The 117,772-nt window shown below is 41.4% G+C and overlaps 3 protein-coding genes across 4 annotated transcripts; all 3 read left to right on the forward strand.

The window, feature by feature from the left end:
- The first annotated feature begins 240 nt into the window (after window positions 1–240).
- Window positions 241–16,849, forward strand: LOC141002107 (muscleblind-like protein 2a). Of its 2 annotated transcripts, none has more exons than XM_073473284.1 (9): window positions 241–427; window positions 2,574–3,255; window positions 6,465–6,629; window positions 6,726–6,926; window positions 7,047–7,295; window positions 9,228–9,281; window positions 9,623–9,779; window positions 10,328–10,363; window positions 12,364–16,849. In XM_073473284.1, exons 2-9 carry the CDS (start codon window positions 3,082–3,084, stop codon window positions 12,486–12,488), a joined length of 1,161 nt encoding a protein of 386 aa, XP_073329385.1. In that variant the 5' UTR covers window positions 241–427; window positions 2,574–3,081; the 3' UTR covers window positions 12,489–16,849. The 2 variants fall into 2 exon arrangements, with proteins under 2 accessions (XP_073329385.1, XP_073329384.1); XM_073473283.1 differs by adding an exon at window positions 11,036–11,130 and having other exon boundaries at window positions 6,465–6,926; window positions 12,364–12,452.
- A 1,490-nt stretch (window positions 16,850–18,339) lies between these two features.
- Window positions 18,340–33,779, forward strand: rap2aa (RAP2A, member of RAS oncogene family a). Its single transcript, XM_073473285.1, has 2 exons — window positions 18,340–19,236; window positions 32,096–33,779. Exons 1-2 carry the CDS (start codon window positions 18,923–18,925, stop codon window positions 32,331–32,333), a joined length of 552 nt encoding a protein of 183 aa, XP_073329386.1. The 5' UTR covers window positions 18,340–18,922; the 3' UTR covers window positions 32,334–33,779.
- A 15,762-nt stretch (window positions 33,780–49,541) lies between these two features.
- Window positions 49,542–116,070, forward strand: LOC141001867 (FERM, ARHGEF and pleckstrin domain-containing protein 1). The gene is made up of 27 exons (XM_073473009.1): window positions 49,542–49,759; window positions 54,057–54,263; window positions 88,310–88,414; window positions 88,495–88,537; window positions 89,511–89,589; window positions 90,743–90,840; window positions 92,732–92,846; window positions 94,448–94,595; window positions 94,893–94,988; window positions 95,068–95,231; window positions 95,362–95,430; window positions 95,520–95,595; window positions 97,047–97,254; window positions 103,781–103,968; window positions 104,252–104,341; window positions 105,906–106,039; window positions 106,982–107,063; window positions 107,150–107,387; window positions 107,851–107,981; window positions 108,108–108,176; window positions 108,564–108,653; window positions 108,977–109,059; window positions 110,215–110,327; window positions 110,595–110,758; window positions 113,265–113,372; window positions 114,600–114,751; window positions 114,843–116,070. The coding sequence occupies exons 2-27, from the start codon at window positions 54,084–54,086 to the stop codon at window positions 114,922–114,924; spliced, it is 3,105 nt and encodes a 1,034-aa protein (XP_073329110.1). The 5' UTR covers window positions 49,542–49,759; window positions 54,057–54,083; the 3' UTR covers window positions 114,925–116,070.
- Window positions 116,071–117,772: the final 1,702 nt, after the last annotated feature.

The following is a 117,772-nucleotide window of genomic DNA, read 5'->3' on the forward strand; positions in this document are numbered from 1 at the left end:
TCTGTACTTGCTCATCATGCAGTAATACATTCTGGAGGCAAGATCAAGTGTTGAATTTAGTCACATTGTATTCATAGATAAAGGGTCAACTGCACATAGTGTCGTGCTCCGGGCTTTACAGCCAGCTCACCCAGTGCATCAGCATCTGCTTTTCTATTGGCCAATTTCTGACTGGGAGGGTCTTCCCAGAGGCTGGCAGTCAGGCAGGAAGGGGGTGGCTGGAAATGTTTCAGCCAGAGTTGGACAGACTGTCTGTTTTTACTGTTGGGGAAAGAAAATCTTTTCTCTGAATCTGTGGGACAGAGTTGGGGCTAAAAGCTGTTTTTATGGTCAATATTTCAACAAGTTAGCTGCTCAAAAGTTGTATCTCTAACCTAGATTCCTGGTCGGGGACTGAAGTTCTTTAGTGCGGCATGAAGTGAGAGAGGTAGGTTTTGCTCCGTTTCCTGACTTGCGTCCAAAGGAATTTGCTGCAGTATGCTGTGGGATAGCATGCTGTATTGCCGAACGGTTGTTACAGTAGAAGATCAGGGCTAACATCAGGAGAGTTCATTCTGAATCTGTGACTGTTGAGTCTTTGTTTATTCGTAGATCATGTTACTTTTCGACTCTCCTACAGATTTATTCAGGTCAAGAGTTAACCACCTTTTCTGCCTGCTCAGCGACTTCCTGTGTGTGTTTTACCACTTAATGTGCTGGTCTGACTTTCCTGTCCTGTCCTTGACTTCCAGCATGATGTGTATTTAAGACTTGTCCTGCCTTTTCTTTTATTATGTATATGCTATGGTGGGCCAATATCTCAATATCTGAAATTGGCTCTAAGTGCTCTTCAGTAATCACTTTGCAAATTGAAACTAACAGTGTAATGGAAAATAGGTCATACTAGATATAGAGAGAAAGCACAGCATTTATTTCAGTACAGTTTGTCATATAAAGTCATATGAAATGCAGTTTTTAATGCAGTGGTGGATACTGATCAACATAATGTGCTACAAATGCATCATTAGCATAACATGCATCTTATGGTTCAATGGATTTCAACTTAAGAAATGATCATGTTCTGTTATTAATTGATTTATTACCATGACACCACCAAGCTACACATCCCAGACTAGCACAACAGCTGTTTGTCTGTGTCTGTAACATACTTTCACATCTCTTGAGGAAGCATGGCGTAGATAAATCAGTTGTGAAGTGTGCACACATGATACTGCACATGTGAAATTTAGAATGGTCAGTGGAAATAATGAGAATCTGTATCCTCTGCTAACGAGCTACCATTAGCCACATAAGGCTGGAAAAACATCTAGGTACTCATCTGGAGACGTGTGTCAGACACAGGGCTGAGAAAAAGACAGATGGACTGAGGGAGATCAACATGCTTAGGGGTACATAAAAAGTGATCTAGTCAGAGCACTGGATTTTAATTTTCGGTGGATGCATTTGCCCACAAACTAGGACAAAATATCTGGTTGAGTTAAACTGACTATGCTTCTGCATGTTTAGGGTTTCTTTAATTAGAAATGCATGAGTTGTCCAAGCTGTATGATCATTGCACTACTGATCCATTTAAGTCCTTTGAGGAGTTAGTATAGTTCGTGACTTGATGACAGCTGTTAATTCAGGCTTGATAGAGGAGGTAATTGGTTTACTATCATAATTACATCCACAAAGGAGGTTATGTTTTCACCAATGTCCGTCTGTTGGTTGGTCAGTTGGTTTGTCTACTGGCTAGTATCTATGACTGAGTACAATCTGATGCAGATCTTAGATCTGGTGAACAAAACCTTGATTAAGTAGTTATGGGGGGGTTAAAATTTAGAGTGATACAGGGCTGTTGAGTTTGGTATTGAATTAGGTTTGATTGACTGAAAAAGAACTCTGGTCTTGGCTGAGGTATGTGCTCTACTGAGAGTCATTTGGTAGCTTGTTCATCAAGTTAAATTCTGCTTTGGTCGACAAACTCTGACTTCTCTAAAATGTATTCAGTTTGCCGGTGGTGTTTTGCTTGTCAAGTCTTCAGTTTAGAGCTGAAACTAATGACTATTTTCATTGTTGATTAATTCAGTTATTTTCCTGATTGACTGATAACTTGTTTAGTGGACAAAATGTCAGAAAGAAGTTAAAAATGTCCACTACAATGTCTCGGCATCCATGGCGATGTCTTCGCTTGTTTTGTGCGAGCAACAGTGCAACCAAAGACTTTCAGTTTAAAAGAGACCAGAGCAGCAAATGCTCATATTTGAGAAGCTGAGACCTTAAAAAATGACTAAACGATTAGTCTCTTGAGAGTCTGGTATGACTAAATATAACTTGACTAATTACACATTTGTTATTGTTTGACCTAATCTGCTTTCTGCTTTAAACTGCGAAAGAACAGATGACTCTAGAGAATGAGCAGTCTCCAGAGAATAGATGAAATTACATGAGATGCCGTGAGTGTTCACAAATAATTTATGGTCGCTCTAAATGTGCCAACTGTAGACTAATGATGCCATAATTATGATGTTATTTATTTGGACACAGTTTTAGTAATATACATGTTTTTTTTGTTTTGTTTTTTTGTCTTTCAGATCACAAACAGAAAGTGCCTTTTAGAAGACATCCTGGCTTGAAGTTGGTCTGAGGACATTGCTGGCTTTTGCTTTATATAAGGCCAGACTCAAGCTCCAGCACTGGATACCTCAGCTGCAATCCCTTTGCCACCAGTTTGCACAACATCAGCATTTTAACAAACGCTAAAATAGAGCCATAATATAAGAGGACAGAGAAGACTGACTAAAGTCAAGTCTGCATTAAAATCCCCTCGCTTTTTTGTGGGCACCATCATTTGAGGAATATTCATGTGAATGTTTCACAGAAAAAAAAACCTCCATCTGTGGTTGTTTCTTTTTTGATGTGTGATTTCTCAGTGACTGACCAGCCATCTGATCTTTCTGCTCCAGCTCATGGAGGAATCTCAAGGTTGTTGTAAAAGAGGACTTTATACATAGAGCCAACTCACAGCTTTTGGTGTATGAGGCACGAGACAATAAGATTAACTTTTTAAAAAAATCACATTTATGATTATAGCCTTTGGACATGGCGTTGAACATTTCTTCAGTAAGAGACACAAAATGGCTAACTCTGGAAGTCTGTCGACAGTTTCAGCGAGGAAACTGTTCACGTAGTGATGAGGAATGCAAATTTGCTCATCCACCGAAGAGCTGCCAAGTTGAAAATGGGAGAGTTATTGCCTGCTTTGACTCACTGAAGGTAAGAAATATTGCACACACTGTATCATCTGTGACACCTTAATGACCACTTACTGAATGTTTAAAAACTTTTACCTTGTATATAGAAGTAGGAAACTTTAAAAAGCACATGAAATGAGATGCGGGGGTGTTCGTTGTCCATTGAAAATGTTTGAAAGAATACTTTATTCTGTCTAGTGGGTTATTTCTTATTTAGCATACTTAATTCTCCACCTTATTTAGTCTCTGCTACTTCAATCTGCTCACCTTGCCTTTCCTGCCAGTTCCCTTTCCACCTCTGGTCTTGGGGTTAAAATGGCTAAAATGGGTCCCCAAATATACTTTAGTGGTGTTAAGACAATTTGGCAGCCAAGTTAATTCTCCATGTGGGAAACACTATATTATGTCTACGTGAGAGAGAGAGAGAGAGAGAGAGAGAGAAAGAGGGCTGTACAAATAAATATATGTATCGGAAACCCTGAAGCTGCCCCAACTTCTGGGTTCATGCAGAAATAAGTCAAACTACAGAGCAAAACTGCAATCTCAAAATGAAATTCTAAAAAAATAGAGTAAAATACCTGTCAGATGTTATTCTCATCACTTATCTAAAGTAGACTATAAAACCTCCGTTGGCAGCCAGTTGGATTACAGCCAGTTTATTCTCCTGTTCGCTCAGTTGCCCTGAATGAGAGCTGGGCTGCCTTAATCCACTCTCACACATTCACCATCACCCCACAATACAGCTCTGCCCCTAGGATTATTCTCATGTTGAGTCATCGTCTTATCTCTTGACTGTAGGCAGTTTATACACAGCTTGTGTGGACAGAGGGTCTTCTCTGTGCCCCGGTGGTCAAGGCCATGAGCTTTCACACAGAGTAGCTACCTTTTTCCTTTATCTGAAAGGAGCGTCTATTGATCAATCATGAATATTGTTAATTACATCATAATGGAGAAGTAATGAGCTAACATCACCCTCCCAACAACAAATGTTAACATTTCTTGGATTGTTTGAAATTGGTAACCACAATACTTTTACTAGAGACATTTAGAGTTTGAACATCCACAGTATAAATATAGGTGGGACCATGCACTGCACTGATCTGGAATTTAATCTTACTCATAAACAGATCAGAGTGATAACCACAGTTCATGCTGCGCATGAGATGGTTTTAAACAAAAACATAATATTAAAATTGAGTGGGCAGAGCCTTTATTGGCTTGAAAGTAAAATAAATAAATTATTGCCAAAGGATAAAAGTACAAATTTAATTATCTAAATTCAATATATGGACAATATACAAAAAGTTATTCATTAATTGTTGTTATTAATTTCATTATTGTTTGGTCCTGGAAAAAAATTAATATAGCCTGGTGAGGGTGGAAATAAGAGGTCATCTAGCAAATCTGTATTTATTGCACTCATGTGATGATGTCACAACTCTTCTTAATGAAAAGCCTTTTGTCCAAGGAGTTATTAAATATCTGTTACCAACATGGCTACTGTTATAATGTCAGCCGTTACTAACCATAAGCCTTTATTTAATTTCCCAAAAAATGTTGTTTTCTTCTTACTTAGCTCTTTTGTCTCACCCACTGCTGACATTGTTGCCATGTGATTAGTTAATTTTAGGCTTGTGACCAGGAAGTAAACGATCAAAACAACTGCTGTCAAAGTTCGCTACCCGTTCATCAATTACTCTTAACAAAGTTAACATTATTACACTGAAGAATGTGCACATGCTTTAGTACTGTAACTAGTATCTCATGACTTCCATTAAAGCAGTGAGAGTCTTGTTGATACACAACTTTAAAATTCAACTGTTTCCTGTGAATAGCTCTCACAGCTATTTTATGTTAGAAGATGTTCTCAGACAGCAGAGAACCCATTTATAACCCATTTACTAAATTTATTCAACTCTTTCATACAGATCAGCAACTAACTTCACCAGTTGCTGGGTTGCTTTTGAGATTTCTTTCAATGAGATATATAACATATCTTCTATGTGACCTTTATCTCTTGGGAAAAAATGGGACAGTCAATGACATACTTTCTTTCATTTTATACTTTCAAGCAACTGTAAACTATAAAGTTGTACAAAAAGTTGTATAGAAATAAAACATTCAAGATGGTGATTACATTGTACTGGCACTGAGCTATATACAGACTAATGAAATACTGATGAGTTAAATCTACATGATTATTTAACTAGAAAATAATTAATATAAATCTCTTGGGAGAAATGCAAATGAGGTGATATTAGTTAACTTGATTGGAGGATTTGAATGTGAAGGGCAGAGGATTCTAGCCTTTCATTAGGCTATAGATGCTTGATTGACAGAAAGTGTGTTAGTAGGCTCATTTTAAAGTCTAAATGGAGATGGTAATACTCAAGCTTAATAACCAGACTGATGAAATGTAAAGCAAATCCCCCTACAAATTCCCACAGCTGGCAAGCTCAGGGATGTCTTATAGTACATAACCAGTCAGCCTTTTCTTCTCCCATGATATCTACTGTAAAGTCATATAGAGAGCTCTGTGAGTTGATATCTGACTGGTCTTCATCTAGATATTGATACCTACACACCTGTTTATTATACATTTATATTGGATTATTCTGCAGCACATCTGCACCCAAAGTTAATGTTCAAATGTAAAGTGGGAAATGGTGTTTCCTTTATGTGAGCAAGATAAAAAGTAGTGATGGGTATTGGTTTTATTGATACCAATGCCGTTATCAATTCTGCTCATTCCAACCCACATAGAAAAGGTCCTTTTTAAATCAGCTCAAACGTTCAGTGTATCGGCTGCCACATTGGATTTTTCCCTTCTTCAATCAATATTTGTATTGATCTCAAAAATCCCATACCAGTCGGACTACACATGAGTTTGACATCATTGTTTTTTAAATGCACAAGCATCAGAAAAACATGTCAGCAGCGATTAACGTAATTGATGAGCCTGGAGGCATTCGATTCTATTGGAACCGACAGTTTGCAACCAGTTCTAAGCTGGAATTGGGATTCCCATCCCCTGTAAAAAGTAGCCCACAGTTGTGTAGATCGAGCTGATGGACAGTTGTGTTACATGTCTGACTGTCATGCTGGAGGATCTCATTTTAAAGCAAAAATGAAATCCACTATGTCTGAAAATAAAAAGGTCTACTCCCCAGTTTCGAAGGACATATACATCTGAAGTGTTCTTTATGCCTTTTCTATTTTCTCTGAATACAGGGCCGATGCTCAAGAGAAAACTGCAAGTATCTTCATCCACCTTCACACTTAAAAACCCAGTTAGAGATAAACGGACGCAACAATCTCATCCAGCAGAAGACAGCAGCAGCTGTGCTGGCCCAACAGATGCAGCTCATGATCCCAGGACCCAGCCTGCAGCCTGTGGTAAGGTCCTCTGAACTTTTTTTTTGTGTTGTTCGGCTTGGCTCACTTGTAGTATACTGTCTAATGTCTTGCTTTATAACATTTTCTGTTATACAGGGTCTTGGCACAAATACTGGTCTTTGTTATGGTTCATACATGTCACCGATGAGCCATGGAGTGAGCCTCGTCCCCACAGACAACCTCCCCAGCACCCCGGTTCTTGTTCCTGGGAGCCCACCTATCACAGTCCAGAGCTCCTCCTCTTCTTCTTGTTCCTCTTCCCCCTCACAGAAGCTGCAGCGTACAGACAAACTAGAGGTATTCATGCACCACAAGGAGTCATTTTTCATAGAAAAAAATACTTATGTGAGTTGACATAATTTGGCTGCATACTAAAAGCTGAATTCCTCTCACTCTCTTTATAACCGCTCCTCTCAGGTGTGCCGCGAGTTTCAGCGTGGAACCTGTGCAAGAGGGGAGACAGATTGCCGGTTTGCTCATCCGAGTGACAGTCCAATGATTGACACCACTGATAACACTGTCACTGTGTGCATGGACTACATCAAGAGCCGCTGCTCCAGGGAGAAGTGCAAGTATTTTCACCCGCCTGCGCATTTGCAGGCCAAAATCAAAACCAGTCAACAGCAAGTCAGTCAGACAGCCGTGGCAGCCCAGGCCGCAGCAGTGGTAAGACAGAGCCTTATCCTTCTATACTACCGCCAATAATATGGCGTTTCTTCTGTGTAATAGTGTTTGCCATGACATCACTGAATGTGGAGCACTATACTATAGATTTGTTTACTATTATTTGTGATGGCATATTTAACTCAGCGGCATATTATAAAACTGATCTGAAGTGATTAACAAAGCAGAAAATCAGCAGTTAGATTCATTGTTAAACTCCTTTTCCACCCTCATCTAAAACTGCAAGTTAGTAAATTGGTAGTATTAAAAGTATGCCAATAACAATGGCTACATCACTTTGTTACATAGATACTAAAGAAAACACAAAAATGTGATGATTTCCAGGGAAGTTCTGGAGTCTTTTGTCAATTATTTCTGAGTGGATTTGTGGAGGTTTATTCACAATGTTATGACATTTTCTGACACAAAAAATCAGCAGGCCAAAGTAAAATAACTAATTTCCTGTCATTTGTTAGAATAGCAGCATGCATCTGTCCCTTTCCCCTCATGCAGTGTCTTTGCCTCACAAATGGAAAATCTGCCCTTTGCCTGTTTCTCTTCTGATAATGAAGAACATATGCCTGTTTTAACCCTGTGTTTACAAACACCATGGATGTAAACAGACCTTTTACAATATCAGAAAACATTACAAAGAAGGATGAGATGAGATTAGATTTATGGTAGTTGTTCTACACGCCAATCATGCCAATCAAATTAAGAGTGATAGCATGCAGGTCCTGACCTTACATTCCAAGCTTGTGCCTTTAAACAGGACACTTCATAAACAAATACTGTATATTACCATATTACAGTTAACCGAGAAATGGCTTGTGAAACAGTTTGACAGTGTACAGTTGTGAAATACAGTGTGAGTAAAAGTACTCTGTACTCAAGATGAATTTCACATTTCCCTCCTGAATTTCTGCCAATTCCCTCATCTAGAAACGCTTCTTGGTTTGGTTTCAGTTTTAGGGATGCAAATTTTAAGTATTTTCTTTTGATTGACTGATTTATAGTCAGCTGCCTTAACAATCAATTATCAGTTAATCATTAATAGGCCTAATATATTAAATATGTAGGTTGTTTTTCCATTAGAAAACTGTTTTAATCAGGAGCTTAGGTGTTAAAATAACATATAAAGTAAATACCAAGTTACTTTTATGTTACTAAACTAAATAACACAAAATAATGACTTAAATGGTTATTTAGATTTACATTTTATTTCCACCGTGTGATATTTAGGTCGTAATACCGCATAAGCAAATATGTTTAGTTGTATACAATGAAAAGAGGAGGCCTCTTCCATCCCACCAAAAGCCTCAGGGTGAATGTAGTAAATGGAGCTCCACATTCTGTGCTTCATGATATCAGATACATGGTTATTTCAGCTGTTTCTTTGTGATGTTGCCTTTGGCTAGCTCTCATCTTTCATTTAACAATACAAATTTGCAATGCTTGATGTGCATTTCATTGTTATCCCTTCCTTAAAGCTGTAAAATCAATGTATGTATACCAAAATGATATAGTGTGCATACTGTAGTTGCACTGGTCGCATCATGGTAGTGGTAGTGTTTTGATTACAGTTAACAAATGCTGATCAAGTATTGTTATAATAGTGATCAATTTACAATGTAAATAGTATACAAGATTGTAAATCTGTGTTGCCAAAGCTATTGATTAACTAAACATGTTGACCTACTAATTAAGGAATCTTTAGTCAGCGTGTCCTTTAATCAGTTCTTTTGGTTACTGTGCATGCATATTGTGTTGTATGTGGTATACTACATTCAGATTATTTTGTTTTGTTTTCCCCCTCTCACCTATCCACAATGCTGTCCCCCCATGACGCACCTCTGCTTGCTGTTACCTGTATGTTAATACGCTTGAATCCCATTGGCCCACTGCCATCATGTGCTCGCTGCCTGCTATTAAAAGACTCAGTCGACTGCCAAAGCAATGAAGCGATCCCTCGAGGCAACTGTAGACCTGGTATTTTCACCTTTTGCTTTGGTTGTAGCTATTAATTGTACTGTGATAACTTTTAATTTCTGTCATTGTGGTTTAAAGCTTCCTCAAGTCTTGTGTACATAGTCACCGTCAGTATCTTTAAGTGCTTATTTTGATAAATATTATTATTCCATGCATTTTTGTACTCTAAAACCATGCTTGATTTTTCCACAATGTGATATGTCACCTTTATCGTGTAGCCGTGTTTGCTGTTTTTATCACATTTTTTTATGAATACTAAATATTAAGTGTGCATAGCTGAATAGAGAGAATGGATATTTGGGAAGTTTTGGTGTGTCATGTCTCCTTTTGTTACTTTTCAGGGCTTTCCCCACAGTGTCCTACAGCCCCTACCAAAGAGACAAGCACTTGAGAAGAGCAGCTGGGCCAGCTCTCTCCTCAGCCCCAGTTTTTTGCACTACCAACAGGCTCTGGCCAACACACAGCTGCAGCAGTCCACTGCTGCATTTTATCCTGCAGGTGAGCCTCATTTTATCCACTTTTCCGTTTTAATATGTCATGTCCGTCTTCAATTGTTTTTCTCAGGGTGGATGTATTGTTAAGACATTTTTGTTTGAAAAATGACTCAAGCATGGTGGCCCCGAGTGTCAAACCACAGCTACTTTTCAGAAAACACAACATTTCACAAAACAAAACATTTCACAGAATATGACAACATTTCACAAAACATTTCGGAAAACACAACCACATTTCAGAAGACAACAACATTTCTAAAACATAATGTCATCATCGTTGCAGCTCTAATTACAAGGCCCTGCTTTAGGCCTCAACAGAAATGTTGACTTGTCATAGTAGGAAAAGCGCAGGCATTATTACGTAATGACATTCACAGTGGCTCTGTTGTCTTCAAGTGTCCAAGTAAATCGTGACAGTGAGACAATATGCCAGCATGCACAATACCAGGACACAGAGACTAGAGTGGTTAAATGAAACTTTCTTAACTAAAACTTGGTGTTTAGTCTATTTGCCTTGAACATGTAAATTTATGCATTACTTTTCTCTCACAGGTTCTGTCTTTTGCATGTCTCCTGCTAACAGCATTGGTAGGTCCCTTTCTCGTTTTTCTATAAACTATGCCTCATAATCAGCGGAGAACACTGGTAAAGGTTTCATTAATCTGGTTTCTTTCTAGGAATTTTACTGTTTCTCTTCTGCAAATGTGTTTGTGTTGCATATTTGTGTGTGTGTTTTTATTAATGCCAAGTCTTGTGATATATAATATATTAATATATATATAATATATTATTAATACTCCTTTGTTGAACATCACTTCAGGTAGTCAAACATGATTTAAAAACGTAAGAATTTTGGTGGATTTTCTTTGTAGAATTGCCCTGCAATAAGGAAATTTGATCAGAATCTCTTAAATTCACTTTAATGTTTTAGGTCTCTAAATCTCCACAAATATCTTTTAATAAAACTACTTTGATCATGTTTGGTGGCATTGCTGTACATGCCGTCTCTTTTGGGATGACATATCCTGGACAGATTTCCTAATTTTATCTCTTATCAGCCCTGCTTTTATGTTCTCCCCTGCTGTCTCGCTTTGCTGTGTGATCACATGCCATCTGCTGGTCTAACTCAATGATGGCTTTCTGCTAATGTCATTTTATATTTGCCTGGCAAGAGAGAGAGAGAAAAAAAAAACCATTGCTATGGTTACCATAACGCTCCACCTCCCTTTTCATTGCTTTCATGGTTCCCTTCCTGAAAAGTCCCCATGATGTACAGTGCTACGCCTGCTACTGTCTCTGCAGCCACTTCTCCCGCCACAAGTGTCCCCTACGCAGCAACAGCACCAGCCAATCAGGTTTGCTCCTTTTTAAAGCTTTCTGTCATAAATCCTTGAGCTCTGAATAAGTGCTTCATCTTTAAATCAGGGGAGTTGCTTCAGCATCTGCGTAGTGTTGCCCTGCTTGCATTGCCTCTCATTAAGCTTCATGTATCCAGTAGGACTAGGCTGCATCTCACCCCCCACCTTACTCAGAGGTCTTCCATCTGGAAATATTTGCGTTGCATATATTGTTTACTGCATGTTTTTGCTTCATTCGTTGTCAGCTTCTGTTTCATTACTCAATATGCTGTTCAAAATGTTCTCTGAAAGGAGTAGTGAATACTCGAAATACAGTAGTGGCTTAGGTACTGGTCATACTGCCTCTATTAATTAGTTAATATTTGCCATTCATTTTACACACTGTCCTGATCAGAGTTTCAGTTTTGTATTTGACACTTTCTAATCTGTGGCGATGTAGAGCTGTGTGGGTGTGTGTATATCTCTGAGATTTGTATTATTTGTATTTTGGTATAATCGCCGCTGCCCAGACTAAACCATTTGAAGGTTTTTTTTAATGTGTGGAGATTTTAGAGGAGTCATAGTAAAATATTTGTTGAAATATTATATTTTTTGATCATTTTAGATCAAATATTTGTTCCATATGTGAAGTGTTATATGCGTATAAAGAAAGATTATTATGATTAGATTATTAGGCTGCTTTGCACCAACAAGGATCAATTTAATCTGAGATTAGCTCTGATTGTGATGCTTCATAATAAAAGCCTTTAAATAACAAAACGACAGACTTTTATTGTGAAAGATTCGTAAGAAATGAAACGTGCATTTTACCAAATCAGCTGAGCTTTGTTAGCATTTTAGTGCAACAGAATTCAATTTAATCTAGATTTAGAGTAAACTGAAGGTTTAAAGAAAGGTTTAAATTTAATCTGTCTTTCTTAATATCCACCATGGATCGTCAGGCTTTAATTATGAGGAAAAAGTGTATACAATTATGAAAAATACAATTATACAATATTTCAATTTGATGTAATGGTGCAGCCATGAAAAACTCATAAATTGTGAAAGGTGTTTTAGTTAAGGGGAAATTAAGACCATTATTGTTGTAAGTTTAAGGGGTTAAGGTATTCATTTCATTTCATAATTCTTGATGCGCACTTAACATTTGTCATGTAACAAAAACACATTTGGAACGACTACATTTTCGTTCTATTCAAAAAACTAAGCGACTGTCTTTTGTCCCTGACACAGATCATCCTCAAGTAACCACCAGGAGCAGAAGTCAGTGCCGTGTTGCTGCTGTTAAAGACCCCAAACAACTGCTCTGTAAATACTCTGTTAACACCACACACAACCTACAACAAGCTGCATGCTGATAACATCACTGATGATGTTACTTTGATCTCACATAAGAAATTACATAGCTCAATTACTGGGATTATACTGCGTTAGGCAGGTGTCACAGAAGATTATTGTGTGTACGCGCCTTTGCACCTGCATTAACATGCATCCTCAGTTATGTGCATAATATCCTGGTTTCTATTTCCTGAAGCAGTTCTGACAAGGTGAGAGGTGTGTTTAGCCTCTTAATGAGCTGAAATGCAGTATGTCTCCAGTTCACATAAAGGAGCCTCATGAATAAAAATGAGCTGTTCTGAACATATTTAACCAGAAAACACATGTGCAGTGCAGATACCATGTAACACCTTCATACTAAACTGATATGGAAACATACAGAAATGTTTTCAACTATGTAAATATTACAAGAGAAAGAGAAGACAGATCTAATCTGAAATCAGTTTTCAGTGTGTGGACATGTTAATACCAGGTGTAAAGGGGTCCTGTATTGGAGATTGTTAAAATTACTTTTTCCTTTATGAATGTTTTAAGTAAACTAAGGTTTTTCACATTAATGATTGTTTATCTAGTGCCAGATTTCATTGTTTGAAACCAACTAGTAAAAAGCACTTATTTATCTTAAAATTCCACATTGTAAAATGTATGGCAGTTTCTTTCAAATGTGCTGAGGGCAGTCCATCTACATTGTTTACCCTGTCGTCCCCAGAGAACAGGATCAATGCTCCACCTCCTGGTGTGCCTTTGCATTGCATATACAGTATGTTTGCTGAGAGAAAATACTGTATAATCCCTTTGCTGCACAGACTATTTTTTCTTTAAGGCAGTGAGGTTACATTGATTAAAGCAGTTAAATGTTCCTCTCTTCGGTTATGTTTGACTTGATGGAGTATCTGTAGGTGGTTTTTACTCCTAGGGCTGGTTTTACAAAGATAAACTAACCGTCAAACTTCAGAAAGACATTTAAATTCATCTGTTGCACAAAGCTGTCCGGTTCTTGACTATCTTAAGTAGGGCTAGTGGCTGACCAAGTAACCATATTTAACAGCTCAGCAGTTACAAATCCATTTTACCAGGAAAATTCAGAATGAGTGTAACGATACAAAAACATCTCCAGTAGTATAAAATGTCAACACAGCACAGACCTGTAGCAGAGCTGAGCTGAGCTCCTATTTGTAAAGTAGTTGATTTTTGAGTCTCATTCCTAACTCGTCAAATACTGATGCTTACGGATGGCGGACGACCTGACCTACAATCCCAAAGCGTCAGTATTTGACGAGTTGGAAATGAGATTCAAAAATCAACTTAATCTTACAAATAGGAGCTTTAATGAGACGCAGCTCAGCTCACTTCTGCTGGCATGTCAATCAGGCTCAAGACAGCTTCCCTGAACAAACAAAAACGACTGATGAATTCCTCACCGCTGTAGTAGAGACATGTTTCCTCTTTTTTTGTCATTTGGTGCCACTGTTCAGCATTGGTCAATGATTTCTGCCATAAAAGCATCTGGTTCTGAGGCCTTGTCCACACACATGTATAAAGATATTTTTCTAGACAGATATTTATATATTTCTCCCTTTAAAAAAAACAAGCATGCTGGGCCAGTGGCTAGCAATAAAGTCTACATCAAACACTTAAAGAACATTTTGATCATGCATCATGAGCTTATTCTATTTATATAAAATGATCCATAACCGTAGATAAACACTGAGTTAAGTTGTAGACGAGTAATTAGACTGAGCAGAGAAAACATACATTAGTGCTATTAGTGCTAACCAAACGTAAACAAAATGGTAGTCTGCTGTTGTTGTTTCAGGCGCACGCTTCGTACTGTACACAAAGCGACAATGGGCACGAGTTTGAAAAATCCGCTCTTTAGAATGCATTTTAAAAATCTCCTATTTTTGTGACCTAAAACGATTTTTCAGGCAAAAATGTTTGTTTTGAAAAGTATCTGCATATGTGTGGACAAGGCTTGACTAATCCTGAGGGGGTTGGGTGGCTAACTGTTTTTGGCTTAAAATTAGTCATTCCTTTTCTTTTTCTCTCTTTTCTTTTTTTTTGAAACAGTCTAACTTGAATAAGACTAATCTAAGATCAAAATCAAGACTGGCCTAACACTCCAGACCAGACTGAAATGTCTGTATCAAACAGATTCTGGGTCACTTTGAAGATACTGTAAACCGTGTCTCTAAGAAGAACCTCCACAGGAATGGAAGTTAGCTCGGTAAAATAGTATGGAAGTACTAGCTACTGCTCATATTCAAACTAAAGTTCCTGTAATCCTCAAAGGGTTGAGCTGAGCGGTGTGTGAACTGTTAGTCTTAATGTTGCAGTCAGTTGTCAGTACTGTATTATTTGAATGTTATAAGTGCCTAAAGAATTGTGCAGATGAGGATATCCATGCATATTTAAAAGGCTTTGTGTGAAAAAAATAATTCACCTTAATTAAGTCACATTTAGAAAGTCGTCTTTTGCAATGCATTAGTAATTTGCGTGCACCTGTTTAGATTTTTTTCAATTAATTTCCACTGATGCTCAAACCTGTATATGTGCACTATGTATAACAGTTTATTTTGCTCCTCTCTTAAGATGATTACATAGTGTACGACAATGTTTCATTATTAGTTTTATGCACAGTACAATACTTTATGTTGGAAAGTAGAATTTAAGGAGGTATGCTTGTTAGTGAGGCGTAAGTTGTGTGTGGTTGATGCTGATCATACAGTTACCCATCTTTGTTTGAAACGGACAGAGTGGGTATTGGAAAACAAAACTGATGTTAAAAACACTTTCCACTCATATGTAATGTTCATCTAAGTTCAATGTTCCCTGTTTGGCAAATATCAACATTTTGTTTCATGAAAATGTGTGTGTATGTACGCTTGTGTGTGATTAACACAGACAATCCACCAAGAGACATTGCATTTGTTCACAATTGGTTCTTCATGTAATTTCATTGTGTAAAGTTTTACACATTATTGGATGGAATATAAGGAGTATACTTGGATATTTTACTAGCTTAACATTAGAGAAGAACACTTTTAAGATGTATTCTCTTATCTTATGATGAATGTAATTTATTAAACTGATTTTAGCTCTGCTGGAGGTTCCTCAAAGGGCCTCCATCTGTCGTTTTAGCCTCTGAAAAGCCGTCTTGTGTCCGGGGATCGAATGTTGGAGCTTAAAACATTTCATCCTTGTCACTGCCTTGTCACCTGTAAGGGACAAAGAACCTGAGCAAGGCCATAGAATTGAATTTTATGCACAAAAGTGCATTGTACAGGCCACATTTTATGAAAACTTTCATAATAGTGTAATAATAGTTTGTCTTTGAATTGTTTTGATGTGTTGCTGAGGCAATCTGAAGTTGCAGTGATAAAAAGTGTATTTTTGTAGGTGATGAAATTAGTTTTTCCTCCTCACAATAACACATTAGATTGTACTGTCAGATATTTGACTTTATTATGCCATGGTGTGAAACACTGTAATTGAACCAGTACATAAAAATATTGTTTAAAATGTAAAGTTTGTGTTTTTTATAGTTTTCACTGCATGTTAACATCTTGCAGCAAAAAAATACAATCCACTTTCAGAGGATCCAGCCTGTTGAGCTCTGCAGACACAAGTCAGAAGGTCTGGAGTTGATGGTTCGGTGTCGTTTTAAACCTTCATTTACTTTTCAAAATATGATTGTTTTCAAATTTTAGGTTTTTGTTAGATATGTATGTATTTTTCCCGTATTTATTTTACCTTCAAATAAAAAAAGGCATTTAAGCAAATGTTTGTTTCACCTTTTGGGCAAAAAGCTTGAATGTCATGGTCACACCTGAAGGTTGAGGCTGTTTGAGATTCTGATCACCCGGTCATAGAGATGTGGACAGTAAGAATGTTTGGTCTGACTGACTGATGGAAGCATTTCTCTGAAGCACTTTCTCAACAGTCAGATGACTGAGAAGATGTGCTGCTTTTTGTGAACTTTGCCTTATCTTTAGTCTATGTCTTCAGTCATTATGAACTCCACATTGTCTCATAAATAAAACACATTTCACTGAGCTTTTCTGTAAAATTATTGATACATGAGTTGTTAGTTTTATTATAAAAGAAACCCAAACACTGTCCTGACTGAGAAAAGGCTTGATATTGATAGGACTGGCTAGCTTGCTTGTTAAATTAGATCACACCTCAAAGTATGCCAGTGCTATTTTGTTCCATCCTGGCCTGAATAAAAACTTCCCCTTTGTATTTTTTTTTAAACTTATTTGTGAAAATGATTTTATTTGTGCACAATTAAACACTTCATGTTGATAGTTTTGTTCTTGTAAATTCAAAACTGTGTGAAATCTAATATTGCAAATAAATAAATGTCATGTAAATGCCATGCTGTGAGCTCTGTTGTTTGATTTTGTTCTGTTTTGTTTATTTTGCATCCTTTTAATTTCATTTTAAAGGTGCATTATGTCAGAATCTTTGTTGAAATTTGTCAGCAGAAAGTGAAGAAATCACAGTTTTGACATTATGACCTCTACGTGTTGTGTTGCAGAGATATCTACTGAAGTTGGCATGCTAACCAATTAGTTACAGCCTGTTCCGGTCCAACAGTCCTGCGCTAGTGGGTAAACACTGACACTCCCTTGGTGGTCCGAGCTCCCAGTCTGGACCACTGCTAATCGAGCTAACTAGCTTACAACCGCTGCAGTTTGCAGCAGTTAGCAGTTACTCTGGTATTTGCCTTGAGTATGAATGTGATTCTTACATATTGCACCTTTAAGACCCTAAAAATTAAGCATTAGCAAGTTTAAATTCGGCTGCGGAAAAGGTTGTGTTTTCACCTATTGGTTGGTTTGTAGGCAGGATCACACATAAACTACTGAACAGATTTCCACGAAACTTGGATGAAGGGTGAGTCTCATCCCAGAATAGCCCCTATTAACTTTTGGTGTGGATAAAGTGACAGATACAGGAATTCACTCACTTTCTTCAACATTGCAAGATAGGGCGTTTTTCTACATTTCTGTTAATTTCTCAGGAACTAATGCATGGATCTTGATGAAAAAATCAGGAGTATTTAGGTGCCTGGTAGCTATGAGTGAGTACAAAAGGGGACTGGTGGGCCTTGGCAGAGGTATGCGCTCTACTGAGTGCCATTCTAGTGAGACATCTGGGTCAAAACTCAACTAGAAGTAGTCAATTCACAAATAAAGTAATTTCTCTTTTGCTGCATAGTAGAGAAAGCTGGATGCAAATCAGACTTAGAGATAATGTTTTTCCATAATTTTGTTTTATAAATCCTTGAAATTTAATTTAATATTTAATAATATATAATTTAATGATTTAAAATACGATAAAATAGTGTAATTACTTGGATCACGCAACCTGCACTGGTAGAGATAAATAAATAGCTTATTTATTTATTTGTTTATTTGTTTATTTATTTATTTACAGCATTCTCAAATTTGGACAGCAGCAACAAAATGCAGCGTTACCATAGCAACAGCATCCGGTGCATTTTCCTCCTCTTGGATACACATCCTCGAGCCGCGCCTGTGATTGGACGAGCTCTCTTTTGATGTCACTGGGGCAACCGAATGATGGGAATTTTAACACATGAACGGAAACGTCAGCGCTGAATCTGACTGGCTGCCTCGCGCGGTCCCCATTCAGGCTCGCGTGAGGTCCGCAGCGAGCCGAGGCTGCTGTTGGACGGTCCACACGTCCGTCTGGAGGAGGAGGGAGGATCCGGACGAGTTTTTCTATTTTTTCTTCTCCTTCTTTTTTTTTTTTTTTTTTTTTTCCTCTTTGCCTCGGTACGGGAGCCGAGCGGGGACCAGCTGGTTACGCGGCGGCCGTGGGTCTCCACCCGAGAGTATGGCGGCTGGGATCGCGCTGGAGAGCGAGGGGGAGACGGAGACATGCCAGAGATGGTGAAAGAGAAACAAAGAGACGCAAGTTCTTTAACGAAGTGTCGACACAGCTGTAGCGTGCGCTGCTTCCTCCACTCGGCCTCCTGCTTGAAACGTTGCGCCTGCACTTCATTGTAGGGGGGCTGGAGCCAGCGTTTTTCCCCGCTGTCCTCGATGGAGCAAGTTTGTTTTTTTTTATGATGCATACAGAGCGGTGAGCTAAGCAGATGAGAACCCGCACGGTCCACATCATCGGGCGATCTTTTCTTCCTCCCTGTGCACATTTTCGGACATACTCGCAGTCTTCGGATGCCCGTATAGCTGTCAGTGTCTGGCCTGCATGGGGGAATTTCTACAATGAAATCCATCTTGGGGCACCGAGTCTTTGTGCTCCGCCGTAGCTGAGCAGCAGGCGAGCAAAGACTGTATTATTGACAACCCGTTCGGAAATGGGAAACGGATGGTGACTGTGATTTCGTGCGGGAACGTTTTGGGTTCATTTCAATGACGCGCGGAGATTGAGAACCGTTTCGTCTCGATTGAAATCCGCGATGCGCGAGTATAAAGTGGTGGTCCTGGGCAGCGGTGGGGTCGGGAAATCCGCCCTCACCGTGCAGTTCGTCACCGGGACGTTCATTGAGAAGTACGACCCCACTATAGAGGATTTTTACCGCAAGGAGATCGAGGTGGACTCCTCGCCCTCGGTGCTGGAGATCCTTGACACCGCCGGTACCGAGCAGTTCGCCTCCATGCGGGACCTTTACATCAAAAACGGGCAAGGATTCATACTGGTCTACAGCCTTGTCAACCAGCAGAGCTTCCAGGACATAAAGCCGATGAGGGATCAGATCATAAGAGTGAAAAGGTTGGTGAAAGTCCAGATTGTTGAGATTATTCCTCAGCTGGCCTCTCAGGCCCTGCATGTAGTTTCAGGACAGGCCTAGGCCTGGTCTGAGAACTGTGCTTGAATGGAGATGTTGTGCACCTTCAGGGCAGACACACCATGCCTGCTCTATTTTGATGTAGCAGGTCTCGCCCACAGTGCACACTGCAGCCCCAGCATCTCAAAAAGTAATCAGAGTAGCCTCGTCTCTAATGTAAACAGTTTCCTCCCACCAGCACCTTGAAGGCCAGTCTGTCTTCCAGTCATAACATCCTACAGACTGCCGAGCTGCTCCTCTCTGTCTGCAGCACCCAGTGTCTGCTGTTCAGGACGCTGCAACCCCAGTGAAACACCCAGCCGGCCGGCCGGCCAGCCAGGCGAGGATAACCAGGATTCAGTGCAGACAGCTTCGAGGGAGCACAGCGAGCACTCTGACACTGAGCCCCGGCTCCTGCAGAGGAGTAGCCATGTTTTTAATTAACAGGCTGCACAAGCTCTTTAGTAAGGGAGACACAATTGAAAGCGTGAAATTGTCTGATGTCTGAGCACCGTTGCACAGATGATCCAGATATGAGGTCACTGGAGGAGTGAGCTGCTGATTGATAAATGGACGGGGTTAGCTGAGGCTGTGTGGTTGTGCCGTCAGGGTGTTCCTCGGCTCAGTAGTGTGCATCCACCTGGTGACATGGCACGATGTTAAAATGTGTCATAGCTGCTGCTGGTTGAATCGTTGGTGTTTGTGGCCTGTGTGTGAGCTCAGTTCCTGCGTTCTATATGCAGGCAGCACACACCAGGGTTCATCAGTCATTGTACATGTCAGTGGATGTGTTACAGTCAGTGCAGGGAGTCCGATCGGCTCCAGAGAGACGAGGCTGCTCTAATGAAGATGCATATTTGAAGCGGTGCAGCTTAAAGCTCACACAGTTTACTGATACAGTTGATTACATTAGATAATGCTCAGCATAAGGACAGTGCAGTTATATCCTGCTTCAGTGTTGTGTTTCTGTCTATGTTGCCTGTTTGTGTCACATTCTTTCAGCCTTAAAGGAGAAGTTCACCCATAAATGAAAATTCAGTCACTGTCTTCTCACCATCATGCTGATGGAAAGTCAGGGGAATTTTTGTAGTCCATAAAACATTTCTGGAGCGTCACAGCAAAACAGCGTTGTAGCATCCCATTAAACAACTGAAGTACAGTAGATGGGGACTTGTTGTAATGTAAAAAAGCAACAGAAAGCATACAGCTCGTCCAGAGTGAGCCAGGTCTCCAGCCCTGATTCGAAAAGACGTTATTTACACCTTCGACACACGGTCAAACTCACGCACCCACTTTAGGCGGGGTCGTGCTAACACTTTTAGCTTTGCAGCTACCATTGAGATTTTACCTCTAAGAAGGATGTAAATAATGTATTTTGAAATCAATTTGGGATCTTAGGGCTTGTGGAGACTTGGATTATGCCAGACAGGCTGTATGATGCCTGTTTACGTTTCCTTTTAAGTTGTTTTTCTACGATTCAAAACGAGTCCCCATCCACTTCAGTTGTTTTGGAGAATGCTGCAACGCTGTTTTGCTGTGAAGCTCCAGAAATTTGTGGTGGACTATGAAAATTCACCCGATTTTCCATCATCATGAGGGTGAGGAGATGGTGTCTGAATTTTAATTTTTGGGTAAACTCATCCTTTATCAATGAAATGTGTGTTGAATGTTTTTTAGTTGCTTTTGTCATCTAATTGGATCTCGGCGTTTCTAAACGCACCTCATAAACAATCCTATAAATCTGTGGCTCCACATGAAAGAATGAGGTCAACATGTTTCCCCCATATGAGTTGAGAATGTGTTGAGGTATGTTCAGTCTATGTGTGTGTGTGTGTGTGTTTTATAAAATGTGTGTGTTTACATGTAAATGTATACACGTGTGCTCACACAGCAGATGCAGCCAGGCTGTTGTGTGATTTCACACTCGGGCTCGGTGCTGTTCTCTACTGTCACAGCACAATTTATTTTCTGTCGCAAAAGCATCACACCTCACATGCTACTCCTACACAGCAGTTAATTTCAGAGTCCTGTGCTTCATGTTGACAATTAAAAGTTCACATTGTGTTAAAACAGTGGAGTTAAAAATGATTTGTGTATTAAGGAGTGACCTTTAACAGAGTTTGTTCTGAATGGAGGGATCCATATTTTCTTTAATTATTCAGCTTCATTTGTTAAGTAAAAGTTTAGTTAGTTCAGTTGATAACGTTAAAAATGTACTAAAATTATCAGCAGAATCTGAAGACATGACAGCTTTGACATGATGTCGTAAAACGTCTGTGTATTGTGCTGCAGACATGTCTACTAAAGTTAGCATGCTGACCAGCTAGCCCCGGCCCGCCCTGTTACAAAGCTCCTGTGCTAGTGGATTAAACACAAACACTCACCCGGTGCTTCCAGCTTGCAGTCCAGGCCGCTAGCTGCAAGGCTAACTGAGCTAACTAGCTAACTGCAGATACAGTTGGCAGCAGTTAGCAGTTACTCCGGTGATATGTGGCCCCTATTTGTTTTGAGTATGAAACAACAGATGGCCAATTCCTACATAACCTTTAAGATCAGAACAGGCGAGAGAAACCTTGAAGAAAGAAGTACACAAAAACCTACTCACAGAGGTTTTCTGTGACATTTGCTCCTGCGAGGTTGTAAAAATACTGTAAATGTTCAGCTGACATGAGTTCATAGAGATATGAAAACATAAAATGATCCTATACCTTCTGGAAATTAGCACAGGAATTACAAACTGTGTACACATTTGACGAGCCATAACCACGAGAGTCACTCCTTTTGTTGCTGAAGGTAAGAATGGTAACATTATATTATATTCAGCATATTAAAGGTAAACTCTTAACTTAATCCTGCGAGATGGAACTGTGAAACAGAGCAAAGGTCACACAGGTCGTTTTTTTCGATGACATTACACATGTCGTAAAAGACAGCGAGCTGTGATTGGTCGGGGGACCGTCAAGTCTCTCAGCCAAGTGACCATCACATCAGACAAAAATATTGTGTTGTCTGGATCCAGCATTACTCTTGTTTTCTTTTTGATCAGATATTGGCTGATTTTACTGACAATTTTGTTAATAACATACTGCATTTTAAAGATAAAGTTGTTTTCTGTGTAAATCAACATTGACTTATTTCAGATGTTTTCTAATTTGCCCTGCTGTGCAACATTTTGAATAATTCCCAACGCTGGAATCGCATGAGATTTCAGGTCCTTTGTGGAGTTAATGTGTTTTTATCTCATCATATATCAGAAAACCTAATTGTAGGTCTGCCATTTTGTCACAGTTTTCAGCAATTACAGATGACAAATCCATCACAGAAAAGATAACATTTTTCACACAGAGAGCAGCTCATAGTGCAGTGCAGTATCACAACATTTTATGTTTTTAGATGACAGCGGGGAACAGCTGACTGAAAAAAGGCCCTGCTGTGCTGTGTTATTGCTCTCTTTAAAACCCCCAGCTGAAATGCAACAAGTCCAGACATGTTCTGTGAGGCTGGGTGAAGGGCATTGTGGGAAATGTAGGAAATCAGTAAATGCAGAAAATCATCAAAGGCAGGAGGGGAAGACGAGACAGAAGGAGACATCAGAAAGAACACAGACATCAAACACATCATGGAGAGAAACTCCTGAAAATCGTTATTAGGACTTTTCTAGAGCCGATTGGTTGACACACCAATTAATTGATCAACAGGAAAATAATCCTCAACTACTGGGATAATTAATTCCCAGTAAATAAAAAATAAAATAATCAGCAGATTAACTGATAATGAAATAATCGCTTGTAGCAGAGGGATGGTTCAGTGCACCTCACAGAACTTTAGACAACAGGTGTCTCTGTGAGTTTTTTTTTTCGAGTATTGTATGTAGGAATGTAATTTTGCTCTTCCTGTACATCACACTGCTGGTGCTTCTCCTCCTTTTCTGTCTCTCATCACTGCCAAAACACTTCTGACCGGTCACGACCATATCAGCCTTCGCTCAGGTCAGAGGCGCTGCTGTGCGTCGCACTCACTCCGAACCCTGTCAGTATCCATCAGTGCCTGCTGTTAGCAGCGCAGACAGGCTTTAGCACAGAGGCCATGGGTGCACATGATTACACCCCGGCCTGCTCGTGTCCGCTGGGGACCTCATCGCTCCTCACTTCAGCTGCAGTTAACTATACACCAGGGATATATTGTGATCGGTGACTTAACAGAGCATTTAAATAGCTCTGCCATGGTTAAAGGACGGCGAAGAAGAAGGAGAGTGTCGTGATAAACTGCCGTTACAGGCTCCAGTGGTGTTGTACTCGCCGGTGTTGTTGATATCTTTCCTCTACATCTTCCTAAAACATGCTGCATGTGTGCTGTCAGCTCTGTACAAACTGTGGAGATATCGTTCCAAGGCTTGTTCGCGTGCCAGCTACTTGAAAGGATCGAGATCAATAAATGGTGGAGCGGCAGTCGCCCAGTTCTCCAAGAAAGATCCTCTTTCATCTGTGTCTTTGTCTGTTGTGAAAACTGGGCAAAAGAACTGAGCGAAAGTTCAGCGGTGATTACTTAACAGTTGACTTGGCTTTCAAAATGATGTGTTGAAGGCCCTCAAGCAGTGGTTTGCAAATATGCAACAAGTTGTTTCTGCTCTGTTTCGGAAGCACTACTTCAGATAGGGTGGCAGTAGTTAGAGCAAATGCTGGATATACAGGGCTGTAATTAGTGAGAGAAACCCATGTTTTACTAAACCTCCCAAAAACAGACAATTTTTATCCGTAGTGACATGGCTCTCGGGTTGGCGGTTGGTTCTCCACTTTGGTCCAGACTGAAATATCTCAGCAAGTATTGGATGGACATGCCAAGATTTTGTACACAAAGTCCCCTGAGGATGAATGCTGATGACTTTGCTGATCCCCTGACCTTTTCTCTTGCTCCACAGCGGGTCAAAGTTTTTCACATATCCTGTGAAATGTCCTAGCATCTTCTGGATAAACAGGCACGTCTCATTGTCCAGGCCATTTGTTAATTTTTAACGGGGGGATGGACTCTTTTGGTTCTTGTGGTTGAAGGATAAATACAATCAGCACAAGTAAAAAGCTATTGTTAGGTAAAATTAGCTTTATTACATTACAATAAATAAGTTACAATAAACTGCTTCTCTGTTGAGCGAATGGACTGAAGCCCGAGTAGCATATCCAGAAGCATAAAATTGAGCCGTCCCCAGTAAACATAAAAATCCTTTTTGATAAAGAACGTTAACATCTGTGTTGCTCTCAGCAGCCACAGTGGCTACAACACAACTCACAGGAAGTTAGTGATCAGCAGCAGGGCTGACAGCTTCTCCAGCACACTGACTGTACGTATTATATTGTACAGTATGTTACACTCTAGCTCAAGGCACCATCCTATCACCCTTAATGGGGAATACAAACCCTCAGTGAGCCGTGATGATTCCCAAGTGGTTGTGCTTTATGGCCAGTCTCTTGAAAACACAGTGAATAGGCATTTTTGCACTGAAAGCAACATTGGAGCAAACATAGAAAACTGTGCGTTATTGTATTGATTGGTATTTAAAGAGGTACTCCAGCTATTTATTATTGCTTTTTCATAAATAGCCCTCAAAATCCAGGACGTTATACTTCCTGTAATGTTATATATGTTTGTTTTCACAGGGTCATGACATAAACTGTATAAATAGTGTGTCTTTAATAGGGCTGCAATGATTATTTTATTTTTATTCTCAATTAATTGATTAGTTGTTTGGTTCCTCAAATGTCAGAAGACGGTGTAAAATGTTGACGAGTGTCTACTAAAGCCCAAGATGGCATCCGCAAATGTGTTGATTTGTCCTCAGTCAAATCAAAGATACTCAGTTTACTGTCAAAGAAGAGTAAAGAAACCAGAAAATATTCACTTTTAAGAGAGACAGAGAGTTTTGAGTTTTCTTTAAAAAATAATTCTCAAACCAGTAAGTTGATTATCCAAACAGCTGGATAATAATGAAGTAGTTGAAAACTAGTCATTTAAACGTCGCAGCTCCAGTCCTTAAACAAATTAAATCATTTTACTCACAGTATATCTTCTTTTGTTCAGTTTGTCACATTGCACTTCTCATCAATGCTTCAAAACTAAACATTTACCTCCAAAATGTCCAGTTCTGTACCACAGAGCTACTCACAAAGAGCAGGAATGATGTCAAACGGTGCACTGCACTCAAACAGTGTTTGGTAGTTGGTGACAAAATGCCACTGAGCTGTTCCTATTCTTATAGAGGGCCATTGCAAACTGAAGGGGACTTGTAAGCTGTTGTCATGGATAATCACAGAGAAGAAAACAACAAGCAATTATGAAAACAGCCAGGTAACAAGTTTTGTATGCACAAGTGGTTTGTAGCTTTGATTATGGTCTTAACCAAGTCTTTCAGTGAGTGAATAGCTAAATGTACTCAAAGAGTGAAAGCTGTTTTTATGTCCTAATGCAACCATGCAGAGTTTGCAATTTTTACTTCACATGCTGAAGTACGTTGTCCATCATCAAGCGTTATCAACTAACTAAAACACTAATTATGTTATCTCTAGGACTACTGTAAAGGTGCACTGTGTAAGAATTACCCACCTGTCACATTCATAGCAAATGAAAGGCAGAATATTGCCAGAGTTACTGCTAGCAATAGCTACCGTTAGCTAGTAAGCTTAGTTAGCTGTGCAGCTAGCGGTCGTACTAGCTGATTCTGCCTAGACTTGGAGCTCAGAGCACCGGAGGAGTGTTGGTTTTGTTTGCTATCAGACTATCACCTCTTAAAGTACAAAATAGCAAGGGGCTAGCTGGTTAGCATGCTAACTTCAATAGATATCTCTGCAACGATATATAGAAGTCTTTGATATAAAGTCAAAATTTTCTTTTCTGTTGATAATTTTAGTTTAAGGTGCAAAACTTTAAGAAGAAATGGCCACCTGTCAAATTCATACTCCAAACAAGCAGGGAGCAGTAACCGCTAATTGCTGCTAACTAGAACTGCTGTTATCTAATTAGCTTGGTTAGCCGTGCATCTAGTGGTGTGGACTGGGAGCGCCGAGCACCAGGGGAGTGTTGGCGTTCACACTGCTAGCACAGGAGCTTCGGACTGGTATGGGCCGGGGCTAGCTGGTTAGCATGCTTACTTCAGTAGATATCTCTGCAGTGCAATACAAAGACATCATAACATCAGAACTGTTATTTCTTCACATTCTGTTGATCATTTGAGTTGACTGTTGACAAATTTCAACTAAAATTCTTACATATTGCACCTTTAAGAGATCGTCTAGTGTTGACTCTTGAATAATATCCTCTGTAATGTTTCATTTTCAGACATTAGAGGAGAAGGTGACTGTGACATTTAGATCACATTTTGTTGTTATAAAACTTATAAATGAGTCTCTGAACTGTTCAAAGCTTACTTCTCTCCTTTTTTAAGCACTGTTTATGAAAAAGCTCATTTCTGATGTAGTGGCACTTTGCATTTCAGAGGACGTAAGAGGAATTCGTCTCAAATGGCATGATTACCACAGGGAGCTGGTAGCTTGCCGTGTTATTGCTGTAATACCTCAGATCCAAGGATGGCTGGCCTGCACTGTCTGTCAAATACAATACTCGTTTATCTTTCCCATTTTGACATGTCTTGGCCACAGTCAGATTCAGTCTGGAGGAAAGGGGAGGCAGAGATTTAGTTTTCACAACCTGGAGAGGGTCCAGAGGGAACTTTCAGTAGTATCCCCAATTGTTTTTTGTTTTTAATCTTTCATTCTTTCAAAAAAAGCAGAATATCTCAAGCTTGTCATGGCGTGTTTACCAAAGTCTCCCCAGATATTTATTCCTGATTAAATTCTTTCCTTGCCCTGATGCTGTGGCAGAAGAGAGGAGCTTATTTCTGCTCTCTGACTCAGTCGTTTTCTGACTAAACTGAAGACCCTCCTCAAAAGGGCCACTGGGAGGCCGTTGGTTTCCTCCCTCATCCTGACAATGCCGGCCAGAGTCAAATCCAGAGACTCTCGGGCCGCCGGCTTCCACTGTCCGCCCGTCAGCAAGGCCTGTGTGAGTTGATGCATCATGCATTATAGATAAGGTGTGTCTGGGGCGAGCTCCAATGGGTGTTTGCAGTCGGAGTGCTCCGTTGCGGGCGCCATCAAGCTCACAAGCTGCAAGGCTAAAGCGTGACATGTTATTCGTGCTGTTTGTGTCACAGCAACAAACAAAACCAGACTCAGTTATTCATTTGTCTTTTCAGGCTCGTGACTGAAGCGTGTGAACCGCTTTGTACCGTGTTCTGTGTTACGGACAAGCCTCGCTTCCTTGCGTCAGCCACCGTTGGGTCCAGACACAGTGCGGCCAACACCCTTCATGCTGAGGCCCTGGGAGCCTCGGTATCCGTGGCAGCCACTGTCTCACACCTCCTGGGACCGCCGGTTCCCTCCTCTGTCATTATGACTATATATAGACCCTCTCCTTTGGTACCAGATGTCTTTGTGCTGCACGTGTTATGATGAGGCCCAAATGAGCTACATAACTTGCATATGGCTGTTAAATCCTCCATTATGGTTAAAAGACAAGAACACGCAGCACAGTCTGGTGTTTGATTTGACCTTAATGGAATGACTTTAGTTAGACTCCTCCTGCTGTTTGGGACATCCACGATACTATAGTTAGTTTCTTTCATTTTCTTTTTGAGGGATGAGATGAAGGCAGCTCTAACAAGGGCAGCAGGGAGATCCACAGTTTTACATGTCATCACTGGATTGGAAATCTGTATCCGTCTGGGTGTTACACCAAAGAAAATAATTGTTTTAAGAATAAGAATATTTTCATTATTGATTAGTCTGCCAATTATTTTTATTATTTTTATGAGTAATCGATTAATTGTTTTGTCTTTAAACTGACAAACAAACCGTCAAAAGTGATCATCACAATTTCCCAGAGCCCAAAGTGACGTCTTCAAATTGCTTTTAATGTCCAACCAACAGACCAAAACCTGTTGTTTTGGACCAGACAAGACATTTTAAGGCAACTTGCCCAACTTGTGATGGATAAATTAGGCCAAACCCCCACCCACCCCCAATGCCCGCAAGATTTATTTCTATTTTCCCTTGTGTAATATACATAGGAGCATAGGAGTTATTTCTGGAGAAAGCAGAATTTGGGGAAAGAAAGTGAGAACTGGTTTTAAACAGAATATGATGGTAGATAATATATAAGATGGTAGTCCGCTGTGAGGGATTTAAAGCAGGAGATTTGAGCCTAAACCACAGCCTGGGGCAGAAAAGAGACACTCAAATGGCACCATTACCTCAAACTAAACACTGAGCCCCCTGTGGCGTCTCCCAGCTATAAAAGTAAAGATCTTGCCTTTCAGTCTGCTCGCCCACAACTATGTTTAGGATTTTTCAGTGAAGGTGAGAAAGGGAATTTAAGGTTCAAGGCAAGAACTGCCTACCACCACTGAGATGTGGTCCAAAATAGTTAAATAATGGCCTTGCTGTTTTTATTGACACCAGGAATGCAGTGAATGAGACCTGAGCGCTGATGCTGGGAGGCATAAGCTGTAATTCTTCAGTCAGGATGCCTCTGAGCTCATAGAAACACTATCACTTTCTTGGTTACACACCGACCAACCTCGTAAGATCTTCTCTTTAATCCTGGAAGCTCCTCTTGGCTGGCGAGCCGTTCCTGCGAACAGAACAGGACAGTCGAGATTAAAGTTCACTCTGGATAATGTATTCATGAGCAGATCAAAGTCGGCTTCCTATTCTCTGCAAGTAGAAACTTATTTAAAGCTGAAACCTGCAGCCCCCTGGACCTCTGAGAGACGCTCCACTTGGAAAAGTATCACAGTAGCCGCCTCTGAGGTCTCCCCATCTCTCCAGCATTTGTTATTTCCGCGCATACCTGTTACCATAGCAATCAAGGATGAGGAGGATTTTTTCCCGTTAATAATTTAGAAGCATGTATATTTCATGGAGCGAGGGCAGCTTTTGAAAACCCTAATGATGTTGATGGGTGCATGACTCTGGTCAGATGTGACGACGCTGCTCGGTGTCGCGAACAGAGACATTTAAACTCCGTTCAAACGACCGGTCCGACAGATGGAAAAGGTTCCCTCGCACACACAGATAAGGATGAAAGAAATAACCTGTTGTTTATCAGAGGAAGTGAATCTGCCGTCTCTCTGATGTTTTTGATCTTTGTTATCTCCTCTGATTTGTACAAACTGCCTCAGACGCCCGACATGTTCCCCAATATCAAAACCGATGTGGCGATTATATTGGTGAAACTGCGTCAGAGTCATTCCTCTTGATAATTACAGTGCTGTAGCCTATTTAATTGAAGCAACCGTCTCTTCCGGGTGTCCACTAAGTAGTCCAGTTCCACAGTGACATGTTGTGCTCGGGCAGCCTGACAGGGAGTTCACAGCTCAAAGGATTATGGCCACTTCCTCCCCTCAGGGGTCGGAGATATAAGGCCCATTTCCTGTGCTCTACTGGGTTAGGCTTCAGACTTGGTGCTTACATGGGGCAGGGTGGGCGGCATGGAGGTTGAGCGGTTAGCACCCCGCAGCAAGAAGGTGCTGCCCCGGTTCTTTGTGTGAAAAGCTTCCTCCCACAGTCAAAGACCACGTTTGTCCCAAAGTAGAAACGCATCTTTTTCTGTCAGATTCAGCCATCCACCCACAACAAGCCCACGTCTTACACCCAGCTGAGCTGTTTGAAATAATGTATTTTTAAAAAAGCCAGGCTTATTTTGTCATGTGGATGTGGGGAAACTGATGTTTTCAGAAACAACCGATAAATCAGTCGGACCAGTGGTTGTTGAGACCTGAACTTTCTTACCTACAATTTTGTTTGTAATTACAAAGAAAATGACTTTTTGTTTTGTTTATTGTGTGGACAGATTGTCACCGAGAAACATCTGGATTCTTTCAATTCAACAGTCAGGCTTGAATTGATTTTCAGGCAGATATTATGCGCTCGCACATTCAGAAACAGTTGCTTCCTGCTGCAGAAGAACTCCAGAAAGTGCTTTCAGTAATACAAAGTGAAAATAGATGTGAGAAGGAGGGATGGTTTTGAGAAAGCACAAATGACTTCCTGACTGTGTGCCAGAGTCCCTCGAAGCAATCTAATTATACGAGAAGCATTTTTAAAACTTGTTTTTCATCCAAATGTTTGTTGTATTAGGAAGATATTGTGGATATTCATGGTCCCTGGGGAATGAATCCCTAATGACTTTGGTGATGAGGTTGACAGTTTGGTTTTGAGTGAAATATCTTGATAACTGTTGGACTGATTGCAAATTGCATCTGATGCATATCCCCCTCAGGGTGATACTGACATTTCCTAAAGCAACATCATCAGGTTAAAATGTTAGTTAGTCCCACACTATGACCCAATACCAATACCATGGCAATAATGAGCTCCATTTGCTTCGTGTATCAGTTCAGGGCTGTCATGGACGTCTGTCTCTGTTATACAATGACTGCAAAAAAAAGTTAGTGATGATTAAACATCTCAAAGCTGTTCTTTATCTGTGAACTATCATACACCTCATTTAACAGTCAACCTTCATGATTGTCAGCGAAGTCACTACTTTATACAGTGCAGAAAGATACGTACTGTATGTCAGTGTTCAGTTGTCCAGTTTCATTGGATTCATCTGTGACCTTTTAAACTCTTAAGTACTGGTACTCAGTAAAGACAGACATGAGATGACAGTTTCCTAGTAATTAAATATGCTGCATAAACCACAGAGAGAGAAGTGCAGTTGACAGGATGGTATCTTGAGTTTACCTTCTAATTAAATGTGCTACACACATAAAATTGCCTTGCTCAGACTGACTGTGTCGGTTAAAACTGTCTATTTATTCAACAACATCCATCACCAGAATTTGTCATAATGGATTCTTAGGAGAACCAACTGCCAGTAAAGGTGCAATATGTAAGAATTGGCCACCTGTCAAATTCACACTCAAAACAAATAGGGGGGAGCATATTGCCAGAGTAACAGCTAAATGCTGCTAACTGTAGCTGCCCTGAGCTAGTTAGCTCAGTTAGCCGTGCAGCTAGCGGTTTGGACTGGGAGCTCGGGGACCAGGGTAGTGTTAGTGTTCACTAGAACACCACCAGGATGGAATGGGGCTAGCTGATAAGTGTGGCGGAGTCCGCCACTTTGCTCTGTCATGTTTCTACAGTAGCTCAGAATGGACAAACCAAATACTGGCTCTTTCATGTTTTAAGCATCCACTGTAGAAGAGGGTGGACGAGGGGTATTCAGTTAGTTACGATCTGCAACCTCACAGGTAGATTCCACTAAATCCTACACACTAGTCCTTTAAACTGATGCTGAATAAGAGGATAATTGTCACAGTGTTAAATTAGTCCATTTCAGGGCATAAATGTCTGTCCTGTGATAAGACCAGCAACCCAGGAAACAGGAAAATGAATGAATGAGGTTACGTTGTCTATTGTTGCCATTGAAAGAAAGAGTGTTGAATGATGTTAAATCAGGTCATATTTCAATTGGGTGCAACACAAAGTGGAATTTATGGATTACAGATAATTAAATAGCTGCATTAAGTAAATGATTTCCACATGCAAAGAGCAAAGGTCTTATTCAGTGGTGCAATTAAAACCTTTTGAAGCATTAAGCATGTGCTAATACCAAGTTCTGAAAGCATAATTGCCCGTCTTTTCAAACCAGAACCGAAAGAAAATATAAGAACACAAAACCCACTGATTGCTTCTTCAGTGCGCGTTTTTGTCGAGTATTCTCACGTGTGCGTCTGTGTCTTGTCCTCAGGTACGAGAAGGTTCCTGTGATCCTGGTGGGGAACAAGGTGGACCTGGAGAGCGAGCGGGAGGTATCGTCCAGCGAAGGTCAGGCCCTGGCCGAGGAGTGGGGCTGCCCGTTCATGGAGACCTCGGCCAAGAGCAAAACCATGGTAGACGAACTGTTCGCTGAGATCGTTCGGCAGATGGACTACGCCGCCCAGCCAGACAAGGATGACCCCTGCTGCTCCTCTTGCAATATACAATAGCCCCATGGGCCTCCAAGGAACAGTCCGGGAGTGAAGTCCACTTTAGAGGAAGCTTCAGCAGAGAGATACACACTTAGACACACAACACATGCACATGCCAATTAAACGGAAGATAAATTCATGGTTGAACGCGATGGATTTTAAGTGTATTGAGCGAAAAATCAGCAGTGACAAGATTATTAATAACAACATGTGAGTCATGAATACATTTTGAACAAGGAATGCTAGGAATTTGCCGCAAGAGAAATTGACAAATTGACAAAAACAAACGTGCCCCCCATGCCTTATGTTACTCTCCCTTTTGTTGTTTGGGTTGGTTTTATCCTTTTCGAGTTGTGGGGAAAATCATCAGCAATCACAGATCAGGATCTTTACTCTTTAGGTTGCTCTACAGTCTGCTATAAATGAGTACAACATGTTTTCCTCCTGGTTTTGTTTTGCACAGAATGACGAGATGCATTTTTTGTTACCATGACTCAAGTATCCAATCGCAGATTTCTGATCCAGTTGTTTTAAGTATTCAGGAGTATTTGATTTGCAGTATGTACAATTTTCCTCCCAGCTCATTTTGTGCAGTGGTTGGTTTTTTCTACTCATCGCAACAGGGCTGAACCAAAGAGGTGCCCTGAAAGCACCTCCGTTTTCTTACATAAGGAATGGAGAGAAAAATGGTTGATAAGTCAGTGTCTTTCTTGAAACATGGGTGCAGTCATCTCTTTCCTATTTTGAGATACAACAGCAAACATAATGAGAGTCTTTCAAATATTGTGTGTTTTGTTTTCCTCTAGCGGGAGACTCTGCCAGCAGATTGCCGAGTAACAATATACCTAACTGCTCCATCCTGGTGGGACAAAGAGTTCATCTTTCCAGTGTTTGAATATCTCTACAGACGATCTCTCTCTGGGTGACATTTAAAAAGTGAAGATGCCAACATTTGTCATACTTTACATTTTCTGTTTCTCCTCCGGTATCCAAATGAAAATGGGGTGCTCTCGAAGTTTCAACATCCTGATCCCATTCTTTCTGTGCTCAGAGTATTCAAATCCATAGTAACAAATAGTAACGACGAAGGCGATGATAATAAGAATAACTAATAGTAGTGTAAATATTTTGTATTGAAAGTGCCAGCTCCTGAGAAGACACTGACTCGACACATGTGGAACTGTCAACTGTATGCATGGCTAGTGAACAAAAAAAAGGACTCTTACTGTTTGAGTTTAATATAGGCTGTGGAAATGTGCAAAACAAACACATACACGTCTGGATCTGGACACTGTCTCAACTGTACATCTACAGTATCTTGCCACGGGAGCCAGACTTTCCCCGTGTAACCATTTTCATTGTTGATTTTATATTTTTTTATGTGACCATTTACTCTTTATTCCCTCTCTGAATGGTGACACTGTTACATTTGACACCTAAACAATAAAAGTGCGTTCAACACTCGACTGAGGCTGCCAAGTTTAAGTGAAATGAAGAATGGGTGAAAGAAACGCTGTTTTATAACTGTTATATAACTGTTATTCTTCTGTGCTGCTCCTACTTGTAATTCTATGAAACAACTAATATTTACATGTTTTAATATTTCACAGGGGCCCTATCCACTAATAGGTCCCCTCTCCTAAAAATCAGGGCTTTTCAAAGTCTCCCCCTGCTTTGTACTGTCTTTATACTGTCAAGTATAATTAATTATTAATTATGTTTCCATAATTTGGGGGCTTTAAGACAGGGTTTCCTAATCACTAATGTTCCTGGAAATCTTCTGGCAACCTTTTTTTATTACATATCACAAATCAAATAATTTTCATTTAGCGTGAAAATGTTGGAAAAAACCTTTTATTTACATTTTATGTGTATAGTGCTGTAATTTAGGCTGCATTATGCTTTTACTATGCTTCATAAATTCATATCTCAACAGGACCCCCTGATCCACAAAAATGAAAGCTCATGGACTGTGTCGTCAAAAAGGTTGGGAACCCCTGCTTTAGGGGATGTAAACAGGAAGTCAGATGTGAGACACAACTTGAGCGCTGTTTTATAGCCTATATTTATTTACACTTTAAATTGGCGCGTTATAAGTATGCCAAATTAGATATTAGTAGCTCCTGTTCTCAATGGACCCATGGATTCACAGATAACTGTTACTGAATTGCTTTGATCCTGAAGAAAAACTTGAAAACCTGTTGATTCTTAAGGAAGTTCTGGTTTTTAAGCCACGTCTTTTTATCTATGAGTTCACTGATTCTCAAAATATGTGTATCAACAACAGTTCAAAAAAAAAAATGATGAAAATGTGCCAGAAAGACTTTAAAAGCAACACAATACAAGGATGAGTATTGTGGATCAGGATAACCTTATATCCACCGACACGTCTGGTGCTGTGCTGCCTGTCTGGGTCTCACAGAGTCAGCTAATCCCCATCTGATCTGTTATATCTAGAGTTCAGCATGCTGCTTGAATCTCCAGGTCGTCAAGACTGGAGGGTGCCTCCGCCTGTTTGGTGGGACTCATTCTGAGCACAGCTCCGTCTAATCCATCCTGAAGACCGCTGTGAGACACCGACAGTGAGGATCTTCCTACTTCACGAGAAGCCTTAATCTCTGCCAAACCTCTTCCGTTCTCGATCCAAGATGACCTCATAGTAGAAGTTTTACTTTACTTTATTTCCTCTTCTTCATCTAGCCTGGTTCCAGACTAATTGCTGCAGACATCCCAGATTTGTTTAGCAAATATGTCTGGTGTTCCCCCAGTTAGAGAAAATAAATTACCAATCCGAGTTTAAGTGAGAATAAGAATGGCTAGCTAGCTAGTTACAAGTTCTAAGTCAACCTACAGCGTTAAAGGAGCAACGTACGGTCAGAATTTTAGTTTTAAAAACATCCAAAAAGTGAACTACCATTATCAACAGAGTGTGAAGAAACAACAGTGTCGACGTTATGTCAACAGTGAGCAGCAGTACACTCTTATGCTTTCCCCTATCGTTGTGAAGCTACATTCAAATCCTGGCCATTTCCTACAAGTTACACATTTAAACTGATCAATGATTTTGTCGATATTTTGAACAATATTTAAAAACAATGTTAATTGCCCCCAGTGATTAACCATCTAGAAATGAACATTACCTGCTTACTTTTAGCCAATGAACTAGGCCATTTGAACCATTTGTCAGCTACTTTTAGCAAACTATTTCAATAGTTTGTCCATTGCCTCTTTTTTATTTTCAACTATTTGTTTATATTTTTGTGATCTCAACCTTTTATCAATTACTTCCATTAGCCCCTTTTTATGTAACTGTGTATCCATTACTATTCACTATTCACTATTACTATTTAACTATTTACTTTTAGCTCTTTGTCCATCACTTCCAGTTGGCTATTTCTACTGCTCATGTATTACTTTGAGCTAACATGGCTAACATGAACACAGTGTCAGGCTGATGAATGAAGTGAAACACATTAAGCGGCATTATCACCTACAGTACTTAGGCCGCTTAGTAAAAAAATAAGCTGCTATAACCCAACCATGACTGACTAGCCTTCATGTTACACAAGAGGGCACGCTGAGACCTACATCAGTCAGCTGACTGTAAACCACCTCTTTAAACACTTCATGTACGTTCAGCTCACCACTTCAAGCTAGCCAGCCACTCCAGCTTCAGTTGTTCTGGCTAGCAGCTGCGTCAGATGGTAGATGCTGTCAGAACTGCTGGCCACAACATCCAAAGGACACGCCAAGGTGGCTTTCTCAGATCCTTTCTCGTTCATCAACTGCACCAAACTTCCCCTCACAGTTACCCTCTTCCAGGCAGAACCGTTCAGCGCTTTGCCCAGCCTCCCTGTCGACTGCCAAAAGGCCTGCTTGTGGTTAGGACAAGGTGGAACAAGAGGAAGGTCTTGCTAACCTCCTTCAGGCGTCGCTTCTCACACAGATACTGCTCACTGGGGCTCTTCTGACATTGAACATGGAAGACGAGCTTCCTCTTGGGCCCGATGCCTCAGGCAGGACTGTCCTCTTCAGTCTTTTGGGGGGTTTCAAGACGAATTCTGTGTCTATTCAGGAATGTCCAACTAAAGAAAGGTGCCAAACAGAGTCACTTACACATCGTTGCAGTGAGATTGAGCCAGAGTATCTTGTATTTTGGTTTTAGCTGTGTTCTCTTTTGGGCTCAGCCTGGTCTGAATATGTCAATACTTTAGTCACTGAAGATGACTACTGGTGCTTAAGATAAACAGCGAGGGAACTTGGCAGCTGTTTCTGTGCACCAGTGTTTGTTTGGATCTTTTTTCTGGCCTCCAGGGCACTCGGCAAAGCCCTGTCAAAAACTACTATTTTGTTAGCATTCAGTATCTACAGTTCCTGAGGCTTTGAAAGGTCTACTGTGGCGAAGGCTTATGGTCAACAAAATAACAATTCTTCTCCAGTTCTAGGTTCCCATTTAGCTCGAATACGGACAGTACATCCTGATTGATCTTGTGAGAACATTTCTCTGAGAAAAATAAATAGGCAGACAGAAGCCAACATTTCTAGAACTGAAATTCCTGGTAAGGTCACAGAAGCTGATGAATGACAGTTACTTTTATTTGAGCATTTGAGAAACAAGTTACAGTGTGCTTTGCAGGGTGTCATACAATACAACAGATCATACAAGAATAAAAACAGAGCCTAATACTTAATAGTAAATAAAGGATGTATTTCTGAATAAATCCTTCCGTTTTGGGAAACATGGATTTGTAGTAAATCCCTCGTGTCAGAGAGGGCGAGCAACCAAAAATTGAATTTAAAGATGAAATGGTTTCAAGAGATTATTAAAAGCGACCGGCTCCTCTATGTTACCACTTCTCCTTTATTCTTGTTTTGCCTCCCAGCTAATTTTAGACACTGTTTTGAATCAGTGATGCGGATTGAAAGTGGCCTGCTGGGGGAATCGCCTGTTAATAGATCTGGGGAAGAGTGTGCCGGCATCTCCTCTGAGGCGCTTGTCAACATCCACCTCCAGCTAACTAATGCAAGTGAGCGAGTAAAGCCTGTGCGGTGGCGCTTATGGAGGTGCTTTATCCACCTTGATGAGACAGGGCAGAGGGCCGAAGGACCTGATGGTGAGACGTCTCAGTGGGGTTCATTAGGGAGCAGAATCCCTCTGGCATCACTCACAGCATCATTTGTGTTTGTGGTAACATATAGTCAAGTGCAGCTTAATATCCTTGTTGTCTGCTGGAAGAGGTTTAATGAGAATGGATCGCAGTGGAGTCAGCCTAATAGTCGTTTTGCAGCTTTGTCTATTGGACAAAATGTCACCGTGCACTCCAGTTCCCCTTTTCCTCAAGTTGAAGCCAGAATGACTTTCAGGGAAGGGTAGGCAGCATCTTGAGATGTTGAATTCTCAGCGGGGGAACAGACTGGAAAAGAAAAATAAAATCAGCTTGAAAACAACCCCCTGAGTTTCTCAGCGTAGGTGTATGAATTAAATAGGCGCTGACTCATTGTTACCTGTTCTCGGCTCTGCGAGACACAAGCTCAGAGGCACAGACGTTGCAGCTGTGACACAACACACCGTGTTTGTTCCAGCTGAGATCCTCTATATCAGTATGTCAAATGTCAAGATGAAAGCGGGGAGGGTGGGGGCTGCATGAGTCACGCCACCACCCCCACTGCTCTCAGACTGCAGCACAGTCCCTGGGGTATCTGTGTGGGATACAGCAGCCCATGACAAAAAGGTCACGTCTGCCCCGTGCACTTTTACTCCACGAGTTCATGAGGCTGTTGTCCTGAGGAGTAGACGAATTCCCCTGAGGATGAAGGAAATTCCAATGCACAGACCCAAACAAAGGAGGCTTTAAATTGCTTTAATCGTCTCGTTGATCAGTGGAGCATTAAAGTCTGAATGTGGTCCAGACAGAGGCTGAAGTGTGTGAAATGTGGCTTTTGTATGGAGGAAGTGTGGAAATCAATAGGGTGAGATGTAAAAAGGAGAGATTAGACATTTAGTGGTCACATTTTCCTTTGTTTGTCCTCATGTATCCTCCTTGACCTGATGCTTATGATGCTTGCTCCCTGCCTGCATTGTTTCTCCAGGATTTTAGGAGCACTGGAAGATGTGCTCGTGACTGACATGGTGTATTTATTGCCCGTGCCGTACGTTAGCTCGAAGCCGCCACCGCTGAAGAGAACCGAGCTGTTATCAGCCCACACTCTCAACCCCCCCTCTGATGTTTCACTCCTTTTTTTTATATTGGAAACAATGTTGATGTGCAGGAGGGGGAAGATGGAACAAACAAGCTGAGCCAGGACTGTCACAAGGCCTAATAACTAGGTGTCATGGCAACCAGATGGCAACACATGAGTTGTCAATTTCACAGTCTAATTTGCAGCTGTAACAGAGGAGTGTGTGTGTGTGTGTGTGTGTGTGTGTGTGTGTGTGTGTGTGTGTGTGTGTGTGTGTGTGTGTGTGTGTGTGTGTGTGTGCGTGTGTGTGTGTGTGTGTGGAGGACGATCTGTGCAAACAACAACATACACCCATCAGCAACAGGCATTAAAGGGTGAGTGCAACCAAATCACAATACATCATTATATGTCACTAATTGCGATGCAGATAAGAAGCAGTAGAAGTAGAAAAATGAAGCAGTGACTGAAAATAGTTCGAATGAAATTGTTTTGATGATGAAGATGTTTTTATGTTGTAAGCACCATTTTTTTCACAATTGTGTTTAGGTGACAGCAAAATCTCAATGGTTTCACACATTATCTGCCTGAAACTGGTGATTTGTCACTTTTACACTTCAGCTTGTGTATGGATTAAGCAAACAAAATGTGTTTTAGTGATGCTGATAGGCAGATTTTTCCCCTGCATAGGGGTTTCCAGTCTTTGCGCAAAGCTAAGTTAGATAGCTGCTGGTGTTAGCTGGTGGTAGCTTTACTGTATTAAGCATACAGGAGAGTGGTATACATTTCCTGTAGAATCACTCTCTCAGCACAAAAATGCATTTTCCAAAATATCAAATGTTTCCTTTAAGTAAAATATTGTTGAGAGACTTTATTTAGTATATTAACCAGCCACGACAGCGTCGGCTGGTGATGTTGTCATTTTGTGAGTCTGTGTGTGTGTTTTGTCATGCCAAAATGTGGTCCTGGAGACTCCTTTTGTAGCAGGAAGTAACACAGAAGTGAGTATTTTTTGAGTAGTGGGTTAGGTCTGACCTGTGAGTACATGTACTGTGTACTCATGTAATAATGTAGTAATGACTACTTAGAACTCGTGGGTCGGAGCATCAACATGTTGATGTTGCGGCTGGCGTAATCCCATTGCAAGATGGTCTGTAGTTACATTATGATATTTCTACTTTTATTTTAGTAAATAATTTACTGAATATTTATATTAATTATTTAGATCACTCACCCAACCTTCCCTACCTTTAATTTTTGATTAAACTGACCTTAGGAACTGTAAATCGTTTATAAATAATCTTTAAAGTTAACAAAATCCATCTCTGCTCAGCATTTTATTAAAATCACAGCACACCCTATACAGTATAATGCATTCTCAAAGTAAACTTGGCAAGTAATCATATAGTTAGACACGCTGTAAAATGTTCCTCTTATGTTTTATAACAAAAATATTCATTGCTGAGCTTGTACAGACTTGTTGTTTCTGTTATTTCGTTCACCTCCCACGTATGCTCTGGTGACCTGCTGTCTGTTAGGCATAAGCAATTATCTGCAATTATGAATGACCCTGCGCTTAATTGTGTTTTTCATGTATAGGTGAGCAATAACTCACAGCGATACATAATGTTGTTATGCAAACTGCGAGAAAGGAGCCAAGCCTGCAGTCCCCGGAGCAGTGATTCACACACCAAACCATTTAAACATTACTGTGATAGTCTTGACACTGTGGTCATCAGTGAAGCCTCCTGCCACCTTTGAGCTTTTTGTGAAATGTTGTAATTATTCCCAGTTTCAATTTTATCTTGGAAGTTGGTGAGGCTTTCCCAGAACTTCCTTCTACATTTTCTCAGCTGCTCAGTTTTCCCACCTGATCCCCTTTAAAGAGAAACATACATTTTACAAGCAACTTTTCAGGAATGGAGTGAAGCTGATGGTAAGGAACTGATGGATATTTCTGTTTTCTTGACGTTACGTATTGTTCTCACAGACTCCAGGCCCTAAATCTATACCATCTGTGACTATTATGTAGTCCTCTGAAATTATAAATTGAGATAATTACATGGATTTATAGAACAGCTGAAGGATTTGCTGTATTCCTACATGTGAGACAAGACAAAATACTCCCAGACTTTTTTTTTTTGTTTGTCAACATAAACAGAAAAAAACACACCACATGGAGACACAGTGTGGCTCCACTAATGACTGAGGTATAAATACAATAAAATGAAAGATAAGACTAACAAATATAAATACATCTGACAAATCTTTTTATGGGAATGTGACAACAGTCAGGCAGAGAATCTTGAATCTGCATTTTCCCTCGAGGATATTGTTTCCAGCATAAGTTATTCAAACAGAAATGTGACAGTAATAAAATCAGTGTTATCCTGCTGCCTTTATACATTCAGTAAAAAGGCAAACAGAGTATGTGATGCGGCTCCCACCTGCTGGTTTTCATCTCTTGTGGAGGTGGAGGCCTCAGCGGGAGCTCCACGATGCTCACGTCTTAAGGGAGGAAGCCTCAATCCTGAGCGTTGGATGGTCGCACAGATTCCCTCCCCACTTCTCCACCTTACTCTCATGAAACCCTGGAAAGACACCAAGGTTTAAAAATACCTCAAGATAGACATTATTATAGAGCCGGCTGACAAAAGGCAACAATGGTGGATCCAAAACAACATAAAATGAATTGATGTGAAGAAATGTTTCAGATTGTGATCACCAGGATACAATATGATGTTTTATTTAATGAGAATTGACACAGTGATACATTTTTATGAGAAGAAGAAGAAGAAAAAGTCAATAAATTCAACATATTGTGCTCGTGTTTTTGGGGTGCCAAGTGTTTTCAAGTGTCTCATTTAGGGCTTTTAATTTCCGAGATGTACTTTTCCTGTCTTGTTTTACAATCAGTGAAGAGAAAGCGGTCTTAAGGGAACCTCCTGGCACAAAGAGTGCACCCTTTCATCAAAGACTGTTAAAAACTAATCAGGGATGTGATTCAGCCAACATAAAAGTAGATACAAATGTTGCTGATTTCAGTAGATTCCTGCTGGAACCATGTGTAAAATAAGATTTTATAGCTGTTAATTATATGACACAATCACACTCACACACATCCTCATCCTTCCTCCATTATATCAAAGCACCAGTTGTTATAAAATATAAGCAACTGGGGCATTTGCAAATGGAGTCCAAACAGAGAGACAAGCATTATTTTAAGTGAGCCGAGCCGAGGAGCACTGGCAATTAGACGGTAGTTAGTGTGCAGTGCAGTGTGTGTGTGTGTGTGTGTGTGTGTGTGTGTGTGTGTGTGTGTGTGTGTGTGTGTGTGTGTGTGTGTGTGTCCAAACTGACGGGAATAGTGGAGGTTGGACAAATGTTAAAGTCTAGCTCCAGCTCTAATGACCTGGTATTCAAAGTTGGTGGGAAACAGTGACAGGGCAGAGATTGTTGCTGCAGAGATTAAAATAGAAATGGAATCTCATTCCCATCTTACATCCCCTCAGGGTAAGTACTGTAATGTGTGGAAATGTTAAAAAATGCTCAGGTATGTTGAAGAGAGAAGCCTAGTTTGTTTTTAACCATGTAAACAGTCATTTGACAAAACAAAACTACTACATAACAATTTCCAAGGTCAAGAATGAACTTCAATCTTTAACTTTTTAGCCAATGTGGATAAGAAATCCTAAAAACTTGTCATTAGAGTACAGTCTGAAGGTCAACAGATCATGTATGACGGTGGAGGAAATACTGATAGTTTACTCAAGCAAAAGTACTGAAATACTATAAGTTTTGCCTGAGAGGAAAAAGTACCCTGTATGCAGAATGATCCATTCGAGAACAATATATATTATATAATGTGATTATGATTATTGGTTTATCGTGTAAGAATCACTTTAATGTTGCAGCTGGTAAAGGTGGGGCTAATTTAAACTACTTAAATACTGTTGGGTGGCTTTATCCATGATAGCACATTAAAATTAATGTGTTGATTATATTTTGTATTAATAATTTTTATTCATAAAGTAACTCTTAACTAAAGGTGTGGTATAAAGTGAAATATTCACCTCTGTGTAAGATATGGTTGGAAACTAAAAATACAGGCAGAAATCAGAATATTGGGAAATATACATTGTAAAATCTGACAAAGCGACTTTACTTTAAAACATAAAAGAAAAATGATTCCCTCAAAATTACAGGTTAATGCAGTCTAATAATTTTAAGTTGTTAAAATGTTTTAGCTCGTACAGCTTAAATCTTATAGTCTACTTTACTTGTTAATTCTGAGGTCATTGATTTCCTGACTTTTTTCAAGTAAAGTCAACTCAACCTAAAATTTGCAGTATAATATGGGCTCATTAAACCAAGAACATAAACAGTGAGACATTGACATTGAAACTTTAATTTGAAGACCCCTGTTGTTGATGTATGGCACAAAACAGTGCTAGTATTTTGTATAACAGCACAATGAACTCTCCTGTGTATTATCACTTGAATCTTACCACCATCATCATGATTTTTTAATGTGTCTTTGTGTTACATACACACATATTCATCTGTCCATGCTAGTGCTTTAGGTCTCTGGTGACTTGATAAAAAATGATCATGAACTCATCGGGATGCAGAACCTGCTGAGACCACCTGCACCTTTAAATGATTATCCACCATTTTCTTTCAGGCAACACCTGCTGATGTTGACGCCGTTGTAAAGATGGATGAAGATGGTAATAAGATGTTGAAGGTGTTTCGGATGTGAGCAACACTGGGTGGGACAAATGATGTCACCTGCATTAGGTGCACAGTTGTTTAGCAGAATTATGCAACGCTGTTTTGCTGTGACGCTCCAGAAATGTTTTGTGGATGTAAGTGGATTGTTGTGGATTTAAGGTTCACAGAATGTAACAGAAACAGGAAACATAGACAGAAAGACAACACTAAAGCAGGATATAACTGCACTGTCCTTATGCTGAGCATTATCTAATGTAATCAACTGTATCAGTAAACTGTGTGAGCTTTAAGCTGCACCGCTTCAAATATGCATCTTCATTAGAGCAGCCTCGTCTCTCTGGAGCCGATCGGACTCCCTGCATTGACTGTAACACATCCACTGACATGTACAATGACTGATGAGTCCACAGAGTCACAGCCTGGTGTGTGCTGCCTGCATATAGAACGCAGGAACTGAGCTCACACACAGGCCACAATCAATGATTGTGTAATCCAAATCTCAGGGAGGCCCTGAGATACCAAATTGATTTGAAAAGATGTTATTTACACCAGGTTTAATCCAAAATCTTCACAGTAGCTGCCAAGCTAAAAGCATTAGCACACGTCCTAACTGGTGCGGATGCAAAAGCTTGACTGTGTGTAGAGGGTGTGGATAAAGGCTTTTCAAATCAATTTGAGATACTTGGATCACGCCGGACGACCTTTTTGGAGCTTTTACATTTTAAAACATCAACTGACTTTCTGTCTGCATAGTGGTAAGTAAATATTATATAATATATATGTTTTTGGGTAAACTGTTCCTTTAAAATAAGTTACACTCACATCAAGATTTTAACCCTTTATTGGAGCGATATGCATTTTATTTTGGCGGGGTGGGTCTGCTCATGTGATGCTCTGGAACAAATCTGAGCAAGCTTCACACAGACTGTCCCTGAGTTCAGCAACCTCCTCTGGCCAAAGCCTGAGACACACAACCTTTAATGAACATGAACACGTAGTAGAACATTTTAACACCACCTGTAGGCTGAGGAGATGGAGAGAGTTACATTTCGAGCAGTAGCAGCAAGGATGCAGAGCTCAGGGTTGTTGTAAGCAGAACAAATGAGCTCCGACTGTGTGTATGGGCCCCCTGTTGTGAGATAGGTGGTGGTGGATACGCATGATTTGAGGCTGTATGGAACATGGGATTATAAAATGCCTTCTGTGCCTCCTTTTTTAAGACCTTCATTAGTTTAGATCTGTGCTTACATGTTGCATATTCCTACATTAATGTGTTTAATCATATTACCAGGTTATATATATATATTACTAGAATAACACTGCACAGAGAAGTGAGGGCTAACAGGGGCCCAGAAGCTAATGTTTGCTCTGGGGCCCCCTGCCCAATTAATGAGGCTGTGGGGTGGCCCCATTTGAACCCTTTAACCTTAACTAGACCATGTTGAAGAAAACAAGAAGGATAAATTCTGATTATTTATTCAAATTTTTCTATTTAGTTAATAGAATCAAATAAATGTAAAGCAAGGTGAATAGAAATCATATGCTGTAAATAAATAGTACTCCAGAAATGCAGTTATTCTGTGTGTACAAGTGTTTTCTCACCCTATAGTGATCAGTGTGAAGTTGAATGTAATTTACTGTTACATAACTGGATAAGCGATCTCTAAGAACATGGCACCGAACCTTGATTGCTTACATAACTAATCCAGCACAGCATTGTCTCTTGCCTGTTTTCTCTTTATTGCTGCAGCTCTCACTCATTTTCACGCTCTTGCTGACATGTTCACCGTTGCCTCAGTTCCAATTCAGTGCCTCCAGAGGGCCTCTGAGGCTGCCAAGATACTGAGTGTGATTTCTCCGTCTTCAGTCCCACACCACAAAGGCGTAGGAGACTTCTCTTCCTGCCAGTGAGAAGGTGGGCGAGCAACAGACATGAAATAGAGACAAGGAGGGAAAAAAAATCCCAGTTTCTCTGCTCGTCTTTTATCCCCATCCCTCTGTGCAGCCACATACATGGAAGAGTGGGCGAAGAGGAGGCACCGGCCCCTGCCGCAGCCCCAGGCCACTCTCTATAAGACAGAGAGGAGAAGCAGGGAATACAAAGCAATGAACACCATGAGCAAGAGGAGGAGATGGGCCTCGATCTTTATGACGATATAATGTATAAAAATAAACCGTTCATAGGTTGAATTATTCAGGGGTGGGGCCAGAGGGGTGGTCTGGAGTGGCACTGCCCCCGCCCTGAAATCTGACTAGCCCATTTTGGTGCTCACCTACCAGAGTCATAAAGTAACGTAGTTTGCTTGTTAGTGTGATGGATGGATTAAAAAAGTAGGCCAACCAGGAACAGGCCCAGGCCTCTGAACCAGAAGAACCCTCTGTAAGAAGTGTTTAGACTAAGAAATGCAAAACTATTACAAAGAGACGCAAAAAAAAACAATAAGAGACTTGATACAGCGACAAAGACAACAAAATGACAATGAAAAGCTACCATAAGTGCAAAACGAGCACAGACACACACAAAATGACCACAGAGAGAGGCACAACTAATAAGACAAAAGACACTCATAAAGAGATGCAAAATGTCTAAAAGGAGATGCAAGAGGTGCAAAACAACCACAAAGAGGTGCAAAACAATCACAAAGAGATGCAAAACAACCACAAAGAGGTGCAAAATAACCACAAAGAGGTGCAAAATAACCACAAAGAGATAAAAAAAAAATGACCATAAAGAGATACAAAATGACCACAAAGATGCACAAAATGACCACAAAGAGGCACAAAACTACAACAAAGAGACACAAAACAACCACAAAAAGATGCAAAATGACAACAGACACAAAACTACGATAAAGCGATTTAACATAACCAAAAGACATGCTAAATGACCACAAAGAGCCACAATACTATGATAAAGAGATGTAAAAGGACCACAAAGACAAGTCCAGGGACCTGTTTTCTCATAATCTGTCTATGGCTGTAAACATTTACAAATAGCGGCTATTTATTGATGTTATTTCATGTGAGAATTATTGAAGTGGATAATTTGGCATTTGTTTAATACACTGAATAAACAGTGTAAATATGAATCATTTCAGAACCAGGGTTTTAGATGTGCGAACACATTTTGACTCATTTAACAAATGTTCACCCCTCTTTAAAAACTGAGAACTAGTCTGGTTCTCCCAATCCAACAGTGTTGACAGCCGCTGGATTAATGTGTTTTTGTGATATTGGTAGAGCGTGGTATTCCAGGAGTATCAGTCCTCAGGCTAAGACATGCCATCAGTTTTCCCATGATACATAATCCAGTTGTGGAACAATCCACTAGTTGATTAGCATCACAGATCTCTTGTTGGCCATCGCAGAGATGGAATAAATTCCCTGCGTGGACACAGTATATTTTTCTTTTGGGCAGTAAACTGAATGATCGAGCCAAGTTAATGTCATCGTGCTTCTAGTGCCTGATGACAAGACTGCAGCTTCAACTCATTTTCAGCTGGCGTTTATGCATAAGGGGAAGGGAGAGCCAGCTTGTAATTGCAGAATTTAACACACTTTTATTCCCTGTTTGAAATGTTAAAAGCCTGCTGGGCTTGTGATGCCTATCACTCATGCTCCATTGGCAAGCCAAAGCCCCCTCCAGTGGTGAACCCTGGATAAAGTGCAAGGTCTTGGGCGGCATTATAGGCCACCAACAAGCACCGCAGAGGGCAAAGTCAGGCTTTGAGTCATCTCTTCTCTCAACCATGTTGTGACAGAAATGCACATCACTAATGCAACTGACGTGAGGCTGGGTCGTTGCAGTGCACTGCAAGAGAAAAGAGTGTCTTTCAGTGGTTTTGCTGAAGTGTTTTTGAGCAAAACAAAGAAACTCTAGCAGCTCCAGAGGTTTCTGTTGCGTGACTGACGTGACTTGGATCAGTATTACTCTGTGTGCTACATAAAATGAATGCTGATACTTGTCTTACTGCCGACAATGAGCAGGTTACACATGCAACCAGGAGGGGACAGTGTCTTACCCACTCCCACGTCTTCATATAAATAAGAGCATCTGTTAAGGTACTTGTTTGACAGCATTTGATATACATATCTGCTCTTCCTTGTATGTATACGTTAGTCCTTTCGTACAGTATTTATCTGCCAGAATTGTTTAGCATCTTGACTCACACACTGTCTGTTGTATACACTCTATACGTAGTGCCACTAGAAATAGTTGAAGAAACATCATTTTAATAGAGCAAGTAAAATTAATGTATTAAAAGCCATTGATTCTCCTGTGAATTTCAATTCTAACATTTCTAAATATATCAGACATTTTGCGCTAATGTGTATAAAATGATGAACAAGACATCTAGAACATGTTCACCTGGAGGCCGCTCGACTGAGCCCCATCACGCGCAACGACTCTCCCCATCACCTGAGGTTGCGGTGAGGGCAGACTCCCATCAGCTAACAGGGCCAGTAAGCTCATCTGAAAACTGAGCTAATTGCTAGCAGCAGCTACAACCAAAGATAGCTGCAGCAAAGAGTATAGTGAGCAGTAGTTAGCGGTAGGTCTAATGCTGCCCCCTATAGTTTTGGATCTTACTTTGAATCCTGGCCATTTCCTACAAATTACAACTTTAATAATCCCAAAACTGACTAACTGAAATATTGAACAACACAAAATAACATTTACAATATGTAGGCCCACAGTATAAATTGCAAAAAAGTTGATATAATTCACTGTTGTGAGCCATAAAGGGTATAGAAATAGTATAGTTTATAACAGTGATCCCCATGTGGTCCCAAACTAAATCTGAGAAATGATTTATGGAATGAGAACAAACATTGTTTTAACATTTTTCTTTGTTTTATTATTATTACATTTGAAATAGTGAACACTTTAACCTCTTTAATAAAGGTCTGTTGTCATGTCTGTTGACTTAATAAACACATTTCATTGTTTGTTAACAGTGTAATAATCAACTACAGTTTGATTAACTCCAAATGTACATTTTTTTAGTGATGGTTATTATAAAATGTTCCTGATTTACACATCAATTCATGATAAAACAAAATAAAAATGCCATCATTATTTTTTCTTTCTTTTTTTCTTCTTGTTACTTTGTTCTTCAGTGTATTTTTAGACAATCAGAACAAATCTTGATTAATTCATTCTGTCTTTTCATTTCTATCAATATTCAGTGTTTTGGTTGATTTTATTTGCATTACTTACCCTATACTTTTTTTTGCATGTAGCCTTTGCCTTCTGTTGTTGTATCTTTGTAACAGAGAAGTGGACTGGAGTTGACTTGAGTCACTGTTTTGATGACTTACAACTTAATTTATTCTCTAACTTAACTTAGAGAAAATAAATGACTAGAAACTCAACTTGGACTTAGAGGTCAAAGTCTAAAGTTTTAGTCTGTCTGTCAGTATGTCACTGTTCTAAAGTGAAGAAACTGTTTTTGAGAGGAAATTTAGTGACCACTTTATTTTACAGGTCCAAACAAGTGACATATTTAAAATATTATCAAACATGATAATATTTTGCTATTTTCCAATAAGCAGATCATGAATAGCTGTTACTTTCTTCAATACATTTTCAGGAAACTTCGAACGTGTTTCTGATTAACTTCTGCTGATCCTGCCATTTTAATTTCTAACTAGTTCCTGTCAGGCCACTTAACCGAAGTGAAACGTTGCAGCTAGTTTATGCCCAACCTCTCAAGCATTGTAAAAGTGTTACCAAGCTTTTATAAAGTTATTTGTTTTTTGGGGGGGGTTGATTACATTTATTCATTCAATAATTACAAAACAAATTCAACTCATTGTCTTATCTTATCTAATGGAGATAAGATAAGATGAGATAAGATAAGATAAGATAAGATAAGATAAGATAAGATGAGATAAGATGATCTTTTATTGGTTCCACAACGGTGAAACTTCATTATCACAGCAGCAACGGGGATAGCAAAAACAGAGAGCATCAATTAAAGCAGTGATAATAAATAAATAGATGCAGTAGGAACAATGTGAACAATAGAAATTAGAAGCAACACTTCAAAAATATTTACACCACTGCACATTAATGGCATGTTGCTTGTATACTGTTTTATTAAGAAGACAAACTGTAATTTGACATTGCTTCACTGTAAAGGGTCACATTCAAACACCGTGGGGACTGACTGCTGTATAACACGCGCCACGTGTTGTCCCAGCTGACGCCGCTAGATGGTGCTGTTGCTCTGCGCCGCTCTGCCGCTCAGAAGGTGGAGGTGCTGCACCTCCTTCATTGTCTGAGTGAAGGCACCGGGAGCGGATCCGCCGCTCGCTTCAGTGTAATCCCGTCTCTCTCCCCGGCTCACTCACTCAGTCGTCCGCCATGGCGACCGCAGAAAGCCTCCTCACCGGCACCAGCAGCATCTAAAAACTCCGACTGGGCGTCTTTTTTTTAGTCTTGCACCGCTGGACGTGGATGTAACACCTCCTCTGTGCTCGGGAAATACATACGTCTGTGGATAAAGCGTGCGTTTCTAGAGAAGGGGGTAAGTACGGTGCTGGCCAAGTCCTATGCCCGTGTGTGTGTGTGTGTGTGTGTGTGTGTTAGTGTGCTCTTAAGGGAAGTGATTCAACTTGTTTGAGGAGATTAGGGTTAAGTCTTGGGAGTATCTTTGCCGTGTTGTTTAGTGATCCTGTGGATTTCGAGGGAGGGGAGAAGAACTGTGGCTCTGCGTGGAAAAAATGTTCATCTGCAGCCCCGGACTGTCCTCTTCGTCCTCCAGTGTGGCTTGCATTGCACAGATATACCTCCCAGCTCTGTGTGGATGCATGCAGACGCCGCAGTCGCTGATGTGAATGCTCCATGCCTCCGTGTGTGTGTGTGTGTGTGTGTGTGTGTGTGTGTGTGTGTGTGTGTGTGTGTTTGTGTGTGACATTTAAAATCACCTCATGTCGCCTGGAAATGTGCGTTTTCTATCTGTCACTTAGTTTCCACAGGCAGTCCATGTGAGTGCAGGCGGTGCGTTCACGTCACATCTACTGCGCTGCCTGATAATGTCCCGAGGATTACAGCAGCCTGCTCTATTAACCCACATTACATGATTGGTGTGAACACACTACCAGGCTGTGTGAGGTGGGAAGACCTCACCTGTCCATTTTCTTGCTCTACGGAGGCTTAAATGGCAGCCAGGCTCTGGTTACAACATGCATGTATCCTGTTGGTTGTCATTCTTTTTCACTTAATAAGACAACATGTCACAGTGCCAATAACATGGTGGGAACTTAAAAGTGATTCATGCAAAGCCTGCCACACCCAGGTATCAGTGTGTGTTGCGGAGGAAATTGAGCTCTTTTTTGTTGTGAAGCCTGCCTCAGGTAGAACGCATCTGGCCTTATCAGCCCCCGCCTCCGGCCATTCAGCTGTCACTAAAGGATTCCAGCTGTGCAGTGTTGGGCCCCTGCACACAGAGGAGCCACTGTTACAACCCCGGAGACTCTGTGAGCCAGCAGTCACAGCTCAATGTTGCACACTTGTGGGGAATTTCGAGCAAACAAGTTCAAAGGCAGGGCGGTTTACCCTGAGAAACACTCAGGGGGCTGTAAATGTCCCCCGGGCGCTGTGAAAGTGGGCGACTGTGCTTTATGTCACACTCTGGCCCCTGGAACCGGCTGCACAACTGGTGGCTGTTCTGTGTGTTTGTCTGGAGCCGAGTATTCAGAGGAACACTGGTTGATAAATGATCCCCGGTGCACGGGAGGGTACGTGTTGGCTGAAATAATCACTGTCTCAACTCTTTCACTGTCCTCTGTTTCACTGCCGCTTTGTTTGAAGAGTGTCTGGTTACGCGGCATGCATGTGCAGGTCACACAAGCCACGAATTTACAGACTCGGCATGAGACACTCGGCAATAATCAAGGCGAGGGCGGCTGAGTGATGACGGAGCGAGGATCAGATGTCATAAATGACTGGACTTGAATTGAAAAACGGGCCTGTTTCCATTCACGCCCCCCTCCATGACTGCAGTTTGTCTGGTTTTCGTCAGCCCAAGGGAGTGTTAGTCAGCTGGAGTGCTCTCTAAACACTTTTGCCCTCATGTTTGGGGTTAAATGGCTTTTTATCAAACCCGAATCCACTTGTTGAATCCAAATCCTTGTTTTGTTCTGGCTTCGAGCAAGCAAAGTTATGACTAAGCTCAAATGGAGAGAGCTGAAACCAAAACTAAGATGAAGTATGAAGAGGCAGGAGCACAGAAGGACTTGATGCACTTCACACATCTGGGTATTTTGGACCCAGCTATCAGAACACAATCTTAGCCAATAGCGCTAAAATTATCATGATTCATCGACAGAAAATTGGTCGCCAAAAATGTGGACAACCAATTCGGTTTCTAGGCTGTTGTGCCAAACATTCGCTTGTTCCAGCTTCCAAAATAGGAAGATTTGCTGCTCTTTCCTGTTATACATCACTGAAAATTTGTGTCTTTGGACAGTTGGTCAGACAAAACAAGCAATTTGAAGACTTCAACTTGGGCTCTGGGAATTTGTGACGGACATGAATTACAATTCAAGGCTCCGGGTTGCAACTATTGTGGGTACACATGCACCCAAAAATCTGACACAACATTTTCATTGGCACCGTTGCGCCTGATACGCAGCAGGTCAGATTTTAAAAATGTAGCCTATAACAAACATCAACTGGGTCTGTAGACGGTCATCTATGAACAATTATATTCTTGTTTACGATAATTTACCTAATTTGTTAAGAAATTAAATAAAATAAATCATTGGTCACGCCCACATTTTGTGCTGGTGCTCCTAAATGAAGTAGTGAAGGCGCACCAGGGAAAGAAGTTAGTCTGGAGCCCTGCAATTTATTAATTATAGACTAATTGATTAATTAGCCAATTGCAAAAATAACTGATAATTAAATCAGTAATGAAAACAACTGTTCTTTGTAGCCCTGCTTGATGCAGCATCAGTCAGTCCACCATCAGACAGAATTCTGTACGTCCACTGTCCTTGGCCTACATTCTCCATCCACTCTGCTGGATTACATTATCCACTCCTTCGAAATGCCTTATTCAGCTTTCAGCTTAAACTTGGCAGCAGTCGTTCACCTCTGCGGCGGCTGAACAACTGCCCACTGGCCTCAGCGCTCTGATGAACCACTTGGTTAGGTCTCAGGATGACATCAGCCTGCTGGAATGTGCAATGAAGAGAGAATTAAGCAGGAGGACAGCAGGGCCTTGGGGGATCTGGCTGCATACACACATGGGGGGAGGCAGGGTGGATAGTTGTCTGCTCGTGTGTCAACCCAGAGTCCACGACTTTGTCCAAACACACACAGTCCCTCCACCTGGGACAAACACTGACACAGAGTCACTCTGCACATTATTCCAGAGTTTGATTTGAATATCCGAGGGGACCCTCCAGTGTTAGATGTGGCAGGACAGCACTGCTTCCCGACCTTTTTCGTCGGATCACCTCGAGGACTGACACCACCATTTATTCCAGTCATTTTCCATCACTTTTAGCCAAGTTTTTCACAAGTACACCCATCAGTTTAAGCTGTGTTTAACCATTTATTCATTACTTTAAACAAGCTGTTTCAACCGTTTATCCAACACTTTTAGCTTTTAGCTTTGTTGGGATCAGAGTTGGGGTTTCTGGAAGCACTCCAAGGTGCATGGAGAAGGGAAAGAGGTCAAAAAGCTTCAGCAACACTTGTAGTATATAGAACAAGATTGTTAGACCGAGGTGTTTTGGCTTGTGGCCTTCATCAGGGAGGGAATGTGTGAGGAAACTGTCTTTGCTGTGTGTCATTAAAGGAGACCTATTATGCTTTTTCATTTGTTCCCTTTCCTTCAGTGTGTTATATCTGTTCTTGCGCATGTAAAAGATCTTGATAATTAAAAAGGTCAAAGTCCGCACCAACAGAAACTCCTCTCTCCCACAGAAAACACTGTTCCTGAAATGCCTCGTCATTAGTCCCACCTTTAATTCTGTGACATTGTGACATCACACTACGTCACCATTTATGTCTAGTGGCTCGTTTGGCACGTAAGAATTGATTTAGCACAGCTGCTCTGTTGTTGTGAGCAGTGCTGGGTCAGGTGTGTGTGTGTGAGCTGACCAATCAGAGGACTTATTCAGGAGGAGGGGCCTTAAAGAGACAGGAGCTAAAACAGAACGTTTCAGACAGAGGGGGAATAAAAATGTGTTTTTTTGAGCATTAAAACATGTAAACCTATTCTAGTTGTAACCCAAAGTAAAATATTGAACCTGAAAATGAGCAGAAAATGATCTCTATTACTGTTTTTTACATTTTGCTCTGACTACACTTACCATTCAGTCCACATCTCCTGCAGTGTCCTTACATACAAACCATGATGCCCTTGAGACCTATTAAAATCTAACTAAGTATACATGTCCATGTGTCGTTGGTTCTAATGGTTTGCTTTTACGACTTGCCGAATCAATTATCATTGTATTGACTGTTTGATTTTACACTCAGGCCTTGTGATTCGTTTGTCAGATCAAATTAGGGCTGCTTGATTTGTACTTTGAAATCAGGAACGTGCTTGGATCTTCTTTTTTTTCCCTTACAGTAATTGGTTCTCCCACAGGCGACAATTAACAGCCATTAGCGGCGAGTGCAAATACTGCATTCGCAAATACTCTGTTAGTGTGACACAGGAGGTTGTGCAGCCTGTCCTCCGGGACCTGATTGCATTCATTGTATTTCACCTGCTGAGGATGTTTTTTTCCTACTCTGATACTCAGTCGCTTTATTTTGCATCTTGCCTTTGTCCCCCTGACTTTCCTCTCTTGGCTCCTGTACAGGCTGGGCAGTGAGCATTTCAGCGCATCATGGCAGAGCCAGACCCAGAGCCAATGGCCTCTGGAGCAGGCCAGCGTCTTGGAGCCCCAGAGACTCTTGGCATCAGTACGCTGGACCCCGGGCACAGACCCCCGGCCATGCCCCCTGGACGTCATGTCACCATCAGGGTCCGCATGTTGGACGACACGGAGGAGCTCTTTGACATCTCGGTAAGTCGTTAAAGCCTGCTCGCCCCAGCCCGTTTCTTGATGGGAATACTAATGTCGGATTGGGACTCTTCATTATTGCACAGTGGCCAAGCAGCATTTCCCGTTTTTCATCATAGCAGCAGCAGCAGCAGTCTGGTAACAGGTTGGCATGGCAACTGCATGATGTTAAATTGTTGAATGCATGGATAGAACCGGAGGGATCTCTTTTAGTAATGTCAGGGTTCCTCCAGTTTATTGCGGTGCTATTTATTCACTGCTTCCTAATCTCCCAAACTGTCTCGAACCTGTTCTACAGCTGTCATCTGTGACAACACCTTTTTTTCCCCCTCCGCTGTGCCCTCCTGAAGACATTTCAGGATATTGTTTGGAAACTACAGACGCTGTGGTATTTCACAGCTCTTTCCCACATTGTTGTGTTGATGACGAGCGGGAATCCTCGAGCTTTCTGAGATAATGCGGTGAAAGCAGGCAGGTTACAGAACAGACAGCAACACTTTATGTCTCTGAATGAAAAGAGCTCCCGTTTGGATTCCATTCATAATTACAGGATTTAGAGGATTAACTTTCTCATCACAGAGATCTATATTTAGACATTCTAGCCTAAGCCATTAGCACAGATTATGTAAAAGTCAAGCTAAAATTAGACGCTAATTGTGAATTTTATATTTCAAGCTGATAATATTTTAAATGCAAAATAAAGATGTGTTAAAGCTCCACAAACTGATTGCAGATATTCCAACTCTTGTAATTTGGAAATCATAATGAATGTATGTTTTGCTCTCACCTTTTTTAGGGATAAGGCAGGTGACATTGTATATTTTTCTTATGAAGAAATCACATGAAAAGTGTCTGTGCAAAGGCCAAAATATCATATTCCTTTCTGCCAGAACTCCATTATTGGCTGAAAAAGTTTAAAGGGGCAATACTTAAGATATTGAAACTCACTTAAACAGTCGTGGTTTGTCTTTCCAAAATCACGTCTGGTTTGGCTCAAAATAAATCCTCAATTCAAGGAGTAAGATGTGAAAATATTCCAGCTCCACGGGTGCGCTGTAAATCGCCTCCATACCGTATCCCCTGTCATCAAGCTGACTTCAGACAGTCTGCTCAGCCCCAGTCTGATGTCCAGGCGTGTTCACTGGTTGGCTGCTGAGCCTCGTTCCCTGCTTTGACTCCCCCCTGTGATCAGAGGTCGCGGTCCTAGCAAACTCAGGTAATAGGGCCACTAGCCCCTCAGCCAACTGAGCTAATTAGCTAGCTACAGTCAGAGATAGCTACAGTAAAGAGTAAAGTAAGCAGTAGTTTTGGAGCTACCTTATCGATGCCATGTTACACCTTTAATAACATGAGAGTCCGTCCGACATGCAATGTGCTGCTGCCATAAATACTCACTAATCCATTACATGTGTATAAATCCCTGGCTGAAAATAGTCCCCAACATAGAAACCATTTTCTCCAGTTGGAGTAACATTTGCTACAAACTAACTACCAACTGATTTATTAAATTACTGAGCCTGCTGTTTTAAAATCAAATTACATGTTTGAGACCCATTTCAAAAAATTCACGTCTTCATTAGGAACCAGTGACTTGAGGCTACAGATAAAATGGGTTGGTAAATCAGGACATATTTAGAGACTGACGAGTGCAGCATTGGTTTTGGTGTTTTTGTTGGATTTGTTGAGAGAAAGAAAAACATCGAATAACACCGACACTCACATTTAAGGTCGATGAGATACATGGCACACTTTCCCCCAGCATTCCTCTGAAGTTGTGGTGTTTTGGAAAGGTGTCCTCAGACCTTGATTTTAATGATAGAAACATGGGGTGGAGTTAGTGAAAAGACTGTTATTTGTCTCAGAATAGAAGAAGCAGCCACATTCTGTGACCACAGTCCTTCCTGCCTGGATGAGATGAATGAGATGAGTAGATAGAGGAAATGGGGAAGTGGTGATGGAGGGAAACAGATACAGCGGCAGCCGCAGAGGACTCATTTAATGTGTATGAATGGGGCTCGGCGTTAAAGCTGCTGAGCTTTACTGACAGCTAGTGAACGTGCAGTGTGGGGTGGATGTGTCCTTCTACCTGTTTCCCAAGGCAGTATGGGTAAACGTGGCTTCTAAAGAGGGCAGCTGAGCTGCCTGTGCATGACTGCTAATCTTTCCAGTGGTATCATGTGTTGTACTTAATGCTAAAGGATGACTTGATTCTCCCAGTGAGGTCCAGTTTGATTGCCCTCATTTAACCCAGATTGTTTTTGTGTACTTGGGATTAAGTGAAGCAAGTGTATGTGCTGCATCTGCTTTTGGCTTTGTCTTTTGTCAGATTAGAGCAATCAGTTTGCTAAAACTGGCCTTTCCAAATTTATCATCATCCAGCCGGCGATGCCTACCTCTGATACGAGAGGTAAAGCAGGTGAGGAAGGGATTTTATTCAGCCTGCATCAGGGCTCGTAATCTGTAAAAACCTGCAGTGAAACCCTGCACTCCAAGGCTCTCTAAGGAGATATCAACCTCAGTTTTGTAAGCACATAGTAGGTTTTATGGAGTTTTAGTATTCAGTGTTTAAGGCTGCTCTGCCCTCCAAAGAATACACACACTGATGCTTTGTGTTTTTTGACATGATGCATTTGTATACACAGCAGGTCTGTTCTCGCCCGTCTCTTTAGCTCTCTGTATCTTCTTGTTTCCTCTAGTGTCAGCTTACATATACTTTGATACACATACAGAGATTATGAAACAAAATCACTGTCATGAGAATAAAAAAAGCACTACAGTGGGATATTCCTGTTGTGTGTTTGAACACATGTACGCCAATGCAAATGACAACGCCTGGCCATGCAGGCACTGAGGTATGACCCCAGGAAACATACTCAAAGTGCGCTCTTATGCACTGGTAGAGGCAATAAACCTCAGTCCTCATGAGGGCGATATGAAGATAATCAAAGCATTTCCATAACCACTGTATACAGTTTCTTTTGCATTCCTGTCTGAACAAAGAGGTTACAAACTTTCTGACACTGCGTTTGCAGTATGATTCACAATTTGTTGGAATGATCATTTTAGCATAGGAATTTTCATTTTCACTGCAAAAACGATTAAAATCAGGATAACGTGACATTTGTTGTAGTCTCCACCAAACAGACATGTTTTCTTACATCTGGAGAACAAGATATGTAGGCCAGGCCATCTCTTGCAGCACTACACCACCTCATTATAATGCTGTCACACATTTTACCTTCATCAAAAAATTGCAGCTCCTGTGATTTGGAGATTGCACTCGGCCATATTGCTATTTTAATAACATTCCAGTAAAATTTGTGCAGCCCTACTGACCCGAGACTTAAAGTGGACACTGCTGTCTGTTGATTGGTCCACGCTTGACAAAGGACTCCATGTACAAACGCTTTAAAGCTCTGAAGTAGCATTTCCCAAACTCTCTTGTCTTTTTGGCAGTACAGTATTTTTCCTCACTGCCTGCAGCCCTTTCTCAAACAAAGCTTGTCTTCTTGTTGTCATAAACGGCTACATACCCAGAAGAAAGACCATGAAACATTTGATGTCCTCCATTGTGTCCTTATGTTCCTTTGTTTACCGTGTCGCGATAGATACGATGTCACGCCGCTTACATGGTTGATGCGGCTTTTACCATCCGGACACAACCCGGCCTCCATTTACAGTGAAAGTAACAGATCTAGGGGTTACGTACGGGTCAGGTGAGGGCTTCAAGGGTACTATACCGAAAGTCTTTGGTGGAAACGTTGCTTAAATTGTCCATCTTGGGGACACAGCAGGGTGATGGTGAGCTAGAGGCTTTTATCACTGCAGCAGAAACAAGCTGAAGATGCTGCTCAGGAGAGAGTAGCAAAAGGCCCCTGCTAACAGAAAGCTTTATTCATGCTCAATTTAACACACATTATGTCCTCGATCTCAAGTCAGCACTTGAGATAAAAATCTCAGTGGGCTTGATATTGTTTTCGCCCAGAGGTGTCCCAAGGAGTACATTTTCCTCAGTCATCGACTCCGAGTGGGAAGATCTGTTATCTTCTCAACAAAAAACAACGCAAAATAGGGAACGTGCACACGTTTTCACATTTAGGTCATTGTCACAATCGTTCTGGAAAGATATCTCCTCCTATTTATTGGGTGCTTGGAGCCTCTAATGACAGAAGGTAATGACATTTAGGCCCGTTTGAAGCTACAGAGGCCTCTAAAAAAATGTGATCTGGCAACTATGTTAGGCTGTCAGTGGTGAATTGCTGAACTTTAATTAAACTTTGTTTACATCAGTTACACCCCAAAAACTGTCAGTTTATTTGGTCCAGCTCAGATCCTGCTGATATTAATCTCTCCCCTGCAGCAGTGACAGATAACTGAATGGTCTACAAAGCACGTTTGTCAAGCGATTATCTACTCTTTTATTTCTCAGCGGGAAAAACAGGAAACAGTTTGGCTCAAGGAGCAACTGTTTATTTCAGATGATTTTATAGTCAAAGTGACTCTAGGCGGGAGTATTTTATGTCTCTTTAAGAAAACGGAAAACATCTAACGTCACCCTGTAAGTGATACCGAAAGCTTCAGTTCCTGCTCCTCTGGTTCAGGGGGGTAAGTTTCCACCTCAGCGGACAGAATGTCAGATGGTTGAGAAACAAAAAGGGGCCTTCTAGCCATCTCGTGGGTCACATACCATGCTGTGGCCTACTTAGCACTCTGGCTGTGAACACACTTGTGTTGATGTTGATGATGTTTGGCTGCGCAAACCTGGACAACTGTAGACTGGCACTGATTAAAAAGCACACCAAAATAATGGCCTTCCTGCACTTCTTATATTGGGGTACATTCAAATGAATACAGTTTGCCATTTTGCTTGTGCAGGGTTCAGTGGGGCAGGAAATCCAGAGTGTGGCCCTCCGTCTGTCTCGCAGTCCTCAGGCTAACATACAGTGACGCTGTCTGTGCTGATGTTTTGACGTTTATGTTTGCTGATGGCTGGTGGAGGCTCTGCAGAAGTTGTCTGCGAAGAGTGTGATTGTAGCATGGATTTAGGGTTTAGGAGATGGGGGATGGGATGATGGAGGCGGAGGAGGGAGGAGAGTCATGCTCATTCCTGTGAATGAAGGAAGCAGTCAGGCTCCATTAGACAAACCTTACTGCTGGAATACTAACGAATACAACCTAACATGGACTGTTCCACTTCCCATTTAACACTGACATTAGCAAACACAGGAGCTCAGCATTAGAAATTCAGACACTCTCATGTTGCACTGCACCCTCTGTTCTCCCTGTCTTACTATAATGAGCCACTGAGGACTGCAGTCCGTCCTCTCCAGCCATCGCTTTGTCCAGTACAGTCATGGTACGGCCGGCTTTTAAAAGGCTACCGTGCAGAGAAAATTCTTCAATTCATTAATTACAGAACCCTTCATCTCTTGGCGTTTTAATTTGCTTTCCATATGAGATTTTTACACAGCGCAGTCTCATTAGACTGCAATATATTTCTTTTGCTTCCCTAATTAGAGATTAAGTCTACAGCGAATTAATACACAAGCACAAGTAAAACACATTTTTAGCCAAGCTCGGCTGGACCATCACTACAGTCCAAACTAGAATACCTCGACAAATGTTAAATGGGTACCATGAGGTTCCCTGAGGATGAATTCGAATGGCTTTTGTAATCCCCTGACTTTTCCTGTACTGCCAGCAGGTCCAGATTGATTTTCACTGATCCAATAACCCTAAGCCTACCTTAACCCTAACCCTAAATATGGAATAACTAATATAAATTTATCGAGGTTCAAGGTGATTTATTTGTCATTACACAACACAGCGTTGCCTTATGAAAGGAAAGATGTATGGATGAAAAATCACAAACTGGCATAGTTCAGACACGACCCCGGACAGGGAGCAGGTGATTAAAACCTCCTAGAACATCGTTGGTACCCATCTACAGAGCATCAGTGACATCGGCGAAGTGAGATTTCTGCACAGAGCCCAAAGGATACTAAAAGACAACACCCACCCAGCCACAGTCTGCTGACCCTGCTGCCATCTGACAACAGACACAGAAGTATCTGCTGCCGTACCACCAGACTACGGAGCAGCTTCGTTGAACTTTGAACACCATTTGTTTTGATCTGTTTTTATTGTGTAGCATAAAGGGACTACAACTTACATTTTGTTTTTTAGCCTTCGTAATGACTTTGTTATCCTCGACTTTTTCCTTGAGGTGTTAATAATTAATTGTGAGTGAAGTGACTCAACAACTGTGGAATGGATTGTCATGAAATGTGGTCCAGACATTCATGCACCCCTTAAAATGATTTGACATAACTGTGGTGCCAAGCTCACGTTTCATTTGCTCTGACAGATACATCTGTCACGCTCCCATTCAGACAGATTTCCACCCAAGCTGGCCTGTGTCAAGCCTTGATATATTGACTGATAGAGGAGCGTGACCATTAGAAATTTGCAAAAAACACGTCACACATGCTCTGATTGGTTGTAGGTCTATCCAGTTGCGTCCAGTTCGCAAGTCCGTCCTGGCTCATGGAACTCAGATCAAACTGGAGGTTTTCATACATTTCATATATTTTACTGGACTGTTTATTTGTACTTTGTTAACATTTATGATTGTGTGCGGCATTTTTTTTCCTGCTTGAAAACGGGCCAAGCACCGCCCCAACTGGTGTCACAGCACTACGTTAAATGTCTTCTTGCACTGATTGTTTGTATGTCAATCTAATTGCGTCCAGAGGCATTTTGGTCTGAGCCGCTCGTTCATAATGCCCTTTGGAGAGCTAAAATTAAATTCAATCGAATAAATCGGATAAAAATCTTAATTTGTCTAATACTCTAACATATGATTGAATATAATGACATTCACATGAGCCACGAACATTTGAGTGTGCTGATGTTAGCTTTTAACCTAACGTACCACTGTACTCGAGGGCATACTCCAAGAGCCACCAGCATGGCTTAAGACTCTGAGGACTCTGTCTTGTTTCAGACAGCAGAGCTACAAGTCATTGTGCATTATTAGCAGCAGAACAAAGAGTAAAATGTTCTCAGTATTGTTTTCTGAACACAGCTTGGAGTAGGTGGGGAGCATCAGAGCCGTAGGTGGGGGTGTTGATACTCTCAGCATCAGCTTTTGATCAGTGAGTTCAGGTTAACAAATCAGTGGATAAAGATTATCCTATTTTTGGACACTGCTTCTGGCTGTTCAGGCTCAAATAATCCATCATTATAACTCATAGTACGGATTAGTCCACAGATACTAGAAAACATCGAAGCCTACATCGCTCTACAGGATAAATACATATGCAACATGAAGCACTCTCCTCGTCCTGGCATGCAGCATATCTGAGGTCGACCCATGCAGTCACAATCTTATTAGCTACAGAGTTCATGTGACAGGGTGTAATTCATCTCTTACTGAGAAGCTGACCACGCTGTCCATGATCTCAATGCATCATTCCCATAGATGGATCCATAGTTTATTAGGACCATTTCCAACATTTGTCACAGCAGAGCAGATACAGAGGCATGCACTTAGTGAGATACGAGATTAAATCACTACGCCTGTGACGAGCAATATTCAACCTATTTTGGGCCGCAGAAAAGGCCTCTGATGCTCAAGGAGATGTTTTTTTCTTTTTCTTTTCCCCATTCCCATAACTGAAGCATGTTCACAGCTAGAGAAACCAGGGCAGCATGGACCACCCAGTCTAAAGGGGGCTACGTCACAAATGGAAGGACCTGCATGCTGATAAACCCTCTGGACTGGTGTGAGAAAGACTCTCACACCAGTCCAGAGGGTTTATCATCATCCTACCACTCGCAGTTCTTTCCTCCATAAGCTGTCACCCATTCATGGTGATGGGAAGCAATTAGAAGAGCTCCAGTGCGCCTTGTTGTCAGCTGAATGACGATGAGGTCCTGACTTAATGAGTAGAAACATGATGAAGGGCTTCTTTCAGTCTTCAGCAGCTTCTGTATGGTTGTTCAGAGTCCAGCAGAGTGGAGGACGAACTGGAAAGATTCTGCTCTGTTACTACCTGTGGATCAATGAACAGATGAACCACTAATAACCCACTCTCGGTTATTTTTAGAGGCGTTTTAATAGCGACATGTTCAGCACAGATCTGAATACCAATGACTTAATTAATTGAACTGGCTAATGCTCTGCATACTGATCACAGTGCTTATTAAATTTGACATTTACCGTATTGTCTTTAGCAATCAATACAATGGATTAATTAGCTGTGTGCCAATTATGTTTTCATTAAGGTTGTCACTACACCAGAATTTTAAACTTTGATACAATGTTAATAAAAAAAACAATACTCGATAACTCTTTCAATCCCAAATATGAATCATAGGATCATTTTATTAACAACCTGCACACAGTGCTGGTACACATACCAACACATTTGTAATGACGTTATGTTAATATCTGTGCATCCTTGGTCGAAAATCAATCTGTTTTTACAGCAAATGCAGCTATTGTGTTGTGTTATCGCACTTTGGTTTCATACTCACATTGTGAAGAATCTCAATTTCAGTCAAAATTCCTGAAAAGTATCAGATATAGTATTTCAGTAAGTTACGCTTGTCACAAAGGGGTTAATACTCATGCTACAAGGAATAATAAGTTGATTATTCAGTCGGTTAGTTCAGTTCATTGGACAAAAACACTTTCTTGCTGAGAGTCATGTTAGAAGATTAAAATCACTCCTGTACAGTAAAGATGAAGCCACAGCTACAGACTGGAAACAGGGGTATCAGATAACCTAGCTCCGTCTAAAGGTGTTTCCGCATAGCCAGAAATACAATTATTCTGGGTGGCGCAAAGCCCAGAATGTAGCAACAACGCCAGCTAAAATAGTGTTAGTTGGAACTTGTTTTGGCATTAAAACGTCTAAATCCTCTAAGTGAAAAGGTAACAGCTGCTAGCTTGTTTAGGTTCATTCTTTTAGCGACCGGGTTAGCGTTAGCCTAGCTTTAGCCTGCAGGTAGCTAGCTTGGAGGGATGGGGATTTTGAAAATGGTAACACAACCTGCCACTGGCACAAGTCAGAGTAGTTCAAAGGTAACAAAATCTGTAACTAAGGCTCACTAATTAACATCCACTTGTTTGTGTAGTACAAAAACCACAGTGTTAAAACAATCATTTGAAGTTTAAGGAGCGGTTAATGTGCCACACAATTTGTTCACTCTTACTTTACGGGTACAAACTTGATTCATATCCAAACCACGTATTTTTAGGTTATTACTTGTCGATGTCGACTACTCCAGATTTTAGCAACAGATTGTGTACAGAGGAGGGAAATCGCTTCCTGTCAGTGCTCATTTGCTTAGCCGAATATTCAACACAGCAGTGCAACACAGGCTCAGTCACATGTATGCGAGGAAACTGTCAATTTCATCTCCTGCAGCTTTGCCTCTGCACGGTGGTGAGACAGGTCAGCGTAATTGAAATTCAAGCCACATATTATTTGTGGCCAGTACAGACCACCAAAGGTTCTCAGCATCTCATGTTTCATGTTGTGTATTTTCAAATACGACATGTCAACTGTAAAGTAAGTCGGGAGCTCAGAGTGAGGAAAACGGGTCTCGTCTTGGAGCAGCGTGCTAAATCCTGTTAAACTCTGGAGCTGTGGTGGGGACACGGTCTGCTTCCCCAGCCTCGCGGCGCTTTAGGGGGGCAGAGCTGACAGAGTTGGTGGTTGAATGATTTGGCCACGGAGGATGATTTGGCACCAATATTTCTTGATGAGCTGTCATTGGCTGGATATGAATACAAATGGGATTTGATTGGCTGTTAGGACATTCGGCAGAATCAGGCAGCAGCTCTGCAGCCCAGAGCGACGACTCTAAACTCTCTCCTACCTTTTACACCATGTCAATGAGTTTTCTAAACCCATTACTGTCACTCCACAGTCTCTAATTCGAGTCACGCACGAGTAACAGTAACATCTATTTAGATTAGCTGTGCTGTGACTATGGCATTCCTCTAATGCCAATGGTCATTTTTAGGTTTGTACAGTGGAGGCTGCGTTGTGGAGAATGAGTTTTAAAAGGAGCAAACTGGTAGAAAGATGTGAGGAGATGGTGACCATGGCAATCTCCCCCTCCCCCCATTAGAGCAAGCTTGTCTTTACAGAGAGTTGTGAATGAAAAGATTGTTTGAGACAGTGTACAGATAAATAGCGCCTCTCTGATTTTATCTCCCATGTCACCCGAGAACGTGTTTGCAGACTGACTGGGGACACAATCAGAGAGAGGCCTTGATGCAGCACGGAGGCTGGGAATTACTAGCATCCAGACATCTGATGTTTGTCACTGCTGTCTTGTCTGCTAACACATCACATTTGTTCACTTTTGGGAGCCTTAAAATAGAAACATATCCTGCGTCTGTTCTTGAAGACTGCTCCCTCCCAACGGTATTGCTTCAGCCCTCTTATATCTGTTGTTCTCTCTGTTATTCTCTGTGGCCTCCTGCCACGGAAAGGAATTATTTGTCGTTCATCATCCCTCCCTCCGCTGCCGGAAAGCACCTCGTTGGCACGACTGCCGCCGCCTTTGAGCCGCGGCATATACTCCCTCCGAGGTGCCGGGTTTGGATCCGCATACGTGGCTATGAATTTCAACGCTACACGAGTTCATCTCTCAGAGGCCACGTGGGATCGCGCTGGTCTATGTGTGGGTTGCCATGGCTACACATGGAGGTGGATGAGGAGCGTCTGAGCCGTGCTGCAGAGTTCTGTCTTCCACTGATATGTGCCGTGCCAGAGAGGAGGGAGGGAGGGAGGTCTCCATGCAGAGCATTAATGTGACTGAATTACAATAAGACGGCTTAAAAAGGACCCCCCACCTCTGCTGAGTGGTTAACAGTTCTTAGAAGTGTTTATACAGTGGAAAAAATTACATACAGTAGAGTGTACGCTAAGATTTAAAGGAGTGTTTTTTATAGAGAGATGGACGCCACTAGTGGAGGTAATGGAGGAACATTGGGAATGCCAAATAAAGGATCATATACTTGGTAAGGAACTGGACAGTTGATATCTGAGGTTGGAGGATTTAGGAGGGTCTACTGGCAGAGATGTAATTTAGCATTCATAATAACATTTATATTAGTGTATAATCACCTGAAACTAAGATCACTGCGTCTTTTCGTTACCCTACAATGAGCCTTTTATATCTACAGAGGGAGTGGATCCTTATGGCGTAGTCCCCCATGTTTCTACAGTAGCCTAGAACGGACAAACCAAACACTGTGAGCCTTTTGCGGTCTCGCGTTTTTAGTAATAAATAGTAATTTAGTAATACACCATTCTGGACCTTTAAATGCTGTATTACAGTAAAATCATGTCATTTTCTGAACTTTCTAGACTGCTCTAGTTGCTGTAATACTTGCAATTACCCACTTAGTCATTATATCCACAATACTAATGATTCTTTATCAAAACCCTCATTGTGTTAATATTTCGTGGAGGTATCATTAGTCATCCATAAAATCTTGTCACAATATTGAGATGTACGATCAAAAAATATTGTGATATTTGATTTTGTTGCCCAGTCTTACCATTTATGAAGTGCTGTGTCTTGCCTTGCCTTGCACTTTCTTTCTCCTGCCTGTTTTCTCTCTCCCAGCATCGTTATCTGCTTTCTTTGTCGGCGGAACGTTTTGTGTCGCCCAAAAAACTCACCTTGCATTTAGGATTTTTTTTCACCCTTGATTCTGTTGTCATAAAAGCAGGTGAGCCGCTTGTGGAGGAAGCCTGTAAATTGTGTTGCCCATCAAAACCAACATGCACCGAATGACATTGCAACAATCAGGTGTACCTACAAGTTTCTGCAAAACACCAGTATAAGAGGGCAGACATTTAACAGGAGAGATCGCACCACCATCAGTGCGTTTACAGGAGGGATGTGACACCAGAGAGCTTCTCTCTCTCTGTCTGCACAGCATGTGTGATTGACAGTCGACAGAAGGGAGAGAGCGAGGGCAGATTTCCACCTAGTTAATTGATCGCGGATGGCAAGAAATGCCTTAGAAATGCTAAGAAGGGTCGCCAAATATACTGGCGAAGTAAAGCGTATGTGTGGGAAACACTGGGAGAACTTATATCTAACCCATGATTCGTTTTATTTTGATGCGTTTGTCTTATTTACACTGGTTATTTTCAGTGTTGTTGTTATTATTTCAATTTGTTTTGATTTACGTACATGTTTTCCTGTTGAATTATTCAACGGGAATAAAGAAAGATAAATATCGTAACCCCTTGTGAAAGAAACTGTCAACCTGCGTGGAAAGATTTGATGTAAAAGAGGACTGTTCACCAAATAAACAATCAGTTTCAAAAGTAAGTGTAGCGCGCGAGCGTGGGGATACGCTGCTGCACACCAATTATGACTAACATATTCATGAGACGCGGCCTACCTCGCTGCGTGCGAGTTTCTTTTTCTGTATTCAAATCCCTTGACTTTAAATATGACTGACAAAGAGTTTGGAGGGATTATTAGCTCGTCTTGGTTTCACTGCTGATTGACCCAGTTTCCCTGAAAGATGGCTTTACGTTTGGGGTGGCGAGGGTTTGGGGGGGAGGGGGTCATATGCTTGATGTCAACATAAATATAGAAATGGAGGATTTGTGTGCTGCCGCGGAGCCTGTGCTGTGGTCTCGACGGCTCACACATGCAGTACGAAGATGAAAGCCTTTTTGAGGTTTTTTCACTTGTGAATGAGCCACACTGAAGGTGGAAAATAAATGTGTCCATGGCATTCATGCACCTTGCATCATTCTTGCACCGGCCGACTGTCTTCTGTCAGAGAAAAACTCTCATACTTTCCTCACATGAACTCTGAACCCTTGGTTGCCTTTCTCTCATGGCATGAAATTGAAATCCCGCAGCGGGATGGGGAGGGCGGGAGTGGGTCGGTGGTGGTTTGTTTTCCCACGTACAGCCATCGTCCTCCCTCACATCCTGAAATGTAATTGGGTCGTGGAGAATGAAAAACACAGGAGAGGAGCAACAGTGGGAATTAAGTGGTGGCTGCTGGCGAAGAATACTAACATGCTGGAGGATGCTGGAAATCACACGCTTTCATTTGAGCCATAGAGATAAACGGCCTTTTTTATCAAATTGATTTGTTGAATAGTTTATTTCAGTGATTCCAAAATGGGTGTACCTGAAAAGACAGCGGAGTAATTCAAGTAATTTTAGAAAGATTTTTAGGATTTGATTATAAAAGCAATAGAAAAGAAATCCACGTATTTGTGTCAAGGTGGGGAATTAGCACACATACACTTGGATAGTAAGTTTGTGTGATGTCGATCTTTAGTATCTAAAACCAGGAACCTTCCAGCTATGATAGATCGACTGCACAAGACAAACCTGAGTGTCCCACCGGCCTCAATCAGGTATACCTTAACATAGAGTGAAAAGTGCAAGAAAATAAGTAGCAATCTTGAAGGAAAAAGCGCTTTACAGCACTTGTCACATTCACACATTCATACACTGATGGCAGAGGCTGCCATGCAAGGTGCCAACCTGCTCATCAGGAGCAATCTGGGGTTCAGTATATTGCACAAGGATACTTCGACATACAGCCGGGGAATCGAAGTAGCGACAGTAATTATGTGCACTCGATTTTCCCAGTAAATGTGTACATTTTTGAAAAGCATTGTATGTCTGCATCTGCATGTCGGCCATCACCATAAGAGTGCGCATAATAATATATTAATTCCCCGACAGGAGAGAAGTGATGTTCTCTGTAATTAGGTGGAAAAAAATGATCGTGCATCCCTAATTTTAATGAACGAAGCACCGTTCTAAATGTATGACGGCACTGTTCGTTCGTCACACGTTACTCAACCTCACACTACTTTCACAAAACTGTTTTTGTATGTGTTTTGTTGTCTTTTTTAAAATTGTATCTGATGATATAGCGTGATTTTGTTCCCCCGTGTACTGATATTTGTGAAGAATGACCATAATTCTACCTACCGAGCCTAAACATCCACAATCTAGGATCGCTTTGTCTGCCGTGGATTTGATTACAGCCATGGACCCACCACAGCCAACGTATTGTCTCCTCATCAAGGACTATCAAACAATTTCATGATTTTACAGGTCTGTGATGGAGTTATTGAACACATCAGATAGGGGCTTTCTCTCAGCATTTCGGCCCAGGCTTTCCCAGGTTATGAGCATATTTTACACAGCTTGCTGAATTTAGATACCCATCATGCATCTGTTAGGAATGTGCATAACTAAACAGTGTGATTCCCCTAAGAAATATTTGTTGCATATTTCCTGTGAGGGATACGAAAACCATTTTTCAGAGGGGAGCGTGGGGGATTTCTGCTGCAGGGATGTGAGCAATTGACCATTGTTTAAATGGTAAATTCTTCCATCATATGTCACCTCTCTGTTTTCCATAAAAATAAGCAAACAGATCAAGTAGCACAAAAGGAACTGATTTACACGGCATCTTTCATGTTGTTTCCTGGAAGGACAGACTGAACCAGCTCAGAACTACAGATGAAAGCTGTCACTACCTCGGTCAGGTCATGTCTGATAACATTATGCTGCACTGCCTTTCTATACTGTGCACAGGTGCTTTGGGAAAAGCGATGCCTTTATAATAAGTCTTGTTCCTATGGTAACCAAGACGGATGTGTCTCTGTGGAAGATCCCTGTGTTTGTTTGGTTCAGACAGCAGTGGAGTCGACTCTATCTGCTCGTGTGACCGCTTGTCAATTCACAAAGAAAAAGCACGAGGCGAATGCAAACATAACCTGTGATCTCTTTGTAGGTGATTTTGTGACTGACGCATGAAGGTGGATCCCCTGGCTCTTCATGCCCGTACACATACATTATTCCATTGAGCGTTGCCCTTTGATGGCAGCGTTCTGATCCTTTCATTAAGCTCTTGAACTGTGGCGCTGCATCCCACTGACTTAATAGCGGCAGGGTAGGCAGACATCACAGTGCGTGATGGGTGTGGTGGCAGTGCTGCTCCTAGCTAGCCTCCACTCTCTCTCTGTTCAATGAATTATGAATTTCTCATTGAGATTCAGTGAGGCTAATTAACATGTCAGACCCGACTAGCGGTGTGATATCATGGGATTTATCCTTATCCTGCGGTGCCTTATTTTACCGCGGGCTGCTCCGGCTTCACCTTTCCTGCTCTCGTCTCCTGAATAACCCTCTTATCAGTCAGGAAGGTTTGCTGCTGCACTACATATGCTGCTCTTCTTTATGTTATTTCCCTCCATGCTTCATAGGTAATTAAAGCAGAAATCGCTGCTTTTCACCCCGGTTATGTTTTCAGTCAGTGCCGTGGTGAAGTCAAGCGCTGGACGTGTTGCGTATCAGAATTCCTTTCAGCTGTACCTGTGCAGCTGCCTCCCACTGCTGCCTGGCAGTAATTGAATTTGGGGTCTCTTGGGTAGATAGAGGAGATGTGTGGGAGGGAGAGTGAGCATGAATGAAGAGGGAGGGACATGAGAGATTGTGTAGAGGAAGAGAAATCTCAAACCAGTAGCCCCAGCTGCGCACATGCCTGCTGGCAAAGGTATTGACCTGACAACACGCGCCCCTCTACCCCTCATTATTAAAGAGGGAACTGTTGCATAAGATACCGCGGAGGATTGCAAACGAGACGATTTCTCCTGTCCTGGAGCAACTCGCAAAGCCGAGTTAAGTTTTGTGCTTTCTCCTCTTTTTCAGGCGTGTTCGGGCTCCTCCGAGCTTTAGTGTGGGCATCCCACACTGTTGATCTTTTCTCTGCCTGTCTCTATTGATAAGTGATGCGCGGAAGTCCAGCGCTCAAAGAATCAAAAGCTCTGTCAATGGGGGCCAGTGTGGGAATGCCCCTTAATAGATATCAAAGGATTTCTCCCAGGGGACGTCCGCTTTCACACAGCCAGTGGGGGGTTGGTCTGTTCGGGGCATTTCAGGTCTCTTGAGTGTCTCAGCAGCAGCAAATGAGTTTCAGAGCTTCAGAGTGTCTGTCAGGGCAATGGCTAACAGAATAGATGGCTGTAGCAGGCTGTCGTCAAAGTCATAATGATTCCTTCCTGTTTTGTGTCCTTGTGAATAAGAGGGTCAGCCATGTTAAGTGCTGACAAACTGAACAAACTGTAGTTCACCGTACAATTACAGATGATTATGTTTCTTTTTAAAGGGGCACTATTTAGTTTTGAAGAAGAAATTCAAACTCAGAATTTTCATTTTTATATTATTAATGAGGTAATAATACAAACTCAGGTATATTCATTTTTTCCATAACTGAATAAACAAGCTGTTCTCAGAGGAAAATAAGGTCCCAGAACACTGTTTGAAGCTAGAAAGGTGGCAGGGTCCGCCAAATATAAACAAAGTAAAACAGAAAACAGGATAAAATACTACATAGTGCACCTTTAATGCTCAATATGCTCATGGCTCTTTTTTTAGAGTGGTGGCATTGGGGTTTAATTGTCTTGTTTTCTTCCTCCAGTTTAGCTGGAGACACAGGTCTTGTGGTTTCACTGGCTTTATTTCATTTGAATCCATTACATAGTAATGTTGTCTGGGTGCTCAGTTGAGAGGCAGCATGGAAGCATTTAGCCGAACAGATATATTCAGTTAGTGAAATTACACTGCTCGGGACGACTGTGATGTAAGCGAAGTGATTACGCTGGACAGTCAAATGTGAACCATGTGGTTCAGATAAGATTATTATTAGTGGAGTCAAAGTGTTAATGCTGAGCAACCAATAGTGTGATTTTAGGTCACGGGTAAAACTAGGTCACGAGCGCAGCACAAGGTGGATGCACAGCATGCAACTAATGGAAAGACAAGAAAAAGAAAATGTTATTCAAATTCAAACAGTAGAATGACCTAAAAAAACTGCTGAGGTAGTTAATGTGCTGTGTTTTGATGAACTACTGCATTAAAAAGATGATATAAATAAAAATTTCATTTCACTGCACAATGGTTAATGATGCAATCACTGTCATTAGGTATTGTAAAGTCATTTTGCACAATCAATAGCCTATGAAAATAAAAGTGAAACTTAAAGGTGCAATATGTAAGAATTTGAGTTTAAAACATTCAAAAATGAACCAAAATGATCAACAGAATTTGAAGACAAAAGTTGTGACGTCATTTCAAAGACGTTTGTGTGTTGTGTAGCAGAGATATCGACCAAAGTAGTATGCTAACCAGCTAGCCCAGGCATGAAAACCTCTTTCTCCCAGCAGTCCAAAGCTACTTTGGTAGCAGTGTAAACACCAACACTAGTCTGGCTAGCTACACGGCTAACTCTGCTAACAAGCTAACATTTATAAATTCATGGAACAGAATAGAGTTAGCGGCTGTTAGTGGTTACCCTGGTGATATGTCCCCCCTTTTTGTGGCAGTATAAATTCAGCAGGTCGTAAATTCTTACATATTGCACTTTTAATTTAATTGTGAATACATACTCATGAGAAAAAATAAAGCTGTGAGAAATTTGATAACAGACACATTTTTGAGAATTATTACATTTTGGCAGAGCATTACCCAGTTCATCATTTCTGGCCCATTGCATGTGTTGTGAATCATCTCACATGATGCCACTCAATCGCCCAATCACATCTGGCCATTCACGCCGATACAAACACAGTGAGAGACGAGACAAGAGAGAACAGTTGTAGAAATGAGTCACAGAAAAGTAATTTCCCACAGCGTGCTCTGAAAAGAGCTTTTAATCAAGAATTGACAGACTCTTACATGGTCATTCTTCCCATGGGCAGTTCAGAACCAGCGTGTCTCATATCTGAAACCGTGGCGATTAATAAAAGTGGCAGTGTGAAGCGCCACTACTAGACAAAGCACAGAGCATCTTTTAGCAAACATACAGTCATGCACAGTCAGCATGGGTACAGATAAATTCAACACTGGACACTGTTACTGAACTGGATGCCTTTGAATTTAATTATTCTCTCTGAGTCCCAACCTTCTGCCAGTTTTGTCTTGGATCAGTATCTTCTAGCTGTGGGGGCGTCCCCTCTGTTAAAAAACCAACAAATCGCCTTACCATCGCAGCCCTATAAAATACAGATAGACCTCTCAACAACACTTGAAAGCCTCACACAGGTTTTATCTGCTGCTGAATGCTGCAATTGGCTAATGACTAACTGGTTTCTTTTGTATATATTGTCAGTATTTGAGTATATTGTTGTTGCGAGGTGAGTAATTATGATAAATGCACCAAACAGCCTGGACTAAGTTCAGGGTAATTACCCCAAAAATAGCCTATCCCCCATGATGTCACTAACCTGGAACCAGCGCTATCCATGGTAACAGGACACTAATCCTTGTGCTTAGAGCGAATGGTACAACATATCATTAATTCATGAAGATCTAGGTTAGAAACTTCATTGAGTAAATACTTCTAACACTATTATTATAGCTTAGCCCCGTTATGTAATGCTTCTAAAGCCTTGACATTGCAGCCAGTGCATTGCTTATCATGATACTTGCAGCTGAAGTATCCCCCATGATTGTTTCCCCAGTAACCTCCCAAGGAAACTTGTGGATATATTTATGAAGTTATTATTATTATCCATGAAATCGTATCGATAGCAAACATGTCATATTCCGCAATCTGTCCGTGGTGCAGGGGTTGGGAACCCTTGGCCCATGTTAACATAACTTTAAATTGAACTGATAACAAGGTCCACTTGCTCCTAGGGTTGCAGCAATATACTGTTGTCAAGGTACTGTGGTATGAAATTGGACATTTGCTTATCTACAGTATTGAATTCTACTTAATTATTGTTTTATTATTACAAGTTTATATCAAGATTGATGTCTTTTAGGACATAATTATTTAGTGAAATTATGATAAAGTGTTTGTTCAGTTTCATGGCCAGTGTAAGCAAGTCTTGTCACTTAAATGCGAAGGCTCGCTTTACGCATTTTTGATCCGATCCTCTGAACTGAAGCTCCTCGTGAGCAGGGTAGCCATGCTGCATACTGTAGGTTACCATGGAGCCAGCATTGTGTGACTGAAAGCCTCGGTGTTGCACCCAGCGTTGGCTCGCAAACATCACTTATTGAGACAAACCTAAGGCCTGCATTCAAACCCAAAAACACTAAAACACACTGCTCGTGTTTTAGACCTCTTACTCGCAGAAACACTCAAGTTCACCTCTCATCTATTGTTTATGTGTTGTTAGATTAGTCAGAGTGGGTTGTTTCAGTCTCTGAGAACCCTTAAAGCCCAGCACTCTAAAGCACGAGTCCAGTGCTCCCATTTCTGGAAAGATTTAAGTGTGCGTGTGCGTGTGTGTGTGTACAGTAGTCTCATCCTTGCCTATCGGCTTAAAGTCACACTAACCTTATAGCACATACAGTACAAATGGTTTTTGGGTGTGCTTGAGAAGCCACGAGCTGGGTGTGGCGTTTGCACCCTATGTATTTTGGCTGCCAAAAACCGTGGTTATGGTCGCGGTAATTGCATCATTATTACTCAGAGAAATGGAGCTAAACGCGAGCCTCTAAAAGTAGAGCAGAGTACACATCACACCCTATAATGATCAAAATGGCATCATTTTATGTGAAGATAATTACTCTCTATTTAACCTAAACCACACGCTTCCCTTCAGCTGCAGATGATTCCTCCAGCATATATCTCTTTTTTTCTCTCAGAGATTAGGAATCACAATTTTTCTTTATGTTGCCATGGTTACTGGTCTTGCTCTGAATTGGTATTCTGTAGCCACAGAGGCCTGAATTCCTGCTGGACCCGGTGGCCTGCAGACATTGAGCAACAGCTGCCCTCACAGAGGCCGAGCCTGCTCCTGCATTTGTTTCCTCGGTTTGTGTTTGTGCCCGAGTTCGCCGCCGACAAGCTAAAATGTGAGTTTTCACCTCAGGACAGCGTCCGCATTTGTCACGCTGTGGAGAACGAGCGCTAATGCTCCCGCCACGGGGCGTTTCACGCAGAGGGCTGAAGGTTTAAGCTGTGCTGCATTAGAATGGGCAGTGGAATGCTGCAGCGGATGTCATGTGTCAAAATGACTCGACACCTGGACCAAATCGTTCAGGTTAGTGCCTCAGAGTGTCCCTGAATCCCAATCCCATGTTTCTCAACGCAGGACTCCCTCCACCAATCTGATGTTTTTACTTCAGTACAGCTGTTCAGGTGCACACCAACACTGTCAATGTCAATCTCAGACAGAGGAGAAACATGACAGCAACAAAGTGAAACTTTTTAAACCAGTAAAAGTTTTGACGATGTGTTTGATTGACATTCATGTCCCCAGAGGAATGATTCCTGCTGATTTTGGTGATCTCCTGCCTTTATCTCGAGGGCCACCATGAGGTTGACATTGGTGGTTTTGAGTGAATAAAATGTCTCAACAACTACTGGATGGATTGCTATGAAATTTTGGCACTTTTGGTTACTTGTGTTTGTGCTGATTAGCAAAAGATGCGTGCTAAGACACTAGATTAAAGGTGCAGTGCGTAAGAATTGGCTGATTTGATTTCATTTATACTCCCAACAGATAGGGGCAGCATGTCGCCAGAGTAACCAACCTCTCCTGACTGTATTCTGTTTATACACCCTTGACTGTAGCTACTGTTAGCTTGTTAGCATGCTAACTTCAGTAGATATCCCTTCAACACAATACATAGACGTCTAGACTGTCGTTTTCTTCACATCCTGTTGTTAATGTTAACTCATTTTTGAATGTTTTAAACTACAATTCTTACATATTACACCTTTAAAGATGTTAACCATGGTAAACACATGCTAAACATCAGTATGTTGGAGGCAACGTTTAATCATTTAATTAATTAATTGATAAAAAAATTACGATTAAGCATCGTCACTGTGGGCTCATTAGCATGCTAGTGTTAGCATTTAATTCCGAGGACGCCTGTGTCTTAGTACAGCCTCACAGAGCAGACTCTGTGTGTGTGTGTGTGTGTGTGTGTGTGTGTGTGTGTGTGTGTGTGTGTGTGTGTGTGTGTGTGTGTGTGTGTGTGTGTGTGTGTGTGTGTGTGTGTTATCCAGGAAAAAAGCCACTGATCTGCTGCTGTCTCATCCTTCAGCGTGGCCAGAAACACTAAAACAGTATTTTTAAGATGTAATGTGACCTGTAGTGACCACAAACTTTGAATTCATGGAGCATCTCACTAACGCTGGTTACAGCAGCAGTGTTTTCTTTTTTCTAACCGAGAGTGCTTTCTTGGTTGTTGACCTTAATCCTCATCCACAGGAAGTGCTGCCTCGGTCTGAGGTCAACTCTGATGGGGAAGTCCCTGCACACCCTCACGCTGTCCGACTTATAATTAGATGTTCATTGTCAATACATTAAACTTCTTAAATATGGTCTTTGACTTATTGATTTTTGGCCTCTGATAATCCCTGGAGGTAGTACTTTAGCAGCTACTGACTGAATAATTTGTACAGCCTATGTTTGCTTTTCATCTGACTGCTTGTAGCCTCACATATCCCTCAAAATGAGTTTGTCAATGCAGGTTTTGCCCAATTGGTTGCCACAGCTCACAGACTGGGAAGATAAACCTTAACAATGCTGTTGCTGATTGTTACTTTCCATCAGAATGAGCTAAAAGTTGTTTTCCTGTGTGTGTTTCGGCCACTTTTGACAATGTTTGGGAGGTCAGGTCACAACAGTTATCATCATTACAGTACACTCGACTACATCACAGGGCAGAGGGCCTCTGGATTTGCTGCTTTGAGAGCTAAGTAGTTTAAGGCTAATCTCCAGGAGGCCAATTGATTGGCCTCACCAGTGGAGCAGCATGTGCAGCTGTCATTATTTATTACTGGTGGAGATTATGGGGAAGGGAACGTGTGGCAGGACAGCACCAACAACTAACGCATTCTGCAAGAGACCTGGTCGCTCCGGCCATGGAAACAATCGCTTTTAACACCACATGAGCTCCCCGGTCTCATCTTCTTCACAGTGTGTCCCGCTGGAAGAACCTGTGGTGCTCTGGAGTGATGAGTCGAGGCAGAAAGCTGCTCTCTGTGTTGTTGCCACACACTGTCCTGAGCAGAGTGACGTTGTCAGTCAGTCCAAGGCCTTTCTCTGGCACTGTGGCAAGTTTTAAAACGAACACTTAAGTGTCCTGTTATATATGTAAGTTTAACCTGTGTTGAACTGATTCAGCAGCTTGAGTCAGACTGTAATTAATCAAATGAATTGAAGAAATATTAAAGAGATTAATCAAGAATGAAGTGAGTCATTAGTGTCAGACCTAATTAGCAATGGGAAATATGGATAAAATCATCTGTCATGCTATAAGTGGTCTTTAATGCCTGAACAAATAGTTCATTAATCTATTAGTCAATCAGCTGAGAGTTAATGGAAGCTATTTTCATGATTGAGTCATTTTGTGAGCAAAAATCACAATAATGTTGTCTTGGTTCCAGCCTGTAATATGTGAAATAATCTGCTTTTCTTTACTAAACAGTATATGATAATAGATTAGGTTTTGGACACGTGGTTGGACAAAACAAGCGATGTGAATTTTTTGCCTCGGGCACCTAGAAATTATAAAGGTCTTTTTTAAATTATTATTATTATATTATTATTTTAATTATTTTGAACATTTTAAGTCTTTTTAGCTGACAGAGTAGAGAAATGACATTTTTTTCGCTTGGTACAGCTTTTCGGTCATATTTAAAAGCAACATTATGTAGAAATTGGCATGAAACCAAGGTAACAACTATGTGACAGGGTAACTCAGTAGGTCAGCATACATTAACTGCATCAGGCTCGGGTCAGGTTTGGACTTAAGAAACAGAACGAGTTCAGGTCGGGGCTCTGTTACTACTCACTCGGACTCGGCCGTGGTCGGACGGAAAAGTGTGGCCAGAGCTCGATAATAGTGATTTTGTTGAGCTAAAGCTAAAGTCAACATTTCCATGATATGTTATATCTTAATACAAATAAGTTAACAGCAAGATAAAGCTCTATAGCAAAACCAACAGCAAATCTGACAATACAGAAGTATCCGCTAACGAACCACCGGACTACAGAGCAGCTTCTCTCCTCAGGCTGTGAGACTCCTCAGCTCGTCCTCAAAACTCAACACGCCATGAAAAATAGTTTTAATTTTTGCAGAACTGATCCAGTGACAGGCATTAAGAATAAGTTTACAGAAATAGCTCTGGCTCTTCTCGCTAATGGTCTCTTTTGATTATGTAGGTCATATAGAAGCATCATTATTCAAGTTTAAGTTCCTTGCGATACATGAAAACATAATTTTTTGACTCCTTTTTGTTCAGTGTGTTGTAGCTGCTACCTTTGCATCTGTATGTGTCAGGATAGTTAATGTCTTTGGCTGTGAATTCGGGAAGCCAAATTAATTAAGTTCCTATTAATGCTCATGCACCATATATTAATGACATCCCATATTATCACCGTGCTCTCTCAGTTGTTCTCTCTCTTCATCTCTCCAGCACACACACAGCACAGAAGCAACATCACACTGATTATGTAGATCAGTGTGTCTGCTCCAATATTAGCAAGCTGCTGTTTATACAGGCAGTGTGGCACATTTACTTATATTTAATTACTATACCTTGGATATTAATTTTTCTACTGGAATGTGTCCCATCTGTTTTGTATCTGATCAGTATGTGGGGGTTTGAGGTGTGGGAAACTATACCTTGCCTGACACTGATCTGTCTGAGCTAATACCCCGGTCACTACTTCAGCAGCTGTTCGGCTGCCTCTTCAACAAACTCTGACATAAATTTGAGATGGTTGTCTTACAGTCCCTGCAGTATCCACACTTAAATGAAGAAACTGAATATCGAAACAGTTGCCCAGGCAATTAGAGAGGCGTACACTGCTGCTTACTGTCCCACAACTGATCTAAAATTTAGCTCCTCGGAGGAAGTGTCACGCTCAGTGGAGACGTAAATGATCCTGGTGCGCACTGGCTTGGTTTACTGGGAGGAGGCGAATGGAACTGGAAGGTAGCGCTGCTCGGTTTGGTGGGCTGTGACAGATTGTGAATTGGATGTGACTTTTCGGGGTTGCAGTTTTTCCAGCTTGTTATGCAGGGGACTGATGAGGACTTGATTCCATTATGGAAGCATTTCTGTTTTTCCTCGTTTTTTTGGTTTTGTGGCCTGCGTCAGTCGCTCTGAGATTAATTTAGATTGCTGTTCTCTCATCCGAACCCCATGATACATTTGTTTGCACTGTTTTTTTTTATCTTTTAGCAAACACAACTCAGGGGGTAAAGTGTCAGACGCAACCACGAAACCTCAGCCTGCAATACTGCTATAACTGTATTATCCACTAGAAGATCCCTTAGATTCAGCTCTCTGGTGTATCCTGTAATAAGACCGTCTGTCCCGAGGATCAGGCCAGGCCTGGCTGGAGCCCACTGACCGTTTAATCAATCCAAATCATTAAGAATTACCTTTTTGACATGTTTTGTATTCAGATTATATATGAAAGACTTGCCTCTGTCTTGGCGTGACCTTGTGGGAGTTGTCTCTCACAGTTACACTTAATTAATCTCTTAATTAACCTATTGATTGCTTTCACAGTTACAGTGCTCTACAGTATTCACAGCTACATGAGGGAGCCGGCGGTCTCTTAATTCTGCAGGTGGTTCCCTTTACACAAAGATGACACAGAGAAAAAGCTGTTAATTTTCCTTTGGCTCATTTGCACCATATTCCATAATTATATTGAATTGCTGCGTGCACGTCAAGTAATATTGAAGCAATTGATCTCTGAAAATATATTCTGAAAATGTCTTTTTGTCCTTGGTTATTACATATATTTTTTGTTTTGCTTGGAGATGTGCACTGATCTAATAAGGTCATAAGTCATACTGATACCAATACAGTACATTTCATACCCATCATGTTAATAGAAGCTTTCAGTTGTGTAAAATACCACCACTCCTCCTCGTCCAAATGATTTTTTACGTGAATAGATTTTAAGTGTTTAAGTAAATCAACTATGTCAAATATACAATGCTTGACTTCCCCACACCTCACAGACTGTATGGGTCATTGCATAGGGCTTGCACAGTAGTCACATCACAAGACACGTGGTGTCAGGTAACGTAAATTAACTCAAACATGTCACTGCTTCATCTTTTACTGCTTGAAACACAAAGAAAACATGCACAGTTCGCATTGTCTGTCTGATGGAGCAGAATTTAGTCCTATATTGGAGTTTGTTGCTTGTGATTATCAAACCAGGATAATTTTGTGGCACCAACCAAATTGCCTCAGTGCTATCAAGTATCGTGTCATTCGATACCAAATTTCAACACCTAAGGAGTTTGTCTCATCACCGTCAGTGAGCCAGTAAGCATGCAGCATGCTTGTGGTGCCAAGATCTAATAGTGCTGGTGATTGGCTGTCTCTGGGCATGCAGGAAAAACACTAGGTGACCCCCAGAGAAGACTCACCTTGTGTATGCGTAATGTAATCTTTTGTGAAAACAGATTTCACAAATTGATATTTAAAAGAGTATCGTTCAGGAACTGGTATTGAAGTCAAGGGATTGGTATCGGTACTGACAGCCCAACCTGTAGTAATAGGAAGTAATTTTGAGGAGCTTTCTACAGTGTTGTTGAAATGACTGTACAGTTTTTAGACCTCTGTACCGGAGAGATGAACGTGTTTTGCATACTGATTAAAAACTAAAATATCCTGACATCATTTATAACTTAACTAAGTTGTTATATGGAAGTGTAGGATTCATTTTAGCGGTGAAAATTGCATTTTTGCAATTGTTAAATTCTTTTTTCACGCCATTTCATTTTTTTGTTATATTTCCTATGGTGATATGGTAATAGCAGTTTAAAATGTATTATTCAGTTATTCAGTCTGCTTTTATCGAGCTATACTAAATGTGGAGTTTGTGCCTAATGTGAAGTGACGCATCCTCCCCCCGAGTGACAGTAATCCCTGGCTCTGGGAAGGGGTGGTAGTGGTGAAAAACCAGCATGGGTTCAGAATTTGAAGCGCTCTGAAAGGGATTCAGGCAGATGAAGGAAAAAGAGGCCAAATTATTTGGTAATTCCAGCTGCCTTAAAGCCCTCTGTTGCTCTCTGCTTATTTTAATGATACTCCAAGTTAGACTCAGACGTGATAGAATTTGTGTCGTGTTGCATCAGTGGATGTTAAATACAACTGCGTGACTTGTTATTTGCAAGAATAGCAGAGTGTGTTGGCATGTTTGTTTGAATCTCTGCAGCTGCTTGTTTAGCGTCGGCGCTAACGATGGCAAACCCACAACAATTAAATCTATCTTGTGATTTATGGCGCTCTGACTAACAGTGGGAGGTCCTCGGACAAATGCACAGAGCCGTGCACTGTTAAGTACTGAGCAGCACAACGGTCACAGCAGGACTCTTAATTATTCTTTATGCAAAATCAATATGTTTCTAGCAGCCCAGACAGGCTCAGAGGAAGGCAGGCAGGGAAAGTGGGGAAAGTGTCCCAGAGAGGAGGAGGAGGAGACGGAGGAGGAGGAGGAGGAGGAGGTGGCTACCTCCATCTCAGCTTCAACCCCTATTGAATCCAGGGGACATTATTTTCATGGTTGTCCTCTCGGGGCCTGGAGGCTGGCCCACTGTGACAGAATGACTCTGACAGCTGTGGCAGCCCAATCATCACTTTTCCCTTCATTTTGTTGTTGATGTTTTTTTTCTGCAGCTTGAAAAAAAAACACAAACAAAGAAGGGAAAAAACCTTGATACTTAAATAATTTAATTACTCAGTGTTTCCTGTAAACGTAACACGACTTCGGACAGCTATAATTATATTAAAGCTGTCCTAATTATGAACACGCCGCCACAAACATATGCACGGTCACACATCCGTATGTGCAGCGAGGGCGTGCAGGTGATTTGACAGGATTATCAGTGGGCTTGCCTCCCTCCGCTGTTCTCTCTTTGTCAGCTTCCCGCTGTAGTCGAGTCACCCTGGGAACCTCTGCAGCACGAGACCTGAATCTCAATGAGCTTTAGCTGCCACTGACCTCTCTGTCCTACCCTTCCCTTACTGTGTGCACCATACACCTGCTCATGCAAGTACACAGCCGCACCACCACGCATGTAAAGATGCCGACATGTGCTGTAGCATACGTAAAATAGCTGGATTTTTTTTTTTTTTACTTTATTGCGACAGAACCCGTGGGAGTATGGGACAGGCAGTCAGTGCGGTCTTCACATATGTTTTCAATAAGAGCACCGGGAGGATTCACTGTGGGAACGTATCTGCCTGCTACTGTAAGCAGTTTTGTAATCTCAGCCCAGCCCTTAGCAGTGTTATCAGAGGAGCCACGGCTCACTTAAAAGTATCCAAAATCATTCCCCTGGGGTTTTCCACTGCAGCTGCTTCACATGTACAAAGTTGCAGCCAGAGAAACTGCAGCATCTGAAGTCAGTTTCAAGTCTCCAAAAGTTGTCATCTTATCAGATGAGCAGTGGAGACAGTCAGATGCAAAAGTGACCTTTTCCCACTTCTGGATTTTGCTTATTCCCTCCTTTAAATCACACAGTCTCTTTCATCTTTGACCTCGATCAGCTTCCTGTGATGTTGCTGAATGTCACAGCAGAAAAAAACCTCCCGCTGTGAGATGACTGCTCCATTATCTTTCAAGGTGTAGCTGAACCACTGGGCTGGCCTGGCTGGTACAAAAGTATCGTGATACTGTATCGATTCTTAAAAACAATATTGTTTTTTTAATTAATAGTTTACATGCAAAAATTTGCAGCTGTTACTGTTAGTTTGTTTATTTTCTTAATTTGTTTACCCAAAGAATCCTGCAAGAACCCTTTTTTTTTTTTTTTTTTGATTGGGAAATATATCAATATATATCATTATCATGATATGAGACTATATATCATAGATTTTGGATATTGTTACATTGCTCCTTATAGGAGCACCACCACAAAATTAAGGAGCACCACTTAAATTGATCCCAGAATATTTTGGGGCTTTTTTGTGTTTTTTAAATGTATTTATTTATTGTTATGGCAGCCACGGCAAAACATTACCAGCAGAAACACTTCCCCTGGTATTTCATGTGATGATTAATGATGAAAGCAAATCACAGGGGGCATATTTGCAAGTCGCACAGGTGCTCCTAGCTATAATATCTAGTTGCATTGTCTATAATTGGTCCTGTCTGGAGTCCTGATTACTGATGATTGTTTTTCAAACATGTCATTGTATTAATATTTTACAAAAGAACCAATAGTCATATCTACATTATTGTCGCATATCATCTATATCAAGGTATTCGATCAAAATTATCGTGATACTTGATTTTGTTGCTTAGTCCTGACATTTATGAAGTGCTTTTGAGCAGAACGTCGAGATATATATTGTGTATTGCAATATACCCTAAAAATACTGTGATATTATTTCAAGGCCGTGTCTTTTGCATACGGTGGTGTGCTCTTTATACAATCACAGTTTTCCTAAAATTAGAATCTCTGTATCGTGGTTTGTACCATATTGTCCACAAGTCGCCCAATGAGCAAGACGAGACAAAATGGAATAAAACATTTGAAGTCCCTCCTTGGTAGCCTGTTAAACAATGGCTGACCACTTGGCTTGAAAAACATTACTGCACTGCAGCCACCACAACTCCCATATTAAACCAGCCATGATTCCCTTTGTTCTTTCTGTCTGTCCAGAGCCTAAAGGCTTTGGCAGTCTGTTCACCACCCATGCCACCCACCCGCCACACTCCCCCAGGAGAAGTTTGGTGAGCACTGCCCGGCCTGGCTTATTACAAGTGAAGTGGGCCATACCAAAACCTCCTGGAGGGGAACTGTCGAGGGAACACAAGGCTACTTTGCACCTGACCTTTGTGTTTTTTTGTTGTTTTTTTTTGCTGACAGGAGCTTACTAACAAGAGGTGGGGGTTAGGGAGGGGGTGTGGGTATTTGGTCTACCCTGAAGTGGAAACCCAAACGGACATGTGTGCAGACATCGCTGTCATCTTTATTTAGCCTTCCTCTGTCAGTCGGAGCATGTGGAGGTCAGTGTAGCGATGCGGGCATGCTAGCGCTCATACACATGTAAACAGTAGTAGCATCCTATGAGCCTATGTTCCAACCTAATGAACCCAGACAGACCCTCCCCGCAAGTCTGACCGGGGACCGAGCCTGCTGAATCAGGATGCATCGGCGCACTCAGGAATTGGCTGCTCCCATGTAAACGAGCTCCAGTGCTTTTATAGATAGAGGTCATAAAATTGCAGATCGTTGACATATTCTTGGCAATGTGGATGCTGAAAGAAACGTCAGCTGCTGAGCGTGATGTTTCTTTTAGTCTGTAACCTCTCTGCCTGCATGACAATATTTGAAAAGGGTGAGAAATCAGGTGTCAGCTGCATGTCAGGGTGAAGAAGTCACAGCTTCTTCTTTGTGTTACTGTGCATGCAACTGTGTAATTCACCATTTGCTGAAAAGTATCATTAGCTTTTCCAGTATCTGCATTAGTGCACGGTTGTCGTGGTGGAAGTTTGAACATTTTTATATCAATTGTAGTTGTTAATTTGGAGACTAGTTGAGAAGAAGAAATGAAAAAGATGAAATTCACCGCAGCTTCTTCTATAATAAGTAAAAATGTTTGATTTAATAATAGAATTAATAAACTGTTGCTTCAGTTAGCTAAATCAGGAAATTGGCTCAAACCTGGTGCCTACATTACCCACAGTGCAACTTATCAGATGACATGCAGCGTCCTCTGGAGCCACAAAAGGCTTTATACAACTTTTTTTTCACATATGCAGTCGTACTCCCCAAGACCTGTAAACACCTGTAAACACTTCAGCGTGTAAAATTAGTGGGGTTACCCTTTAAATGTTAAATGTTTAGTCTACAAAAAGAAATCATGACGCTTTAATGTTGTAACTTTGCACTTGTTAGCACGCTGACATTAGCATTTATCTCAAAGCACTGCCTCACACATCTGCTCGTCTGGCTGTAAACCCTGGGTATTGTGTTTGAGGTTTGGCAGTTACATTTGGCAGCCATTACAAGCTATCAATAAAGTTAGCTATTGTGTGATCTCTGCCGTGTTAAGAGTGCACTGAAGGCGCCCTGACCAGACATTGTGGCTGCATTGATTACTGCCAAGGTGCTGTTACATAAACAGACAATAGGTGTTTATCACTGGAGACATTCTGACCTGTGACAGCAGGAATGCAAAGGTATAAATAATCAAATTAATGATGGCTGAATTTCCATTTAGCTGCTTCAGTTTCAGGGTCCTGGTGTTGTGCATGTTGGCTCACTGTCGCACTGTCATGGCTCCTGGGACAGAACAGAACCATTATTTATGTTATGAGTCACACCAGTGCTTTCCCTGCGATGACAAGTCAAAATGGCCGATGCAAAAAAAAAGGCAGATGAATAAAAAAAAAAAAAAGATCACTATACACACCGGTATCCTCATACTTTTGGTTTTGGCTTGGCCCTTTAGTTCAAGTTTAAGGTGAAGCTTCAACAAGCTATTTCAAATAGCTGTGTGTCTTCAACTTGGGAAATTCCTTCTCCTTTTTGAACCAAGTCCATAAAGTAACAGGCTTCCCAGTTTGAATTGGAACCACTTGACCGGTCTGCACCGAGCCCTGACATCAGTGCTTTGGGATGAACTACAGTGCCGACTGTGAGCCAGGTCTTATCACACAACACTAATGCTCTTGTGGCTGATTTGGAGCAAATCCCTGCTGCCTGATTCCAAAATATTGTGGAAAATCTTCCTAGAGGAGTAGAGGCTGTTAGATAAAGCCCATAGTTTTGGAAAGAGATGTTTAACAATGTTTGAGTGTCCACCAAGTGTAAACCCAACGTGACGTCACCTACAGTATAGAATTGAGGACCACCGTTCTGAAGCCTCAGGTATAACTATTTTGATAATTAATTAATCATTTCAGTAATATTTCAAGCAATACCTAAATATTTGCTGGTTCCAGCCTTTTAAATGTGGGAGTTTGCTGCTTTTTCTTTGTATTTATGATAGTTAATGAAGAGTCTTTGGCTTTTGAGCTGTTGGTTAGACAAAAAATAAACAATTTGAAGATGGATGTTGGGCTCTGGAACATCGTGATCATTACAGACTGATTATTAACTGATTAGTTAATCATGACAAATAATTGGCAGAATATTCGGTAATGAGAATAATCATTAGTTGCAGCACTAATTTGGACAAGATGATGGAGATGTGGAAGATATCCTGATTGGATCCGACTGAGAATCTGAGAACACACTGTGATAACGATTTGTCAGTCACACGTTAGCCACACCCTAAACGCATACCATGCTTTGTCGTCTACTTTTCTCTAAAAAGAACTGTGATTTACAGAATTAACATCATGCTGTATTGAAGAAGACTTGAAACAAGAGATCGACACCATAAACTCATTAGCAAACTGTTTGCTGAGTTAATAAATCAAGTGAGAAGTAGGGTCATTTCTCATAAGCTTCCATACAATCAGACTTCTTTTTGAAACCGGTACAGTTACCCCCCTGTTGGCCTGTTGGGTTTAGGGAACTTGTGCATCACCATATTTATAAGGCGGCCATTTTCCTCTGGTGTCACGCTCAGGGTGGGAAGCTCTCACGCTGGCATAACATTACGCTGCTATGTTCGAGTTTGCAAGTTGTATAAACGACGGGAATCTGACAAGTTCTTATCATTTCACAGCTGAATCAGATCAGCAACTGTAAAGACAATTGTTAATAAATCACTCCATGTTTCAAGGTAAAAACAACACATCTGATAACCTGTTAGCTAACGTTAGCATTCAACCACTTTGTAGCTAACATGATCTTTTGATTACATCCAGTGCGTTTCACATCGAGGCTTAAACGAATGTGTCCAAGATGTGTGTTGATATTTTAAATTTAATTTACGCCTTTCCTATTGCATCATGTAATTATCAAATGGTAACATTAGCTGGGAAAGGGTTAAATGCGAACATTAGCTGTTGTCTAACCTTTGCTAACGAGTTATCATAAATGTTGTTTGACCTTGAAATATGAAGTAATGTCCCTTCGGGTTGTCTTTACAGTTGCTGATCAATTACTAATTTTCAGACCCGGAAGCTCCGTTAATATTTTATACAGTCAATGGTGTCCATATACTTTTTTGGGGGCATTCAAGTGGGTGTTGTGCCTTAGATGAGTGCCCCCTGGTGACACTATACTGTTAAACATGCTGTGATGGAAGGGACACGTGCCAGTGTTACCACTTTTCCCATGTAGTGTAACATATTTTGGTCTTTAATCACACCGGATGACCAGAGTTCAGTTGCGTAAGACGTTGCATTTATTCCAGATTTCATCATTATACTGTAGCAGTTAGACCTCAGAGTGAAGACTGTGTCACATAGTGTCCTCTGAGTGCGTGCGTCATGACGGCAGTCAATCTGTGCGACTTGTGCTTCATTAAGGACAGTGCTGTTATTGTGCCGGCTGCAGCAGTGTCAAATGGCAGCACCATAACTCCGGCCTGCAACAGCTGCATTTAATCAAGCGCTGCCTGGCTCTAATCAGCCTCTGCCTTACCCATCTCTGCTTGGCTCGTGGTCATTTTACACTGACAGCAGATTTATAAGTCTGGATATGAGAGTGCTCCAGTGAGACTGAAACACTCCCCAGCCTCCACTGTGTTCGGCTCGATTTTCTCTGCTTTTTCTTGCTCCCGCAGCCTCCGCAGAGCACATTTGTTGTAATCGGTGCAGAAAAAAAGGAGACACAGAAATTCATTCAGGGGTTGCTTCGGCTGCAGCAGTCTATTAGGAAGAAATGTGTGTGTGTGTGGAAGGCTGTGTTTTGGCTGATGGCCTCTTCCCCCTCCAGCCTCCTTGTGGCTTCCCTCATCAGCGCCTTCACCATATGGAAACAGCTGGTCCTCGGTGGTAGGATGCCCTCTGCACTGCATGAGGCAGCCTGGAGAGAGATGGTGGTGCTACACACAGGAAGGACAGATAGACACAGGGAGGAGCTGTGAGGGAGGGTGGGGGGCTTGTTTGAGGAAGATTATGGATTCAGTTGTGAAAGTGTAAACCCTCTCACTAAGCTGGTGGAGCTTACGTTTTTATTCTCTAAGCATTAATGGGAACACAGGCAGTGTCATTCTCTGCCTTTGAAACACAACATAGATTTACAGGCTGGCAAACAACTTTATTGTTGGATGAAAAGAGGATGTCAACACAGTTCAGGGAATTTTTGTAGTAACTCACTGTCCTTTCCTGCAAAAATAGAGGAGAAACTGCTTCCTTCAGGCGCAGCCCTGGATCATTATCCAGCCCAGCGGCAACTGCTTCTATAAACAATCTCATTCTGGTGCAAACCAGTCACGAGGAAGCAGCCAAGCAGAAAGACAAGCTCTGTGTCTCTGTAGGGTGTCCATAACCGAACAAGTGTTTCCGTGGAAATCCCTGACATTTATTTGACCTTGCATGGGAACGTTCCTCCCGCTCCAAAGATATGGAGACTTTTTGAGGTTTGTGTGCCGTCACATTGAAGAAAATGTGGGCGGTTAAGTTAGTCTTCAAAAGTGTTTATGTGTACCGTGTGAGGGGTGAGTGAGGACAGAGATGGTCAGGGAGACTCTTTATCCCGTCCTGATACTGTATCAGCCTCAAAGGCTGCTGGTCCGTCGTCAGTGACAGCAGTGACACTGAAAACACAGATCAAAGACGGCGTCCAGCCCCCTGTAGCTGCAGTAGCTTTTTGTGGCCAGCTGAGCTTTTGAATGCCAGGCTCATGGATGGAGGGAGAATAGCAGAGGAGCTGTCGTCCAGTTAGGTGACATTAACTTCCACAGGGTTTGACAGCTCTACAAAGCACTGGGCCTTCTGTTTGTCACTGTTCCTCTGTCTCAAAGTCTTATCATTAGGGTCTCCTGAAGTTTGGGTGTCCCTCGACTGTGAAATGTCACTTGGATTGAATTGCCGAGAACAAAACCCAGACAAGTGTTTTTTTAACCCGAGGTTCTTTTGTTGTTTTTTCCCTCCTGTTCACAGCAAAAAGCCTCAGGCAAGGTGCTGTTCGACCTGGTGTGCTCCCACATGAACCTCATTGAAGGCGACTACTTTGGCTTGGAGTTTCAGAACCATCAAAAGATGATGGTGAGTGAAAAAAGGAGCTTCTTCTCACATAGCTCTTAAAACCGGCTACTTAGTGATGTTTTTTTGTCTTTTTTCCACAGGTTTGGTTAGACCATATCAAGCCCATTATCAAGCAGCTCAGACGTAAGTTTTTTTTTAAAATGGTTTTCTTTCAAGGCATCTTTTTCTTTGGATGTGTCATTGTTTTGTCTGGAAAATGTAACCACTGTGTGAATCTCACTACAAGGAGAAAATAGTTTTTCTATTTTCTGCAACCAAAGACCAATAGGAGATCTACACTCACCTAGCTCAAACTAATGCAGTCTTATAACAACCCTCTGCAGTAAATCCTCCTTTCATGAAGGTTATAATGTTCAGTAGGGATGCACGATTCAGCTGATACCGCTAACCACCAATTACCTGCCTCTCATGGCCGATAAGATAACTGATCATTGCACATGTTTGTATTTTAAAAGTTCATAACCTGTAGTTTAGTCACACCTGGGGGGTATTAAGGCCAGTATGCAGCGAGCAAAGATGGGTGATTTAATATTCCAAAGCTCTAATAAGATTTTTTGTGTTGAAACTCATTTTTTCCCCCTTCCTTTTGATATAAGCCAGATAATATTTCCCAATATCTGGCAATAATTTTCCTGAGTTTCCCTCAGGACGTGACTGGAAAGAATTAGTAGAATTAGTTAGAATTAGTGGCCAGGAAGCTGAACTTCACCAGCACATCACACAATAAATACACCACAGATAAGATATGTGGAACTGCAGAGGTGGTTGTATCCATTACAATAATAAAGATAGTAAGATTGATAAAAATAACATCAATACATCAACAACAATGAAAGTACTAAGCCACTTTACAAAAATGGTCTCAAATCTGTTTCCTCATTAAGATCTGGATACACCAAAGCATCACATTTAAAAATCCAATAAGTGTCTGTCTGAAGTAATTTATCGAGATGATCGCCACCTCTAATAGGCTGCTCCACACACTCAATGCCCTCCGCTTTCAAAAGGCTGCCGTTGCCATTATGACAATTATGAAAATAGCGTGCCATAGGGTGATCCATCTTGTGTTGTTACAAAACTCATCGATCCCACGCAGGGCCGAAGCACACAATCCTGAGGTTTGCTGTGAAGTTCTTTCCTCCGGACCACGCCCAGCTGCTGGAGGAGCTAACAAGGTGAGCTCCTCTTTCCACGTAATTAAACTCCTTTTATCTCTGCACCACGCACATCCTCCAGCTGACACTGAAATATATATGTCTATATGGTTTCTCAGTATACATGTAAATGACTTCAGCTGTGACCGTAAGCGATTATAGAAGCATAAGTGAAACATGTGCTCCAGTTCCCAAAAGATTTATTCCCTCCTCAGCTGTGCAATTCACATGTCATGGCTGCCATGTTTCTGATTTAGCCCTCAGGAGATTAGCACGGCGCTAATGATTTTCTGGTTTCTCTGTCCTCATTGTGGAGCAGGCTCATGACTTGCATGTTTCCACTGTCAGAGTGGAGAAACGGTACGTGTACAGAAAGTAATGTCCCTCCGACACGCCTGTGTACGTACTGTTCAGCTGAGAACTCACATACATCATTTTTATTTTAAATTAGATGCTTTTTTTTCAGCACTTGCTAATCTTTATATTCACATACACCGCAACCATGCAGTGCAACAGGAATAATTGGAATGAATACATTATTTTTAAAATGTTTATTTTCCAGCACGCAAAATCTGTCTCTATTATATTACATATTAAATACTTGGTCTTAAAGGAGACATATTATGCTCATTTACAGGTTCATAGTTTTATTTTGTTTACGACTAGGTTAGGTTTACATACTATAATGCTCAAAAAACACATTAGTGTCCTCATACTGTCCAGTGCTACAGCACTGTATTCCCACACACGTCTGACCCAGCACCATGAACAACAACAGGGCAGCTTTGCTAAGTTAATTATTATGTGCCAAGCTAGCTGCAATCAATCAAGTCTAATCCAATATTTTAAAAAGCATGTTTAAATTCGGTATATACTGATTGGACTATTACCTAATTCTTATTGTTTAAACAATATTGTATCTTCTATTAAGACTACAATGATTCCTCCTCTGGCTTGCATCCAAGAGAAGCAGAACTGTAACATAAGAGAGTCAGTAAATCTTATATATCCTTTGGAAGTCTTGTGTGACATTAAAAGAGCCGGGATGCATTGAATTCGATCAGACATTTTGTTGCAGAAACTGCGATTCTGTTTCAGATTTTCATGTCGCTGCTGCGCTAGAAACGACACCTACTCTGTTGAATTTGTGAAAACTGTTTGCGTTTGCTTCCAGGTACCTGTTTGCCCTCCAGATCAAACAGGATGTTTCCGTTGGACGTCTGACCTGCAACGACAGCAGCGCCGCGCTGATGGTCTCCCACATTATCCAGTGTAAGTTCCTCATGGCTGCTTCCTCATTTAGCTCAAGACACCAAAGAGTTGACTGCTCAGATTACTGTCTTTGAAGACACGTTATGCTTTTTTCACACAGAGCTTATCATCAAACATTGTTATATAGCACACTGCACAGCATTGCAAATTGATTATCCGCGTGTTGCTATGGATACCTTTCAGTCGGAACATAATCTTGCAGGACTGCGTCAGAACAGCCACACAAACATCAAGGTGCCATGCCAGGAAATACTGAGCATATACATAATGTGACATTTTTGTGCCACAGTCTGTTAGACAAGTGATGAAAGACCACATGCATGATGATGGAGATCAGTTAGATCAGTCAGTGTGTTTTTTACCAGAAGAATATTACACAAAGAAATATCTTTGGAAGAAAGGTGGTCATCCCTCTGGTAGAGTTCATAGAACGGCAGAATCTGTGCCAACAAGCACATTAGCTATTTTGGAGGCCTAATAAGACACTGATGGGGCATTTCCATTTGCACTCTTGGCCTCGCTGCATTAAAGAGACTCTGAAGAACTTCTGTGTTGTGCTGAAAGCTGGTTGTTAGTGTAGAAAAGGAGTCCGCCAACATAAACTAACATTAGCTACTGTTGCTCTCTGTTAGCGCAGCGGAGACGAGCCGCTCGAGAGCATTAATAAAGTCACATCCTTTGGACTGTCACTGTAAATCCAACCTGAGTCCTTCACAAAGAAATCAACAGTCCAGGAACATTAAACAACTTCAACAAATCATCCACAGGCTTGTATAGGCAACCGAGAGAGACAGGGAAGGTCTCATATGGCCAATAAAATTGTGATTAATACATGCAATTTGCTACAAATTGTTACACAGAGCCCCTTTAAACCATGATGCGTTGATTTGCATTTTTATTACCAGTTGAAACACGCAGAGTTGTGCACATTTGTGCCCAAGATGGACCCTTTCGGGAGTTGATTACAAGCACGTCCGACAAACTGGATGTGATGGCTTCAAATGGGCTTCATTATAAATCAGGGACCATTTGAAGCCTCCTTTTTTTTAAGATACATTTCGTCATTCGCCATGTTTTTTTAAGCAGCAGCCTGAAAATCAATGTTAAGTCGCTGGCTGCTAACAATAGTTGGCTACTAACAACAGTTGCACAGTGCAGCAGTAAACAGTATTAAACGTCATAGATTCAAGACAAGCTCATCATCAGTAAATCAGTATATCCACACTTTCACGTGCAAATCCCTGCCACGTGTATCAATCAGTTGAGTCAAGCCAGCACATGGAAGTGAGCTTTTAAAGGAGACATATTATGTTCATTTTCAGGTTCATAATTGTGTTTACTACTAGAATATGTTTACATGCTTTAATGCTCAAAGAACACATCAGTTTCCTCACACTGTCCAGTGCTGCAGCACTGTTTTCCCCCTCTGTCTGAAACACTCTGTTTTAGCTCCTGTCTCTTTAAGGCCCCTCCTCCTGAATACCCAGTCTACTCTGATTGGTCAGCCCACACATGCCTGACCCAGCACTGCTAACAACAACAGAGCATCTGTGCTAAAGCAATTCTTACGTGCCAAACAAGCCGCTCGGCATAAATTATGCAAATGTCTGACTCTGTGACGTAGAAAGTCACAGAATTAAAGGCGACACTGCCCATGAGGCATTTCAGGAGCAGGGTTTTCTGTGGGAGATGGGAGCTTCTGTTGGTGTGGACCTCAACCTTTTTAACTTTCAAGACCTTTACATGCACAAGAACCTACATTTTAAAAAACACTGAAAGGAAAGAAAAAGCATAATAGGTCTCCTTTATTGTTGTTTTCTCCTTTAAATGTGTCACTTATCTTTTTTTTGTAGCAAGTATTTCTACACTAACACAACCTCTTTCTTTATAGCTGAGATTGGGGACTTTGAGGAGAGCCAGTGCCGGTCACACCTCCTCAACAACAACTACATCCCAGATCAGATGCCCCTGATTGACAAGATCATGGAGTTTCACTCAAAGAATATGTGAGTTTCTGGAACACAATCTTAAAACAAGGCATTTCTTTGATGCGGTTATTTCTTCTAAGCTCTGTGTTAAGTACTATAAAGCTCTGGCTGAACAACACTTGAACAGGAAAAGTTGTTTCAGAGCTCGCCATGTCCCAGGGGAAAGTTTTATTACACAGGTGACACATTCAGGAAATCAACCATTGAATGAATGGGTTCTTTCACAAGAGTGCTCTGTGGAGTTCTTCATCATGTATCGACTTAGAGAAGCTAGTCTTTGTAAGATGTTTTACAACTTCTGGACTGCAGTGCAAAATATTTAATCTGCTGCTCTAGCAACAAAAGGCTGTACTAAAATCTTCCTGCAGCCCATCGAATGACTCACACAGCAGCTGGCCGCTGGGTTAGTAGGTTAAAAACCCACATTCTCATGAAGGAGTTTGTCTGAAGTGAAGCTGGTTAAGCTCAGCTATTTTTTCCCCAGTACTTCTCCATGCATCAGCCTCTGGTTTAAGACTGGTATGCAGCTGGGAGTATATTACTGGACACTTGCCAGATCTCCTCCTGCCTTCCTCCCTCAAAATGTCCTCATCAGTGAACAAATTTGAATATGAGCTCTGCCAACCCTTGTCTCACCTCCATGTTGCAGCGGGCCGTGCCAGAGATGGACACACAGTGGGCGTCTGCCACATGAAAGGAGCTCCATTAGATTTGACTGCTCTTTTTTCCTCAGTTGATAACTGCAGTTCTTCTGGCAGCGTGCCATGCTGAGTTAAATCTCTTATTAAGTACCACACACAGGAAACAGGAAGGCTTATCCGCTGATAAGAATTAGGAAAGTTAGTTAACATTTTGCAACCCCACCCCAACCTTCCACCGTGGCTCCAAAAAGTCAGATAAACATTAGAAACCTGGATCCACTCGGACTCGGTCTTTCACCTCAATTAGTGAGACACACAGCCAGACGATAAGACGGGATTTAATGCATTTGTCCAAAAAAGGCAGTTTGCAATTCTTAAGTCAGAGTGTTAACACCTGGAGGTAGGATTAGAGTTTTTAATTTTGCTGCGTCCTAATTCACCCTCCCATACAAATGTTATTTAATGCCAATACACAGATTTACAGATAAGGTCGCTGTCATTTGGTTTTTCTTAATGTCAACAAATCTCATGAAAAGACCAAAACCAATAATGAGCCAGTGTATCACTCAGTACTTCCTGACTTCTCTGCCCTTTCTGTGGCTCTCAGCCCAAAGCCCAGTTATTACTAGATGTAAATCTTTAAAATCCCATCGTAAAAATGTTCTTTCTTTTTGTATAAAGGCCTTGTGATTTGCTAAAACAGCTGGTCACGGTACTTTATAGCAAATGTGAGTCATGATTAAAAGGTGCATTTATAAAGGACTATTTTCAGCTGTGGATTAATACACATTTGGCCCTAAAGGGAGTTTTTACAGCAAAGTCGCTTGTTTGTGTTTTTTTTATAATGTTTAATTAAAGTAGATGACACAATTTGATGAATTATTTCAGGCTTTGGGGATTATAATGAATATAAATAAAAATTTGAAATATCGCCATCCTCATTCTTTATCTTGGTACTGTTGTGTTTTGCGTCACCAGAGGTCAAACACCAGCAGAATCAGACTATCAGTTGCTAGAAGTGGCGCGCAGGTTGGAGATGTACGGGATTCGCCTCCACCCTGCCAAGGATCGTGAGGGCACGAGGCTAAGCCTGGCTGTGGCGCACACCGGCGTCCTGGTGTTTCAGGTTTGTGGGTCAAAGCTTGCTGTGTGTAATGATGCTTGATGTAAGACGTTGTTGGCATGATACAGATGTGATTAGGAAAACTTTGTGGGTGTGCATTTGTGCTTTAGTAAGATCAGTTTGAGGATTAAAAAAAATGTTTTACGAGCAAAAAGTGGTTCCTTGACAACTCACACTAAAACAATCTAGGGGGATAAAAAGCCCTACAGCTGAGAAGGGGAATGTGTAAGTTTTGATTTAGGGGTAAACTGTCCCTTTAAGATTGAGCTATAAAGGTTAATTCTTTTTTCATCACTGCAGGGACACACAAAGATTAACGCCTTCAACTGGTCTAAAGTGCGTAAGCTGAGCTTCAAGAGGAAGCGCTTCCTCATCAAGCTGAGGCCAGACCTAAATGTGAGTCCCTAAATCACACTGAAAGATATAAAACCCATCAGTGTTCGGTGCTTGAGGAGTGTTTTTATGTGTCCCCCAGAGTTCATATCAGGACACTCTGGAGTTTCTGATGGGCAGCAGAGACTGCTGTAAAGTCTTCTGGAAGATCTGTGTCGAGTACCACGCCTTCTTCCGCCTCTTTGAGGAACCTAAGCCCAAACCCAAACCTGTGCTCTTCACACGAGGCTCCTCCTTCAGATTCAGGTCAGAGAGAGTTTGTATCGTGAAGCTGCTCTCCGTCTATCAGGACTGCAGCGTCTCCCCATCACTTAGCAGTCCAGTCCGGCTCTCCCAGAATAGCTCATTATCATCTCTCCTGTACTTGTCTCTGCAGCGGTCGCACACAGAAGCAGGTGATTGATTACGTGAGGGAGTCCGAGTTTAAAAAGATCCCGTTTGAAAGGTAAAGGCTGCAGACACGTTTGACACATTTGGTCTAGGTGAGGGTGCTGGGAGTGTATAACACTGACCTTCAACATCCTGTCTGCCCAGGAAACACAGCCGGGTCCAACACAACAGCCGCCTGTCACCGTTGCCTTCTCCACGCCACCATGAAGTGCCAACAGAAGTGAGTGTCGCCGTTTTACAGATGGCATTTAGCTGCACTTCAGGAATCTCATCATGGTCATTATATTGTGCTTCCGTTAAGCCTCAGTGGTAACAAGTCAAGTTTTCTTACAGTTACTTAACATTGAATGTTTCTCACCAAAGACCACTGAGTTTTTCTAATATTTTGAAACCTGCATTGTTCAGTACTTTTTTGTAATTTCTTGTGGTGTCTTTTTTTAATCGCATCCTCATCCTGCACGTAATATTTTGTGATTCAGTAGGAATTCTGATTCCAAAGTAGTTGGGATGTTGTGGTTCGTCTCACTTTGCGTAAATATACCCCCATTATTTGCATAATTTTTACCAAACACTGAACATTCAGTAAATGCTGAATCCAAAATTTGGCACCTGGCCCAGCTACTTTTGGAGGTCTTATATTAAATTGATGCCAGGATGCATCAAATTTGATCGAAAAATACAGTTTCAGGGTCCCAAATTTAAAGGGATCAGGGTTGTAAATTAATTTTTACTTCGGTCTGTTAGGTTTCGAGTGTATAGCAGAGGACAGTACTCAAACTAGGAGACACAGATCTTGATGGTGTCCGCAGCAGGACAGTGCCTAAACCTACTAAGACCTAAAAAACTAACGCACCTCCTTAAACCTTACTAAGAGATGTTTTCATCTCTGGTCGCTGCACCTGTGTTCCAAGTTGCACCTTCAGTCCTTGGACCCTGGTATCTGCCTTATTCCTAGCCCCCATGGTACCTTGAACGAATTATGGGCACAACTTCCGGCGCATCCTGTCACTTAACAGGAAGCAGCATTTTCCGTGGTAACAGGAAGCTAATTCTCATTCTTACAGCAATTGGTGTGACCTCTTATTCATCCGTGAAGATAGCTTTGTGACTTATTATGAACACTATTGTTATTGCTAAGCCTACAACTTCGTCTTATATTACTAAAATAACTCAGTGAAATGTGTTTCTGAAGACATTTTAGGCGAGAAATAAAACATGGATTTGCACAATTGTTAGTTTTTATAGTTTTTCAGGAGGTTCCAGAGGCAGCAAGTCACGCTGGACGCCCCTGAATTGCATAAAGTAGCCTTGACATCGAGACGCCCTGACATTTGAAATGCAAAGCAGTGCTACCAGAATCCATTGCACCACCGCTTACATAGACAATGAATGGAAGTATGGAAATGACCAGTGCTGTGGACACTTACCATGACAGCTGGCACAGTATTGTGACACCCCTGTGCACATATGCATGTTCCTGTGCAACAAGCCCATTCATCAAAACAGTGCAACATGACCCCACAGGTGGTCAAAAACTCCACAGGCTACCGTCTAGTCAGACAGAATTAATTAAGAACACCAGCATGTAGATATTAATTATAATCAAATTAAACAAAGTCATGAATAAAATGAACTCCTCAATAATTATCTGCCTCTTTCTCTTTCTGTCAGATTGGTGCTCCCGGAATAGACTCTCCTCCCCGACGCCATTGGAAAGAATCGGCGTTGGTGAGTGCAGAAGACCCCTCGTGCTCGAGGATAACAAGGGCGAGCCCGTCTCATCAGAGAAACGGCCACGATGACAGAAAGGGCTCCGTGTCCAGGATGGAGGACAGACGAGGCTCAACAAGACAGACCCATCCAGAACATCTGAGTACAGGTCCAGCATCTCTGTCTCCCAGAGGCAGCTGCTCTTCTGTCCCCTACATTCACTGCAGTGCTTTAGATAGTGAATTTACTCTGGGCAGGGACCACGCTAGAATATTGAATCACGGTTTTAGGGAGCAGCTCTGTCGTGGGTCTGGCTCTAGTATAAACGGGCCTCTGCAGGCCCAGCAGGAGCACTTTCTTGGTAGGATGCGGTACAGGGAGTCCCCTTCCTCTTCTAGGCAATCGCTCAACATGAGCCATGAGTTGGACGATTCTTCCAGGCAGTCGTACCAAAAGGTTGACCAGAGTCCTCTCTATAGCAGTATGGCAGAACCAAGTTCCATTAATAGGGAGAGGCACTGCAGCAGCCCTCTCACAGTCCAACATGTGAGTTCAAGGAGTGTCGTACCCAGTCCTGCCATGGACACGTATCATCAATCAGGCTCTGTCAGTTACGCAGAGCAGAACGGCTACAGCCCTTCCCCACTTCACTTCGATGAAGGCAGATACTCGCCCATCCCGAGTCGCTCGCTTCACTTACAAAAACCCTCTAAAACACCTCACCACTCTGACACAGACCCAAACCAGGGAGCATCCTCCCCAGGGCACGAATCACGTCCTGTCCTGTCTCGAGCTGAACGTATGGCCGCTCTGGAGCGCCGCATGGTTGCCAATGGCCTCTCAGCGCCGGGCAGGTCCAGGGCCAGTCAAGGGCAGAAGCGCTTAGGGCAGGCCGGTGTCAGACATGTGGGAGCAGTTCAGATGAATGACTGCACCAACACGAGTGGTTCAGAGTCTAGTGAGTCTGAGGTGGAGACTAGCAGGGGCAACTGCAGCAGCCCCATGTTTGGTAATTCAGTGGAAGCCAACTCCACTTCCCCCATCCCTAGGAACAAGTTTTCCTTTGGCAGCCTCCAGCTGGATGAGGAGGCGGATGAGGAAGGGTGCCATGCCTTCAGTGATGAGGATGGCGGACAGATTTTCAGCTGTTAGAAGAGGTTCTCCACAGGACAGTTTGAAGGGTTTGGTTTGGGTCCAGTCAGTGGAAGAAAAGCACTGTTCAGTGGGCGAAAGATTATTTTCTTTCTGTGCCCGGCATCAGCTATTCCTTTTGCAAGTTTTCACGAATGAGGGAATCTGTTCAGAGTTGTCTTGTTTGTCAAATGGAGGAAGTTTTATCTTTCAGCCTCCCACTTCTTTGATTGTATCAGCATGTCCCTGCAGAAACACACAAGTGCCATGTTAGGATTTAACTCTAACTCTAATTAATAAAAACTACAGAGACTGCAGAGGATTAGTGGCTCTGTTTGTGAGGAGGATCAAAAGAGAATTTATTGTTCCAGTTGCACTTTTTCTCACATTCTTTGCATTCATCAGATGTAGAAGTCTTTAACAGTGTGAGTCGTTGAACGCTTGTCTCAGGTGCCTTATGATCTCCTATAGGGAAGCACACAAATCGTTATGATAGGTAGACTTTTCTGTTCTCTATTAGACTAATTGAGTAAAATTCTGTGCATTTTCTGCATTAAACACTTTGAACTCATTATATGTTTATTGTGGAGTCCTAAAAGACCCGTGAGTGTATAACTGTGGCAGTAATTGTAGAATTTGCAGGCGTTTACTGGGAGTAATCCTGCCGTCTTGTTTGATTTGTTGACGCTCTCGATGCTGCATCTGGCTTGTGATTGTTGTGAGAGTAGTAAGTTCTGTCTGAAGCACTCACTGTGGAAACTAATTAATATGCTGCAGATACAAATTTGAACATCTGATTGGTTTTCAGTATTGTTTATGTTTACAGTTACTTCTGCTCTTGAAACAGACACTTCTGTTTACCTGTCATGTTTTATTCACAAAGGCAGCGAGAAAAACAACAACAGGAGTAAATATGACCGCACAATATGTTTGTGGATGTTTTCTAACAGTGATAGGAAGCCGCAGCAGTGGTTTGGTCAGGCTGCGGTGAAGGTAAATGTCTGATGCAGTGTTAGTATAGCCGCTCCGCAACTGTTCATGGCTCTTATGCTCACCCTTGACGTTCCCACCTCTTGACTCATGGTCTTTGGCAGTAATTTGGTATAAACCTCCAACAGCTTTTGTGTCCACAGAATTCACGATTTTCCAAAGATAAGAAAAGAAAAGTTCTCAATCTTGAGAAAATTGCACTGCACTTTTATTTCTGGTCACTTTTTCACTTTTCTTTTGCACTTCTGCCATAATGTTTATTTGTTTTGTTTCTTTATATCGCATGTCTGTTCTTTCTTTTATTTCCTTTTCTTTGTTCAATGTAAGCACGTGTCTGTCAGCATGAAACTGTCACATCTTTTCTGTGTTTTCTCCCCCAGCATGTAAACCTGTTCTGTCACTCGCTACAGTCTGTACGGTGGAGAAATTAACCAGTATCTGGGTTCCCTCCTCTGCAGTGATCCAGCTAACGGTTAATTATTCCAGAGCAGATACAACATCAGGTTAAGGATGACAGGAGTTTGGGAATATGCAGGAAAATAGCAGCAGGGTTTAGTAACTGTGTGTGTAGTCTATGTGTGAAAGGCAGTTTAAGGGCAACACCTCAAAGCTCCGAGTCTCTTGGCTCATCCATCAGTGTCGACTGCTGTAGCGGTGCTCCCAGACATTTTAAGCATTGATGTCAAGCAGCTTGTCCACAGAGAGATTTTGGTTTGATTTTATGTGGGGCGGATTGATATCTACTCGTGATTAGCCTTTTAAATTACTGATCTGTTTTGGATTTCAAAATAATTGGTTAGTTAAAGCAACATAATGTAACTTTAAAAGAACAACTTCAAAATCATGTTGATGGTACAGTGTCTTGTAATAGGGTGAATGGTGCCTCTGTCTCACAAGATGCCAATTTCTACATAATGTTGCTTTAAATGTTATGGCTCATTCCCAATTGTTCTATTATTCAACATAAAATAAGACAGCATTACAACCACAATGGGAACCTCTATCCATCCACAAACCACAGCGTCCCCGGCCTCTCTACTGTCAGCTATTCAATAAAGGTTAATGAAAATGTCCCAAAAAAAAAGAAATTGAGGACTTTAAAACAAGACAAATCCCCAGATAAATGTTAAATTAAAGTAGAATTGTTAGTTATAATGACAAGCAAAGTATGAGTAAGTAAAAATGTTCAAATTGCCAATTCAGGAGTTTGCAATTTTGAGAAAGCATGTTATTAAGAGCGATGTTAAAGAAGAAAACATCTAGAGTAAATGTGCTGCCTCCTGATTATTAGCATTGTCAGTGCAAAAATGAAAAACATGCACTATTATCGTGAAATCTAAGAGAAGACATGGTTCTTTGTTGGAGTCACTGGATCACTGCAGTGTGAGGGAACCCTCTCTAGTGCACAAAGCTCTGCCACAGAAGTGGAATGACTCTCTGCCCTATAAAGTCATTTGGAGCAGATAGTAAACACCAGTCTGTACTTTTGATCATCTAACTCCAAACCATCTAACACGTTGGCTTGGCTCAAAGTCTGAGGTCTGTGGTCGAGACTTGTGTGTGTTTTTCAACCACTGGTGTCCTTCAGGGTGTGTTTCCGAGGCAGGACTGAGGCGTGGTGCACATTAGGGATGAGCGAGTACACCATTATTTGATCCGTAGCTGCACTTGGAATGGGCGGGGCTTGAAGCAGATGTGGGTGGTGCTTAAACCACAAGTGGGTGTGGCTAACCAGAAATTGTTACTTTAAGTCTGAAATGGATATGTTGATCAGAGGCTATTATCTTTATTATTCATTAGAAAACTATTTATAGATCATCCTCAGAATTGAGCTTCCGATCAATGTTTTGATCAGAAGAGTAAGATAACTATTGACGGATCAAGTTTTTTATAAACTTAAAGGTCAAATTTGTAAGAATTCCCAAAGTTTTTTAAATGATAATGCTCTGGGATGGCAGTTGACCCAACCTACAATCGAAAAGCGTTGTTTGAGAATGAGACTCAAAAATCAACTTTCTTACAAATTGGACCTTTAAGTGATTGACCCAACGAGGATTTTCTTTTATCACAAGCACAGATATCGACACGTTTAGCTCATACTCGTAAAAAGTACAATATCTCTACCAGACACTTGTTTAAGCCCAATACTTGCTCATCCCTACTGCACATCACGCTGTTCTGCCCTGACTGATCTCTGCATGTACTGTAATGTACAGGAAGCATTCTCAGTCACTTTACTGTAATTTCATAATTTAGCTTAACTGGAGAATGTGATGTTAGAGCAGATTTTCAAGACTAGGAAATCATGCAGCAAGATTAAGGACTGAATTTTAAAACAGCGTTTTAATATAGCGAGTTTCTCTCCAGCTCGCTGTGTCACTATTACAAGTTAACTGATGTAAAAACTGATTTGTATTCATGGGCTGAATAATGCATATGTTTCCTCATTACCAAGTGACTTTTTCAGTGCAGCAATAACAAAATCATGAAAGTGTCACGATGCTGTTTATACAAAACCTTAACATTCATAAAGATCTGTTTCGTGTTGAATATTAGGTCAGGACTAGAAGACTGCATGAATTCACACTTCTTCTTTTACGGCACTTTTCCTTTTCTGTCTCTCGCTCACACTGTCCCTCTAGACGCTTACCTGGCTTTCACCTTTTTATGCTGCTTTTCTTAAGATTTATATTCACTTAACGATGTATATATGTATTTTTAGAGTCAATAAAGATGACCTCTATGAAGTGAGATTTTCTGAATCTTCTTTTTGAGACCCCAGAAGCTGTTGTCTGGTGCTTGTTGTAGATATAAGACACTTCCCCCTCCATCTTCCCTGTAGTTCTGTGGTGTTGGTTGGTGAGTGTCTGTCGTTTCTTTCCGCTCTCGGTAGTGATCTTGTAGATGCACACTATGGTTTCCACTCCTTCCCTCTGTAGAGTTGTGTCGAGCTAGTTGCAACCACTGGTTTGTGTGCGTGTGATCGCTGTTGTGTTTGTGTCGACACATCAGAGGACAGCAGAGAGAGGTGGGCAAGTTGCAGCTAAAACATAGTAAGTAATCACAGTGAGATGACACTAAGTAAGCGATTCCTCTTGATCGTCCTGCAGTATGCGTCTTAGCTTGTGTATTGATTGACTGCCAGAGCCGTCTGGACTGTAGAGTGAGTCATGGCTGATATTTCACTTTCTGCAGGCGGATAGACTTCTTTTGATTTTTCTGTGTGGCAGAAGAAGACTCTGATCCAGGGTCGAACTGTGTTTGTAAATACTTAAAATACTTTGCTATAGCCTGAATAGTGTCTCATTGGATGATGATGAATTGATTTCTGTTTCGTCATTATCAAAATGTCAACAGTTTTTTTCATTATCAATGAATCTGCACATTATTTTCTCAACTAAAGGGTAACTCCACCAATTTTACACAGTAATGTCTGGGTACAGATCTTGGGGAGGACTACTGCATAATGTGAAAAAGCAGTAAAAAGCCTTTTGTGGTTCCAGAGGAAGCTACTTATAATCTGATAAATTGCTTCCAATGTCACTCAGTGGCACAGTTGCATTGTGGGTAATGTAGGCATGCAAGCAGTCCACTGGTCTGCATTCACCATTTCATTTAAAAACAAATTATTAAAACTGAGCAGAACCAGTAAAAGCACTTTTTTATTCCACGATTCCTCCTTCTTTTCAATACCTGGCACCTACTTTACCCACAATGCTTAGTCACTGAGTGACATCACTGGAGGCAATTTATTAAATTACATGCAGCTTCCTCTGGAGCCACAAAAGGCTTTATTCTACTTTATTCACATATGCAGCAGTGCTCCCCCAGACCTGTGAACACACTCTAATGTGTAAAATTGGTGGAGTTACCCTTTAAATGTTAAATGTTAAGTCTATGGAAAAAAGAAGGGGTAAAAAAAAAATCCAAGTGGCATCTTTGAATGTCTTTTGTTTGGCTGTGATTAACAATTATCATTATCCATTAATCTGCTGCTTATTTTCACAGTTAATCATTTAGTCTATGAAATGTAAAATAAAATGTGAGTGTGCTTCTTTTGTCCAACCAACAGCCCAAAACCCAAACACTCTTTATTTACTATCATAGATAACAAAGAAAAGCACCAAATCCTTTCATTTAAGAAGCTGAAACCAGCAAATATTTGACATTTATTTTCTTTCAGCTGACTAATCGTTTAATCTACTAATAATTGCAACTCTAGTCCGGCCAACAGCCCAAATCCAAAGATATTCAGTTTGCAGTGATATAAAACAGAGAGAACCAGAGAACATTTGGAGCTTTTGCTTAAAAAAACAACATAAAGGATTATCGGATTTTCAAAATAGGTGCTGATTTATTTATTTTTTGTCAATCAACTAATCAATTCTGTGAGTAATCATCTACTTTTCTGTGACTTATTATACCCCTGAATTCATATGAATTCTCACTACACGCCAAACTCAACTTGAAGTAGGAATATTAGAATAAGGATAGTTTTTGCATTTTACTTTAATATGAATATCTCACTTTTTCATTCTCTCCCCTCCCTCTGGTTCCTGGACGACCCCATGTAGGAGTGGGGTCCAACAGCCCTCACCTGTCTGCGTCCTCTGGACACTCCCATGGCATGGTGAACGGTCAGAAGTCACTGGAGCTGTGCAGTCACAGTCCAGATGGCCGACAACCTTCGCCCCTCACCAGCCCGCTGCTCAACGACGCCTGCAGCGTTCGCACTGACGACGAAGACGAGGTCCGGAGGAAGGTTTGTGATTCAATTTGTGGATCAAACATTGTTCTGTTGCATAATTTTTTTTTTAGGATTTTTCTGTAAACCATGCTTTAAAGCAACTGTAACTTGCTCAAAATAGCGTTGGGCCTAGATTACCTGTCCTGAATAACTCTCCACAGGGACTGAAGCTGAGCATTTTTAGGTTAGAGAAGGAAACAGCTGATAAAACACCAAACATTAGTTGGTGTTGCTCGTGGTTGGATATATTTCAGCTGCTCTCCCTCACAGTCTCCTCTCTGTCGCGATGTCTTTGCAGAGGTTCCCCACAGACCGGGCCTACTTCATCGCCAAGGAGCTGCTGACCACAGAGAGGACGTATCTGAAGGACCTGGAGGTGGTGACTGTGGTAAGAAAAGCCAAGTCCGCTCGCCAGTACGCTTGCTCCTCTTGTTTGTTTTCCCTTGTGCTGTCCTCTGGGGAGAAAACATTGATTATTCCGCTTAGCTGCTCCGTTGCAGAGCGCCCGCCAAAACACAGAGTCAGGCAGTGACACAGGGATATTCTGGCAGATGCGATTTCATTTTTTATTCATTCCCCACACTCGCGCTCTGAAACGTATTTATCTGTCTCACTCGAGGCTGTGAATACTAAACTGTGTTTGTGTTTAAAGAGATGGATTTAGCCGCATGTTCTCTATTTCAGTCTGTTCTGTTAGATTTCACTTTGGCTGAGCATGTGGACGGCTTGTCATCTGATAATATCTCAAATGAGCAGAAAACAGGATATTAAAGCTGCTTCAACGGCAAAAGAAGAGGATGTTCTTCGGCACACGCGTGCGGACAAAAAGCATCCCTCCTCTTCACCGGTGCTTTTAAAGGCTGCAGCTCTTCTCTTAGAAGCCTTTCACACAACTCATAAATATTTGGGTTGGCTCGTGTCCTCGTTCTTTTTACAGCTGTGCCTGGTGTGTGTGTGCGCGCTGTCTCTCTGTTACCCCCTCCTCTTCTTCCCATACACTGGTTGGTGCTGCCGTTTGGGGTGAAGTCATCCGAACAACAGCTGGCGCTTCTTCTCAAGCCCTTCTAGACACTCACTTCTCTTAAAACTCACTTCTGTTTCCCATCACGTCAGCGAAATGGAGCTATTTTCTGTCTCCTCCGTGGCCAAAACGCGCCACATGCAACGTTTGACTTCAGTCTGACTAAATGGAACGATAGTGTTAGGAGTGATTGGCTATTGATTGTTCAATTCATCCTCAGGCAATTAGAGGCTTTAAGAGACGTCAAAAGAATCAAGTGCAACAGCAAAAACCACAGACAGGGGTCTTCTGGCAGCATCCTGGGGCAATCTGCATTAACACAGCATTGATCAGTGTCGCTCCTGAGATCTTGAACAGTCCGAGAAACTTTTCACTAAACAAGCTTGAGAGCAGAAAATCAGGATGAAAGAAAAAGCTCCTTACCAAGCTGAATACATTACTATAGGGTGTATAGAGCCAGAACATTTTCACATCTAACTCTGTGAATTTATTTTGATCAAGTTAAAGTTGGTGAGTCTTGTTGGAAAAGCAGAATGACAGTTTTGGTGAGTTTTATTTGGTTTCGGTTGTGTTTGAACAAAGTGTGAAAGTATAGTGTAAGAATAGGCAACATTTTGTTTTATATCTGTGCGCGTAGAAAAATATCTTTTCACAGTCATCTAAATCTAAAGTCATGTAAATGTCTGTAGTCAGGGTGAACAGGCAAGCTGTAGCCATGGTAACAACTGTGTGACATGGTAACACAAACTCTCATTAACTGCGTCGGGGTCGGACAGAAAAATGCTTCACGAGCCGCACTCGGCGTTAATAACTCAATAATTTAATGTTTTTGTGGCATTAATTTTGTCTCAATTTAATCAATATTTATTTATTAACATATTTTGTTTTCTCTGTTGCTTGAGCCCTGATGGATGTGTGTTTGTGTTCTCAGTCTTTCCAGAACGCCGTAGGACAAGACGAGGCGACCCCGGACTCTCTGAAGGACACCGTCTTCTCCACCTTCGAGCCTCTGCACAAGTTCCACACAGGTTTTCTCAGGGAGGTGGAGCAGCGACTGGCCCTGTGGTGAGACTCATTTCACTTCCAGACTCGCTCCAAGAAGTCCCTGCAGGGTCGAGACCATGCCTAGTGTAGTCCAATATATCACGATCTCTACCCCCCACTTTTAATGAGTTTTAATGGTATTTAGTCCGAGGGGCCGACCCAGTCTTTAGATGACCTGAGGAGTTATCGTTTCCATGGCGAAACCATTGCGCTGCTCCACAGTCTGGCCTTTTCTTGCCTGTGGGTTTCTGCTGTCTGATCTCCTTAATGATGCTCTGCTTTATCTAACACACACACACACACACACACACACACACACACACACACACACACACACAAAGAGACATGCAGACAGTGATGCATAAAGCCTGTCAGCCTGTCAGAATTAACGACCATTAACTGCACACATATAATTTTTATTTCAAAGCCTGTTTTGGCCACTAGTGATCGTTAGAAGTCTACAGTGAAACTGAAAGTGATGTTACAGTCGGCTGCAGATGGGAGCCACATTCAAATGTGTGTGCAAATTATCCGTCACTACATGTGTCTCTTCTGTAGCTTTGCATATTCAAATATTATTGTACAGATGTAGCTTTGTTGTTGCGGCGATCGTTATTAGAAAGCTATTTGTCAAAGATTAAGAATAATCATTTTATAAAGCGACTGCTAGATTGTACCAGATTAATAAATATTCTGAATGAATCCAGTAATGGCAGCTCATTCCTCATGCGCCCTGTCAGAGGAAAGACACGCTCAAGGGAGACACCTGCTGGTGGTTCTCTTTCTCAATGTTTAAAGAGCCCTTTCCAACTTCAGTGAGGTTTTTCTTGCATAAGGTGAAGCTCATTTGAATAATCAATGAGCTTTAAGTGCTTTTTTTCGCGTTTGGTCAATTAATTCACTGTCTGCAGTGGCTCAATTATATCATCGAGATAAAAACCTGCTGATGTTAATCTGTTTCAGGGAAGGACGCTCTAATGCTCACATAAAAGGAGACTACCAGCGCATCGGAGACGTCATGCTGAAGAACTTTCAAGGCTTGAAGGTTTATGTCAAACTCTTACATGTCACTAACTACAAGAACTAATTAACACTCATTTACATGTGACCGTATCACAACTTTGTCCACAGCCCTTGACAGCAAACCTGCACAAGCAGTCTGAAGTCCTGCTGGAGCTGGAGAAGGCGTGCAGGTCCTCCCGCAGGTTGGAGGGTCTCTGCAGGGACTTTGAGCTGCAGAAGGTCTGCTACGTCCCCCTGAACGTCTTCATCCTGCGCCCTCTGCACCGCCTCATCCACTACAAGCAGATCCTGGAGCGCCTGTGCAAACACTACCCAGCTACTCACGTGGATTTCAGGGACTGCAGAGGTACTCCGCTCAGGTCACTGTTTATAGAGGCACACTGAGGGTGTTCACATTTGATTTTACCATCTTCCTTTTACCCACGCTTCTTGAGTGATCTCTTCTGATCGGATCTCACTTCCCCGCTCTATATGCAAACATACACCCACATCACTGAAACAAACAGATACGTTTTTTACATTAAGAAAGAAATATCTTTATAGTTACTGTTTGCTGAATTAACAAGTAGGCCCGAATAGTTAAGAATGTGTTGTAGACAGCATTTCACAAAGTTTAATCAGTTTCTCCTAATGCAACAATTCTCAAATTTAAGTCTTATTTTAAGGGAGTCTGGTGATCTTCTCCACAAATGACAAAGAAGAAGCCCATACTAGTTGCTGTTTACTGTTCACCAGTACTATATAGGTCTTCTTGTGCTGCGCAATGATAGTCCATCTCCAATAATCTCCCTCCTCTGGTTGGTCTGTAGCTGCTCTGGCGGATGTGTCTGAGGTGGTGGAACTGCTCCAGGGAAGTGTAATCAAGATGGAGAACTTCCAGAAGCTTCTAGAGCTGAAGAAGGATTTGATTGGCGTTGACAATCTTGTTGTCCCCAGTCGGGTGAGTTAAAATCATAAAAGATTTTCTGATCCAACTTCCAAACATCATCTTTTTGACATCCTGTGTCTAAAAAAAAATTCTTTTTTTAATGTAAAAAGATGTCTTTTTTTGCTCTCTCTTCCTCAGGAGTTCATCAGGTTAGGCTGCCTCAGCAAACTGTCTGGAAAAGGCCTACAGCAACGAATGTTTTTCCTGGTAACACCCACTCTCTGAGATTAGATCGTATCGCTATTATAATTGTTTAGTCCAGTGATCTCAGTGGAAAAATAATCACACGTTTATCCTTTCCAACTATACATTACTCAGAAGGTGTCGGCAGATAAAAAATACCACATGTTGCTCAGAATTTTCTTATGGCTTGCGAGTGTTTTGCACGTGTGTTTGGTTTTCTTGGAAATTGGATAAACAAGGCATTAAAAATGTGGAGGTATGTGTGTACAGTGGAGCTTTGGGTTATGACAAGTTGTTTATGCTTACTTAGAATAATGTATTGGATTATATACATTTGGTTATGTAATTTAAACAGTAACCAACTTGGATTTGGTTTAAATGATTGTTAATTTCCATTCTCTTTTTGATCAGTTCAGCGACGTCATTTTGTACACGAGTCGAGGGATGACGCCGACCAATCAGTTCAAAGTGCACGGGCAGCTGCCGCTCCATGGCATGACAGTAAGCTCGGTGCCTCTCAGTTCAACACAAAGTGCTTCAAACAGGCTGTCACCAGTTTGTCATTTCTGCAAATGAGCCGCCTCAAACAGCTGAACTGCACCTCTTTCAACGTCCACCCCCCCAACACACACACACACACACACACACACACACACACACACACACACACACACACACACACACACACTTTGAGGACAACTACACATGTCCTTCTCCATCATTTCCTTTTCATCATCTCTCCCTTTCTGTCTATTTTGGTCCTCTCTGTCCTAGATTCTGCTGCTCTCTAATGTTTTTTCTGTGTCTCCATGTTCTCCTCCCAGATCAGAGAGAGTGAAGATGAGTGGGGAGTGCCTCACGCCTTCACGCTGGTCGGAGAGCAGCAGTCGGTGGTGGTGGCAGCAAGGTGAGAACAGCGGTTGTCAGCACGCAGACGCCTTGTACCTGGACCTGAAATGAACCTAACATGGCTACGTGTGTGCGTTTGTTATTCTGGAGTGTTGGGGAATTTTGTGTGGAGACATTAGAGAGTCTTTGCCTGATGCAGCTGAGTTCTCACAAATGATGGCAAACGCATACACATTGTCAGCAAAGAAAGTTTCCACTCACTCCCTTCAGTTTAATTTTACTCCCCTTAATAAAGTCCTCTGTCCAGCTGCTATCCTCCAGAGAAGAGAGGAACTGATAAAATGTTGATAAACTTATCTAGGTCGCTTTTAATTATTACTTTGAGCTCAAAAGATTTAAGCTTCAAGAGCAAAGCCGTTGTTTTACGGTCAGTCTACTACCTTACCCTCTGATTGATAGAGGCTGTACCAGCAGCCTGAGGCCTGGTCCATATGTACATGGGTATTTTTGGAAATGGTTTTAAAACAAGAACAATCTCCGTCCAGACGAGCGTTTTAGCACTATTTCAAAAATAATCTTCATCCATACTAACACACCTGAAAACAAATCCCATGGCCATTTATGTACACTGGACATGCGGTGCTGGTGTAAACAGGGTGCAGACTGTCTACTCCATGATTGGTTGCATAATTACAGAAAAAACTATGGACGATCTTTACTTTTACTAACTCTTCTACGTCACCTGGACATATAAGGACATATAATTATAATTAATATGAATTCATAGTTATTCATTTATCATCAATAAACTTTGATAATAATTGTGATATGAATAATGATATTACACTGTACAAAGCATTTCTAATTTTTTTTAATTTTTCATCTTAATTTCTGTTGCTACTATTTGTTTGTGTAGCCCAATAATAACGTGTTGTCCGCTAGACTGACATCAGGACAGAGGCTTCACATATTGTCAGAGGGATGCCCTCGATTATTGTTTTTTGACTCATCAAAAATAATTAAATAACGACTCTCCCGCCTTCAAACTAACATTGTGCTGATCCAGTTTCCGTCAAAGAGCAGATGGTGGCTTTGTGTCATTTTAAGTATCATTTGGCAGAACGCTTGGACTAACATGGATCCAACTTGTGACTTCCTGCTGTGACGAATGACTGATGATGCACTTCATCCTTTTGTGCATGTTTCTCTCTAGTTCACTCACAGAGATGGAGAAGTGGATTGAGGACATAAAGGTGGCAATAGAGACGGCAAAAACCAGCAATGGGCCTTCACCTGACCTCCTGACCAGCAACCTGACAGACAACAGTAAGTCACTGCACGAACATACAGCTGAATATGATACGTTGACGTGAGTTTGTAGTGCTGTCCGACAAAAAGTGGAAAATAAACAGAACATACACAGTAACTGTCAAAAAATACTAACATTTTGAGTAAAAACAACACCGACTGAAGTCCCAGCTACACGAGACGATGTTTGATTTGTGTATGTACTGACACTGTCTGTGTTTTAGCCCCCTTCTTCCCTCATCACCCGCTCATTGTCTAGCAGTAACAACCTCCTGACTTTCCCAGAATGCCCCGAGGACTCCACGGTGGAGGCGGAGTCTGAGGATGACATAACGGCGTCGCACACCTCGCTGGAGAGGCCCGCCCCTCACCGTGGTAACACCATGGTGCACGTGTGCTGGCACAGGAACACCAGTGTGTCCATGGTGGACTTTAGCATAGCTGTGGAGGTACCAGCCCAACCTCAGCACTCAGACCTGCCCCCTCCCCTCCTGCCTCACTGTTTTCTTTCTCTGTGTCTGAGTGTGTGCTGTATCTTAATTCACTTTGATTATCTCTCACTGAGAACAGTATCCCCCTGTGCTGCACTACATCCTCCTAACTGTTCCTTACTATGAACGCTAAGGACATACTTTTTGCTAACGTGAGCTAATGAACTGAAGTGATTCGGTTACTTAGCTAAATAATGAATGAATTGACTGACTCAGTCTTTTTATTATTTGTTTTTTCAAAATTAAAGTCACAGACCAAAACTTTTGCGCTCCTGTGGAAGACCAAGGGTCGACAAAATCAGAAAAAAAAACTCAAGATTCAAGTGCAGAGAACAGTGTACAGGAGTCTTTTGTTCAAAATTAAAGTCAAAATACTTACAATGTGTAAAAACTCAGTAAAGCACCATACAGGCTAAAGGAGCTGCAGATTCTCTGGAGGCTCATCACTTTGTGATTTGATTTATAATTATAAAACTAGTATATAGCTCCTTATTTAAAATCATATATTATTTACACCCTGGTTATTGAGTTAGCATTCTTCCTCTTTTGCACCCGTGTTGTTGGTGCATTTCTTTGCGCATTACTGGCACCAGCTGTCGATCAGCAGAACAGCATGAAACCAAAGGCAGGATATGAATTAGGCGCGCATGCTTCTGTCGTGCACGCTACAAACAAAACAAAGGGTAATGGACAAAAACTACTCTACTGCTCCTTTAAAAACTCCACACAAATTCTTGAAAACTGAAAATGATGAACCTCAAGGATGTTTCTACATCAAATAAATGTTTACCTGCTCTGTTTATTTGCACTATTTGCAGCTACAGCGAGGATACTGTTCTCTTCCTTCTTTTGGCTAACAGTTGCCAGCTTGACGTCCTTATCTAAACTCAAAACTGTGGCTTTCCTGTGTGTTTCTGTTCCTTTTCTCCTCCCCTGGCACTTGAATTCTCTGACCGTCTATAAATAGAGAGAGAGCAGTACGTAGATGTGATAAACGTCCTCAGCTCACACTAACAGAACGGATCCTGTTTTGGGACCCTCCACACCTTGTCTCTGATCTAGTTCTGCTCTTCCTCTGTAGCTGTAACAACGTCCTCTTCACAGCCTTGCCCCGGACACACCGTCGGCCTTCGTGTGTTTTTCCCTGCCACTGCATGCCTGTGTTTCACCTACTCAGTCTCTGTGTTTCTGTCCTTCCCTCCCTGTCTGTTTTTTTCTCTTTCTGTCTCTCTCTCTCTTTTCCCCATGCGTCTGTGCGTTCCTCCGTGGTAGAGGACCCTAGTCCAGTCAGTGGGAATAAGGCCCCCCTGGTGGGGTCCCCCAGTGGCCAGGGACCAGTGCCTCTGTCTGTTATCTGCTGGTACCGTGTTCAGAGCCTATCCTTTAGTGAATCCTGCAGGAGTCTAGAGGTAAAGGAGCCAGGCAGACAGGAGAGGCCCTGTGTATGTGTTCACTTAAACTGCAACATAGGAAGATAAGAATAGAAGTTACTGTGGTGCCTCACACTGTACAGATCAGTGATTGGTTGATTGATTGATTGGTTTAACAGAAACCAAATTAAATTTGCAATAGAAGCGCTTTTATCATCAAGGGCCAACAAACTGCTGTTTGTTCTCAGCTCAGTTCCTTATTTGTAATTGCTTTGTTTTTTATACTATTACACGATTATTAAAATTATTAAGTGCTTAGCAACAGTAGATTGACAGCCTATTTTGAAGCACAACAATATGTTAGTCCATCTCTAAACCCTTTCTGACTTCCCGACCATGTGTTGGTCAGTCAAAGCCAAGCCCAGTTGTTGATTCTGAAGATCCAAATCTTGAAAATCAGGTCACACACATACAATTTCATTTCTATAAAAGGCTAAATAATTTCCTAAAACAGCTGGGCACTGTATTATTTTGTACATTTTTCTCAGTCAGGAGTAAATGGTGCATTTGTGGGGGACTTTTTTTTAGCTGCGGATGAATAAATGTTTCATACTCGATAAACTACAGTGGTCATGATCATTGTAATTAAAGAACATGTCAGTCAGTATAGTTGTTTTTCTTTAAGTTCATTTTCATTTAGTTGTAATATCCAAAATACCAAAAAGAAAATATGTAAACAAACCCATAAAAAGGGTTTTTGTCCACTCCATGGTACAGTAGCATATGTAACAAACAGGTACAATATTTACTCTAGGACAAGATGACAGTGTAGTCATTTCTGGACAATAACAATGGAGGTCTGTGAAAGAGGAAAAGACTTCAGTTCAATGTTGATTTTGGGTTTTTCATGGATATTTGTTAACAATAAGAAAAATCTAGACTATCACCAGACTAATCCTTTAATCTCTCAAATCCTTAATCCACATTTATTGTCAAAAAACGTAGTTTAGTAGTGTCAACTACTAGTGGTCTTATATTGTGTGTAAACTTATAAAGTTTCAGATTTCAAACTTGCTGTTTTTTTCTCTCTCTAGAATCAGCTGTCAGGAAACTTACTGAGGAAGTTCAAGAACAGCAACGGCTGGCAGAAACTCTGGGTCGTCTTCACCAACTTCAGCCTGTTCTTCTACAAGTCTCACCAGGTGACGAACGTTCACTCACGTCTCCGTTTGTCCAGTGAACACATCGCAGCCTCTACCTCAGTGTTTACCCTCCTCTGGGATTAAAAGCATCACATCTCAGTGTAGAATCTCAAATCTGTGTGCCATAATCGAGGTTTACAGGCTTTCCCATGTCATCTCACGTCCGGCCCCAGAATATTTTCAGTTAGCTGTCTTTGGACTACAGACACTGTGAGTTTTACATTTTCACAAGCCAGTGTGATTGTTTTTGAATCACGTGATCAATACAAAACCAGTTTTATTTCTTAAAAAGAGAGGCACAAGAATGATGAAGACAACTGTTTATCAGGAACCAATGACTCTACTGTAAATTAAATTAAAGGCTCTGTAATGCCAACTTTGTAGATTTTTAAACAGCACAAATTATGTGTTAAGACAATGACAAATCACTACCTTGAAGTATTAATGTATTTAACTGTTAAGATAATGATAATTTAAAGATTTGAGTATATTTTTAAAAAAAAATTAATACAGATTTGTGTAGAAAAACCCTCATAAGTCCAGCTCCTGGGTTTGAGCCCACTAGACTAAACTAGCGAACTGTATATGAAGAAGTTAAAACAACAGTAAACTGCTGCTTACACATTATTGTGAATCTTATAATGTAATATATAATAATATACCAGTCACAGGGGCCAACTTTCAAGAACGAGTACTTTCGATTTTGTTACTCGGTATTTTTTAACTCAAGTAACTTTTTCAGTGCAGGACTACACTTTGTACTGGGCTGTGTTCCAATACCCATACGACAATGTTTAGTCAGATAATATATAGTAGTTCAAATACAAATACAAATACAGTATGCCAAAAATACTAAAACTACTGCATCCAGTCACATTTTGCAGTATGCAAGCCAGCACGCTTTTCTGGCTGTTATGACCCACAATCCTCTGCCCAGAAGATTATACATCACATTGACTGAGCTGCAGACAGAGCACGGACAGATGACTGCTTGCATACCTACTGGTGATCAGTCGCAAAGATAGTAACAGATAGACAGTAAGGAATTGTTTAAGTAAACAAAATAATCATAAAGATATCCAATAACAACACAGGATGAAACAATGAAAATAACAATGACAGAGAAATGCATAAGTAATTTTACTGTTTGTTCTTGGCAAGTTGTTTTTTACAGACCAAAATAAATTTGGATTCACTGCCAATTGTTTGTTTTTTTTCTCTCCTCAGGATGATTATCCACTGGCCAGCCTCCCTCTGCTGGGTTACTCAGTCACCATCCCCTCAGAGTCTGAAAACATCCACAAGGACTACGTCTTCAAACTGCATTTCAAGTCCCACGTCTACTATTTCAGATCAGAGAGCGAGTACACTTTTGAGAGGTACGGATGCACATTTACTAAACACATCTGCAGTTTTGTTCAGTGCTGGATGTCAGAGTGGTTGATTCAAAAATCTGTTCTCTGCCCGCAGGTGGATGGAGGTCATCCGCAGTGCCACGATCCCCTCCAGTGTCGCTCGTGTCCTGAACAACAAAGAGTCCCATCCTCACTGAGTCGGCTCACCTTGTTTCCACAAACCGTCTCCCTCGGGTGGCATCTGCCCCTCCTGTCTCCCCCCAACGGACTCTCTGCTTTTCTTTTCTACGCATATCTGGGACATTTGTACATGTGTCCATGCACATTTGGTGCTTTTTAATGCTTTAATGGTGACATGTCCGCTGGTTTAGACTGCATCAGAGACTGCATTTTTTGGCATTTTTACCCTCAACTCTGAAACCTCTTTTTAAGGATGTCATTTTATACTGTTTTCTAATGGTCTGAACCACTTCCTATCTTTCTGGTTTTACATTTTGTCATTGGTTGTTTTTACAGCAGGAACATGTTGATATAGATATCCAGCATTCTTTCTTAGATGGTCAAACTGTCACTGCATTGTCATAACGTTTTTGTCTACTTTTTCATTCTATTGAAAAAAAAAAACTGCTGCTTTGAAAATGTCCCGCAACTTCAGTGCCAAACTGGTTTATATCAACGTCCTGGACTTTTTAATGCTATTTTGTTACATTGGGGACGAGGAGTAGCTCCTCCACTGCGTACCATGAAATTTTAACTCATGTAAAACAGGCCACCCTTTAATGGTCAATGCTCTGTTCACATCGGGCCCAGCACAATGTGTTCTTGTTAAAAAAGAAGAAGGTGAAGAAAATATGAAATTATTTTGTTGTATTATTGACGTAAGCCTAGCATTGATCGAAATGTGGCCAGGGGTAGCCGCCATCACAGATTGATGCCATTTCAAGTAAAGTAATTATTCTATTCTCTTTGTTGTATGAATACGTCTCAGACTATTTTGCTTTTTTTTTAATTAACTAAAGTTCCCCTGCAGCTGTATGAGAAAATGTGAGTCTTGATCATAATCATTGTATTATGAAAGTGAGTGTAATTGAAAGCTTTAAAGATTATGTGTGAAACAAAATAGAAACTTTCAGTTCCAAGCGCCGTCGCCCTCACTGAACTAGGCTGCCTCCTGTATACAGATACCAGATCTTTTTATGGTACTAAATGAATGGAAATATGCATTTGACAGGGTTTTGCAGTGAAGTAAATGAGATGGAAAAACCTCAGTTCTGCTTTGAACTGCAGCGTTTTTCCAGACAACAGAGAGCTCTTTGGAAATGAAAGCAATAAAAAAAACTTATTCAGACTTAGATTTGTGTTATTTGTGTTTTTGTTGAAGCATGAGAGGCAGGAGTGATGTTTTCACCAGGGAAAAACATGGTCAATCGCTTAGTGCGAGGCAGCTCTACAGTGTGTTTACAGCTTTGACCTACAGGTGGCATCATTGATCCAAATGTTTAGTTCAGTCAAGCCATAACCACAGTGTCTCTATATTAGGGTATGGTAATACATGTGGAAGCCCTCTACCGCCAATGTGATGAAAACAAAAGATCCTGACTCATTATGATGAGAGCTTTCCAAGAAAAATAATGATTTAATATCCCAAAATAATGACCCAATATCAAGTAATGACTTAGTTTCTCAAAATATGACTTGGTATCTGGAAATAATGTTTTACTATCAAAATAACAACTTGGTATTGCAAATGAATGATTTTAATATCTGGAAGTCATGACTTAGTACCACAAAATAATGACATAATATCTCAAATTAATGACTTAGTTTTTTAGGATACCAAGTTATTTAAGATACTAACCTAGTTTCTCAAAACAATGACTAAGAATCAAAGTGATACCCTACTTGGCATCTCAAAATAATAACTTTGCACCTTTTAGAAATAGTGACTTATCCCAAAATAATAAGAAACCTTCCTGAAATAACGACTTCAATTTTTCAATTCGACGTTGTCACAATTTGTAATAAAACTAATGAAATACAAGACTGTGAAACAACGCGATTCGAAAGACAACACACCCAACAGACGTGTTTGTTACGTCTCCTTTAATGCTCACCAAAACCCATAACTGACACCTTGTAGAGCCGGCCCCATATATTAGCCAGCTAGCTAGCTATCCCTTAACATAACTGCAGCTGTCACTATGTTTTCACCTTTTCAAATACCTTTTCTGTGCTGAGGTGACGGCCATGTTGGTATTGGTGATGTAAATTGATCGAGATGATGTAGTTACACCTCTGTGTTGTGTTGCAGAGAAGTTATAAAAAGTTATAAAAGTTAGCATGCTAACCAGCTAGCCCCTAGCCACTTTGTCGGGTCATAGCATGGACCTATTACCACTGGACACAGCCCGTCATGAGAGAGAGAGCCCCATTCATTCCTGTGAAAGCTGCTCATTGGCGTATGAAGCAAAAAATGCTCGACTTCCGGGGCTCTTCCGAGCATGCGCACTGGAGGCTTCTGCTGGCTGACTTCCTGTTTAGCGCCCGGCTAACTTGAATAGGGATATAATAATTTAACAGTGTGGCTCTTCTAGACTTTCCAAATGTTTTTGGATCGAATGCCTCAAATTATGACAGTGAAACGCTCAAAAAAAGTATCCACCGTTTTACACCGTTTTTTATGACGCTTCTTTCACAATGTAAGCTTATGGGAAAAAGTCTTTTTGGGCCCCAGTGCATCACGTGACGATGTAATTACACAGTTTGGCCACTACGAAAACTGGCTTCGGAGCCAGAGCAGCTGTCAGTGCTCACCTGGTGATAGCCTACGCTGCCCCCTGTTGGTTTGGAGTATAAATTCAACAGGTGGTCAATTCTTATATACTGCACCTTTAAAAAAAGTATCTCCTCAGGACCAGAGAAAGCACTTTAAATGTGTTTTTAGTAGTAAGTCTAATTTGACCTCTTGTTATAGTAAATGTCAGTGAAGCAGCTTAATCATACCATATTAACCCGCCCTTGTCATGTTGTTCTGTGAAAGTGTTC

Source organism: Pagrus major, chromosome 9, assembly GCF_040436345.1.
Source record: "Pagrus major chromosome 9, Pma_NU_1.0".
In the NCBI taxonomy this organism is placed as follows: domain Eukaryota; kingdom Metazoa; phylum Chordata; class Actinopteri; order Spariformes; family Sparidae; genus Pagrus; species Pagrus major.

Excerpts from the sequence above, each read along its gene's own strand:
- LOC141002107 (XM_073473283.1), top strand. The coding sequence starts at position 3,082 with ATGGCGTTGAACATTTCTTCAGTAAGAGACACAAAATGGCTAACTCTG. Across the intron at positions 3,256-6,464 it reads CCTGCTTTGACTCACTGAAG|GGCCGATGCTCAAGAGAAAA; the intron begins GTAAGAAATATT and ends CTCTGAATACAG. Across the intron at positions 7,296-9,227 it reads CAGCCCAGGCCGCAGCAGTG|ACTCAGTCGACTGCCAAAGC; the intron begins GTAAGACAGAGC and ends TGCTATTAAAAG.
- rap2aa (XM_073473285.1), top strand. The coding sequence starts at position 18,923 with ATGCGCGAGTATAAAGTGGTGGTCCTGGGCAGCGGTGGGGTCGGGAAA. Across the intron at positions 19,237-32,095 it reads CAGATCATAAGAGTGAAAAG|GTACGAGAAGGTTCCTGTGA; the intron begins GTTGGTGAAAGT and ends TCTTGTCCTCAG.
- LOC141001867 (XM_073473009.1), top strand. The coding sequence starts at position 54,084 with ATGGCAGAGCCAGACCCAGAGCCAATGGCCTCTGGAGCAGGCCAGCGT. Across the intron at positions 97,255-103,780 it reads TCCAGAACATCTGAGTACAG|GAGTGGGGTCCAACAGCCCT; the intron begins GTCCAGCATCTC and ends GACCCCATGTAG. Across the intron at positions 106,040-106,981 it reads GAGCAGCGACTGGCCCTGTG|GGAAGGACGCTCTAATGCTC; the intron begins GTGAGACTCATT and ends AATCTGTTTCAG.